General features: G+C 67.0%; 7 protein-coding genes and 1 pseudogene across 14 annotated transcripts in view; 1 reads left to right on the top strand and 7 right to left on the bottom strand.

The window, feature by feature from the left end:
* Positions 1 to 618: 618 nt before the first annotated feature.
* PLD4 (phospholipase D family member 4) lies at positions 619 to 10,205 on the bottom strand. The gene is made up of 10 exons (XM_016121462.2): positions 10,046 to 10,205; positions 7,459 to 7,652; positions 6,493 to 6,676; positions 6,202 to 6,322; positions 5,577 to 5,704; positions 4,784 to 4,984; positions 4,082 to 4,221; positions 3,843 to 4,008; positions 3,668 to 3,764; positions 619 to 2,643 (listed from the first exon to the last, which is right to left on the bottom strand). The coding sequence occupies exons 1-10, from the start codon at positions 10,094 to 10,096 to the stop codon at positions 2,441 to 2,443; spliced, it is 1,485 nt and encodes a 494-aa protein (XP_015976948.2). The 5' UTR covers positions 10,097 to 10,205; the 3' UTR covers positions 619 to 2,440.
* Positions 10,206 to 13,020: 2,815 nt separating this feature from the next.
* Positions 13,021 to 13,136, bottom strand: LOC118601497 (annotated as a pseudogene).
* Positions 13,137 to 13,900: 764 nt separating this feature from the next.
* Positions 13,901 to 38,084, bottom strand: CEP170B (centrosomal protein 170B). 6 transcript variants are annotated; one of them, XM_036217611.1, is made up of 19 exons: positions 37,970 to 38,084; positions 34,122 to 34,238; positions 28,067 to 28,156; positions 27,271 to 27,349; positions 26,414 to 26,472; positions 25,317 to 25,455; positions 24,534 to 24,638; positions 23,910 to 24,392; positions 22,948 to 23,660; positions 22,588 to 22,758; positions 22,005 to 22,095; positions 20,125 to 21,849; positions 18,936 to 19,188; positions 17,138 to 17,297; positions 16,773 to 16,916; positions 16,585 to 16,673; positions 16,097 to 16,190; positions 15,845 to 15,896; positions 13,901 to 15,736 (listed from the first exon to the last, which is right to left on the bottom strand). In XM_036217611.1, exons 2-19 carry the CDS (start codon positions 34,224 to 34,226, stop codon positions 15,513 to 15,515), a joined length of 4,776 nt encoding a protein of 1,591 aa, XP_036073504.1. In that variant the 5' UTR covers positions 34,227 to 34,238; positions 37,970 to 38,084; the 3' UTR covers positions 13,901 to 15,512. The 6 variants fall into 6 exon arrangements, with proteins under 6 accessions (XP_036073504.1, XP_036073505.1, XP_036073503.1 ...); XM_036217612.1 differs by lacking the exon at positions 37,970 to 38,084 and adding an exon at positions 37,573 to 37,688; XM_036217610.1 differs by lacking the exon at positions 37,970 to 38,084 and adding an exon at positions 36,964 to 37,097.
* Positions 38,085 to 64,119: 26,035 nt separating this feature from the next.
* Positions 64,120 to 67,871, bottom strand: ZBTB42 (zinc finger and BTB domain containing 42). Its single transcript, XM_036217785.1, has one exon. It carries the CDS (start codon positions 67,365 to 67,367, stop codon positions 66,096 to 66,098), a length of 1,272 nt encoding a protein of 423 aa, XP_036073678.1. The 5' UTR covers positions 67,368 to 67,871; the 3' UTR covers positions 64,120 to 66,095.
* A 4,848-nt stretch (positions 67,872 to 72,719) lies between these two features.
* AKT1 (AKT serine/threonine kinase 1) lies at positions 72,720 to 94,198 on the top strand. The gene is made up of 14 exons (XM_036239471.1): positions 72,720 to 72,842; positions 75,117 to 75,242; positions 86,117 to 86,245; positions 88,613 to 88,724; positions 88,903 to 89,050; positions 89,388 to 89,519; positions 89,617 to 89,682; positions 90,348 to 90,416; positions 90,531 to 90,656; positions 90,879 to 91,007; positions 91,080 to 91,294; positions 91,649 to 91,736; positions 93,103 to 93,205; positions 93,444 to 94,198. Exons 2-14 carry the CDS (start codon positions 75,197 to 75,199, stop codon positions 93,521 to 93,523), a joined length of 1,443 nt encoding a protein of 480 aa, XP_036095364.1. The 5' UTR covers positions 72,720 to 72,842; positions 75,117 to 75,196; the 3' UTR covers positions 93,524 to 94,198.
* Positions 94,199 to 98,242: 4,044 nt separating this feature from the next.
* On the bottom strand, positions 98,243 to 103,640 carry SIVA1 (SIVA1 apoptosis inducing factor). The gene is made up of 4 exons (XM_016121464.2): positions 103,480 to 103,640; positions 101,121 to 101,315; positions 100,288 to 100,444; positions 98,243 to 98,424 (listed from the first exon to the last, which is right to left on the bottom strand). The coding sequence occupies exons 1-4, from the start codon at positions 103,595 to 103,597 to the stop codon at positions 98,367 to 98,369; spliced, it is 528 nt and encodes a 175-aa protein (XP_015976950.2). The 5' UTR covers positions 103,598 to 103,640; the 3' UTR covers positions 98,243 to 98,366.
* Positions 103,641 to 106,556: 2,916 nt separating this feature from the next.
* ADSS1 (adenylosuccinate synthase 1) lies at positions 106,557 to 122,548 on the bottom strand. Its single transcript, XM_016121479.2, has 13 exons — positions 122,286 to 122,548; positions 116,420 to 116,522; positions 113,962 to 114,024; positions 113,401 to 113,451; positions 113,073 to 113,139; positions 112,213 to 112,320; positions 112,028 to 112,109; positions 111,233 to 111,359; positions 110,557 to 110,711; positions 109,528 to 109,652; positions 108,248 to 108,345; positions 107,010 to 107,159; positions 106,557 to 106,937 (listed from the first exon to the last, which is right to left on the bottom strand). The coding sequence occupies exons 1-13, from the start codon at positions 122,475 to 122,477 to the stop codon at positions 106,885 to 106,887; spliced, it is 1,374 nt and encodes a 457-aa protein (XP_015976965.1). The 5' UTR covers positions 122,478 to 122,548; the 3' UTR covers positions 106,557 to 106,884.
* A 2,830-nt stretch (positions 122,549 to 125,378) lies between these two features.
* The window catches only part of INF2 (inverted formin 2), a 24,812-nt gene continuing 17,407 nt past the window's right edge, over positions 125,379 to 132,783 (bottom strand). For 2 of the 3 annotated variants that reach the window (XM_036217565.1, XM_036217563.1), the window contains 12 exons: positions 132,774 to 132,783; positions 132,222 to 132,322; positions 131,499 to 131,569; positions 131,317 to 131,424; positions 130,995 to 131,065; positions 130,214 to 130,331; positions 129,833 to 129,997; positions 129,639 to 129,711; positions 129,351 to 129,512; positions 128,183 to 128,809; positions 127,769 to 127,825; positions 125,379 to 126,251 (listed from right to left, as the gene is read on the bottom strand). The exon at positions 132,774 to 132,783 is cut by the window's right edge and continues 76 nt beyond it. In XM_036217565.1, coding sequence (XP_036073458.1) covers positions 127,770 to 127,825; positions 128,183 to 128,809; positions 129,351 to 129,512; positions 129,639 to 129,711; positions 129,833 to 129,997; positions 130,214 to 130,331; positions 130,995 to 131,065; positions 131,317 to 131,424; positions 131,499 to 131,569; positions 132,222 to 132,322; positions 132,774 to 132,783 — 1,562 coding nt within the window. In that variant the 3' untranslated portion in view covers positions 125,379 to 126,251; position 127,769. The remainder of the gene's footprint in view (positions 126,252 to 127,768; positions 127,826 to 128,182; positions 128,810 to 129,350; positions 129,513 to 129,638; positions 129,712 to 129,832; positions 129,998 to 130,213; positions 130,332 to 130,994; positions 131,066 to 131,316; positions 131,425 to 131,498; positions 131,570 to 132,221; positions 132,323 to 132,773) is intronic. The other variant, XM_036217566.1, reaches the window with a different exon arrangement.

Here is a 132,783-nt window from a genome sequence, read left to right as displayed (position 1 = left end):
CCTCCTGGGCCCGCGGGCATGCCGCGTCCTCAGGAGCCTGGCCCACTTCCCTCTGGGCTGGGTGGGCTCCTGCTGCCATGACCCTTGTCCCTTGGAGGGGCCCGGCTGCTCTCGTGGCCGTGGGGGCAGCAGAGCTGGGCCCTGAGCTCCCCTGCAGGGCCGTGGCCCCGGAGGTTGGCACTGCCTCGGGAGGGCCCGGGAGGGCCTAGGAGCTCCTTGCCTGCAGGGAGCGGGATGTGGGTGGGAAGGCGGTGCCGGGTCCCATCTGGGAGCCATGGCAGGCCGGTCTTGTTTTTCCCTGTGGCCAGCTGAAGAGGTTTTCAGAGTTAGGAGGCATGGAACCCTCTGGAAAGTGGCTGACGCTAGGACCCTGAGCGGCTCACGAGCCGGAGGCGAGAAGGGGAATTCAGTGGGGCCCTCGTCCTGGATCCAGCAAGGTCATTGCCCCCTACCTCCCGGGTCCCTGACTCCCTGCCTGGATCCACGGTTTCTATCCCTGTCTGAACCTGGAGTCAAGGCCTGCGATGCTGGGGCCTTGGTCTGGAGGCTGGAGAGGCAGCGGTCACCCCACGTGTGAGTCATCTGTGCTGTGTAACAAATCACCGCAAACCAGCAGCGTAAAACAACACACATTTATCCTCTCCCATTTCTGGGGGCCGGGAGTCCAAGCACAGCGCAGCTGGTCCTCTGCCCAGGGTCCCACGAGTGTGATGGAGGCGACGGTGGGCTGTGGTCTCACCTCGGGACCTGACTGGGGGAGGAGCTGCTTCTGAAACGCACATGGTTGATGGCAGTGTTCAATGACACGTGGGCCTCTCTGGGGCCGCAGCCAGCGGGGGACATTCCTAGCCGTTACCATCTTATGCCCCCAAGCCACCTTTGTGCACTCTGCTGGTTACAAGCAGGGACAGGTCTCACTCACTCTCAAGGGGAGGGGCTCACACGGGGTGGGGGTCCAGGGGCGGGTCATGGGAGCCACTGTGTGGCCTGTCTGGCACGCCACGGCCCCCCACGGCCTCTAGGTCCTCATCAGCTGGGTCTCCTCTGGAGCTGCCCTTCCAGCCTGCCTCCGAGGTGTGGCCACCAGAACCAAAGTGTGTGGAAACAGGCCTGGCACTGGCTGAGGGCCGCTGGGCAGCCAGCTATGGCCTTTACCCCTGCCCATCACGGCCTGAACACAGAGCTTCGGCTGACAGGCCTAGAGGCAGGGCGAATGCTCCCAGACACACACAGCAGGACCAAGAGCCAGCTGGCAGGCCAGCCCAACAGCCCCAGGGAACGGGCAGGTGTGGGAGTGTCTGTCCTGGACAGGGGCCAAGAGGCGCCAGGGCCTGGTGTCATCCATCACACACTGACCAGCCCCCAGGGGTTCCAGAGGCCTCAGGGCTGCATGGGTTCCTGGCACCCCCTCAGACCCTTGCAAATCAGCAGGCAGGCAGGCTAGGTCCGGGGCGGGGGCTGCGGGGGGCTGCTTCACAGATGAGGACGCTGATATCTGGGGCATCTGACACCAACCCGGCCAGCTCCCCAGGGACAGAGAGCTGGGAAGTGGGGCTAGGAAGGGGCACCCCAGGATATGACATCCACTCGCTTAGCTCCCACGTCTAGTCCCTTGGACTGCTGAGCCAGCCCCAAGTGGGTGCGCCCCAGTGGGGCTGCATCCGACCCCACCCCAGCTTGGCGTCCCCTTGCCCCAGCTCAATCCTGTGTCCTCTCCACTCTGCCCCTTCTGGTCCCAGGCCCCACCCCACACTTCAGGGACCACCCCATATGGGGCACCAGGCCCTGCCCCATAGTCTTGGACCTGCCAAGGTATGCCAGCAACTGCCCAGGACAGACTATGGTCAAGGGGGTCCAGTCTATCTGCTCTTGCTCCCCATCACCCAGTCAAGGGCACTAGGCATGCGTAGGTCCCTCCAGAGTCACTGGAGTGCCCTCCCCTGGCCCGCCCCCTGCCCCCTCCCACACCCAGGGGTTCCTGTGGGCTGGAGCTAGGCGCCGACAGGACTCAGGGGCTCCCATGGCAGGCACGCTGCAGCACCTTCCCAGTGGCCATGTGGCTGCGGGTTCCTCACAGAGCCGGGCAGAACCTGAGCCCCCAGCCAAGAAGGTGGGGCGCAGCCCCGTGCTGGGCGCACAGAGAGACGGGGAGGCATACATGCTCCAAAGGCCCGGTTTGTGGGTTGAGATTGAAGTTCTGCAGGAATCAGGGAGAGGCATCCTGGAGGGCTCCCTGGAGAAGGTAAGGCTTAAGGGGCTCTATTGGAGGAATAGGGAGAGCAAATAATTTGCCCCTCTGGGTGATGGGAAACTTGACTCTGACCAGGGCTTGTGTGGAAGGAGTTGCTTGGAGCCCAGACGGGCGGGACAGGTGGGGAGGCCTGAGGGGGGCAGCGTCCACCAGGAGCTGCGAGGGCCAGGAGCCAGTTGGGGCTGCACCTCAGCCCCGCCACATACAGTCGTGGCCCTGGGCTTCTCTGTCCAACCCCACGGCGTAGCGGGAGCTCCAGTCTCGCTCAAATAGTTGCCGCAGCTGCTCCTGCACGGTGGTCTCCACTGGCTGGGCGCTGGGGGCCCTCTGGCTCACCACCAGGCCCACCCCCGAGGTGCTGCTGAAGTAATCCTCCGACCAGTTGGAGGTGCCTGTGGGGGTGGGTGGGAAACAAAGGCTGGGCCACTGGGCTCACACGGGCCCCTCTAACCTGGCACGGTCCTATGGCCCTGGTCGCAGCTTTGGTGTCGTGTCACTCCAACCACGGAAGCCTCGCGAGCAGGACGGCCACCTGCTCTGCACGTGGGACTCCGCCCACGCCATCCGGGTCAGGAGCCCCGGCCCCGCCCACACCACCAGCCGGGTCAGGCGCCCCGACCCCGCCCACACCACCCGGGTCAGGCGCCCCGGCTCCGCCCACGTCATCCGGGTCAGGCGCCCTGGCCCCGCCCACACCACCACCCGGGTCAGGCGCCCCGGCTAAGCCCACGTCATCCGGGTCAGGCGCTCCGACCCCGACCCCGCCAACACCACCCACCCGGGTCAGGCGCCCCGACCCCGCCCACATCTTCGGGCTCAGGCGCCCCGGCCCCACCCACATCATCCGGGTCAGGCGCCCCGGCCCCGCCCACATCATCCGGGTCAGGCGCCCCGGCCCCGCCCACATCATCCGGGTCAGGCGCCCCGGCTCCACCCACATCATCCGGGTCAGGCGCCCCGGCCCCGCCCACATCATTCGCGTCAGGCGCCCCGGCTCCGCCCACACCACCCGGGTCAGGCGCCCCGGCTCCACCCACATCATCCGGGTCAGGCGCCCTGTCCCCGCCCACATCTTCGGGCTCGGGCGTCCAACCTAGCGTTTCAGGATTCCGTGGTGGGGTTTTCCACCAGAGTCGTGGGGCTGGGTGACGCCTGGCTGGTTGCCTGCCCTCAGAACTACACTGGAGACCCAGCGGAGACCCCGTCAGCAGCCCCTCTGTCCTGAGGGGTCCACGTCAGATATGGGGGCAGCGTCGCCTTCAGCACCCTGTCCTGGCCGCGGCCTGCGGGCATGTCCACCTTCCGCACGTTCGTGTGGCCTTGTGCCCACTCCCTTGACATCCCTCAAAGACTCAAGGGCCCCGAGGCTGCCCAGGCCAGAGCCCCTGCCCACACAGCTGCTTGCGCGGGGCTCACCTATGTAGGCCGCCTTCTCCGTGACCATGAACTTGCCGTGGTTGACCCTGCTGAACGGGATGTTGGCGTGCTTCCCCACGGGCACGATGAAGACTTTCTTTGGAGACAGAGAGGGAGCGTGTCAGGGAGGACGGAGGCCCGCCTCTCCTAGCTGGCCCAGGGAGCGGGTCCTCACCACGTCCACGGAGACGCCGGCCTGTGGGTTGCTGAATGCCTGCAGGGACCGCAGGTAAGGGAACATCCTGGGGTTTGTGTTGAGCCCGCAGCTGACCAGGAGGCGCACCCGCACCCCTCTGTTGAAGGCTGCCTCCCGCAGTGCGTTGTCCAGCACTGGCCAGTACCTGAGGGGAGGGAGAGGTCAGGGTTCGCAGAGCGGGCCCCAGCCCCCAGCCCGCGGCTGTCCCCTAGACCCACCTGGGAGGGTGGCGGAAGCACGTGGTGGGGAGGTACTCCATCACTGAGGCGTAGATGAACTGCCGGGCCGCCCTTATCACTGCCAGCAGCGCATCCAGGTCCCGGGTGCGGCCGTGGGGGCACAGTTGCGGTGGCGACGCCTGTGTGGGGAGAGAGGTCCCTGAGGGTACGCCACTCTGAGACACTTGGTTCCTGGACTGTGACCCGAGCACGCACCTCTCAGCATTTGGGATCCAGGAGGAAGGCAAGAGGTGCTGCGTGGGGGGCTAGGAGAAAGGTGGAGAGCTAGCCCTGACCCCCGAGGGCCGTGGTGCCAGGTAAGGCTTTCGCTCCTGCTCAGAGCAACCCCTGCTCAGCCCCAGCTCTGCTGCCGACCAGCCCCTGGGGCCGCCGAGGGCTGTGCCTGACGGACAGGCGTAGCTGGCGGGTGTGAGTGGTGCCCCGTCTCCCTCCCTCCTTGCAGGCTAGCAGAATCTCTTGATGAGCTGCTTCTCCCCCCACCTTCCTGGTCCTGGCCCCAAGCCAGAGCCCCTTGACCCCATCCAGTCATGTGCTTGGAGACCCCTGGGGCCACAGCTCGTCCCTGGCGCTGGCTGGGGCTGTCTGCCTGAGGACCCAGCACGTGCCGTGGCATCCGAGAGCAGGCCCAGGGTGGAGCAGGGTTCCCCGTGGGTCCGGCTAGCCAGGAGGGAGCCCTCATACCGAGAAGTAGGCAGTGGTGGGCACCCCGTCAAAGCGTGCCCGGAGGGGCTGCAGGTGGTTGATATGGGACGAGAGGTTCCAAGGCCAGTGTCTGGGGAGGACGGCCTGGGGCACCCCCAGCACCCAGTAGGTCTGGAAGGTCTTGTCCAGGTCCCGGGCCAGGCGGCTGCAGTTGTAGATGATGGCACCGAGCTCCTTCACCTGCAGAGACGGGGCAGCGGCCGTGGGAGGACGCCCCCTGGGGGCCGAGTGGGCTCCCCAGGACCGCAATGCAGGCAGGGCGCAGCCCCCACATGGGCGGCCGCCCAGGGCAGCATCGCCAGCAGGAATCCGTGACAGATGGTACACTGGGGGGAGCTCGCGGTGGGGTCCCTATTGTTCCTGAACATCGTATTCCAGTGGTCAAAGCAATACATGTTCAATATCAGAAAACAGTAGAAAATGCATAAAAAGCACAAAGAAGGAAAAAAAGAGCATTCTTCTCTTCCCCGCGAGGCGCTCAGCACGGTTACCTTCCCATCGTCGTTCCCTGGCAGTTTTTCCTAAAAGGGGCCATGCTGAAGTGACAGGTTAAGTGAGCTTCCTCGGCATTAGTTCAGTGGCTGCGTAGAATTCTGTCACTTAAGGAGCCAGCCTCTGATGGGCCCCACAGTGGTGATGCCGTGGAGCTGGCTGGCTGCCTCACCCACGGTTCCGTTTGGTGACCAGCTGCAGGGGACACCAGGGAAAGCCCCCAGAGTGCAGAGGGGGAACGAGCGCCAGGCGGCTGTGTCCCCCAGGCTCTCGGACTCACCTGTGTCAGGGACCGCCAGTCCATGTTGGCGCTGCCCATGTAGACATGCCGTCCATCCACGACCCAGAACTTGGAGTGCAGAACGCCCCTGGTGAGCCGCCCCATGGGCACATGTCGCACCTGGGCACCTGGCCGAGTCCAGGATGACCAGCTGAACCAGCTTCTTGATGAGCCTCAGCTCTTCACAGCTGCCGCATTAATTGTCACAACAGCCCTACTAGGTCGATGCTGTTTCGGCCCCCTTTTACAGGTGAGGAAGCCGAGGCACTGACTGGCTCACGCCCCGCACCCCAGGTAGCCCAGGTCCAGAGCCCGCCTTTGTAACGGCCGCCCACTGCCTCTTGCTCCCTGGCCGAGAGCAGCTGGGCTCAGCAGGGCCCCGAGGCCACCCAGTGCTGCACCGGTGGCGAGTGACACTCCCAGCTCTTTGTAAGCAGCAGGTCCTGGTGGGATCGACTCAGAGGAGTGCGTAGCCCAGGGCTCCTCCCCCTCCTGGTGTCCTGGGGGAGCACGGGGCGTTTTCCCAGCACCCCGCAGCAGCTCTGCTGTCCTTGTCCCTGGCTGTGTTGCCAGCAAGTCAGCCCCGTCTCGCCCTCAGCTCAGAAAGTACAGAGCAGGCACCTACCGCGGGCAGCCAGGTCCTGCAGGTCAGTGGAGTTTCTGGCCAGCGTCGGGAGGCTGTTGGCCACAGCCAGGGAGACGTTTCTGTCCAGGAGCTGCTGCAGCTTCCTCAGGAGGGCCTCCCCCTGTAGGCCAAGGCCAGCCCTGAGCCATGACCCCGGCCAGCCCTCTGCCACCCCCCTCAGGAGTTCTGGGCCTGCCCCAGCACCCACCCCGACCGCCCACAGCTCAGAGTGAGGCAGGCGTGTGAGCCCAGCACCAGGGTGGCCTGCACCCCAGGGGAAGGGGGGCGCACCGGCTGGGAAGACGAGTCGTTGACCCCGATGTCATTCCCCGTGAGGGACCAGTAGTAGGAGGCCACGTGGACGCTCTCCTGGGCGGTGTCCAGCAGCTGCAGCCAGGCCTGGGCCAGGGGCTGGGCAGACGGGCTGCCCGCTGCAAACGGCAGGTCCTGGGGTGTGCTCTCCACGAGCACCAGCCTGCAGAGGGAGCGTGCCGGGCCCGGGCCTGAGCTCAGGAGCCACCAACCTGCCTGCCATCACCTGCTCTGACCAATGGACAAGCAGGGAGGGGTCGAGGTCGTTGCCTGCATGGTCCCAGGGCCCAGCCCAGCCAAGGGTGCAGGGAGGGGCAGACAACCAGACTCGGCAGGGCAAGCCGGAGCCCAGCAAGCCCGAGGGCATCAGTGGCACCAGGGAGCATGTCAGGGAGGGGCCTGAGAGCAGAGCAGATTGGGGGCCCACACCCCACCCCCATCTGAGGCGCTGCCCTGGAGGAGCCGCTAGTCTTAGAAGCCAGCCCAGAGGACGAGTGCGCCCAGGGTGGTCAGCGCCCGTCTCCGGGGCCATGTGGAGACGGCACCTCCCTGGGGAGGCTCTGGGACCCCAGAACCCCAGAGCCCGGCAGGGTGGTCAGCAGGGAAGGCAGCTGTGCGGTGGGAGCGGACACCACCCCCAGGGCTGGGCTGTGGAGGTGCTGCGCCTTAGCCCTGGGAGGATGGGGTTCACCTGCCTCGTCAGAGCCCCTAGGTGGCAGCTTGTGTTTGCTGCGAAGAGCATCTAAGTGCACCCCGTTCCCAGCCCCCACTCCAACTCATCCCACCTGGGGCCCTTCCCTGTACTCCCACTTCCCCGCCTCGCTGCCCAACCCCCCAGGAAGAGGAGCTGGCGGAGGACAACACTCAGCCCATGGGGGGTTCCGGGGGGCACGCAAGTAGCCCAGGGCTGAGACCCCACCCTGCTGACCCCGCGGGCTCACTCACTGGCAGGAGTCAGGCTGCGGCTGTGGGGCCCGCCCTCCACGGGGCTCCCAGGCCGGCCTGGAGCCACTCTCCCGCGACCTGGTGAGCCCTTCCTCTTGGTGCAGCTGGCCCCAGGTGGGGGAACAGGGCACTTGCCACAGAAGGTAGGTGACAGTCACGGCACCAAGCCACAGCACAGCCAGCATTCCTAGCACCTGCAATGGGCAAAGGTGTCCCTGAGGAGTCCAGTGGCATGGGCATGCCCTACTTTTGGGTGGGCCCCCGCCAGCTGAGACAGGCAGAGACAGAGACGGTCCCCAGCTCCTGGGGCGGGCCAGGCCTGCAGCTGGGGCGAAGCCAGGTGGGCAGGGGAGGCGGAGGATAGAGCTGAGCAGAGCCCAAGCCACTGTGTTGGTGAGACCAGGTGGCCTGGGGCCCACTCTGTGGCCACATGGTACCTGGCACAGTACCACGGTGTTAGGGGAATGTGGGCAGGTGCCATGCAGCCTGCTGGTCAGGGTGCCCCCGAGGCTCCCCCAGGGCCAGTTTCATCCTCCCTGCTCTGGCCTGTGAGGCTGCCGAGCCCCCTCCTTCGGCCTCCACTCCCACCGTGCCTGGCTCTGCTCCACAGGCTGTGGGTGGCACGGGGCAGGGCCGTGTGGAGGCCACTGACGCTCTCTGTGGAGGTCCCAGCACATGCACAGGGCAGCCTGTTGTCACCCGCAGCCCCAACCCTGCCCAGGGCAGCCCCACAGTGCCTGGGCAGCTGGGCACCTGGGACACCTTTTTGTGGGGGACGTACAGATACCTTCTCAAACCCCTGGAGGCTTCCCTGCTCCTGTCCAAGGTCACAGCCTGAGGTGAGGCTCCACCCTGCTGCCCCCACCCTGGGCACCCCAGCCCGCCGCGGGCGGAGACCCTCGCCTTCCACGTGTGCGCGTGCGTGTGGCCTGCCTTGTGTGTGTACATGTGTGTATAGCTGGCTGTGGGGGGGGCATGTGTATGCACGCATGTGTGTACATGTGTGTGCAGCCAGCCACATGTGCACAAGCGTGTGTGTATGGCCAGCAGTGTGTGCATGTGGCCGGCCGCGTGCTCCCCTCTCGGTCCCCCTCTCGGTGGGCGTCTCAGTATCAGGATTTAGTTCCGCGTTCCAGCCGCAGCCGCAGTGAGGGCGAAAGCCGGTTCTGCTTTCGAGCATGACCCTCATTACCGGCCCACAAACAGCTGCTTCCCCTCCCAGCGGGCCCCATCCTGTCCTGGCTGAGGAAGCACCCCACGCAGAGGGCGGGAGGCCCAGTGGGGCCCTGTGGTGCTATCTGGAGACTCTCCCTCTGCAGCCAGCTGAGGACAGTGACTAGCCTCGTCTGCTCAGAGCAGTGCACCCAAAGGAGCCAGAAGCCAGGCCGGCTGGGACCCTGCTGCAGTTAGACCTCTCCCCACAATGTCCTCAAGTATACCATAAGTGGGGTGCTCCCAAGTCCAGTGTGCCTTCCCAGGGTACAGGAAGGGCTCATGCCCAGTGACAGGGTCACCTGAGAAGGGCAACCTCTGACAGGTTCATCACGGGCGGGCACAGTACTCCCCGTCTCCCTCCTGGACTTGGTGGGGAGGAACCCCTGAGGCTTCTGGGGTCCACCATGGGCTCTCCTCCCATGGGACGTGGTGGCCAGCCTCCGCATGGGGTCGGGGAGGCCATGGGAGCTGGCCTTGGGGGCTGTGTCTGCCCTGAGCCGGCGGATCGCAAGGGTGGTGGGCCTGGAAACCAGAATGAGAGTCAGGGTCCCTGGCAGAGTCCCTGAGGGCCAGCACCCGTCCCTGCTGGGCGGTCCCCACAGACAGGAGTCGGGCTTGGGGGTGCTCCCCTCGACTGGCAGAGCTGAGCTCGGGGGCCTGCCAACACTCCTAGGGGCCTGGGGTCCAGCATTAGGCCCTCGGAACGCACAGGCCCACAGCCCCAACTCGCCCTCAGGACAGGCAGGCAGCGTGGAGTCCTTGGTGAGGGGTGCCGGGAACGCCCTCGGAGGGGCTTCCCACGCCCGCGCCACACAGGAAAGGGCCTGTGTACCCCACGGGCTGCAGCTACGCAGACAGGCCGAGCGCAGCCCCACCTGGGATTGGAGCCCGTCGGCCCAGGCCACTGGTCCCCAAAGTGTGTCACCTCCTGGCCACTGGGAACAATGGGGGGCCCGAGGAGGCGGCCACCGCGGAAGGCTCTGGGCAGCTGTGGACCCGTTTGCTTGCTGCAGCCCTGGTCGGGGCTGGCTATTGGGGGAAGGTGGCCCGCCAGCACTGCATCTCGGGGCTGCGGTGGGCTGGGGGGCCCCTGTGGGCAGCTGTGGGCCCTGCGGGCATCGGTGGTGCCGGCTGAAGGGGCGGGGCCTGCTGCACTGCAAGACGGCATGTGTGGCTGCCGGGCTCAGGCTGGGACGGGGGACCCACTGCCAACTCCCTGGGGGTCCCGCTGCAGAACCGGGGAAGCAGTGGCCTGCAGGCCCAGTGAGAGGTCTGTGGGCCTCTGGGCCTGGGGCAGCTGGCAGCAAGGGGCCAGGGACGGCAGGGCCTCTGGCAGGCTCTTCCACCTGGCCCGGGCTTCGCTGACACTTACCTCGGGGCGTCCTGCCTTGGCCCCTATCTTGGCTCCTGCCCCAGGCTGCATGCCTTCAGCTCTCCGGCGGGCTCCAGAGGCCCCCTCCACCCCCGCCCACCGGCCTCCTCTCTGCAGCTTGCTGCTTCCCTTTCTAGTCACTTCCTCTTTGTCCCCAGTACCTCCCTCCAGACATCTGGAGCTGGGGGACCCACTCGAGGGTGGAGCTAACTCCCCTCCACCCCCCTAGATGGTGGCACACCCAGGCGCAGGCCCGTGCCCCAGGCCTGGTGGTATCCAAGGGGCCGTGGCTTAAGTAAGATTGTTTCTCTCCCACCCTAACCAGGACCAGGGGCTGGTGGTCTAGAGATGGCGTTGTCTCCATAGCCAGATCCCTCCAGCTCTCAGCTCATCCCCAGGGTTGACCAGCAGCCTCATGGGCCCACAATGGTTGCTGCAGCTCAGCCATCACCTCCATCTTCCTGGCAGAGAATCAAGAACACCCCAGAGCCTTCCTGGGGGTCCCACAGGGCACTTCCACTCATGTCTCATGATCTAGTCCCAGGGCCATGTCCAGCTGCGAGGGTGTCTGGGAAGTGGAGGCAGCTCGGACCTCCCTCCTGCAGCGCACAGCTGGGGCGGCTCGGTGCCTGTCTGAAAAGCCAGGTCTGACGCTAGACTGCCAGTGCTCTGCTCCAGCAAGGGGCTCTGCCTCCCCTCACCCCGCCCACTGGGGCTCCCTGCTTGCAGGACCCTGTGGCCCCGCAGACTTGACCTGCAGAGCGAGTGAGGTCTGGGCGTCTGGCCCCGCTTCCCTTGTAAGCGTCTGTCCAGGACAGGGGCTGCGAGGGTCCCTGTCTGGGGTGTTGGCCTCGGGGTAACTGCCTACCACTCAAGTGGGCAGCAGCTCCCAAGGTCAGGGTCAACAGGGGGGTCCCTGGGGCCAATGTGGGTGGGCTGGGAAGTGAATGAAGGCAACGCCCCCCAGGCCCCTGCATGTTCTCCATGGACCCGCTCCCCCCACCTGGCCTCAGGGTCATCTCCAGGCCACAGACGGGACAGTCTCTGCTCTCCGCTGGATTGCTGGATGTCTGAGCGCGGCCGGATTGGGGTTTTTCCCATTAGCAGATGGACACGTCCTCACTGTCCAGGATGATGCCGGCTTGTGGTTCAAGTGGCTGTTCGGAGCGGCCACGGCTCCACGCTCCCCAGCGCGCGGTGCGCCAGCCCGGTGGGCGTGAGTGAGCCCGAGCGAGCCGTGCTTGCCCGTCACGCGGGCCTTCTCTCCCGTGAAGCCCTATCTATGTCTTTGGCCCATTTTCAAATTGGATTGTTGACTTTTTCTTATCGATTCGGAGGATTCACTTAATTTTCTGAACGGTCGGTTTTAGGTATAGCAACACCTTCTCCCACTTTGCTTCCCCTTTTTCCCTGATAATATTTTATTAAAAAAAATTTCTCAGACTCACAGAAAGAGGAGGGGTCAGCACAATGAACAGCCGCGTGCTCGCCGGTTAGATCCCACAACCGCAAACATCGTCGCGCCTGCTTCATCACCCCATAGCACGTGCCTTTCTCAGTTCTGGAAAATCTCCGTGACTGTCTCTGAATGTCTCCTCTCCCCATCCTCCCAGGCAGGGCACCGGGCGCTCTAAACACGCCGGCTTCTGCTGCCCAGTCCTCGACGCCCGCTTCCCGGCCCCCCGCCGCCGCCCCCCCCCTCGCCGCCACGGCCTGGGCCTGGGCCACTCCCCCCCGCCCCGCCCCCGCCCCGTCTCCCCTGTGGCCGACGCGTTCTTGCTTTAGCTTTGCCTGATCTGCTCTGTAACTCTTTTGAGGTTTTTAAATCCTTTATGTCCAGTCAGTATCGTTTCCGACGTGCTGCTCTCCCAGCTCTAACCAGCTGTGTTTTGTGTTTTGTTGCTTTCTGTCATCTTTCCAGTCCCATTTTCCTTGTTATTCTGTGCCGGTTGCTGCTCGCGGAGTGTTCTGTGACTTCTGGTGGTGAGCGGACCCTTGGCCCACTTAACCAAGGGCGCGGAGGGTCCTGGGCCCCAGACGCTTTTCTCTAGATGTGATTTGCATTTGCTTCTGCAGGAACCGGGAACCCCTGGTGACCTAGAAAAACTTCGAATGAAAACACAGGACCGAGCATAAGAGACATGTGGGCCGCGGTGTAAGGGCCGACCATGACCGCGTAAGAATGGGTCCGAGAAAGGGGAGGTTGGAAACGGGGCAGAACAGTGTCTGGGGAGAAAACGGGCAAGAGCTTCCAAAACCTGGGAAAGACACACCAAGCCGCCAACTGAAGAAGTGCCAGAAACTTCAAAACGCGTGCGGCGCAGTAGATTAAACCACCGCGAGTCTATCAACAGAGAAAATCCACACCCAAAAAACACACACACCACCTCAAAGAGGCAGCAAGAAGTTGTGTGACTTCCCCAGGCAAGAGCAGAGCCGGAAGACGACGGGAGGAATGTTCTAACCCCGAGAGGCCACAGGCGCCGGCGGGGGGCGGGGAGCGGGGAGCGGGAGCGGGGAGCGGGGAGGGGGGAGCGGGGAGGGGGGAGCGGGGAGCGGGAGCGGGGAGCGGGGAGCGGGGAGCGGGAGCGGGGAGCGGGGAGCGGGAGCGGGGAGCGCCGCGGCAAGTGGAAGGAGAAGGCGAGAGATGGCGCCACAGCGAGCCAGCGCACGCCAAAAACCAAGAGCGAAGCAGAAGGAGGCCCAATGGCGAGCTTTCGGGAGGTGCCCCCCCCCCCCCCGAAGGCCACGTGGAAACGTGGGCGGGGAGAAGGGCGCCGAGGAGCAAACACATCGCCGAGGCGAAGGGCATGTGGCCTGAGACGTCAACGAAACCATTGATCGTGGGCTTGACAATATGTGCACAACTATTATTTTTTTTTAGGCGCGGCAACCCTTCATCGACCTCGCAGATTGCAAGGAACTAGTCAGTTCACAGTCCCTTATTTTTTATTTTTTTTATTTTTTATGCCTTCAGCCAGCACCTGGTCTTCCTAGGCGGTCTCCCATCCGAGTACTAACCGGGCCCGACCCTGCTTAGCTTCTGAGATCAGACGGGATCGGGCGTGATCGGGGCGGCGTGGCTGTAGACAGCACATGAGTTAAAATGGAAGTACACGTACTCTTCCAGAGCACATGGAACACTTATCAAACTTGTTCATACTCTAGGCTAGAGAACATTCTGTATATCTTTCCAATGACTGAAATAATTTTAAGTATATATCCAGTGAGAACAGGCTGTGAATTGATAACGAAAGAATAACTGAAAATCCTCAAATGTTTGGTTAATTTGCAACACACATCGAAATAATTCACTAGCCAAGGAAGAAATCATGATGACATGAGGAACTATTTTACCAGAATGAAAATGAAAACATAATATGCCGAGCACTTGCTCCAGCCAGCCTTGTTCCCTGTGCCCCAGGGACCGTGTCTCTGGAGGCGGGGATGGGGACACCTGTTTGAAGACGCGGCGCCGAGGACGTTGGGCAGTGTGGCGTCGGCTCGGAGTTGGTGTCAGGCCCTCCACAGCAGCCGGGGAGCAGCGCTGGGAGGGGCAGGGTGGCCCGCACCTGCCCGCCCTCTGCAGCCTGCGCGCTCGGCCCGCCTGGGCAGGGCGCCGGTGGACGCCGCAACCTCAAACTCTGCGCGCTGCGGGCCTCCCCGGCTCGGGCGTCAGGACATCGCCCCGCTTTGCTGTCTCGCCCAGGCTGCCACCTGGTGGCGGTTCTCTGCATGGCAGTGTCCCCTGGTCTTGGGGGTCGAATCAGATTTTCCACCCCAAGGAGACCCCTTGGGCCAAGCATCCCCCCACCGAACACCACCGGTGGAGAAGCGAAGCCAAGGCAAAGGCTCTGGGGAGTTGCCATGTGATAGAATGATTTATTAGAACAAATTCCATGACAAATCATATAAAATAACCATTTTTGAAAGACACCCATAGCCCACCTGAGGACAAACACAGTGGAGCCTTCACGAAGCCGGACAAATAAGTTACTGATCCCAAGTTGGGGGCTGGAGTGGGGGACACGACTTCACGAATAAAAAAGTTGTACAGCGACCAGGGGGAGGTGCGGCTGGAGAAGGGAGCGGAGGACGGAGGAACGCGGCCACCGTGACCACTGCTCGCTCCGGGGCCGGGCCGCGGGCAGCTGTGTGGGGCATGCGGGCGTGCGGGGGCCAGGGCTAGCACCTCCTCCCAGTGACACAGCAGGCTCACGGGGCGGGGGCCGGCGAGGACCCCACTGCCACTCACGCACGTAAACACCCAGCTAAATGTAAACGGGGAGCTGCATCGCCCCTGCGGCCCCGGCCGTGGTGGCCCCCAGCAGTCGACGCGTGCGCAGATGCCAGGCGGGGCGCAGGGACCCCACAGCGCTCCGGTCTTGGTGGGGCCTCCCCGCCCCCACCACAGCCAACGGACTCTTTGGCTTAGAGGCTCCAGAAACACAGGCTCCCCAGGAGGGGCAGCCTCTGCACGCCTGGCACGCTCCCGCTGACAAATCCTGAGAAAACGAAACTGCTCCCGGGGCCTGTCCCCGCCGCTGCCCCATGGGGTCCAGGACGCGTGGGACCCGAACTGCTTGCAGATGCCCCATCAAGGCCCTCAGCGTCCAGGACGGGGGCGGCGCGTTGTCTTGGGAGCTCCTGGGGGCCCGGTCCAGCCACTTTGGTCTCGCGCTCACATCTACCCGGCCCAGGACCCCGAGAAGCATAGCGCGGAGGCCCAGCGCCGCGGCCCGGCAGGCCCTGCCCTCAGATGCGCCCCCAGGCGTGAGCCGGCGCCTGCGGCCAGCTGGCCTCCCCTGCAGCAGCTCGTGCTCAGTGCGTTTGGCAGTTGTGTTGGCACCAAAGGCTGAAGCAGTGGGATTCCTGCCCCAAACGTCACCATGGGCCACGTGCCTGCCATGGCCTCTGGACTCTGGGGCAGCTGGGAGTCCCCAGGCTCCTGGGCAGAGCTGGCTGCAGCGTCCCACCCAGCCTGCACCCTCGGGTCCTGGGTATCTCGAGCCCCTCCCAGCTCCGTGTTTGGCACTAAACGACCCCATGGCCCAGGCCCCGGCGACAGGGCAGGTGAGTGCATGCTCCCCCAGACCATGAAGCAGATGGGGGAGGGGGGGCGAGGGGGGGCCCTTACAGGCCGGGAGGCTGCTGAAATGGCACACACACTCTTTCCTTGAAAGCTAAAGACAAGTAACAGTGATGGGCAGGAGGCGGGGGGCCCACCTGCAGTGCTGGCCTCTGGCAGTGGCCGGTTAGGGGCTGGACCAGGGGGCCGGCGGGGGCAGGGCTGGGGCTGGACAGGCCCACCAGGGAGCTGGGAGGGGGCCTGGGCACAGGAGTGCCCGCCATGGGGTTATGGCACGTGTGGGGGTCTTTATGGTGAACTGTCCACAGCCAGGAGGGGCCGCAGCAGTGGACGGGGCGGCGGGCGGCCCCAGACACCCCGCACAGGGAGGCCGCCCGCCTACATCAGGAACCTCTCCGTGTCAGGGAGGAAGGCGGGGTCCGGGAGGCTGGGGGACCCGCAGCTGGCCCTCTGCGGGAAGCTCCGCAGGGACAGGGCCAAAGCAGGTGGAGAGGGGCTCTGGGCAGCCGGCCGGCCTCGCCCAGGCTGGGCCGAGACCACCGAGCCTCTGTTTGTGGTCAGCTGGTCTAGGTTCCCGCTGGGGTCCACGATGGCATTGATGACTGGGAAGCGGAAAGAGGCAGGCAGGCAGCAGTCCTTCCTGCCCCCACGCCCGCCCTGGGGGTCCCCCTCCACGGTCCCTTGGGACCCCCGGGTCTGGCCACACTCACCTTCCAGCTGCTTCTGCACGCGCCGCAGCTCCTTCAGGATGGAGCTGATCTCCTACAAGTGCGGGGGGCGGGCAGTGGAGCAGGCGAGGCGGACCACCACACGTCCCGCGCTCCCGGGCTCGGGGAGCCTTGGCATTCCCGCTGGGGCCAGCTCCCCCCCCCTGTCGCTCCCCCGGGGTCGGGCGGGGTCGGGCGGAGCCTGTGTGTCCCCATGTGTCCCCCCACGTGTGCCCCAGGCGCCACCAGCCTCACCTTATTGGACGTCTTCAGGATGGGCACCTCGTTCTCGGCATTGATCTTGGCTTCCAGGTCCTCCCACGCACGCCCCGTGTTCTGGAAAAGGATCCTGTTCCCCGGGGTGGGGGCGGGAGCAGCAGAGGCCGGTGATGATAGGACCAGGGCATGGCACCCCCCAGACCACTCCACCGGCCACGGGACGCTCACGTCGCCCCTCCTGTGCCCGGGGCAACGGAGGCCCAGGGCAGGACCTGGGCCGGCTGGCACGGGTGAGGGCTGGGAAGGACTCGGGGGACGTGGGAGCAGGGGCGGGGAGGGCTGTGGCCCTGGGGCTCTGGCTGTCCCAGGCTCATGGCCTGGTTGCAGGAGCCGGGGACACGTGGCCCTGGAGGATGCCAGCCCCACAGGGCCCCGGCTCACATGCACGTGTGTGCATCTGACTGGGCCCGGCCCCCACTTCCCATCGGGGCTCCCACACTGGTGGGGTCTGGGGGCCAGCTCACTTCATCTTCTCGGCAAGGTGCTCTGTGTTCTCACGGATGGCATGGGACAGCTGGGACACGGGGTTCAGCATCAGGTTATCGAAGATCACCTGTGAGGGCTGGCATCAGCGTGCAGCCGGGCACACACGCCACCAGAGGGAGCCCGTGGGTGCCGCCCGGCCAGCGGAGGGGGCGGGTGGGGTGCCTGCCTCCTCACGGTTCCGAGGCCGCGTTTTGTTGGTCAGGGGGTCCTCACGACAGTCATTCATGTTCTGGTCCAAGTCCCGGGTGCTCAGGGAGCCGGGGGGCACCTTCTGAAAGTTGAGGCTGGCCTCCGGAATGCGCTGCACTAGCTGCAAGGAGACGGGGCGTGGTGGCCTGGCTGACAGGGGTGCGGCCAGGATGTGGGGAGCTGCGCCCGCCCCCTGCGACCACAGACGGACAGAGTGGACCCCAAGCTCGTCTGCTCAGGTCCCCGAACACCCCACCCCACCCCTGTGGGAGGCGGGTCTTCGACCCATGCTCCCGTGGTGACTGTCCGGGGAGCAGAGGGTGCACAGTGGGCTGGGCTCACCTCCTCGCGGGCGTAGATGGTTGAGGCGGGGGTGCTGGGCACGTTGCTGAGGGCAGGGCTTCGGGCGGGCCCCGGTGAGCCCAGCGAGTCACCGTCACCAGCCACATCATGGATCTCCCGGGCCAGGATGGCCACGTCCTTCACCAGTGTCTGGCTCAGCCTGCAGCCACCAGGACAGAAGGCAGACGCTGTGGGGACCACCCAGGGCCCTGCGCAGGGGAGGGCTCAGAGCAGGAGCCAGGCAGGGCTGGATGTCCCCGCTCCCCGGGCAGTAGGGGCGCAGAGTCCCTCCCAGGAAACAGCCACTGTGTAAGGCCAGGGCCGGGGTTTGCAGCCTCTGGCCTGGCCCAGATCCGGCCCAGCTGGCTGCTGGCAGTACCTCCCCAGGAGGCTTGGGTCCCTGGTGCTCCACAGAGTGGCGGGGGTGGAGCTGAGGCAGGGCCTGGGCAGCGTGGGGGGTCAGGGACACCCACAGGCCCTCGAGCAGGTTGCCACAAGACACATGGGGGCACGCAAGCCGGGCTCTGCAGGCAGGGAAGCCAAGGCAGGGGTCCCAGACAGGGATCAGAATTGGGCAGGACAACCCAGGAAGGAGAGGGACCTCCTCACAGTGTAGAGAAGCTCCCAGGCCACCCAGAAAGGGACAGAGACCAGTGAGGACCAGGAGCAACTCCCTGTGCCGTGCTTCCTGTGAAGCCGAGTCTCCAGCACTGGTCCCCAAAGCACCTCAGGCCCAGGACCAGCATGCTCCACACCCCTGGAGCCCTCGGCTCACTTGTGGGGGGAACAGGCTCCACCCTCACACTTCCTGGCCCTGCAACGCCTACGTCACCGAAGGGCTGGCCCCCAGACCCACTGAGGACCAGGTTTCTGCCCTCGGCCGTCCCAGCTCTGCTCAACCTCAGGGCCCAGCCAACCCCGAAGGCACCTCCAGCCCCTGCCCAGCACGGCCACCCAGGCTCTGTCCTCACCAAGGCTGTCCTCGGCCCCCTCAAGATAGGGGTCATTCGCCAGGACCCAACCCTTCCTACGTCGAAAGAACACAGGATGTACCTCCCAATCCTGGAGATGGACAGTAACCCACACCTGTCCCCCGGGGCCCTGCAGCCCCTCCTCTGGCCTCCCCCCCACCCCCCATCCCTGCCTCGTCCCCTCAGGCGACCCCGCCCCTCGGCCGGGCCAGCACTCCGGCCCTGGCCCTCATCTCACCTCCTGCTGCCCACAGCCTGGGGCTTGTCCCTGTGCTGCTGACGCCCATGTCCCCGTCCCCCACACTGGCCTCTCTCCTAGGAGCCACCTGCCTCTGGTCCCCTCCTTCCGGGCACCCTGCGAGCTCAAGGCCAGCATCCTCACTATCCCCCGGCCCCAGGACTCCCCCTGCCCCTCTAGAGGCCCAGCCAGTGCGGTGCTGACCACTGCTGAAGGGAAGACCTCACCCTGCCCACCTCTCCACACAGCCTCCCCAGCCGCGAGCCTGCAGGGCTTCCCTCCGCTGACAACCCCACGGCAGGCTTCATTCGTCTCCACAAAAACCTTGGTGGCCACGTTGCTCCTACCAGAGGTCCCCCACCCCCCAGTCACATCCGGATCAATCTGTCCCCCCTGCATCTACCCATCCAGTCCATCCATCATCCATGCGTCCATCCACCCATCACTGAACTGTCTGGCCAATCTCCGGACACGCATTACAGAGGGCATTTGGGAGGCCCCCGCCCACCCCGCCCACCAGTCCTTGCCCTCAGGGTGCGGGGCCCCGGGAGGCGCCGCAGACCAACTCCTCGCACTGTGAGGCGCTCACCTGGCGATCTCCGCGATCTCCGCCGTCTGCACGATGAAAGCGTAGGGGTCAGGCTCCTCCTCGTCGTCCGTATCGCGGGGCCGGGCCCGGGTGCAGCTGCCGGCGCGTGGGGTCTGCGTGGCTGCCGAGGCGCGGGCGCGCGGGTGCCTGGGGGAGGCCTGGTGGGAGCCGTACTCCTCCTCCGAGGTGGACGTGCAGTCGGAGCCCTGCTGCCGGCGGCGTGTGCCTGCGGTAAGCGCGTTGGTTCCAGAAGCAAGAATGGGACAGAGCAGCACTCAGCACCGCCTGGCAGCGCCAGGGGCCCTTACGGCCCAGGCCGGGGCTGCAGGACGCACCACAGTGCCGCTGGCACCCCCGCGCCCAGAAGCCCTCCCGCCGGAGCCCCAGCTGCTGCTAAGCCCTGGGGACGCAGGGCCACGGCCAGCCCAGAGGCACACGCAGTGGCCGGCCGATCGGTGTTCCCACAGGCCCAGGGCCGAGCCCATCAGATGGGAACCAGCGCCTCGGCGCCAGGGCAGCGGTGCCCGCACCCCTCAAACGATGGCCAGCCACAGCCTTGGGCTGGATCAACAGGGGCTGAGCACCGCCCTCGAAACGCCATCCCGGCACCTGCCTCGTTTTCTTTCCTGAGTCCTTCCCCAGCCCTGCTGAGCCCCCTACTCCCTTGCAGTGACTACAAACACGAAGATGGCACAGGGGTGGAGCACCGTCCCGCAGGCACCCTGGCCTCCCCACTCCTCCCCCTTGCCCCCCCCCCCCGCATGCCCTGCCCACCGCTCCCAACTCCCCAGCACGCCACGCCCTCCACCCAGGCTCCGCCCCAGCACGCCACGCCCACCCCCCTCCACACCAGCATGCCACGCCCTCCGCCCCGGGCTCTGCATGTGAGTCGGCATGGGGAGGCATGGGGACCGGGTTGGGGAGAGGAGGTGTCCAGGTGTGTGACCGGGCAGACGCAAAGAGCTGGCTCAGCTGCGCCCACCACAAGCCAGTCCACTGGGAGAACGGGCCAACTCCCAGCGGGGTGAGCCCAGCTGAGTGGACGTGGATGTCCAGCCGCCCTGGGCAGCAGCCTGTCCCTCCTTGCTGCACACGTGGGCCGCAGCCGGGTGCTGGGCAGACACGCAGGGAGCCGCAGACCCCCGCTCAGCCGGCCGGGCTGGGCCCCATCACCCACTCAGGCACTTACTAGGCGAGGAGTAGCGGGCACTGCCCGGACGGGCCCTGCTGAAGGGCTGGCGGCAAGCCGCGGCGGTGCTGGCCGTCTTCTTGGCGGTGGCCCGGGCCTCGGCCATGGTGGGCTTGCGGCTGGTGCAGCACGCCTCCACGCTGCGGCCAGAGAAGCCTGTGCGCAAGGGGACCGCCTCCGAGTCACCGGGCCCCGTGAAGGAGCCCGCCCGCTTCCGGGGCATGGCCAGAATGTCCAGGCGTGACAGCTTCTTGGCCTGCTCAGAGGCCGGCCGCCCCACCGGCTCGGGATTGGCTAGGGACCCCCGATCGCAGTCAGCCACCTCTGTGTCCGAGGCGTCCCCCAGCCGGGCCCGCCTCAGCCGGGAGGCGCGTGTGGGCCGCGGGGTGGACAGGCTGTTGGAGCGCGTCAGCGCCTGCTGCACCTTCTGGGCGCTGGCTGAGCCCCGGCTCTGCTCCTCTCGGGCTGCTGGGGTGGTTGGTGCTGCTGTGGGTTTCCGGCGCGACACTGGCGGCCCCGCCCCAGGGGCCACAGGGGCCTCGTGGTCAGAGACAACCATGCTTGAGCCAGGTGGGTGGACAAGGCCAGAGCCTCGGTCCTCGTCGGGCCAGTCCGGGGAGCCCTGGAGGCCCTGGCCACGCGGCGGGGCCAGGCGCCGTGCTGGCTCCTCGCGCCCTGCGTCAGCCACGCCTGCTGGGCGGTGTAGCTTCTCTGAGAGCCCCTCCCGGACGCCACCGAGGGCCGCCACCCCCAGGTCCTGTGCTGCTGCCGGGGACGGCGGCTTCTCCCTCTGCTGCCCCGGGAGCTGGGAGCTTGTAGGGCTGGACCCATTCCTGCCACTGAGCAAACTGACGGTGCTGGCAGTGTCCACGTCAGAGTCCCCAGACAGGGAGTCCTCGGGCAGCCTGGGGGCGTCGCCCGCCCCGCCCTCCGTCCCAGCTGCAGACTTGGAGAGAAGCCGGGCCTCCAGCGCCGCCAGGGCCGTCTCCGTCTCCTTGAGGATCAGGTGGGTGTCCTGGGCGTGGAGGTCTATGCGTGAGGCCCGGGCTGCAGCCAGGTCCTGCAGGAGGGGGTGGCTGGAGATATGTGGGAGCTGGCCAGGCGTACGGGGGCCACTGGCCGGCTCCTTGGTGAAGCTCTCTTGCCGGGTGAAGGCCAGGGCCTCCTTGGCCGGGGCTGGAGCTGGGCTCTCGGGCTCTGGGGACCGCTTTGTCTGCAGCTGGATGACCATCCTGCCATTGGTGCTGACGTAGACACCGTCCCTCGCTGAGGGACTGGGCTGGGCCGCCAGCCCTGAGCCACCCATCTCCCCTGGAGCCACAGACGTTCTCCGGGGAAAGGCAGCCTCCCCGTTCTGGTCCCCAATGAAGAAAGAAGTGGGGGCTGGCTCCCCGGGGGCCCTTGGTGAGCGCCGGCCCCGCGTCCACACTGGGCCCTCCTGGGGGCTCCTGCGTCTCTCCTCCTGCAGGCCACCGCCTGGCTCTGTGCCACGTCCCCCATCTGACCCACTGGCGTCACTGAGGCTGTCAGGTTCCAAGTCCTCCTGGCCCAAGAGGCAGCTGGCCTGCTCACTGCTGGACTCTGGTGGCCCAGGCCCGCTCCTCTGGGTGGCCTCGGGGCCAGCAGGGCTGTCCACTCTGTCGCTGGGCAGCGGTGGGAGTAGTCGCCGCTGGCGCACAGGCAGGGCCCCCTCGAGCTCCCCGGCTCTGCGCCCAGGACTGTCCTCTGCGAAGGTGGGGGTGGGACACTCAGAGCGGCCACTGGCCCGCAGGCTGCCTGACCCTGCTCCACGTGTGGCTGCCACGAGCTCACACTGGTATCCCAGGCTGGTGGCCTCAGGCCTCCCAGGCCAAGCCCCTCTCGCCGCCGCAGCCACCTACCTGCCGGGCCAGGGTCCGAGTAGCTGTCAGCCAGGCTGGCCCAGCGGGACACCCACTTCTGACCCCCAGGGGAGCCCGGCACTGGGAGGCCCTGCAGAGAGAAGGCAGGGCGTGTCTGTGTGTGTGGCAGGTGCCCCACAGGGACAGGCCAGGAGCAGGGGGCAGGGCCGGCAGAGAGAGACGGCAAAGGCGGTCCTCCCAGCACCAGGCCCCACATGTTCCCGCTGCAGAAACGGCCAGAAGGACCCGCCCTCACCCCACCTGGCGGTCCTCACCCCAACACACTTCCTGTAACTGAGCCCGGTTCAGTGCCCGAGGCCAGCAGCTGTGGCTTGGCCCAGCCCTGGGCAGCACACACCCAGGCGCCCGAATTGACCTGGGGACTTGGGGCCTGCCCCAGCCCGCCACACCAGGGCCCCACACCTGTCAGGTGGGCAACTCTGCACAAAACATCCGGCCCAGCTCCAGGCAGAGCCAGGGTCCCCGAGTGCGTGTGTCCGGGATCCGATGACCAGGCCCAGCTGGACGCCATCCTCTCCCTGCCCGGCCCTCCCCAGGGCGCTGTCTGGGCCTGGCCTGCTACCTGGAGCTCCCCCTGGGCTGTCACACCCGCTGGCCGGGAGGCGAACTCCTGCAGCAGGGCCATCCGCTGGGTCATGCCGTCGCTACATTCATCTCTGTCCCCTCTGATGACTGGGCGAAAAATGGCTGAGGACACCCTGGACAGGTCAGGGGACTCGAGCACTCCGAACACCTGCAGTGCGGACAGCCGGGCCGAGGGTCAGAGTGCCCAGCCCCACCCTCTGCTCAGACGTGGGCCCCAGGCTCGGACACCAGGGGAGTAGGGGTGTTGGCTGCTCGGGCGGGCCAGTGGCCGGGGCGCGCGGCCTGGCTCGCGGGGGCCTGGGCGAGCGGCCCCGGTGCGGGGCGGGCCAGGCCGCACCTGGTCGATCATCCTGCGGGCCTCCTCCACCTCCTGGTCCTGTGTCTCTGTCTCGATGGTGTAGGTCCCCGCGTCGCTGAGGCTGTCGTCCTCCTCCTGGGTGCGCGTCTTGGTCGGCTGGGGCTCAGCGGGGGGTGGCGGTGGGGTCGCGGGGGCCACGGGACTGGCCCCGTGGGGCGTCAGGGGGGCGGGCAGAGCTGGGGATGCCTTCTCAGGGCCGGGCCGGGTGGCCGGGGAGCCCTCCCGCAGGCACTGGGCCATGAAGTCCTGAGCCAGGCGGGAGCGGCGGCCCACACTGCCGAAGGCGCGGGGGGCCCGGGCAGACGGCGGGGGGCCACCCAGCCGCTCCTCCGTCTTCTCCCGCTTCAGCGAGCTGGCCCGCTGTGGCCCCGAACTGCTGCCCGCCCCCCGGGCCGGGGCCGGGGCAGCGGGGCGGTCCCTGTCAGCCGGCCCCTGGCCCCGGCGCTTGTCGGCCTTGGGGTCCCCGGGCGGGGTGTGGGTGAAGGACTGGGAACGCTTCTTGCGGGGTGTGTCTTCGTCGAAGAACTCGATGACGAAGGCCTGCTGGTTGTGCAGCAGCTCCTGGGGGTCCCGCTTGATCTGTCTCTGCAGCCGCACCTGCTCCCCGCCGTCCACGGGGGCCCCGGCCACCGCGGCCGCCTTGGCCAGGGGGTCCTCGGAGTCGCTCTGTGTGCCGTCCTCATGCTTGTGGCCTAGGGGCAGGGGGGCCATCAGGCCAATGGGAAGGAAACAGCCCCGCAGGGGACCCCGTTGCCCTGTGCCCACCCGAGGGGCATGGGAACAGCGCCCCCTCCCCCAACGGACATCACAGGACGAGCTCCGGGAACGTGCTGGTCACCCCGACTGGCTGGAGGGGTCTGGTGCAGTTTACGGAAAGCCTGGGACGGAGTGAAGGGGTGAGGCCCCGCGGGGACGAGCAGACGCAGCGCCCGGGCACTCACCCTTCAGGGTGCGCGTGTGGACAGGCAGGTCGCTCTTGGTGCTGTGGCGGTCGTCCCCGGGGCCGGCCTGGCGCAGCAGGCCGGGGTCATTCTGCACCAGCCAGTCGGCCACCTTGGTCTCCGCGGAGACCACCTCGACGGGCGTAGGCTCCCTGGCCGGGGGCCGCCGCTGGCGCAGGGAGAACTTGGTGACGTGGTCCTTGATCTTCACCTTGCCGGGGCTGCAGTCGTCGAACTCGATGGTGAAGGAGGCGTGGCTCTGCACCACGGGCGGCGCCCCGCCCCCGCCTGGCACCACGTCCTTGGTGGGCGCCTCGGGGGCTGGCGGCTCGGAGGGCCGTGGCGCTGGGCACTCCTTCGTGGGGATCTCAAAGTAGCTGGGCTCTCGCCGGAAAGAGTAGCCCTGAGGCTCCCCGGGGGCCCGGAAGCCGGCGGTCATCCCAGCCAGGTCCCCATCCTGCTGTGCCAGCTCTTTGGGCCGCTCTGGTGGGGACACGTCCTCAGGCAGGACCGAGGGGTGGCAGTCTCACCCACCCGCCTCTGCTGTCTCCCCCAGAGAAGGCAGCTCCAGGCCAGGCCACCCTCCCACGTTCTGGGGGCCCCACGGCCAGCCTTGGGACCTACCTGGGTGTGGCCCCTCCTGAGGCCGATCCTCGGGCACGGTGCCGCCATCGTCCTCACCCCACCAGGAGGGCTGCCCGTACAGGGGCGTGCGGTAGGCTGTCGCCTCTGTAGAGGGACAGTTCGACCCTGGGTCGCCATGGCCCCCACATACTGGAGGGGAGTCCCGGGGCTGGGGAGGATGGGGCTGGAGGGGACCTTGGCATCGGTTCCCAGCCGGGACCTGCAGCCGCCCCAGACTGTGGCCAGAGCTGACCGTTAGGAGCCCTGTTTCCACCGTGATGGCAGTGACACTGCTGAGTCCACGGCCACTGGCCCCCCTCCTCCCCCTGGGCCCCCTGTGGCTGGCTCTTCCAGAGGAGGCTCGTCCCTCGGGTGCCGTCCTCAGCACCGCACGCGGGGGCGGGTGCTCCCTTTAGCTCTGTCCCAGGGTCCTCCTGATGGAGGGTCAAGAGGCCGGCGATGAGCCCACATCCAGGGCTGGCCTCTCTCTGAGGCTCCGCAAAGGATCCAGGCCACAAACAGGTGGCCCCGGAGGTGGAGAGCCCCCGGCCTGATTGGACTACACAGGGTGCACGGGTGCTGGTGTGCAGGTGGGTGTGTGCACAGGTGTCTGAGCGCACACGTGAGCAGGGTGTGCTGTGGCTGTTGGGGTGGCGTGAGCCTGGGGGACTGTGAGGTAGAAGGGGCTGTGTGGGGGCAGAAGGACGGCCGCGATCAAGGCGAATCAAGGGGGGGCCTGTGGGGAGACGTGGGGGCCAGGACCCCACCACCCCGCCACCGTACCTGCCCCTGGTCTCCGGTCCCCCCGCTCCAGCCGGGGGTTCGAGGACTCGCAGTAAGGCGCGTGCTCGGGCAGCGTCTCACCCCTCTTGGGCGCTGGGCCTGTGATGCCCACCTGCAGCTGGCTGGTGTACTTCTCGTGCTGTGGGCAGTGGGCAAGGTGAGGGCCGGGCAGGCGCCGTGGGGGGACACCCCCACCCAGAGGGGGCAGCCCCAGGAGCTTGGTCTACGTGCAAGCCTGGGAGTTCTCAGGACCACAGAGCTTCCAGGAGCGGCTGGGGCTCTGGGGCAAGGAGGCGGGAGCGGGCAGCAATTATCAGAGGGGAGGCTGCTACCCCAGGCCCCGCCAGGGGGAGGCGCAGCGCAGGCCCCAGGACACATGGTCAGCCACTCAGGGGCTGTGGGATTGGGAGCCTGCCAGATTGTGCATTCACATGCGGACATGCACACACGTGTGTGTGCATGTGCATGAGTGTGTGCACCCGGGGCCCCACCTAGCTGAGCTTTGTGGTCATCAGAGCTGGGCTCATACTGGCTCTGCCCCTCACTGGCCCAGTGACTCCTCAGGCCACACGTGCTCCCTGTCTGCCTCAAGTTCATTTGGAAAATGGGCTGAAGCCAGAACCCCTCCCCTCAACCCAGGGCTCCTGGGTACAGCTCTGGACAGGGTCCCTCAAGTCCATGCTGTGTGATGGCCCACCTGCCGTGACCCCCCCACTCAGGACCCTCAAGCATGGCTTCCAGCTTCAAACACCCACTCTGGCCTGCTCCCGGCCACCTCCACCCATGGTGGCCTGATCAGGACCTACCCGAGAAGCCGGGGGACCCTATCGGCCACCCCACAGCCTCCCCTGGGCTCTAGCCACGCCCACCAGCCACGCCCACCATGGTCAGCAGCCTCAGAGACAGTGCCTGGCTCCCACCTTGCCAGACTGGGTGATCCAGCAGGGCAGGCCAGGCCAGGCCCGGCTGGCTGGGCACTATAGCCAGGCCGGGGGATGTTAACCAGGAAGGAACGGGCAGTGGGGAGGGGGAGTGGGGGGGTGTGGGAACACGGGGCCCTCACGGCGGCGGCCCCTGGGCCGGGGGCTAGCACAGACCCTGAGCGCCTCCTCGGGGACCCGATGCTGCACACGCTCCAGCACGTACATGTTGGGATGTGGCGGCGAGTCAAGGAGAAGAGCGGGCAGCAGGGGTGGACAGCAGCCTCGGCCCGGAGAGAAAGGACCGCACCCAGGGAAGGCAGGGGCCGTGGGGGACTGTGCTGCCCCCAGTGTGGACACCTGCGGCACCGCCCCCCGCCCCCGCCCCCACCCCGGGCGCACCAGGCACGTGCTGACAGTTCAGGGTCAGCCACTGGGGGAGGGGAGGTGGAAGGCAGAGGCCACTCCAGGTCACAGCACGTACATGACCGAGGACTGAGGGCACACCCTCCTCCCCCACTCAGCCCGTGGCACCGTGGCCCCAGGAGGATCCCACGCTGCCAGCTCCCAGCTCCCGACCCAGCCCCCGGCCGCCCGATGTTCCACGGAGGGAGGGCCCCAGCCAGGGCCAGGTCCGCACCCCACAGTATGCCGACGCGAGAGCAGGCCAAGGTGGGCGGAGGACAGGACGTGCTCCCGCCGTGCGAGCGGCCCCGGCTGCCCAGGGTGGACGCGCAGCCCTGTCCGCCCTGTCCTGGGCCCAGAACACCACGCCCGCAGCCCCCCGGGTCACAGGGCACTCTGCGTGCAAGGCGAGCGCGCTTGTTCCTGAGCCCGCGAGCTCCGGCCCGTGGGGGGCTGAGGCGCCGAGGGCCAGGGCTTGGGCGTGGGCAGCAGGGGATGGAGTTCGGGCCGGAGCTGGACCCTGGGTTCGTCCTTCCACCCTCAGCCACAGCTGTGACCGCCGAGGCGCCCGCCCACTCCCAGGGTAACGGGGCGACCGTGGCCCCGGGGACCGAGGGGCGGCAGGATATCGTAGCCGAAGCGCAGGACGTCGTTGAGCCTCAGCGTCACGTACTTCTGGTCGGGGACGCGCACCTCGTTCACGAACGTCTGCGGGCGAGACGGTGCGGGCTGAGCAGGCTGCGCGCGGGGACAGCTGCGGGCTCTGCGGCCCGGGTCCTGGCCTCGGCCGGTGTCACGCCGGCAGGCGCTGGCCCAGCTCCGTGGGTACCACGGGCCGCAGAGGACGCTGCCTCTGGGGGTGGAGGAGCAGCGACAGGCCAGCAGCCAGCAGGGACCCTCTCCAAGCCCGCCGGGAACGGGGAGACGGCCTCCCTCGCAGCCTTCCTGCTACACCTGACACGGGGGGGGGGGGGGCAGCGAGGAGGGGCTGCAGGCGCAGCACCAATGGGCGGCTCCACAAAGGGGGGTGGAGGCGGGTGGCTCTGCTTTCTTATTGAAACAGCAAGCGTCCCCACGCAGGCTCTTGTCCACCAAACAGAAACAAGACACCCAGACAGACACCGCCCAGACAGACAGACAGGGCACAGACGGGTGGCCAGCCCTGGAGAGGGCACCCCGCCCGCCTTCCTGCCCAGTCTCCACCGCAAACACAGTCTCCTCTCCCTGATCCCTCCCTGCTCCCCAGTCAGGGCCTTCCCCAGTCACCTCACTGCCCCCCCCCCCACCGCCCAGCTCACAAAGGAGGTCCCATGTCCCGAGACAGCCGCTCCCTCGCAGGAGCCCCACTTCCCACCTGAGCGGCCTGTCTGCGGCCTCCCACCAGGCAGCAGCGCCACCTTGCGGCGGAGGCAGCCCGGCACTCACCCCATTCAAGCTGCCCAGGTCCTTCACCCAGTGCTCGTCCCTGTCCTGGTCGTAATTGATGACGGCGTGCTGCTTGTCAACGCTGCGGGACTGGGGGACACAGAGGACTCAGGTGGCCCCCAGCTAAGCAAGGCCCAGGAGGCAGAGGCGCCCCCTGCAGGAGGCCCCGCCGTCCCACCACAGCTCCCAAGACGGCTCGGCTCGTGGGCCTCCTAGGAGTGCAGTGCGTAGAGTGCGTACGCGCGGGAAAGCCCGCCAGGCCCCGCCCAGCTGGCAGGCTGCGGCTCTACCCACGCTCCCCATCTGGCTCCTCCCACCCCATCCAGCTCCTCCCACCACATCCAGCTCCTCCTACCCGGTCCAGCTCCTCCCACCCCGTCCGGCTCCGCGGCCACTCTGGCCCAACCCTTTGTGACCTGCTCTCCAGAGCACCCTCCTATCCCCGGGGCTGCTCCTGGGTCAGCCGTGGGTGCTAGGAACGCGCTGGCCTTCTGGGCCGGATGCTCTCTCCCTGGGCCAGGCGGGGGCAGGCAGCCCAGAGGGCAGCGTGAAGGACTGGGGGCGCAGGGAGAGCCCAACTCCTGGTCCGCCCGCCAGCCCCACAGGGGCTCACGTGACCTCTCCCGGCGAGGGGCGCCAGCACGCACACCGGGATGCCGCGCCCCATGCTGCCCTGCTCGCACGCACACGCGCACACACGGGTACGCCCTCCCCGAAGGCAGCTCCCTCGCGGGGTCAAGCTGAGGGCCACGGCCAAGCCCCTCCACGCCTTCACCACCATGGCTCAGGGACAGAGGCAGGCACGGGTCCAGGCTCTCAGCCTCCTTGCTGGGCACCGCCAGCATGGCCCTCACTGGCCAAGGGGTCAGCAGTCTCAGCACAGAGCTGTTCACCCCATGCCCACGCCACTGCTGCAGGCCCTGGGTGTGTCTGGGTGGCAACCACGTCCCACCACCTGAGGAGCGATGGGCCCGAGGCCCAGCCCCAGGAGAGGTCGGCAGAATTGGCCAACCCAGGCTACTGCCCGGCCCTGGGCCTGATGACACTATGTGACCCCACAAGATGCCCCCGCCCGCCTCCTGAGCACAGATGGGGGCCATACAGTTGCTACCCAGCCCCTGGGACAGGAAGCCCCCCAACCTTGCAACGAGGGGATGGCCCAGGACCCCAGCCCCGCGTCACACCACCACCAGCTTCTCAGTCCTCACAGGTGAGTGCCAGGCGCCACTCCGCAGCAGGTGGCTACCACCACGGGGCCCTTTCTCTTGATACCCTCCACCTGCCCAGTGCCTTGGGCACTGCCCTGAAGTGGCCCCAGCATGGGGTGGGGGTAGCAGGGGTGAACGTGGTATCTGGCCCCGCCCTGGCCCTGGCCCCCCCAAGATCGCTCAGCTTGGGAAGAGCACCAGGCAGGCCCTGGAGAGGGGACCGCAGCCAGTGGGCTCTTGGGGGCCGTAGCCCTCAGCCTGAGCACCGGCCCCCACACACCAGCCTCTTCCGGGTCCAGAGGCCCCAAGGTGGTCAGCTTGCCCCACAACGATGCTGCTACAGCAGGGGACCTGGGCGGTGGAACAGGCCCGTACCTCATCCTGCCACACCCTCCGTCCCAGAAGGGAGCATTTGGAGGGCAGAGGACAGACAGTCTGTGGGGCCAGCCAGGGCCTTCCTGACTCAGGCCACCGCTGAGTTACATCCCCCGCACCGCCCACCCGAGCCCAGGGAAGCACCGGTGGTCAGCGACCAGCAGCTCGGCCTGCTCCAGGCGCCCTCCCCAGGAACCCCCAGACTGATCCCGGGGGACTCCTGATGACGACTTGCCTGCCTCCCCAAGCATCGCTGGCAAGATGAGTCTGACCTTGAGACCTATTGCACCCCGGGCCTCACCTGCACTCATCCTGAAGTTGGCACGCATGGCTAGACAGCTCTCGGCCACCCCAGAAGCCGAGCACCCCCTCCCCTGTCGGACTCCCCGCCTGTCCCCATGCAGGCCTGCCAATGCTCCCCTCCCACTGAAGCTGGCCGTGGTGAGCCTCCCCGCAGCCCTGCCTGCTGGCCTGGCCGGGGGACTCTCCCAGGCCTGGGGGGCAGTGGACAAGAATCAGTGTCCCTCCAGGGTGCCCCAGGGCTCCAACTCACCCTGCCTCAGGCCCGGTAACTGCCCCTCTTAGCAGCCCGGGGATCAGGCACACACAGTTCCTGACCGTCCAGCCTGGTGACTGGGTGGGGGGGGGGGTGCTCACTGATGGGCTGCGGGGTCCCCCACCGGCACCCGTCCTATCCGTCCCGTGCACCGCCCGGGGCTCAGGAACAAGCCAGCGCAGATGCCACTGGGCCCGAGGGACCCGCAGTCCCGGGAAAGCAGCCAGGCACCAGACCTGGGGCACGCCACAGGCTGCTCGTGGTCCCACACCAGAGTGCCCGAGGCAGTGGTGGGCGGCAGCAAAGGCGCCGGCCCCGCGCCTGGACGCCATCCTTGCCGAGGAGCGAGACCCAGAGGGGCTTCTGGGCTGACCTTCCCAGCCAGAATAGGCCTACCCGCCCGCGAAGCCTAGACACACCGCCCAGGGCAGCTGGAGCCCGGCCCGGCCTCCCCGCCCGCCTGGCCCTCGGCCTCCCCTGGGTGCCACCGACCGAGCTGCCAGCTGCTCCGGCCGTCGCCCCTCTGCCCCAGGCACCAGTGCCCACTGGCCTTCCTTCTCGGCACCTCAGTCTGTCCACCTGCCCCCATCACTGCAGCCACTTCGCAGGCCCTCCCAGCCCCCACCCGGCCCTGCCTGTCACTCTTCTGCTGGATCTTCCTGGGAGGAAAGGCCAGCCTAGCCCACGAGCCACAGGCCCCAGAGGCCACTCCAAACCCCACTGCCTGCCCCGCCCTGGCCTCTGCAGGCGCCGGAGGTGCCAGGCCTGGGTCCTCTGCCCAGAACCACCACCCCCCTGTCCCAGCAAGACGCCCCACCCTCCCACCCCACCCACTTGGCACAGCCCACCCTCCCATTTGTATCCGAAGCCTGAGCTGTCCTGTCCACTCCCAGCTGGGGCCTTGTCACCATCACAGCTCCTGCCACATGCCCTCCCCAGACCGTGGGTAGCACAGGATCCTGGGGAGCGGGCAGGGAGCAGCCCCGCCCCGAGAAACCTCCCTCCTGCCCCGGTACCCCCGGCCGGAAGCAGACCTTGCCCTGCCAAGGCCAGGTGCCAAGGCACAGGAGGCCTACCCACGAGAGGTGGTGGCAGGCCCTTGGCCCGGGCTCAGACTTGAGACCTGAAAGGACACAGACCGGCCGTGTGGGGTGCTCCGTGTGACGGGGCACGAAGGACAGCTGTGACACACTCGCAAACAGCCTTCCTCTCCAAACACGCTGTTTCTGCAAAAGGGTCTAACTGCTTGCCCTCACTCTGAGGCAGAGCAGAGGCGGCTTCTGGAAGTGGCCGGCCACCCTCCTAGGGGACCCCCGCCCGGATGCGCAGACCTGGCCGCACCAAGGCCCAGGGCCGCCGGCACCCTCTCCTGCCAGCTCAGCCCGCGGAGTGTGCAGGGGCTCCCGGGCCACCCGTGGGCCGCGGTTTGTGGGTCAGGAAGCGAGCAGACAAATCCCAAGTGTCACATGGCCACCACGGGGCAAACCAGGCAGGAGCACAGAGACCATCTCGCCACAACGCACAAGGCACAGGCACCCATGCACGCACACATGTGTGCACACACCCGCACATGCGTGTGCGTATGCACGCCCTGCACAAGGTCTCCGGGCCCCCAGCGGCACAGCAGGCAGTTGGCTCTGCCACCAGGAGGACCAGGGCCTGTTGGCTGCTCACGTTGGTGGGAACACGTCCTCTCTGGACTCCGGCCGTGCCAGGCCTGCCCTGGAGCCAGGACACTGCAGAGCGTGGGGTGGCACATGGCCAGGCCGGCCGGCGCTGCCCCCAGAACACAGCTCTTCCCCCATCCCCTGCCCCCCAGGTCCAAGGCACAGTCCCTCTTGCCCAGACTGGGACACAAGTGTCCAGGACAGACCCTGCTCCCTGGCCCCACCATGCTCCGTCCCCATGGCCCCCTCCCTCCCCCGGCGTCCCCTTCTGGGCTGGGCCCAGCAGAGGCCTGGGGGCTGACGTGTCCTCTGTGGGGTGGGGGGGCACACTGAGACACCTGAGGTGCGAGTCGGGGTTTGCCCCTGGACAGCTGGCAGGGACGTGCCTGCTGGCGGGGCCCCCAGGCAGGGGCTGGAGAATGACGGGTTTTGTCATCTGGGCTCGGCTGCCTCTGGAAGACCAGGTGGCAGGTGACGGCAGAAGGCTGGGACAGGGTGGCCGGGGCACCATGGGACAGGGTGGCCGGGGCACCGCGTAAACTACATGAGCAGAGCAGGTGTGGACAGGAGCCTTGGGGAGAGGTGCGGGGTGAACACGGGAGGTAGATGCACCCCCACACTCACTCCACACCTGCACAACCTCCCTGAACCTCAGCTTCCCCACAGGTCACCCCATCCTGCTCAGGGCTCCACCACAAACTAGCCAGAAACTAGACCCCAAACTCACCCTGACTGCCTCCCGCCCAAGTGGCCTCTCCCAACACCTGAGGAAGAAGCAGAGTGAGGGCCTGGTGCTGGCCACAGTACCAGACGGGGCGGGAGGAGCACCCCAAGGCCCCAGAGGCTCCTGTCAAGAGCCGCCTCCTCCGAGGGGCCCTCCTGGTCACCCCGGGAGGGCCGATGACACAGCACGCAGGTGCAGCACCAACACACGGCCCCCTGCCGGGGGTCAGGGCCACATGTGGTGACCCTGAGCCCAGCCGCACCTTCAGAGCTGCCTCCGGTCAACTGAGAACAAGGATCACATCCCATGACACCACTGGGGAGCAAGCGGCCACACCCGGGCCTCACCGGGCCCCCGCACGGGGCCGGGGCACAGCCTCCGCGCACACCAGCTTCACGTGGGCCAGCCGTCTTCCCCATTTTAAGTGGTTTGTAAGAAATGAAGACTGTTCCGTGCCCCGTGAACATGATACAAAAGTGAAGAAAATGACATCTCAAGGTACGTGACTGAAGCATTCCGGCTCTCGCCACGCCTGCAGGAGCTTCAGGGCGGCGACGGCAGAGCCGGGAGCTGAAGGTGGAGCGCGGCCCACCTGGCCTCGCACAGCCGGGCCGTTGCAGAGCACCCCACAACCCGCGGGGCCACCACTCGGTCTCCCCGACTCCCATTGGCAGTGAGAAGGGACTCGGGAGACCCAACAACCAGCGCGATGTGAGTAGCGGCCTGCCGGAGCCGAGCAGAGCGAGGACGCCGGGGGAGGAGCCGGGGGAGGAGCCGGGGGAGGAGCCGGGGGTGCAGGCTGCACGGGGGCCTGCCCTCAGGCGGCGGGGGCAGACACCTGCTGCCCAGCAAACGTGCACGTGGCCGGGCCCCTGGTCACAGCCCAAGCCCCGCATGGTGGCCAGGGTGGTACAGGGGCCCGGGGCCGAGCAAGGCCTCCCCTCACCCCGCAGCCCCTGGGTGGACTGGGCAGTGCAGCCCACCAGGGTCTCTGGCCTCCTGAGAGGCCTGCAGAAGGGGTGTGCAGCCTGGGGGCTGGGACCCGGGCAGGTGTCACTCTGCGGAGGGGCCGAGGTGGCAGGGAGCCCCCTCGGTCGCACTGTGAGGGGCAGAGAAAGGACTTCCACGCCAGGGTGCTCCCTGTGGGGTCAGCCCGCCACCCTGTCCCTGTTCCCCACCAGCCAGACACGGGAGCCACACGGAAGCCAAACCCGCACTCTGAAACCCGTCCCAGAGCCCAGCGCCTGCCAGCAAGGCCGCCCCACAGGGTGCCTCAAAGGGTCGCCAGCCGACACGGACAGGCCTCACGGTCGGAGCTGGCCTGTGGCTCACCTCCTGACTCATGGTTTGTGTGGGGCCCCCAGACAACAAGGGCATGGACAGGCCCACTTTCCAGCACCTTCCAAGGGGGGGCCCCGACACCTTGAGACTCTGAGAGGAGCCTGAGTGGCTGTGAGACCCGCACACGCCGCCCGAGGCCCCAGAGCCGCCTGCGGGTCCAGGGTGGGGAGATGCCCGGGCTCACCTGCAGCACGAGCTCGCAGTCCTCACGCCCCACGAAGATGAGCTCTCGCGGGAGCCGGTGGCGGGTGCCGCCGCTGCTCACCAGGAACCAGGAGGTGATGCTCATCTTGGCGCTGCCCTGCGGGGGGAGGGGAGGAGTCGTCGGGGCGGCCGCCTGCCCCGAGGGGCCTGGTCACACACACGCGCTGCCCCCTAGGCCCCGGCACGGTCACGGCGCCAGGGCGCGGCCACTTCCAGATCACCAGGGCCAGCCATGCCTGGCCTCCTGCCTTCTCCCGGTGTGTCTGTCCCCTGGAGCCCTCCCTGGGTAAGGTCGCCCGGTCCTCCCTCATGTGCCAGGCTGTCTCTGGGTGCCCGAGGTTGAGCCCGTGGGCAGCTGCTGCATGTGGACCCACGTATGGCCCCGTGACCCAACTGGGGGCAGCCCCCCACAGTCAGGGCCCCCCGAGTGCCAGGTCCATGGCACCAGACTCGTCCCAGGACACAGACTCGGAACCGGAGGCTCTGCTTCCCTCGGCTGGACGCTCTGGGGCGGCCGTGGCCACGGGGGCCAGGGGGAGACAGGGCCCTGAGCCGTCAGTACTCCTCCCGCCGAGAGGAGACCGAGGGCCCCTCCGTGGTCTCCTGTGGCCATCCCGCAGAGGCCCCCAGGCCAGGGCAGCACCAGTGGCCGGGGCGTCAGGCCAGGAGGGAGGTGCTGTGCGCACCGACGAAGGCGGGTCTGGGGGCTGATGCGCGAGGGGCACCGTGGGGCAACCTGAGCGACAGTAAGGGCCAACGTCCCCTGAGACCAGACTCGGGGGCGGCTGAGGCCTCCCGCCTCGCTCCAGCAGAGCGCTGGTCCCGTGCGGCCAGCGTGCGCCCTGTCCCCCAGCGTCCTGCTCACCCAGAGCACAGGCGGAGCTGTCACTACTCGGCACAGGTGCACAGGCACCAAGCGTGCAGACAGGCCTGGGCCACACCCATGTGCGCTCAGCCTCCACTCACACCCAAAGCTCCGCCCACAAGTGCCCTGGGCACAGTCACACTGCGCATGCGCACGCAGAGGTAACCCTTCCTGAGCATCACCGGGCGGCCGCCGGCAATGTCCCAGGCGCAGACAGACAGGTGTGACCAAGCCACACACCACTCCGGCATCATGGGGCTTCTCTCAGACCAAGAACAAGAAGGTTCCAGCGACCCAGAGGAAAACGCGAGGCAGGGCGGAGACGGACAGCAGCGGGAGGGGTCCGCTTAAGGAGAGAGGTCAGCGAATCGCTAGGAAGGTGACAGCAGGGCGACAAGGCGCAGGTGCACGCGGACACCTGGGGGAGGCGGAGGGAGCAGCCAGGGCGAAGACGCTGGGTCCTGGGGCCCTGGGCGTCCTGGGGGGACCACGACAGGCAGCATCATTTGGGGCGGGGGGTGGGGGGCTCGGTGCAAAATGAAAATGCCAGACACTTTTCAAAATTATGAAGAATTTTAAAACAGGGCCTTGGGCAAGTGCATGGGCCCCAGCCTGCGAGTCCAGCCCTGACTGTCCTCTGGGCCCAGGCCCTGACTCACTGGGCAGGATAGGCGGAGGTAAAGCAGGAGACTGGCTGAGAGGTGACCCAATAACTAGGCGACAACAGCGTGGCACCCTGGTGGAGGAGGCAGGGGGATGGGGGTCCCCAGCCCTGTCCCCTGAGGCCCATGCCCAGAGATCTCGGCTCCCTTCCGGGCCCCGCCCATGCGTGAAGGCCCAAGTGACATGGTGTACCCTCAAGTCACCCCCGGCAGGCAGGTGAGAAGACCTGAAAAAATCAACCCCAGAAAGTGGCTCCAGCTCATAACTGCCACCGCCCTCACCCCCGCCCCCCGCCCTGCCCTGGGCCCCCGGCCCTTCCGCAGGGTCCAATGGGGGCGGACACTGGAGGCCAAGGAGCAGAAGCCTCCTTGGAAACCCCAGTGGGCAGGGGCACAGATGACGGCACCCCCTCCTGCTCGCCAGCCCGTGTCCAGCCCAGCACAGCCTCCTCCCCACGTCCCGCACTCTGCCATCACCTGCTACCTACCCTGGGCAGCGGCTGGGAGACCCCAGCCTGAGGGGGCCACGGCCTCTGCTTGCCGGGGAGGGAGGCCAGATCCCCAGGCTGCCCTGCCGCCGACTGCCCATCCTGAAAAGGCCAGGGCCTGGGCCATGGATGCTCCCCAACAGCCCGCGGCCGCGCGGGCCGGGCGGCCATCGTTGCTAGGCGGGAGAATAATAAACACCCCAAACTTGTCCCCCCGTCCAGAGCCACCAGCAAGGAGGTGAGGACTGGTGGGGGTGGAGTCGCCAAGGGGCAGGGACTGAGGAAGCGCAGGGATGGGGCGGGGGCCGGCGGCTGGAAGGAGCAGACAGACGGATGCCGCGACAGGCCGGCAGAGGAGGCAGGGACGGCGGAGGGACGGCGGCGGCGGAGGGAAAGGAGGAGACAGGGAGGAGGAGCAGGGAGGGAGGGACCGCGGGAGGAGGGAGAGACCAGGCCGGGAGGCGGCCGGCGGCAGCGCCGGGCCGGAGGGGGAGGGAGCGGCGCTCGGTCCTGAATCAGCGCTCGCCGGGGGCGGCCATGGCCAAGCGGGGGCCGGGCCTGCGCCCCCTCTCCAGGCCGCGGAGACGCGCGCCCGGTGCCCCTCCCGGCCTGGCGCAGACCCGGGCCACCTCCGCGGCGCGCGGACCGGCCTGGCCAGGTGCGCCCGCGTCCCCCACCCCCGTGCCTTTGTCCCGCAAGCCGGGGACCCCACTCCGTCGCCCCTGTCCCTCCCCGCGCGGCCCCGCAGGCGCGCAGGTGCGGGCCAGGGAGGCCCCGGCCGCCGAGGGCGCAGGCGGCGCGTCTTACCTGCGCTCGGCCGCGGCCCTCCCACCCGGCGGGCGAGCGCTGGGCCGGGCCGCCGCCTAGGACCTGCCCGGCGCGGCCCGCACGCGCGCGGAGCCCCGGCCGAGCCCCGGGCAGAGCGGCGGCCGCGGCCTCGCGCGGCGGGCTCCTGACGTCTGCGGGCTCCCGCCCCGCCCCCGCCCGCAGGCCCCGCCTCCCGCCCCGCCCCGCCCCCGGAAATTCAGGTTAGGGCGGGCCGGGGCGCCAGGTGAGAGCGGCTCTCGCCCCGCGCGCCCACCCTCTGAGCCGCCCGCCTCCCCCACTCGCCGCCCCGCGCCACGGACCCCTCCCCTCCCCGTCTCCGCCCCGCCCCTGGGTGCCCGCAGCCCCGCGCCCTGGGCGAGTGCCAGCGAGTTAACGCTTAACCGCGCCCCGGGAGCCCGAGGCTCGAGCCACGTCCCCAGCCCCTAACCTTTGGCCTCGCCCGCTCAAACCTGGGGTGGAGGGGCAAGGAGACGTGGTGACGCCAGAGCCCGCCCTGCCCAGACCCTTCCTCCCGCGCCCCAGCGTGCGAGCCCAGGTGTTCTAGGCTGGGCTGGGGGGAGGAGGTCACGGACGTCGATACCATCCTACCTGGATGCGGATGTGGGCCGGACCCCTCCTGAGAGGCGGGGTGGGTGTGGGGACCGGACGTGCTCACCGCTCCTGCGATGAGTTCCCGGCACACCGGCCCCGCGCTGGGCGCTGCGACAGGGATTAACGCTGAGGGCGGGGGCGAAGGGGTTGCCCTGCAGCTGGGGAACGCCTGCGCTGACCAGCAAAAGTGGGGGGAAGTCCAAAGAGATGAGGGGGTGCTGTGCTGGGGCGTCTGGGCGGCTGGAGCCGCGGAGCGTCCTCGGCCACGACAGTGCCCACCCTGCCCTGCGCCCGGGCCTGCCGCCAGCCCGCCGCACTCCACCATCGCCGGCACAGTCAGCGGCCCCCGCAGAGCCGCCGTGCCAGGCCACGACCTGGGAGTGTGGAAACCCACCTGCACTGCGGAGCTGGGAGTGTGCAAGGGGTGTGCGTGGCAGCGGGCAGGTCTCCCGTGCTGGCTCAGGGAAGGACAGGTGGTGGGAGCCCCCACGCCAGGGGACCGAGCGGTTAGGGGGCGGGGCATGCCAGGGGAGGGACCTGGAGCCAGGTGATCAAGGAGTTTGGACTTCATTCCAAGAACTATGTGGCGCCGAAGGAGGGTTTGGTGCCGGCTGAGGCCTGCTCGCATGAGAGTTTTCGGAGCTCCAGGAGCCAGAGGGTGTGGATGGGAAAACTGGCCTGGGCGGGGCGGGGCGGGGGATTGATCAGATGTGCAGTCAGATGCCCGGGGCTGGAAGGCACCGGGCCCATGAGAGGGAGGGAGGCGAGCCGGGTGACCCCCGTCTGGCCTGCAGACCTCAGGATGATATCAGTGGCCCCATTCCCCATCCCCCACACCCCAGTTGCTTCCAGGTAAGTCTGGCCTCCAGCCCAGAGGTTCGGGAATTTCCCCAGCCCCCTCCCTGCTGTGCGCAGACCTGTTCTCCCACTGAGGCTCCAGCCACCGCCTGCTCCCGGCTCTGCTCAGCCGGAGCCAGGGCCTTCATGGCCTGCCCACTTCTCCAAGCCCTTGTCCAACCTCGGCTAATGGCCTTTCGAAAAGTCGTTTTCTCTCTTTGCATCTTCCGCCTGCCAGGACCCAGACTTCCTTTGGGTGAGGGAGTGAGGAGGCAAGGCTGGTGCCCAGTGATCACCTGGACCCCCTGCTGTCAGTGGGGAACAGGCGAGCAAGCCAGGAGAGCAGGTGTGCGGGGGTCAGCAGTTGGGAGTTTGACGCGGAGGGCTGGAGAGCCCCAAGGACGCTCAGGCGAACTAGCTGTCCAGTAGCATTTAGGAGCTCAGCACAGAACTGGGGGAGCAGCTGCAGGCATCATCAGGTGTGGGGGACACTTGGGGCCACAGGAAGGACAGAGAAAGAAGGAGGTAGCCAAAGGTAGGGACCCTCAGGGGAGTCAGGGGGAGTGAGGCCACAGGCCCCCAGGCTCGTCCATCTGTGGAGTGTGACCCTGTAAAGCAGTTCAGGGTATTTTTATACCTACACTCACCAAATCTGAACTCCATGGGGAAAATAAAGGAGCAGGAGTAAGTAACCTGAAAGGACCCGAATGGACAGGTCTCCAAAGAAGATACACAGACGGCCAACGAGCATGTGGAAAGGTGCTCAGCATCCTCAGTCATCAGGGAGGGCCAAGGCAAAACCACCGCGAGAGGCCACTTCGCACCCATCGGGGCGGCTACTATCAGAAGAAACGGAACATAACAAGTATTGACGAGGATGTGGAGAAGCTAGAACCCTCTACGCTGATGGGGGGAAGGTCGCTGGTGCAGCCGCAGGTGGAACCGGGAAGGGGGTTCCTCAGGACCTGAAAAGCAGAACCACCACGTGGTCCAGCAGCTGCATTTCTGAGTAGGCACTCAGGAGCAAAACCAGGTTCGCATACCGGCGTTCAGCGCAGCATTACTCGCAACGGCCACGAGGTGGCAGCCGCCCGAGCAGGCGGTGACGGCGAAGGGGCGGGTGAACTGCGGCCTGCGCGTGCTCACCACGGCCGGGGAGAGGCGCCTGCGTGCCGCCGAGGGCAGACGACCTGCGAGGCTGGCACACACTGGAGGTTTCCAGCACCGCCAGGATGACCGGATGGGCGGGACAAGCACTCCCGTCACTCGTCACTCGTCACTCGCAGGAGTGGGACTCAGGTTCGAGGGGGGAGTCAGTGCGCACCCACTGCAAAGGCACTCGTCTGCTTGACGGCACGTCCCATGGGACGTGCGCCATGTGCACCCAGCATCGACTCGGGTTTCACCACCGTGCTGCTCCTGACGGGGGAAGCTGGGCGCGGCCCGCCCGCGTGTCCCTCCGAGGGCCAGTAGGTGGCGTGGACGCGAGGTGGCCGTGGGCGCGAGGCCACAGCGTCCTGGGCTGGCACAGGACCATCTCCATACTCCACACGAGCCCGCAGCACCCCCTTGTGCCCCTACCCTGTCTGGTCAGGCCGCTGCCACGTGTGGGGACCAGACCTTGTTCCCTGCGTGCCCTTGGTTCTGCCTGAATTGTTTAAATCAGGAAGCAGTACCAGGGGAATCAGGAGGGGACGGGGGTCCCCCTGCAGAACACAGTGGAGGCTCCAAGGGGCCCAGCAGCCGGTGGGCTGGGGCCAAGGGCACCAGCCTCAGGGCCAGGCAGGGACTCGAGGTGCTGCCTGGGCTTGGCAGGGTTTCCAGAGGCCCCTTTGAGCCAGGGTGTGGGGCAGAGCCGGGTGAGTTAGAGAACAGCAGAGGCTTTCTCCCCTCTTGCCTGTCCCCGGCCTCAAAGCCCTGTGACTCTTGAAGTGCTAGACTCAGTGGGCCCAGGAGGAGCTGGGGCTGGAGCTGGACACCAGCCCTCACTCCCTCTGGCCTCCTCCCGAACCCCACACTCCACTCCCTAGGGCTTGCGGGCGGGACTGTGGGACTCCGGCTGTCGCTTTGCCTTGCCTTTAGATCTTCGCATTTAGTCACCGGTTTCACGCGTGTGCGTGAAAAGCCTCCAGCCACAGCAGAGCCGGGAGAACGGACACCTTGGCTGCTCATGGGAGGAGGAAGCCTCAGTGTGGCAGGTGACACGTGACACAAAGGTGACAGACACAGACCCCAGCAGAAGAAACACCCAGGTCCCATGAGTCAGGCCCGGAGGCCAGCTCTTCCCTGCTCAGGGGTCTGTCTGGCCTTGCACACCCCGCCAGTGACCAGAAGCCAGCGGCCGGCCACAGCCAGGAGCTGGGCCTTCCTGGACTGAGGCCGAGTGCCGCGTGGCTGTGATGGGCCAGCTTCCCATCTGACGTGGCCTCTGCACAGCCACCCAGGTGTGTGTGACCAGTGCAGCGCGGCCCTGCCGGCCCCCAGCTGGGCGAGCCCTTCTGGGGGCGGTGGGAGCAGAGCCTCTCCGGATAGGAAGGCAGGCAGACGGCCTCCCCGCGGCCTTGCTCCAGGCCACTCTCCAGGCCTGGCCCCCTCCCTGTCTGCGACCAGTCCTGGGGGCCCTGGTAGCTCACCCCAGACAGCAGGAGGGCTGGGTCCACACAGCCCGAGCCACACGGTGTCTACGCTACGTTTGTGTGCTCAGCTGAGGCCCAAAAGGCTCCCTCTGGGCGCGGCAGGCACAGTGCTCCCAGGGCCTGGCTTGGGAGCAGAGGGATGCTGGGCTGTGGCAGGACATTCGGCTCCAGGACAGCTAAACCCGAGGGTCAGGGGTGGGTGCAGGGACTGCGAGGCTGTGTCCCACAATCCCTCTCTGAGCCTCCCTCCCGAAGGGCATGGTGTCTGCCTGCACCCCTCACAGAACTCACCCCCACACTGCGAACTCAAGGGGGCAGGGCGGTAACCACCCCCTGCCACGAGCACGCCCCGTCGCCCCCCCAAGTGGTGCTGCTCCTGGCTGTGAGCCAGAAAGACTGTCCTGTGCTGCCGGACAGAGAGAGACAGTGGTGACCGGGAGCAGAAAGACAGACCCTGCAGCTCCTGTGACGGGCGAGGCAGGCGGGTGCGGGATTCCGAGGCCCCTCCCCCAGCCCCAGTGGTGCTGCCTCAGAGGAATGTCCTTGTCACTTACGCCCTGTCTTTGGCCGAGGAGCTGTGAAGGGGCTGTCTGCTGTCCGAGGTGGGTTTGTGGGAGGGTGCTTCTGGGGGGCTCTTCCTGCATTCTGGGGGCGGGAAGAAACTTGCCGCCTGTGCTGGGTGAGGACCTGACGCTTGGAGCTGCAGCAGCGCCGTGTGACCAGGAGGGGGCGACCGGGAGCATTGCTGACTGGCCCAGCCCTGCCCAGCTCGGTGTTCTCATGAGGTCGCACAGGTGGGAGGCGGCTGCTGGGGCCCGAGAGCCGCTGCAGCTCTCGGGTGGCAGCCCCGTAGCGCAGCGCGACGGGCCGGCTCTCTCCCAGCTGATTCTTGGAACCTGAGTAATGAATATTTCTATGCGGGAAAGAAGGTCGTTTTAGTGATATATCTTTCTAAATAAAAATGTGAACCCATGCCTTGTCCCCTCAGGCGTGACCACTGAGCACTGAGCCTATGATCCTGGTGACCACCTGGGGACACCAGCGAGGTGCCTTCTCTTTCTGGACAATGCAGTCAGGAAAACGCTCCGGTAGCTGGGCTGTGGGGGAGCCCGGCGCCAGACGGCGGGGGGGGGGGGGGGGGGGCAGGGGGAGGGACGCCGGCGGGCCCAGGCTCCAGAGGGGCCTCGCCGACGTCCGCGCCGCCAGCGCCACACAGCCCGGTCTGAAGTGTGAAGAAAGGTGTGCGACGTGGACACGGCCTGCTTACTCCCTCTGCCCTGGAATCCGGGGGTCGCTGGGGAGAACCGAGTCAGCTGTGACGGAGGCGTGGGAAACAGCACACGAAGGGGGGCGTCCCCCGCTCATTGAGACTCCTGTGTCGCACCCTTGCACGCTCCATGTGCAACGCACCACTGGTGGGCGGGCGCGTTGGTGACAGCGGTGACCACTGCCACTTTATCAGCAGAGGCGACCATCGCACAGCTCTTCTCCCAAGGGGGTCTGGCCGGGTGCCGCCCCTCCTCACCCCCATCCCTGCCTGGACCGCGCGCTCGGGAGCAGCGGAAGAAAGCGCCCCCCAACACGTCGGACGCTCGAGGGGCGGCACCCATATGGCTGGCCCCTTGCGATGTCCTCCTGCCTCAGAAGGGGTCAGCGTGCAGTTGGCCCTGGAACGGGCACAGCTTTGCTGCGACGCGGGAGCCAGCGGCCGCAGGCTGGGCTGGACGCTGGAGCCTCCACGGGGACCCCGCCGAATGCTAGGAAACGAGCGGTCGCCGTGCACCGCGGACGCGGTCCCCGGGCGCGCACGCGCAGCGGGCTGTGGGCTGGCGAGGTGACGCGCCCAGTCCGAGGGCGTCTGATCCTTAACGAGCAGCGACGGAGGGGTCTGCCGTCGCCCCGTGTCGCGATAGCATTTGTGTCTGCGATCACGTGCTGCCCGCCCCCAGGGCCCGGGCCGTCCCCGCCGGGCTGACCCCGCCTGGCTGTCCCCCCCGGCGGCCCCGCCTGCCCGCCGTTCCGCCGTGTCCTGCTCGGCAGTGTCCCCACGCCTCGGTGGCCTTCCGCGTCTGCTGCGCACTCGGTTCTCCCGGTCCTGTGGCCCACGCGCAGGTACTGTCCTAAACGAAACACTGCGAGGCCGTGGGGTCTCCAGCGGGACCCCAGTTAAACGAGGCAGAAGTCAGAAGCCCGCCAGGCGGCGCCGGAGGCGGGCGGGGCGAGACCTGCCGTGGGGCGAGCAGGCCGCCCCCTTGTGGCCGGTGAAATGGGGAGCTCAGACTCTTCTGGAAGGGCACTGGGCGCGGCCGGGGGTGGGACCCCCACGCAGAAACCGCACGCGGGGAACCCAACAGGCTTGATCACGCTTCCTGCTCCCTCTTTGGTCAGATTTTAGGAGAAGAGAGAAATAAATGCTGTATCTCGATGTGTTTTCTTTTCGGATAGATTCTTCCTAGAATAAATGCTGCCTGATTTCTCTCATTAGTCCGTAATGAGATTTAAAGCATACAGGCACACGCGCTTTATTTTAATAATTTTTTTACATCAATTAAATATCCAGTAGATTATTCTTACCGCCTACCAAGGAAATCTATAGCACTCATTATGTTTATTAAACCATTTAATTTTTAATCATAATTGTGAAACTCCAAGCACCCAGAAATAAAGCCTCAGCACAGAGCAAAAAACTTCTGCTTCTGGCTATGACAGAAGCGAAAAACGGACAAAACCAACTGGAAAAGCTAGATTTTGAAATGCAGCTGCCTGAGGGCATCGGTAAGCCATGAGGGGCCGGGATCCCCACCAGAAGGAATCACAGAAGCCTGGCCGCTTCCCTCCCTGGGGACATCTGCCAACCTGCGGACAGCGCTGGGCCCAGCGGCCAAGCAGGACGGGCAGCTCGGAGCCTTCCGCGTCCTCACAGGCCTGAGCACTGGGCAGACGCGCGCCGGTGCTGAGAGCTGCCACCCACCCCAGGGTGCCTTCTCCATGGAGACTCGCCCGGCTCGGCGCCTTTCCGCCGAGGGCTAAGAGCAGAAAGCGGGAGGGGGGACCCCGAAGGGGCGAGGGGGTGTTCGGCGGTCCGGAGACCTTCAAGAGACACGGAAGTGCTGGCATCAGGGGAAGCCACCTGGAAGACCCCCAGGCTTTCAGCGGAGGCCCCTGAATGTGGCACTCGAGCAAACCGGAAACGAACCTCGTCCCCGCGCCACACAGGTTTTCATTGGCAATGCCCGACATTCGCTCAGAAATCAGCAGGCGTGCCAGGGGACAGGCGCGAAGCAAACCAGCGGGAACCGGAGGGACAACAACAGCAGCACAGGCCACCCACACGTGGACTTCTAAATAACTAGGATTAAAACATTCCAGAACTAGAGGACGAGATGGAGAATTTTAGCAGAGGCCTGTATGAGGAGCGGAGGGCCGGGTGGGGGTGGCCACTGCCGGCGGCCTGCCCCTTCCCCGCCGGCCCACCCTCTTCCTCCAAACCGGCAGCCTGCGCCAACTCACCGAGGCCCGGGGTCCTGGAGCCCTCCCAGCCTCCCCCGGACCCCAGCCCGCTCGCCCCACCGTGCCACGCCCACCTGCGCTGGCCTGATGGCGTTTGAAAGCTCCTGGGGCCGCGCGCACGGGCCGTGGGCACAGGAAGGCTCGGGGGCACTGCCACCGCAGACACCCCAGAGGCGGCAGCCTTGGGGAGACACTGCGGCGACTGTTTCTGAGAGAATCCAGCAGAGGGGGAGCCCCGCGCTGGTGCCCCCAGGCCGCGGCCGCCGGCCTCCGGGGCTTCGGACTCCGCAGTGCTGGAGCCTTGTGTCTCCCGTGACTCTGGCCTGGCTGCCGCCCCCACGCCGCGCAGAGGACACTGCGAGTCCCCACCCGACTGCACCTGTCAGCGCGCGCCCTGTGGACAGGGCTCCCCGAGTCCTTCCCGGCTGCGCCCGGCCCGCCCCGCGGCTCCACCCAGGCCTGCGCTGGCCGTTCCCGATCCGGGTCGGCAGCCAGGCCTGTCTCTGCTCCTCAGGTTCCCCCACAGCCCCCACCCGGGCGGGAGCGGAGCTCACCTCTCTGGTGCCTCCCAGCCTTGCCTGTAACCAGAGACTCCAGAGACTCGGCCCTGCCGCCACCCCCCCCCCCCCCCGCACTGGCCCGCCTCACTCCACACCCGCAGACTACGCGGCCCCCAGCTCGTCCGGTGCACGAGGCGCCCTTCCTGCCCGCAAACTCCGCCTCCCCACTTCTCCTAGAACCCCCGTTGCGCCCCATTCACCCCGCGCCTCTTCGTCTCCTGCAGCCCCGTCACTGCGCGCCTGGGCTGCCGGATCTTGGCATGTGCGGTCACACCCGCCGCGACACTCTTCTCGCTGCGGGAGGACACGGCGCTCCCTCCCCTGCACCCCGACGCTCCCGCCCCGCAGGTCCCCCGCCGCATGCGGATGGAGATGGGACTCCCGGATCTCCGCCCCCTGGTCCTACGCCCCAACTCCGCAGGGCGGGAGCTGGTTTCGCCCAGGCCATCGGGGTTTAAAGGGCGGCCTTTTCTCTCTGCTGGGTGCTGCGGGGCGCGAGGGTTCGCGCGCGGAAGCCCCTGAGCGCCACCCGGAGAAGGGCAGCTCCGCGCGGGACGCTATTGCGGAAGGGCGCCGCCAGGTGGCGCGCTTGTCGCGGGGACGAAGCCGGGGGCCTTGAGCGCGCGGACGCCGAGAGCGCCCAGCGCCCCGCGCCCCAAAAGGGGCCTCTCCGCGCAGACTCCCGGCTCCGGACTGGCGCTCGTCGCCACTGAGAACGAGCGCAGAGCCCCGTATGGCCTGGGGGCGCCCTGTCCACCTGTCCCAGGCCGCGGTTTCCCAGAGGGACGAAACCTTTCCCGCGGACCCTCACTGGGAAGATTAAAGTGCTGGATTTGTCCTGTAAGGGGTGGAGGCGACAGCGTGGCCCGCCCTGCTCGGTCCGGGCCGCGGGCCGCCTAGCCCAAGCCCAGGGCCGAAGGTCCTGCAGCCCCCCACCCTCCAGCCCTCCCACCAGCACGCGCAGGGCTGTCCTGTGCTGTCCCTGGGCTCCCGCCCATCGCCGCCCCCCCCCCCCGTGTGTGTCCACACAGCAGCCGCGGGCGCGGTCAGAATCCAAGTCCCACACTGTCACTCAGCGGCCCAAACCCTCCAGCAGCGCCCACTCACTTGAAGTAAAAATCTGTATCCCTATCAAGGTCGCGAGGCCTCCTCATCCTCCCAGTGCCCTCCCTCCCTCAACACCCCAGCCCTGCTGCACCCCAACATGCCAACAGGCTCTGCCCAATGGTTCCATCTTTCGCCACGCTGCGGGAGGCCAGGCCTGCCACGCCCGCCCTCCCCCATCCGCACCTGGCATCTCAGTCGCTTTCCCATGTGGTGTTGGTCGGAGACTGGGGTTGTCACATGCTTGCTCTGAATTGACACCCCTGGTGTGTCCGCGTGCTGCCACGTAAGAGACGCAGATCAGGGAGGGCAGGTGGGCCAAGCCCAGCTCACAGTGGGGACAGGGCCATGGTCCTCTCCAGATTCTCTCCGGTTCCCGAATGCATTGAAGTCACATACTGGGTGACAAGTGCCATCTCCACGTGGGCCCCCTGACCTTCGGGGTCAGAGCTACTGACGTCAGATCTGGGGGTGTCTCCCACACCAAGCAGTTCTCTAAGCGAAAGCCGCGGGGCGCCCTACCCATAGCACGCAGTTCCCACACTCCGCCTGGAGATGGCGTCAGACCCTGCAGGGGAAGGGCTCAGTACCCCACGACGACCACCCCATCGCAGACGCCCATTGCAGCGTACCATGTCACCTGTGCTTCTGGCTGAGAGGAGACAAATCAGGGTTCACATGACTCCCCGCCGGGTTGGACGATTTGCTAGAGCTGGCGCAGAGGTTGGAGACACAGGTGCATTTATGTGTTTATCGTGAGGACATGGACAGACGGTGGGTGAGGGGGTCCACAGCGTGCGGTCCGAGGGGTCCGAAGTGCAGACGCTTCCATGCCCCCAGAACTGCGGTGCCTCACCCTCCTGGCCTGCCCTCCTGGGGAGGCCAACCAAGGAGCTCCCCAAATCCTATTCTCCAAACGTTTGCACTGGGCGTCACCCCCAGCCCCCTCCCCTCCCTAGAGATCGTGAGTGGGGCGGAAAGGGCCCACCCTCGCTTGCTTGGTCTTTTGGAGACAGCCCCACACAGAGGCTGTCGAGAGCATAAAGTCAGGTGTGACCCCAAAGGGCTCCTTCTGACAAACAAAAGACACTGATTCTGGAAATTCTGGAGTTTTAGGATCAAACGTCTTTCTTACTATGACACAGGCAGGACGGGCCAAGCAGCACCTCCCGGAACCACACTCTGACCTTGTGACCCAAAGACACATTATTATCCCTGAGAGAAAGGAGACTAATGTTGCCTCAAAGACCTGCAAAGCAGGCTGAAGATTCTTTGAGTGATGGTCCCACAATGAGGTCCGTGTCTTCACCCCTGGAACCCTAGACACTGTGACCATGGGACCTTCCATGGTAAAGGGGACTTCGCAGATGTGGTTAAAGTAAGGATCAGCCCTACTGACACCGTGACCCTGAACTTCTGGCTTCCTGAACTTCGAGAGAGTAAATTTCTGTCACTTCCTTACAGCAGGCCTGGAGGACTTACGCCGAAGCGGTGACCCACGCCGGCCTTGTGACCAGCTTCTGCAGTGTGCAGAGCAGTGGACGCTGCGGCCCTGCCTGGGCTCCCCGCCCCCGCCCGGTGACAGCCCCCCAGCGCCTGCTCCCCTCTTCCCCACCACACTCCGGGAACCTGGAATCCCAGGTTTCCTGCTCCCCCAGCCCGAGCCTGCTTCCCCGCGCGCTCAGGCTGGGGGGCCATGCTGCTGTGGGCACACGCCCAGGCTCGAGCATGGCCACCTGCGTCACAGAGTGACATGCTCGGCGCCTCCCGCTGCATCTCGTCCCAGCCCGCGCTGTCCCCGCGGCCGTCAGGCTAATCGTCCCTGCTTTGTCCGGCAGGTAGACATGCTAATCATCACAGAAATCCTGGTCTGGCTTGAGCTTCGCAAAGACAGCCTCTTCCAGGACGTGCTTCTCCGGGGACGTGTGGGAGCATGTGCAAAAATACGCCTGTTTATCAAAGATTTGCAGGAGCCTCGCGACCAGACTCACATCAACCAGAGTCCACAGACTAGGAACGAAGAAGCTTCATGCCCTTCCTCGGGCCCTCGTGGCCCCGGAATGTCCGCAGTGGGCATCGCCTCCTGCCCCTCCCATCGCCCCTTGGCAAAGGGGTCTGGACTCTGTCCTTTCTTAAGACGGGCTTGAAGCACTAGGTCTCCCATCTTCCCAGTTGGCGCTCCTTGACCAGGAAGCCCTGCCCTGCGGGGCGCGGACTCTTCCTGGTGCGGGGCGGGGCCAGGCGCCACCGCAGTGGGAACTCGCCATCGCCAGGCGTGGCAGTGGGCGTGGCAGGGGAATTCGCCATCTCCTTCCATCCTCTCCGTGGCGACACGGCCGACCGTGCGGGGTCCGAGGGAGCAGGGCCTGCGCTGACCTTCCTCCTCCCGCTCCTGTTCGGAATGAGGACCTCACCCGCCGACGGACCCGCGTGGACGCAGAACTCAGAGGCGCGCGCTGTGCGGGTGCCCGGCTCGCCCCCGCCCCGGGCCGCAGTGCGGCATGGGCATCGCCAGGCTCCCTGGCCTGCCGGAACTCGGCAGGGAGTGGCCGTGGGGTCCCTGGCAGGAGACTGAAAGGGGGACAGGGAGCCGCCGGGGCAGTTCTTGCCCGCGCTCCCCGCTTTGACGCGGCGCCCACAGCGGACCTGCGCCCGCAGCCCTGCAGGCTTCAGCTCTTCCTGGCCCCGCGCCCACAGCCTAGAGAAAAATGTATACATAGCTAAAGATATAATCTGTAAAATATGCACATAGTTAGTTATGGTTGGTTATAGTCATATAGTTATAGTTATGGGCTGAATCGTGTGCCTCTAAAATTTAAAAACCCGTCGTTGAAGCTCCAATCCCCAGCACCTCAGAACATAACTGCATTTGGATGTGGAGTCTTTACAAAATGATCATGTTAAAATGAGGCGACTGGTTGGGTCGCGATCCAACTGGCGAGTTTATAAGAAGAGGGGATTATGGCGCAGACACACACAGAGGACGGCCAGGCGAGGAAACAGGCAGAGGCCTCGGGGGACCCGCGGGGCTGACGCTGGGCCCCGAGAAGACACCTTCGCGCAACCCGCCGGCTCGGGGCTGGAGCATGCATATTTGTGTGTGTGTGCACGCACACTCACACACACACTCACACACACAGGTGTCTTTCATATATGTTTACATTTCATACACCTATATTTTTATAGATAATTTTCAAATTTTCAAAACCGCGTGACTACGCGAGTGCATTTCTGGGGCCCCTCCCAGGGTTTGGACGGGACGGGTGGGGGTGAGGGCCCTGATGCTGAAACCCCGCCAGCCTCGCCGCTTCCGGTGGCAGGAGCCACTCCCTCTTCCCGGGGCCCAGGCACTGGGCCATCTCTGCGCCCGCCCCCGCCGCCGGCGCCCCTGCAGACAGACCTCACGGAGTCTCCGCACCTGGTGGGCTCCGCCCGCCAAGGCCCGCACACGGCCGTCCACGTGGTGGCGGCTGGTCTGAGGCCTCCCCCAGCGCTCTGCTCCTGGGTGGCCCACTGGCTCTGCCGCCCACCGCCGGTCGTGGCCCCGCATCCGGGCCCTTCCAACCCCATTCAGATGACACTTTTGGAGCATCGTCAGGGCTCCAGGGAGTGGGACTCAGCTCAGCTGGCCTGCGCCACTGCGTGCCCAGAGGTGGCATGCCCCAGCCAGCCACCGCCCAGCCTCGCAATGGCCCCAACGGCCCCAGGAGAAGTCTGGGCTGAGGCTGGCCTCTCTCAGGATCCAGGAACCTCTCCGCGAGCAAAGCTTGCCGACTGGGTACCCGTGCCCGCTGCCCACTCATGCACGCTGCTGTCTGGGGGTAGTGGGAGGGGCTCCCAGTGCTGCACTAGTGTCCTGGGGCTGCTAATGTGACACAGGACCCCAAACTGGGGGCTTCCAACAACGGAAGCTTACTCTCCCTGGCTTCCAGTAAGGAGAGCGGAGGAGGTAGATGCTCTGCCCATCTCCCCTTACACCCGCATCAAAATTACAAAGAAACTACAGAGCAGCCATCATGGGGAGTTGCCTGAAGTCTAGCTGAACAGAGTCCCACAAGTGGCCACCTTGAGACTCGTAGGAGGGGCAGAGACAGAACGGCTGGTCCCACAGCCGTGTCATGGTTGAGAATCAGGGGGGACGTCCGGCTGTGGAGGTGTGGAGGTCCCCCAGGAGGAGTGAGGGGTCCCAGCCCCGCAGCATGCTCCCTAGCCCAGGGTTCCTGTGCGGAGAAGAGAAGTTCTCACAACCTCTGGCTGCGAGAACCAGGGGGACGGCGGCTGGGTGAGAAGAGGTGGCAGGATTCGCAGACGTTCCCCTTACCGGTCCACGTGGACTCACTGCTGACGGACTTGTTTGCTCCGAGCTCCAGCGCTGGGGCAGCTGCTCAAGGAGCACCAGGGACACACGGGGAGACACTGAGTCGTTGGGCTTCAGGACAAGGGCTGGAGGGGCAGCTCTCTTTTGGACAGAAGTGTTGGCAGAAGCCATGGTTCCTTGGTTGAGCCCTCCCCCCTCCTGCATGCAGACCCAGGAGGCCACTGTATCTGAGTCTCCATCCACCCAGCCGACACTGGTCGCCCTGCCTAGGTGATTCCCTGAGATCCCACCCCTCCCAACTGCGGGCTACCCAAGCCTCCTCCAGTGGCTTTTCATACAAACGGCCTGCCTTGGCTCTTGCTGCAGACTTTCCTAAAGTCTCCCAAAGGCTCACAAACCACAAACGAGCAACATATGGCCTCAGCGCACCCTGTACCTCTTGCTGAGCAGCCCCCAGCCCGACACTAGTGGCAGCCAGCCTCAGTTTGCGGCTTGGCCTCTCATGGCACTTCCAAGCCCACGTGGGTGGCAGCCATCTGCAGATTGCTTGGTGGTTTCATGCCAGATGGCCCCAGGCAGGGCACAGGCTGCAGCTGAACTTGGCCTGTGACAGGGCCCCTCCCAGGAGGCTCTTGCCTGCATACCTGGAGGCCGGCTTTGGTCTGAGCTAGATCACCACCCAGGGTCACATCTGAGGATGACGCAACTGAAGGGCAGACAGGGCCTGCACCAGAGCCGTGCCAAAGCAAATCCTGCTCTGTGGGGTCACCCCCTGCACAACAGCTCCTCCACTGGTCACGGCCGGTCATCACAACCAATCAGCCCAAGGGTCAATCCCTCCCACTGATGGGCAAAGAGCAACCAAGTCTCAACTACAAGAGGAGGGTGCACACAACCCACACGAGGGACAGGCCTGGAGCACCTGGCTCAGAGAAGACAGTGCCACTGGGCCACACAGGACACTTGCTACTTTAAGGCCGCTCTACTAAGACCGGGAGACATCAGCAGCCCTACCTAATACACAGGTAGGCAGCCAGGTGAGAAGACAAAGAAACATGTCCCAAATGAAAGAGCAGAACAAAGCTCCCGAAAAGGAACTAAACAAAATGGAGACAAGCAATCTACCAGATGCGGAGTTCAAAACACTGGTTATAAGGACACTCAACGAACTTAGGGGAAGAGTAGATGAAATCAGTGAGAACTTTGACAAAGAGATAGAAAATATGAAAATGGAGATGAAAAACATCAAAAAGAACCAGTCAAAAATGAAGAATGTGGTAACCGAGAAGAAAAGTACATTAGAGAGAATAATAGTCGATCAGATGAAGCAGAGGATCAAACCAACGATTCTGAGGACAAAGCAGCAAAAAACGCTCAGTCAGAACAGCAATGAGAAAAAAGAATCCAAAAAAAATGAGGATAGTTTAAGGAGCCTCTGGGATAACATCGAGCACATCAGCATCCACATCATAGGGGCACCGGAAGGAGGAGGGAGCAAGGAATGGAAAACCTATTTCAAGAAATAGCGACTGACAACTTCCCTGACCTGGCGAAGGAATAGACATACCAGCCAGGAAGCACAGAGAGTCCGAAGCAAGATGAACCCAAAGGGGCTCACGCCAAGAGACATCGTAATTAAAATGCCAACGGTTGAAGACAAAGAGCGAATCTTCGAAAGCAGCAAGAGAAAAGCAGTTAGTCACCTCCACGGGCGCTCCCATAAGACTTCCGCTGATTTCTCAACAGAAACTTTGCCGCCAAGAAGGGATTGGCAGGAAATGGTTAGAGTGATGAAAAGTAAGGACTGACGATCAACATTACTCTACCCAGAGAAGCCATCATTTAGAATCGAAGGACAGATAAAGAACTTCCCGGACAAGAAAAAGTGATAAGAGTTGATCGCCACCAAGCCAGTGTTACAGGAAATGTTACAGGGACTTCTTTAAGAAGAAAATAAATACATAATACGAATAATAAAATGTAAATGTAAATGGATTAAATGCTCCAGTCAAAAGATGAGGTTGCTGAACAGATAAGAAAACGAGACCCTTCCCTATGCTGCCTAAAAGAGACTCACTTCGGATTGAAAGACACACAAACAGAAAGTAAAGAAATGGGAGAAAAATGTTTCATGAAAATGGAAATACACAAAAGGCTGGGGTAGTAATACTTATATCAAAGAAATTAGACTTTAAAACTAAGGCTATAACAAGAGACAAAGAAGGACCCAGTTACCCCACCGCTGGGTGTCCACCTGAAGACATCCAAAATACTACTTTGAAGGGACACGTGATTCCCCGGGTTCACTGCGGCATTATTCACAGCAGCCAAGATGCGGGGGCCGCCCGGGCGCCCACCGACGGACGATGGGTGAAGAAGAGGGGGCCACGCGGTCGAACGAACGCTACTCGGCCGCGCGGGTGAGCGCGACCTCGCCCTCCGCGGCAGCGTGGGTGGACCCGGAGGGCGTGGTGCCGAGCGGAGTAAGTCAGGCCCAGGAATACACAAGTCACGTGTGGAGTCCAGAGAACAGGAGGAACAAACGGATAAATGACAGGGCCGAGCTCGCAGGCGCAGAGCACTGTGACGGGGCCAAACGTGGGGCGGGGTGCGTGGAGGGGGAGGGGGAGGAGTCACGGGGCGCAGGGCGCGGCATGCGCAACGTGGTGGTGTCGGGTGGGACCTGGGTTTCTTCGTAAGTAATAAAATGAAACTAATATAATATTTATGTCAACTATAATTGAAAAAAAGTAAAAATTGAAAATTTGAAAACGTTTACTCTCTCACATCCCGGAGGCCGGGAGCCTAAGACCCCAGCGCCGGCCGGGCCGCGCTCCCTCTGAGGCTCTCGCGAGGACCCTTCCTGCCACCTCCCGCTGCAGCTCGTGGCCGTCAGCCCCACGGCCCTGGCTCGTGGCTGCGGCACGTCCGTCTCTGCCTCTGCAGCCACATGGCATTCTCCTCTGTGTGTCTGTGTCCAAATCTCCCTCTTCCTATAAGGACACCGGTCAGGCCTACCCTCACGACCTCACCCTAACTTATTAAGTCTCCAAAGACCCTAAGTCCCAGTTTAGTCACACGCACCAGAACCAGCGTTTAGGGCTTCCACACAGCGCCTGGGGGACATGGGCCCACCTGTAACCATCACGATAACAGATTCCACTCGAGCTTGTTTAAGTAGATACGGATTTACAAAGAGCTGTGAGCTGGCTTATGGGTCAGGCTGTGTGTCCAGGAACAGCGCCCCGACCCCTGCCAGATGGGACCAGCTGCCCCCAGCAAGCCAGAGCCGCTGTGCGTGCGGCAGCCGGAAGCTGACAGCCCCGGCCCCAGGAGTGTGCGGCCTTTGCCGGGAGCAGACGTGGCAGCCCCATCACACAGCAGGTCACGCACCTGCCCCAGAGGCTGGGGGCGCCGACCAATGTCATCCTTCTGACTTCTAAGTGGGAAAGACAGGATTAACGAACATCAAACGCAGAGGATATTCAAAAGATGCTGGGCAGCTGCGGTGACACGTGTCCACCACAGTCCACGACTCCTCTCTCGTGTCCCTGTCTCTCTCCCTATGCTTAGTGCTCACCTCCCCAGCGGTGCTGCAGTAGCCTTGTGCAGGTGACACGGTTCTGGCCAGCGAGATGTAGCCGGAAGCCTACCCAGAAGCTTCCGGGAATTCTGTTTCCATGATAAAAGAGATGGCCCTCTCTGTCTCTATCCTTTCCCCTCTCATCCAGCCTGGAACATGGATGCGGCGTCTGGAGCTGTGGCAACCTTCTCTGGCCACGAGAAAAAGGCCAATCAGATTGCAGAGATGCTGGCCTGACACTGCTTGTCAGAGCTGCTGAACTAATGCACACATGCCAGCCTCCAGGCTTCTTGTTTGGGGAGGAGAAGAAATCCCTATTAGTTCAAACCACTGCATTTGTCAGAATTTCTGCTACCTGAAGCCAAAATTGCTTCTAACTGATATGCCATCCATCCATCCATTCATTTATTCAACCATCTAGACATCCAACCTAGAGTAAATAAATCTTTTATGCAAATGAGTGAATTTGCTTAAATTTACTTTAGTAGCTTAAAAAGGAAATTAAGTTTGTGTTTTAGAGAGGACTGGAGGAAAGAAAAGGGGAGGCCTAGAGACCAACTGGAAGGCAGAGGAGGGAATGACGATGGTGTTTACGCCACAGGAGTCATCTGAGGAAGGCTGTTTGCTGGAAGCGGGGTTAGGGAAATGGAAAGTTCTGAAGGATTCCTAGATTTGTACCAAACCGAGCTCCGCAATGAGAATACCACTTGCGCTACGGTCCTCGAGGGTGGTGGCAGTTGTTCTGGAGCTCACCGACCTCGGTCTCGGGAGACAGGGTCAGAATGCTCCTCCATCCCTTCGCTGCCTCCAAACCATTCCTCTGCCCCCTGCAGATAAATCCAAGCTCCACTGAGCTCTGCCACCTGGTTGCATCAGCATCTTGCTGCCCAACTCTGGCCTGGTGAGGACCAGAGTAAGGCCAGCCAGGGACAAAACCAAGAATGTCCCCCCACACTGGGCCCAATCAGGCTGGTAGAAGCGTTCCTATCCACAGAGATGTGGGCTTGGAGGAGCTTAGCAGGAAATGCAGAGTGCAGCGGTCAGTGCTGGGGGTCACAGCCGAGCACCCCTGACCAGGGGCTGAGCGAGGACCTGAACAGGTGGTCACTGGTATCTGGAGGGTGGGAGCCGATTGGGGAAAGCAGGAGGGCTTGGCACGGGGCGTGAGGCCTGAATCAAGCCGTGGCCTGAGCAGACGCCATCAGTGTGCAGGCTTTGGGTCTCTCCACCCCGCACCCCAGACTCGGGTGACCCTCTCTGCCCTGGGTCTTGCTGTCACAGTGGGCGGCCACAGTGCGCTTGAGAACAACCCATCTACTATGTCCTTCTTGTTCATGCCTCCGATCTCAAGTGACAGTGGCAGGCATTGATGGACACTCCAAGATAGGGTGCCCATCCTGAGGCTGCCACCGCCCGGCAGGCAGGCGCACAGGTAAGTTCACGGGGTAAATCCAACAGGTTAGTCAGCACCGTGTTCGGGAGAACGATGGTGCCTCGTCCGTGCAGTCATCCCCAGCGAGCAAGCAGGACGCCGGCACGGCGTGAGCCCACTGCGCAGCCGGGGCCTCGGTCCGCACGTGACTCTCCACCCCGCGCGCGGGGCGGAACCCGCGGCCTCCGCCCGCGTTTCCAGGGGGACTTCCCGGAGCGGCCCGCCCCACGTGACGCGCGCGCGCGCGGGAGGGGGAGCGAGCATGCGCAGTCCAGCCGGCGACTTCCGGGATGGTGCGGGCGGGGCCGCGGGCCGGCGCGCGCTCCGCTCGTGGGTCGTGCGGGGCGCCTGCTCCAGCAGCACGCCTTTCCTCGCCGCCCGCCTGGCCGTAGTGTGCACTCGGGGAGGACGGGGCGTGGCGAGGTGCCCCGCGAGAACCCTCCCCCAGCCGGCATCAAAAAAGCAGGCAGGTCTTAACAGAGAGTGAGGAGAGGGCGTGTAACCTGGGACCCGAGGTGCCCGCACCCTGGGACCCCAGTCTCCGGTTCCCCGGACCCCAACCCCCTCTCCTCTGGCCAGCTGGCTAGGGGTGACTAAGCCGGGCATGAAAGCCCCCGGCACGAAGGTCCAAGGCCGGTGACGCCAGACTTCCGAGAGGAAAGGCTCAGGGTGGGAGCTGGGGCGAGGTCAGCGGGGAGGCGGGGGCGGGAGCCCCCGGGAGGAGGACAGTGGACGGCCACACGAGTGCAGGGGGCCACCAGTAGGAGACGCCAACTTGGGCTGGTCATTCCATTCCGAGACCGCTCGGTCATTGTTTGGAGAATGGCAGGCTTGGGCTAGGGTGCTGGCCTGGAGGTGGAGGGCTCCCAGACACATTGAGCAGGCAGGAACCACGGAACTTCCTGTGGGATGTGGCATGAGGTGGAGGAAAGAGCCAAGGGTGACCACCCGGCTCCCAGCGCAAACTGCAGGCCCACAGGGACTTTTATTTACCAAGTGAGGGCAGTTGGGTGAGGATGGGTGTGTGGGGAGATAGGGCATTTCTCTTTGCGCTACTGGAAGGTACTCTGGAGAGTTGCCTGAGGGGACTCAGAGGCGAGCTCATGGCAGGCACCGGCAAGAGGTGGCATTTGCCACCATGGGAAGATTCCCTAAGGAACGGACGTTAGAGAGGAGAGCCGGGCTGAGGCCAAGGTGTGCCAGCAAGGACAGAGACCGGGTGGAGGTGAACTGGACCCAGCGAGGTAGAACCCTGGGAAGGAGGCATTAGAAGGCAGAGTCGAGGAAGGGGTGTGATGGCAGGAGAGCGGGTGGGTTTGGCCCCTGGCCGCTTGCTGGTGTTTCGAGCATCTCTGGCAGAGCGTAGTGGAGAAGCTGTACTGTGTGGCAGAGTAAACACAGCTTTTACCTTGAACTAGATGCGCTCACTCTAAAGGTCACATGGAAAACAAACAAGCAAAAATGGTCAAGAAAACTCCAAAAAAAGAAGAGGAGGGAGTAGCTAGCCTGGCCAGTGGTCAAAGCTCATTTGACAGCGCCGTTCAGCCCAGGCTTGTAGCGCGGCTGCACGAGATTGTGACAGTGACCACTGGGCGAGCCACAAGCAGCACAGCCCGTGAGACTCCATGTGGAACGGCTCGCCCTCTGGCCAGGCAAGGCGAGGGTGGACAGTGGCTACGAGGGTTGCTCATCTGGGTAATCGATACAGTTAAAGCCATAGCTTGACCACATGCCAGTTAAAACCAAAAGGATCAAAGAGATAAATGGAAAAGAAACCGTAAAACGAGTTAGGAAAAAATAGCGAATTCCTTAACACGAGTGGAAACACCCAGTAGGAAAATGAGCAAGAGACACGTGCACAGAGTCCAGCCAGAGGGAACGCAGATGCCCCGTGCGCGTCAGGAAAGCTGCTCGTCCTCCCGGTGAGAGAAGCCACTTCGGATGATACTGAGCTGCCGCTTTTTACCCGTCAGGTTTTGAGAAATCCCACCGTTTGACGGCGTAGTGCAGTTGGCGAGACTGGGACGATGTGCCAGGGGTGTGGCAAGGGGGCAGCGGCTCTGCAGACAGTGCGGTGCCAACGGGCTCACGGCGCTTCTCTTGCTGGGCTCCTGTCGTCCTCGCCCTGTGTCGCTCGGTGTCCCATTCGGTTACTGCTGATCAGCACTTCCAGCAGCAGAAGTTTGGAGACCGTCTCTGGAGGACCGAATACAGGCCATGTCGCCTGCACTCGGAGACCGTGCAGCTGTTTACAGACAGAAGGGCCAAGGAAGTGTTCATGTGCTGATACAGAACAGTGCCTGTGACCTGCTTTTCAGTGAAAACGAGCAGGACAGCGCACATGGCATGCCACCTCTGGGGCGATAATGGGGGAAATGTGGCCTCGTGTTTACAAAAAAACAGCAGGAGTGAGTAATGGTGACCTGAAGGCAGGGGCGAGCTGGGTGGGGGCACGAGTGGGGGACGAAGCGGGAGCAGTCTCACTGCTGTCTTTTAATGACAAAGAATAAGGGTAAAAACAATACCGTGAAGAAGGAAACAGCGCACAGAATTAAGCAGTGAGAAGTCTCGGGGAGCAGGGAAATGAAGGAGACGGATGAGGAAGAGGCCGCGGGTCGGGTCCATTTCATTCAGATCGATAACTCGTGATCGGTAACCTCACGCGAACCAAAGGTCTCCCTGCTTCCCCGTGCTGCAGGCGTCGAGTTCCCTCCACAAGTGACCAAGATGTCCGAGCTCCTGATTCCGCACTGCCCTTCCAGGAGCGTGGGGTGCACACGCACGCGCGTACTCAAGCGCCTGTCGCTCCCCTGTTTCCCCAAAGTGCGGGCACACCATGTAAAGGGCACAACCTCCCGCCCCTTGTAACTGCCGTTCGTCGTCTGGCGGAGGCCACCCGCGCCAGCCCCGCGTGCGGGGCGCCTTCACCTTTCCGGCTGCGGAGCCTCCCGGCTGAGGCGCGGACCCCACCTTATCAAGCCCCCTGCGATGTGCGTTTAAGGCTCTTGCGGTGTTTCCCCGCATCGAACTTCTCCAGCTGTCACCCGGGCGCGGAACCCGTTTTGCGCATGTGCGAGCTTGTCCACAGTGTAGGTTCCTAAACAGCCGGGTCGAAGCGTTTGTGCGGTGGTGACCTGGACGGCCCTGGTCGAGCTGCCTCCGCACCCGGATGTGTGCCGGAAACGTGTCGTGCCGGTGCCCACAGCCTCACCAAAGCCTGTTGAAGTGCAGCGGACCTGTCCCCATCACCGTCTCCGCCCCGCCCCTCTTCCTGTCCTCCGGTCACGTCTGGACCCCCATCTGTTATTTTTACAGTCTTTCTAGTACGCGCGTTGAGGTGCACAGTCTGAGCTGTGACTGACAAACGGCTGCACCCAGTGGCAGCCCCACGACGCTCTGCAGCCGTCTGCGGCAACCGGGGTCCCTCGTGCCCCCGCCCCCTAGCCGGCGTCGTCCGTGACGACGCAGCGCTGTGTGTTCCCCACTGCGCAGGAGTGAGGCAGCGGGGTGCCCTCTGCCTGCCTCCTGCCCCGTGTGATGACAGTCGCCTGTAGACGTGTGTGCGTGTGTGTGTGTGTGTGTGTGACAGCCCCGTCCCTTGGTGGTGGCGTGCTGTTCTGCTGTGTAAACTAATTTGGCCTCCAACTGCTGGACACTTATTTCTAGTTTTTGGTCATGGACAAAGCCACTATGGACATGCGAGCGAGCGAGGTCCCTTTGCGGACACGTTCCGTTTCTCCTGGATGACACCTAGGAGCAGAATCGTGGGGTCGAGAGATGGGTGCACATTTAACCGCATAAGAAACGGGGGCCCCCTGTCGGCAGGCGCGGCTGGCCTTCGGCGTGGCGCGTGCGTGGTAGTGCCTACGCTCTCCTGTGCGTCCCCGGTGACGCGGCGCTGACCTCCACGCGTCCTTCCGAAGTGTCGCCACAGACACCCACGTCTCGCCTCCTGCAGTTTGTTTTTCAGCCGTAGGTTCCTTGCCAGTCCCCGCGGCTTACTCACTCTCCATGCCGTCAACATGAATTTCTCACTGTGATCCGTGGCGGGGGTGGGGCAAGCGAGGCCAGCGCCCCGGACGCACGCCTTTAGCCTGCACGGCGCCGATGACGTTGTAGGTGAGGTCGAGCAGGTTTTCACGATCTTGGAGCCACTTGTCCTTCCTTCTCCGTGGGCTGCACAGGGAAGGGAATGTCTGTGTTCACCAGGTTTGGGTTTTGCTGAGGAGTCTGACAGAAAACAGGGACAGACCCTGGGGGCCTGGGCAGGTGGAAGGGTGGGGTGACAAGGTGGCCAGATCAAATCCGCAAGAGCGGCTTGACCAGGTGAACAGAAAAGAAACGAAGCTCTTGCGGAGCAGGGAGTCCGAGCTTCTGGTTCCAGTCGGGGTGCTGTCGTTGGTGACTCTGGGAGTGGGGACTGCGGAGGGAAGGGGCGCCACGAGCCCAGGGCAGGGGGAAGGAAGGACACCATGCCTTGCGCTGGAGCCTCCGAGGAGACAGGGACGGCAGGGCGGCCCCCCACCCCCCTGCAGGAGCCTCTAGAGAGCTGGGGTTGGGGCAGAGGGGCAGGGCAGAGATGTCCCCACCTCCCTCCCTGGCCCTGGTTGGTGGCAGCAGGTGGAAAAAATGGCAGACTGGGAAGGATGGCCAGGTGGGAAGGTGATGGCCAGTCTGGAAAGAGCGAGCCCCGGGGCCAGTGCCCTCTCACGCCCAGGAAGTCGGCCCCGCTCGGAGTGGGCAAGGGCGGGAAATTCGGGCGGTGGCGCAGCACTGCGGAGGGTGCGGGCAGAAGGGGGTCGGGCCTGGGGGCTCCTGGGAGCAGCCCCCCGAGCTGCGGCTCTGAACGCCTGGCGGCCTGGCAGCGTGAGCCATGCCCAGCTGTCCGTGGGCTGCCCAGCACGTGGACGCAGAAAGGGACATGTCAGCAGACTTCACAGAGAGAACGCAGGAGGCTCGGATCTGAGCAGAGCCAGGCTGGCCCAGGGTCCTCTGGCCTCCGTGCCCCTCTGAAGAACCAGTGTCCCCCCAAATTGTAGAGCATGTATCCCCCAGCACCTCGGAATGTGACTCCTTTTGGAAGTAGCATCTTCCTGGAGGTGATCAAGTTGAAATGAGGCCATTAGGGTGGCCCTAACCCAGTGTGACGGGTCCTGCCGAGATCAGGACACAACACAGAGGGGCGGCCATGTGAGGACGGGGAGAAGGCGCCGTCCACACACCCAGCACAGCGGCCTCAGGAGGGACCGCCCGGCTGCCCCCTGGGCCTCTGGCCTGCGGGTGGCGTGGCTCCATCTCTGGCGTCAGCGCCCAGGTGCGGCTGTGTCCGGGAGCGGAGCCAACGAGGACAGCCAATGAAGACACAGACACGGCGCGGCGGGCTGCCTGGAACTGACCCGCGCTTGGCCTTCGTTCCGTGCCTGCCCAGCCCCTGGGAACTGGTGTCTCCCGCGATGGGAATGAGGTGGCCCGGAAAGACCCGAGGTCGCTAGGGCTGGGGGCCGGTCGCCCAGGCAGCCACCCCTCTGACTAGAGCGTCGGGACTTTGAGCCGCTCCCCCAGCCTCGGGGAGGGCGCAGGGCGGGAGGCTGGCCCGCCACCAGGGGCCAGTGGCCAGTGGCTTCATCAGTGGCGCCTGTGGAACGCGGGCCCAAGAAGCCCTGGACGGGGCCCTGGGAGCTCCGGCTGGGGGACACGGACACGGGGGGCCTCCGCACCCCTTCCCCTGACCGGCCGTCAGCGCCTCGCCTGGCTGCCCCCGCCTCCTCCTCCACCAGACGCTGTGACGGGTGAGTGAAGCTCCCCGAGCCGTGAGCTGCTCCGGCGCATGCGTCAAACCCAAGGGGCGCGTGGGCACCTCTCGCCGCCGTAGCCCGGGTGACAGCCCGGACCTGCGCCTGGCGGCTGCGGAAGCACAGAGGGTCCCGCAGGACGGAGCCCTTGACCCGAGGGGCCTGACGCTGTCTGGGCAGCAGCGCCAGGATGGCGCTGGCATGCAGGACGCCCAGCTGGTGGCAGGCACCTGCTCGGTGTCAGGAGCCGCCACGGGAATGGGGTCCAGAACCTGAATTACAGGCCCCAGGCCCTCTGTCCATACTGGCGAAAACAAAACCGTTCAGGCCCCACTCAGGGAGGTGGGACCCCGTTCCCTCGGGCCCTGACCCAGGCCTCTGGGGTCCCACCTCTGCCCTACCCGGTCCCTGCGGGTGGGCACAGTGACCTGCGCCCCACCGCCTCCTGTCCGAGCTGCCCCCGGCCACCCCCGGCCCGCCCTCCAGCCAGCTGTTCCGACTCCGCTCCCACCGCGGTGCGGTGCACTCCCCCGCCCCTCACGCTCCGCTGCTCCGCCGCCCTCCGCGACCCTGCAGGGGGCTGGCCAGGGACAGCTGCAGGAGCGGCGGGCGGGCTTCCTGAGGAGGCCCAGGGCCCAGCAGCGACATTGCCCAGCTGCCAGCACCCACGACAGCGCAGCCAGAGCCCCAGGAAGCGCCCGGCCTGCGGCAGGGGGCGCTGGGGCCAGGGCCCTCTATCCTGGGTGCCCTCTGGCCTGGGGTAGCCTGGGGGGAGGTCCTGCTACATGGTCACTGCCAGCAGGCCCTGCCCGTGTGCCCGCTGGGCATTACCCCTTCACCGGGAGCTGCGTCTGCCACATTCCCACTTCACAGGTGAGAGCACCGGGCTGGAGGAGAGGAAGCGACCCTGGCACAGGACCAAGTGGCCCCCGCATGGCACGGGGGGCACGGCAGAGCCCTCCCTGCCCTATGCAGACGCATCTCCTGCACGTGGGGCGTGAGCAGACACCCAGACTGCGGGGGCTGCGGGGGGCAGGGCCCCCTCCCCCCACACTGGGCTCCCAGCCAGCCAAGCGCGGAGCCCTCCACGTGGAGCCTGGTCTAGGGTCCGTCTCCGTGGGGACCAACACGGATGGAGGTGGAGGTGACAGTGGGGGAGGGGGGTGATGCGGATTGACAGCGGGGGTGCAGGGTCTGGCTTTAGCAGGGAGCAGGCCCGGGACGGAGGCAGCGCGCAAGCCCAGGCCCCCTCGCGGCAGGGGAGGCAGGACGGGAGCTGCGCCTGCGCAGTGTGCCGCCCCCAGGCTCCCTGAGTGTCCGCAGGGTGGAACTCCCTCACCGAGGAGGGCCGTGCTGCCACTCTGAGTTTGGGGAGGGGTGAGGCCAGATATGGGGGTGCAGCTGGCCGACCCTAGGGTGAGGGGCAAAGGGAGTGGGGGGCCTGAGGCTGCCAGACTGCTCTGACCACCCCTGCCTCACAGCCTGGCCTCCCCGGGCCCCCTGGCCTCACACCACCCGATCTCTCCCCGTCACCTTTAGGGCGGCCAGCCCCCTCGCCTGGTCCCACCAGCACGCCCCTGTGGCTTCTTCACTGTCCCAGGAGGCCAGGTGTGACAGTGCCGGGGCCCATGCCAGCTCTGCCAGGCAGTAGCCAGAGTTCCTGAAGTCAAAGGAAGTCCTGGGTCTGCCACCAGCTAGCTCTGGGACTGTGGGCCACAGCCAGGCCCGTTCATGTGCCTCAGTTTACCAAGGGGTCAGGCTCAGGGGCCTCCAGGGAGGGTGCTAGGTCACCCTGCCAGGAACGGGGCTCTGTAGTGAGCTGCGTGCAAGCACACAGCTTGGGAGAGCTGGGCAGGTGGGCTCACCCCTGAAGCCCCCTCCCCTCAAGGGGCCTCTCCACCTCCCTCCTCCCCTGCCCAGTTGGCATGGCAACAGCCTCCTCCCAGGTCTGAGGAGGCTGGGCTGAGTCACAGGCCCAACTTGGAATGTGACAGGGCCTCCCTGGAGGACAGTGGCTCTGAGGGAAGGCAGGCTGGGCGAGGGAGGGAGGTGCCCGGCGCCACCCCCTAGAAGCGGGGACCTGCAGTTGAGCAGGACTGGGAAGGCCGTGAAGGGCAGAGTGCGAAGCAGTGGCCCTCCCAGCACCAGCTCAGCCTGGCCCCCTGGGCTGTGCCCCAGCTGGAGGGCGCCGTGGCCAAGGTTAGGCTGGGACACACATGAGGTGGTCTCCCCGTCGGCCCCAGGGGTGCCAGCCACTACCTGCCTGCCCCTGCTTAGGCCTTCTAGAGATCAGGCAGGCCCAGGGGGGTGTCGGGGGGCGGGAGACATCACCCCCTCCAAGCCTTGTCCACCTCTTGCCCAAACCCAGGGCTCTGAGGGCCCAGCCCCACCCTGAGGGAGCTGGGGACAAGCGGGTTGTGGAGGGAGGGCAGACAGAGGGAGCTGGGGTGGCATCTGGGAGGGGAGCACAGGAGGACCAGGACCACAGGCTCAGGAGGCTGCAGGTCTGAGCCCCAGGGCCTGTGGCTGCTCAGCAAGCCCCCTCCCCACCTCCTCCAGGGCAAGGAGCCTCGAGGACTTTCGCCCGGTGCCGGCCGCACCCTGCCCAACACAAACCTGCCTCCCTGGGACACTGCTCTCCCAAACTCGGGGCAGGGCGGGGGGCTGCCTGGGGAGACAGGCCCAGCAGTCGGCAGCCCTGCCCCAGCCCACTGCCCCCAGCAGTGCCCACGCTCCCCCCACACTCCCGTCCCCAGGAATCATCGGGCCACCTCCAGGGGGTGGGCTTTATTAAGCACTGTCACCACAAAGACGGGGACACAGACACAGGGAAACTGCACTCCATTCCAGATGGTCTCGGCAGGCGGTATGCGCAAACAAAACCTCTGGCCAAACAGCCAGCGTGGACTACTGGCCCCTGGGTCACCTGCAGCCACCCCCCCACAAGGGGCAGAGTAGTGGAGGGGCAGGAGGACCCACACAGCGGGCTCCTCCAGAAGCGTCTGCGCCCGGCGGCCGGAGGCTCCCGGGTGATCAGCGTCTCAAGTGTGAATTTCATCTGAGCCGTGCCAGTAACGCAGCCAAACACAAGACGGCGTCTCTTAATTTCACAGAAACTGCTTGCACAAGACAATGGATCCAGTGTTGCTAACGCAGGGCCCACTTCCCGCCCCAGGAAAGTACATTTCTTCCCTCGTGGAAACCCCTGGGGAAATCCAGTGCCGTGGCCACATCCCCGGCTGCCCGCCGCTGCCAGCGCGGCTCGGCCTGCCATTCGCCGGATGCACATGGGCACACACAAGGAGACCCGAGCGTGGGACACACCATGCTGGCCCTTCTAGAGGTGGGGGCCGGCGGCGGGGCCACGGGAAGCAGGGGGCCCATTCACCTGGTTCCCTCTGGCCAGGTCAGTCCAGGCCCTCCCAGCCCTGGGCGTCAGGAGAGGCCGCCCACGTGGCGGGAGAGCCGAGGGCCCACAGGGAGACCTGCCTGTCCACCTGCTGGGATGGTCCTTTCACTCCCGACTGGGCAGACAAATAAATATGACATCAAGTGTTGTCAGGAGAAGGGAAAATAACTTAAACTCGGCTGGACTTTGTCCTCAGTGCCACTTGCAGTCACAGCAGAAATCACCCGCGTGGTCTGGGGCAACCAGGAACCCAGGCAGCTCCACCACCTGCAGAACCCCCAGAACTTGGGTCAGCCCCTCCTGCCACCGCTGCCGAGGTTCCCGCAGCAGGATTAGCTCGGGGAGTAGCGGGCAGGGCGGGGTGGCCGCAGCTGACCGTGCTTGGCGCATTCATGTTCCAGGGGCCTCGCCTGGGCAGGCCGTGGATGAAGGCGGGGGCGATGACCCCAGCCCAGCAGCCAGCGGCCCTCCCACGGCCCGCCCTGCGCGATGGCTGCCTTCGCCCTGCCCCGCTGTGGGGGAGCCCGGATGGTCGGCCCGCTCAGTGCTCTGGAAATGACCGGCATTTCCAGGGATGGACGGGTGACCTGCAGGGTCAGCCCCACTGAGGCACAGCCACAGCCCGGCCCTGCGGGGCCACTCGGGGTGTTCAGAGGCACCCTGGACCGTGTGCTCAGGCAGGGAAGCAGCATGGCTCACTGCCCATGGGCAGATGCCTGGCACCCCGGGGGGGGGTCTGCGCCCAAGGAGAGTCATTCCCAACGTTTCCTTCTCTTCCCCGAGGCACAGGGGGTCAGGGCCACGACCGCCTCCCACCACGGCGCCCACAGCTGCACAGCCACCCAGCTGCTGGCCGGTTCTGTTTCTGTCACCTGGGGCCTGTACCCCCTGCAACACCACTGTGCCCCGAGGGCGCGTACTGTGCCTGGGACCTCCCCTGCAGGGGATCCTGCTGCTACCACCAGGAGCACCTCATCAGGGACTCACACCAACAGCTTCTGGGATGTGTGCATCCGTCACGGGGTATGGGGCCAGGGTTGCAAGGTCCCCCCACCACCTGCAGCATGCCTATGAGGTGGCCAGGGAAGCTCCTAGAAGGGAGAACACACCAGCGGCCCCACATCCAGGCACCTGGGCCAACCTGGGGGGCCCTAGAGATACCCATGAACTTGCTGGAGTGGAAGACAGCGTCACAGTCCGCACAGCCAGGCGGGAGTGAGCTGGGGAGCGTCAGAGGCGGGCGAGGCCGGGAGGAGGGTGTGAAGTCGCCGAGTGAGAGGTCCAGCCTCAGGGCCTTCCACGTGGACAGCCGGGTCCCTCGCTCCAACCTAGTGCCGCGTCACAGCAGCAGGGACTTGACCACGCCGCAGTGGAACTTGCGGACGTGGCGGTAGAGGTCCCCCGACTGCGTGAAGCGCCGCCCGCACCAGCGGCAGGCGTGCGGCTTCTCGCGCGTGTGCACCACGGCGTGGCGGCTCAGGTTGTGCGAGTACTGGAAGCTCTTGCCGCACTGCGCGCACGTGAACGGCTTCTCGCCCGAGTGCGTGCGCTCGTGCCGCTTCAGCGTGTACGCGCACGAGAAGGTCTTGCGGCAGAGCGGGCAGGTGGGCGCCGCGCCGTCGGGCGAGAGCCGGGCCCGCGCGCCGTCCCGCTCCCGGAAGTGGGCGCTGAGGTGCAGCTGCAGCACGTGGGCACTGGGGAACAGCTTGCTGCACAGAGGGCACATGCAGAGGCGCCCGCTGGGCCCCAGCTCGTCCTCGCTCGGCCCCCGCTCTGCATCCAGCTCCAGCTCCCGGCTGCCCGCCCCGCTGACCGGCCGCGGCTCCAAGCCCCGCGGCAGGCGCTTGGCTGCAGAAACGCGCGGAGGCTGCCGGGGGCTGTGCGGGCTCAGCGGGCCGACGCTGTCCTCCTGTTCGGACAGTGAGTCGCGCTCGTCCTTCACTGGTGGCTGAGTCCCCTGCTGCATCTGGCCGCAGGGAGCTGCCGTGAGGTCGCAGGGTGGGAGGACTGGCTCCTGCCTCCGGGTAGGCTTCAGCGATAGGTCCAGAGCCCGGTCCGGCTCTCCCAGAGCCTGCCAGGGAGGAGGGCCCAGCGCCCGCGCAGGGAGAGTGGCCTCGACCCCAGCTTGGGGAAGCCTGGCCTTGCGGGCAGCTGGGCAGAGATCAGGGGTCCAGGCGGGCAGGGGGCAGCAGGGTTTGTCTGACGACTCTGGCCCAGGGGCGGGAGTCTCGGGGTGCAGCGCGCGGTCCTTCCCTCTGAGCCTGCCCTTGCAGACCGTGACGATGTCGTACATGTGCAGGTAGCTGGCGGCGGCCAGGACGTCCTCGACGGGCAGGCTGCGCAGGTCCAGGCGGCCCTCGTACATGAAGTCCAGCAGGCGGCCGAAGGCGGGCGCCGTGACGATGTCGCCGTTGAGCCGCACCGTGTCGCGGCTGCCCGCCGGCCGGTCCCTGTAGAAGAGATGGAAGTAGACGCTGCACGCGGCCAACACGGCGCGGTGGGCCGGGAAGCGCGCGTCGCCCACCAGCACTGTGCAGTCGCAGAGGAAGCCGAGCTCGCGCTGCTGCCTCAGGCGGCCCAGCAGCCGCCCGCCGTGCTCCGGGAACTCCATGCCGCCGCCGTCATCACCTGGGCACCAACGGACGCTGGACGCTTGCGAGCGCGTCTGGAGACGCCACGGCCGCCGCGGCCCCGGCCGCCCGACGCGCGCTCCCCGGGCGCGGGCGGCGCAGGGAGAGGGCCGCCGGGCGCCGCGCGTAGCTGCCTGCCCGGAGCCGCCCAGGGCACCTGCCCCGAGCAGGAAAAACTCGATCGAAAGTAAACAGAAGCTGCTCCGCCGCGGGGGCGGGTCCCGGGGCGCGGGAGAAAGGGGCCCGAGCCGCGCGGACCTGCGCGCGTCCCCGCCTGGGGCACCCCCGCCCCGCCCCGGCGCCCCCGAACTTCACTCCGGGCCGACTGCCTGCCGCGTCCCCCGACGCCCGAATCGCCGCGCCGTCGCCGCCCCTGGTCCGCGCCTCCGGCTGCCGCCCGGCGCGCCAGATGCCGCCGCCGCTGCGGGCCCCATTTATGGCAGCGCGGCCGCGGGGAGCGGGCCGGCGGGCGGGGCGGGCAGAGCTGGGCGCCCGCCCCCCGCGCTCACCTCCGCCGGCCCGAACCGCAGTCCGGCCGCCGCCCTCCCTCCCCGGTGCGGCCCGGTGCGGCCCCGGCTCGCGGAGCTACGGGCAGCGCGCCCCGGCGGGGAGGGCGCGGGGACCGGAGGGCGCCGGGCGGGGCGCACTCCAACTTGGCTGGCCCGGCACCGCCCGCCGTTCGCCCCGCCCCGGAGAGAGCGAAACTCGGGGCGGGGGCTGGAGGGGGCGGGCCGAGGCGACTTCCCGGAGCGACGGAACCGCTGAGGTCACCCTCGCCGCCTTTTCCCTGTCCGCCCCGCCCGATCGGCCCCGCGCGCCGCCAGCTGGGGAGCTGGGGTGGGAGGCGATGGGGGCGCGGCAGGGGAGGGGGCTCTCTCGCGATACTTGCCTCCTCCGTCTCGGTGTCCCCCCCATGGGGTCCCAACTGCGCCCGGCTGCTAAAGGACACCTTCCGAGGACCAGCTCTTCTGGCCCGCGCTGCGGCAGTTATCCGAGGGCGCCGCCGGGCGGGCCCCTGCCACCCCACGAGGCGCCAGCTCTGGAATGGAGGAGGGGACCGCAGGGGTTCATGAATTTGGATGAGATGACACCCGTTTGTAATTTAGCTGGGACCCTCTTCTGAACACTCAAACTGGGTCTCGACCTTGGAGCCCAGAACAGGGGACTCCCACCGTCTCAGAGGACCCTCGCTCAGCCTTTGCTCACTGAGCTGTGTGTCCGGGAGGCTTGGGGACATGGCACGTCCCAGGAGACGTGGTGGGGTGGGGGAAAAGTGCCACGATGGAGGGAGGCCAAGTGCCTCCAGAGCCCAGAGCAGGTGGGACAGTGTTCGGGGAGGAGGAGGCACATTGGGACACAGGCGTGAGGGGTCACCAAGTCCTGCTGTGGGGAGGAGCGAGCCGGGGAGGAACCGAGGAACAGGATTCTGGAGAAGCTGCTCCCCGGGTCCTGCTGTGTTGTCGGCTGTGGAGCCTTTTTCCAGGCTGTGACCTCAGGGGGCCGCCCTGAGCAGCAGCATCCAGGCGGCTGGGGACGCTGCTCCACTCAGCACCCCCGCGACCCCCTCAGCCGCGTGCTGGAATTGCCACACGCTTGGGTCTGGGGCGGGGCGGTGGGGTGGGGTGTCTGCTGCGCACTGCAGGCGGTGGTCCCACAGCCCCGTTCTCATTGGCCACCAGCAGCCCCAGATGGAGGGCTGGCAGGGGAGGGGAGCCCCAACAGTGGGGAGGCTTGACTAGGGGTTCAGGTGGCCCTGGGTTGTGGCTGGATCATTAGGACGGGACCCCAGCCACCAAGTATCCTGGGCAGAGGAGCTGGGGGCTGTCCCACCACTCTCCTTGTGGCCCGGAGGAGGGCAAGCAGCCACCTGCTGGGAGAGTCCTGTTCCCAAGCTGTGGGCCAGGCTTGAGGGGCCTCCAGGGGTCCTGGGGCCCCCATGGTTAGGGCCTCCAGTCTCTGGGAAGGAAAGACACTTCCTTCTCAGCTAAATTACAGATGAGCGTTCCTGTTTGCCTGACATTCAAATTTGAGTGGACATGCTGCATTTTTATTTCCGAAATCCAGCAAATGCAGCTCAGAACCCTGGACTCAAAGTGCACTCACATCCTCCTGGTGCCCGTGGCCCATCCACTCTGGGGACCCTCCCTGAGGAGGCCCAGTGCCCTCCTCCAGTCCCTCGCGGGCCCCCTGCTTAAGGAAGCTGAATCCGAGTCAGGCGGGGCCGCCCCTGGGTGGTCCTGCTTCAGACCCTGCCGTGTGGCTCCCAGCCTGGGCATCAGCAGGAACCCTGTGAAGCTTGACACTCCTGTCTGCAAAGTGAGAAGAGGACCCCAGGGCCTGGCAGTCCGGGACCGGGGCCTTCCCCTGGCCACTCAGGCTCCTCCCCAGAGAGCCCTATACTGCCTGGCCACCCCATGCGCGTCTGCTCCAGCTGCACTGAAAGCGGCCCTGCTGACCACTAGCTAAGCCCCGCCCACACGCCGTCTTCTCCTGCAGCCTCGGCCTTCTCCAGCTCTGCCCATGGGAGGTGATCACTCTGACACCACCCAGCGGGGCTCAGTAAGAGCCTCTTGAAGGAATGCGTGGTGATGGCTCCTGCGAGGCTGTACACCAGTGCCGCCATCCTGATTCTGAGTGCTCCGTGGTGCCTACCTGCCCAGCGCTGCGGCCCCAGGCTTGGCCCCTGAGCCCCTGGAGGCAGAGAGGGAAGGCTGCCCTGTTGGGGGTCTGGGTGGAGCGAGGCCCCGGGCAGGCAGTGCCCTGCCTGGCAGGGGGCACAAAGCATTCCTTGGGAACCTGACGGAGGTCACGAGGCAGGGAGCGGAGCGGAAGCAGCCTAGGACACTGCCACCAAGAGCCTGGAGTCAGGTCTCGGAGGCCAGGCCAGGGGGACAGGCTAGTGGAGCAGGGACATGGCGGGGGAGGGAGACGCTCTGTGCCTCTGCAGTCACAAGGTCTGAGTTAAGTCCTCTTGTCCTGCCCTACCACCAAGGAGGGACTATTCCAGACAGCCCCCAAATAGTACTCCAGAACTGGCCACCCCATGGCCCTCAGGTCCCCCATCTGGCCCAGCAGGGTCTCAGGCACAGGGGTGGTGGGAGGCCTCACAGTGGCGTGGGCACAGCCTCCCTGGTTGCAGCCGGCCAGGCGGCCATCTGGCCTGGGAGCTGCCCTGAGCCTCGCCCCGCAGCTGCTGCCTGGCCAGGGCCGCCCAGGGCCCCGGCCTCACCATGGCCGGCACCTGCAGGTGACAGGGCTGGGGGCCCCTACGCTGGGGGGAGGGGGAGGCCGGTGCAGGTTTTGTTGGAAACATCTGGCCGAGGGGCTCCCCAGTGGCTGCAGCAGTGGCCAGGGGTGGCTGACAGGGCTGGTTCCTCTCCTTGCCATTCTCTTTGGGGGACAGGGGGTGCTGGGGAGAGGGGCTCTGCTTTCTCTCCCAGGGGCCATGGAGGAGGGGCTGGCCCTGCATGTGGCGATGCCCGGGTCACAGGGCAGGCTCACACAGAGGCACAGATAGGACCAGGCGCGCTGCACAGACAGGGCGCGGGGCTCTCAGTGGCCCCTGGGCTCAGGGCAGCTGGCAGGAAGGCCCCAGGGGAACGGACGCCCTGTGGGCGTAAGCTGGGAGGTTCAGCCCTCAGTGCAGCCTCCCTGCCAAGATGCTGTTCCTCAAATGGTCGGCAGACCCGAGAGCGGCCCGGGAGTGGCCACGTCTTCCAGAAGAGGGCGCCCTCCGCTGCCCCACCCCCCCACGCCCCAGCAGTGGCCACTCACTGCCACTCAGGGACACTCTGCCCCATACTCCTCTCATCCTCTGCCTTTTCCAAAGCATAGCTGAGGCCAGGATGGGGGTGGGGATGGAAGCCTCCCCTGGGAGAGCAGTGGTAGTTGGGGCAGTCCCCGGGGGCCCTGGGCCCCCTGGCAAGGTTTGTGGAGTAGCAATAGACGTCTGGGGGTGACCCCGGGGTCGGGCATCTGGCCCGAGCAGTAGGGCTGGCTGGGCCTCTCGCTTGGCCCCCTGAGGCAGGGGCCCGCCTGGGGGGACACAGTCAGCTGGGACAGCTGTGCTGGGGTGGGGCCCGGTGGGCCAAGGAGAGGGGCCGGAGATGGGAGTCTCCTTCCTGGGGAGCGTGTCCCCTGAGCAGGGGAGAGAGACATGCTCTGAGAAGCCTGGGGGTGCGGCCGGGCTGCACCCGCCCCTGCCCCAGACGAAGTGTCTGCACTCCCCCCACTGAACTCTGACCCTGGAGGAAAAACAACCCCCCTCCCCCCAACACATACCAACCAGGGAAGATAACGCTGGGCAGTCTCTCTTTCACAAAAGGGTTGCTATCAACCCCAAGGCCCCGGGGCTGGGGGAGGGGCACCTGCGGGAGGGACCTGCAGGCTGAGGGGCAGGGCCAGGGAGGGCGGGGTGGGGTGCTGTCCTGGCAGTCTGCAGCGGAGGGGGCCGGAGTCCCTCTGGTCCCTTAGCTGTCCCCAGTGGACCGAGGGTGCCCAGGGGCCACTGAGGCAATAGGGAGGGTCCTGGGCCGCGTCGGCTGTCACCGTCCTTCTCCGGCCTGCCCCCAACCCTGCCGCTGCCCTGCGAGTTGATGCCCAGCTGAGAGGGGGCCCGGGGCCAGGCAGACGCCCCTCTGGGTCTCCCTCTGTCACCATGTGAAGAAGCGCCATCCGCCTTCTAGGGCTGCCACGTGTCAGTATTTTTTTCCTGGGGGAGGGGAAGTTGCTGGAAGCCCCGTCAGGGATGGAGGACTCAGACCCCCTGGGCCTGGCCATCGGCACAAGAGCTGGGTGACCCCACAGCCTTCCTTCTGCTGTCCACCGCTGGCCGGCTTTCCGGGCCCACCTCCAGCCTTGACCGCCCCAGCCTCCTGTGTGGGCTCCTTGGACTGGGTCTTTTGGGACAATCTTGGCGGCTCTGTCCCTGGCCCCTGGGGGGGGCTACCTACTTTGGGCGCATTCTGATGTCAAATAACCTACAGCCCACCCCACCCCCACCCCGTGCAGGCAGACCCGGTTCTCCCCACCCCCTCACTGCACAAACCGGGAAACTGAGGCCAGCGAGGGCGTGGCCGGGACAAGCCGAGCAGCGGGCGCTCGGTCGGCGGCTCTGGCCACGGCCCCCGCCCTCACGGCCCGGGTGGGGGCGCCGGGCGGCGGAGGCGGATGTGGGCGGGCGGCCGGGCGGGGCGCGCGGGGCGGGGACGGGGCGGGCCGGCGGCGGCGGGACGGAGCGGCGGCGGCCGGCCCAGCGCGCGCGCAGCAGGCACCGGAGGACGCGAGCCGCGGCCGCGCACGAGCACCGGGCCCGCGGCGCGAGGCCCGCCCGACAGCGCCCGCCGCCGGCCCGCGCCGCCCCTGCCCGCCCCCGGCCCGGCCCGCGGGGATGCGGAGCGGCGCGCGCCGGAGGCCGCGGCCCGGCTAGGCCCGCGCTCGCCCGGACGCGGCGCCCGGTGAGTCCCGCCCGCCGCTGCCGGCGCCCGGATTTCCTCCCCGCAACGCCGCTTTGTTCCCGGCCGGCGGGGCCGGGGCGCGGGCCGCGCGGCCGGAATGGAGGCGCGGGAGCAGGAAGTGGCCGCGCGCGGCCTGGGCGGGGAGCGCGCGGGCCGGGCGGGCCGGGGGTGCGGGCCGCCGGTCCCAGCCTCCCTCATGACCTTGGGGAAGCGGCCCGCCGGCAGGCGAGGCCCGGGCCGGGGCGCAGGGGCGCGGCCAGTGCCGAGGCCGAGGCGCCCGTGAGTCGGGGGCTCCCCGGGCGCTTTCTGGGCGCCTGGCCAGCGCGTCCCGGTGCACAGGACGCTCGCGGGGGCCTTAGGAAAAGGCCAGCCCGGCCCTCGTTCAAGTTTGTGGGTGGGCCTTGGGAAGGAGACCTCAGCTTCCCATAGACAAAAAGTTGTCGGGGGTGGCGAGGTGCCCAGGCCAGCCCACAAAGGACTAACCTAGGCCCTGAGCTGCTTCCTGACCTGGGTGGGCTCCGGGGTGCTGCCCGCCCATGGCAGAGGCCCGGCGGGAGGGCGTCTGGGGCTTGGTCCCCAGACTGGGACTTGGGGGACAAACTCAGTGGGCAGTCCCTGAGTCCTGCCTGGGGTGGGGGACAGAGTGAGGCACCGGCCTGTGCTCCCTGGCCAGGGGGCCCCCATCTTCACTCTGCCGGCCTGGCTGTAAGCCACCCCTGAAAGCTCTGAGACCCCGAGTGAAGGGCTGGTGCTTTGGTGGGGGCTTGGCTCCCCGCACCCCACAGCTGAACATACACTTCACTAACCCGTGTCTAGGGGCAGAGGGAGGGGCCCTTTCAGAGGACAGACTATTTTTTCAAAGTGTGACTTTCATAATAGCAGCAGGCGCATACGCTCGTGGAGAAGGCAGTCCTGTGCAGGACGGCCCGGTGTGAGCTGTGTGTGCATATCTGTGCAGATGCACACCACCCCGTGTGCACAGATGTATTTTTATACACAGGCTCTCCACAGCTGTCAGACTCTGTCAACAGCAGGCCCTGCTCAGGCCCGGGTGGGGGTAGGGGGACCGGCAGAGGTCTTTGAGTCCAGCCCTCTGCCCCCAGGCCACGCCCACTCAAGTGTCACCGGAGCCCCCTGTGCCCAATGTGCCGGGGCTCAGAGCCCTGTCCTCGTGGGGCCGCTGAAGCCGGTGGGCACAGTGTGTCTTCCCTGAGCTGGCCGCAGACACAGGCAGTGGACGGGGTCTGACGCACCTATAAACTTAGCTTCAGATGATCAGCACAGAGCAGGCTGCTCCGGGGGTCCAGCCCCCCTCAGGAGGCCAGTGGGGTGGGCTGTGGGGACACCCGCCCTGGGATCCACTCCGGTGACCCTCAGGGGCCCCTGCCTGGCATGCGGGGTCTCGGGGCCTGCTCTCCCCAGTGCCCATCTGGGGGGTAGCAGTGGACCAGGGGCAGGAAATAGGTTTTGAGGGATGCTTAGGAGTTTGCCCCATGGGGGAGCAGTAGGGAGGGCTTACAGGAGGAAAGGCCAGTGTCTGCCCCTGGGGGCCACGCGGCGGGCGCCAGGGCCTCCGTGTCTGTGCCTTGCCCCCCCCACACACACTCGATGCCCCTTGAATGTCCTAATTATGGGCCTGTAACCACCCTGGTCTGGGTGCTTCTCACAGAGGCGGCCCGTCTGAACCTCTCTTTGTCCCCGGCGCCCAGTGCCGAGCCTGGTCCACAAGGGCCGAATGAATGAACCAGATTCAGGGCGGCAGGGACACCGTGGTTTAGGAGGAGCCCGGGGTTTTGGGGAGGGGAGGGCGGTTCACATCCCCCCTGGAGGGCTCTGGGCTCCCTTGTGCCAGCCGCCCGCACTTCCGGCCCTGCCTTCCTCGTATTTGAGTTTCTGCCCCTCCAGTGCGGGGCAGGGGTGCTGTGCTGTCCCCGGGGACTGCAGCCCAGTGGGTGGGGCCTGCGCATGGGGAGGGCAGGGGTGCCCTCGCCGTGGGCTGGGGCGGCCGAATGGCAGAGGGTCGGGCTCCCTGGAGGAGGCCTTTTCCAGGGCCGGGGTGCAGCTTTTGGGTGTGGGAGTGGTTGGTACAAGGGCTGGTTAGGTGAGGGACAGGGAGCTTTGATGCCCTTGGGTTTTGGGGGGAGGCCCGGGCCCGAGGAGCACATTGCCAGCACAGCGCCGTGCCTGCCGTGTGCGAGGGCACGGCGCCCTGGGGGCTGGGGGGCCAGGTCCTCTGGGAGTTGGGCCCAGCATTCCCTTCCCCCTCCCCCCCAGGCTGTGGGCGCTGGCTGGGTTCAGGGAGACCCTGCTGAGAGGAGTGACAGTGACGGCCTGGGCTGCTGGAGCACAGCGCCATGAACGACGTGGCCATCGTGAAGGAGGGCTGGCTGCACAAACGAGGTCAGTGCCCGTGGGCCAGGCCTGGGCGGGGGTCTGGGGCTTCTCTGGCGGTCTTGGTAGCTGTGGCCCAAGCCTGCTGTGCGGGGGCCGCCCTGGGACTCCTGGACCGGCCCGTGAGTGTCCTGGGCCCCAGGTCTCCTAGGACGTGTAGGGCATGGCCTCGTGGGACGCCCGGTGGGGACTGGAGCCCGCCCGGAGCCCGAGTGGCCGGCAGCGGAGCGGCCGCCTGGCCCGGCCCAGCTGGGGCAGGCGCTGTGGCTCCCGCCCCTCTTTCCTGGAAGGCAGTGAGGACGCTGGGGCCTGGCCAAGGCCTCGCTGCTGGCGGCCTGGGGCGCTGCCCGAGGGCTCCTGAGGGCAGGGCACGCTGCTGGGCCTGGCCCAGTGCCCGCCGCGGCCGGGCTGTGGAGAATGCGCTCCGGCCCTGGGCGACGGGCACGTTGGAGCTGGAGCTGGCTGCGCCAGGCTGCCCAGCCGCCCCTCGCCCAGGGCCCCGCGCCCACCGAGCGGCTCTGCCTGCAGCTTCGGGGCGGGACCCGAGGCCTTGGCCCCCCACCTCCTGCCCTGCCCACAGCCCCCTGCCCCGCCGCCCGCTCCACTCAGGGCAGCCTCTCCGCCCACGTGCCCGGGGCTCGTGCCCTCTGGCCGCGGGTGGGCGGGGGGCCAGGTGTCCCCCTCGTTCCCTTGTGTTCTAGGCCTGTTCCGCCCCTGAGGCTGGTGATCCTACGCCAGCCGGCCCGGCAGCCCCTCCCGCACAGGTGGCATGGGGTGTTCCCCCCAGGACCCTTCAGGCTGTTGCGGGGTGGGGGAGCCTCAGGTACAGATGGAGCAGACAGGGAGGCGCACAAAAGGGGCTGTCGTGGGTTTTGTGGGGTGCATAGAAGCTCCCCAGTAGAGCAGGGGAGCTGCAGGAACTGGGGCGGGAGGCAGAAGAGGGACAGAGGTGAGACATGGGGCGTGGGGGGCTGCAGAGAGCTCGAAGCAGGGGACCTCGGATGTGGTCAGCTCTGTGTTTTTAGAGCTGGCCCGGGCAGCTGTGGGGACAGCGCTCTGGGCCTTGGCTCAGGCGAGGTGGCCGCAGGGGCCCAGTCTGCCCAAGGCCGCCCGCACCCAGCCGCATCTTGATCTGCTCCCCCGGGCTGACCCTCTCCCCACTTCCTGGGAGCCCCACTTCCTGTGCTGGAGCGCCTCTGTCAGGCCCTGTGCTGTCCCCCTCACCTCCCAACCTTCTGGTGCTGGGGACCCCCCCCCCCCCACAGCCTGGCCCTGGCCCTCTGCTCTGTGTGGCTGCAGACGAGCACAGTCCCCGACGTGCGGTCAGCTCCTCCTCACCTTGGCACACAGTTGTTCACCGAAGGTCAGGCCATGGGCTGACCCAGGGGGCCTGAGCCTCGGGGCGGCCAGGGCCCCCGCCCACTCCTGGGGGTCTCGCACGGGGGTGCCCCTGTAATGCCTGGACGAACGTAGGTTGCCGGCCAGGGTGTGTGTCTTCCGAGGGGGCCGGGGACTGGGCGTCAGGCCCGAGGGCGTCCAGAGAGCTGGGTCTGACTCGATTCGTGTGCCCTGTCCCGCGTCCTTCCCCGAGGGCAAGTCCACTGAGCTCCTGGGCCTTGGTTTCCCAGCTGCAGAGTGGGAGTGGTGGGGGGGGGCGGGTGGGTAGAGAGACCCCCGCGCGGGGGCCGAGGCGGCGCTAGCCCCTCGCAGCCCGCTCTGGTCGCCGTGCCCCACCTGCCCTGCCCGCCCCGACTCCCCGAGGAAGGCCTGTCCTCATGGGTGCCCCTTATCTCCCGCTCCCCATTCCTGGGACCCCTGGGACCCCTGTGCATTGCAGGTCCGTCGGGCCCTGGCCGGCTGCCTCCACCTCGACTGCCACTGGCACATTCTCTCTCATCCTCTTGTCCGTCCTTTCGTTAGTCTGTTCTTCTCTACAAAAGTTTGGGCTCCCCCTGTGTGCGGGACCTCGGGGCGACCGGGCGAGGGGCGGGGGCCATGGTGGGTGGGAAATGCGTGGTTTGGGCTTAGCGCTCGGGGGATAACCAGGAAGACCCCGGGTTTGGGACGGGGGTACGTGGCGCCCTGTCCTGAGACGGGCGGGGGTGTCAGGGGGGCATGGGCACAGGTCCCGTGCAGGTCTGAGCCCCGCCCAGCAGGCGGGCGGTGGGCGGCCGGGCGAGCCTTCCCGTGCTCCTGCCTGGCGGCGGGGGGCACGCGGCGGCCGAGCCTGGAGCCGCCCTCACCCCGGGCCTGTGTCTCGCCGCCGTGACGGGAGGCCCCACCTCCGTGCTCCCCTGGGCCGCCCCGGCACGTCCTCCTCCCCCGGCCCCTGGCTGACCCGTCCTCCCTGCCCACCGCCTTTTGGGAAAGGGCTAGAGGAGGGGGTAGTGTGGGGCCCTTTGGGCCGGGAGGGGTGTTAGGTCTGGCCTGGGGTGGGCAGAGGCTCCGCCTGCAACTCTGGTCTGAGTCTCTGTCTCTGTCCCCTGCTCATGGTGCCCAGGCCTGGCCAGGGGTCAGAGCAGAGCCGGACGGGGTTGGGGGCTGTGACTAGTCTCCAGGGCCCAGCCCCTCGTGGACCCCGGGCCCGCCTCCTGCCCCCGTGGGTCAGCGTGCTGCCGTGGCCGAGGGCCTGTTCCTGTCCTCTCTGCACCTCTCCCAAGGACAGCCCAGGGCCTGGAGCACGGGGAGCAGTGGCCTGCAGGGCCCATCACAGTGGGAGTAGGGGCAGGGCGTCCGGTCCCACACAGCACGCGGACTCGGACCTGGGCTCCTCCCGCCCCCTGGGGAGGCAGACAGCCACCCTTGGGGAGAGACGCGGGGCCATGGCCAGGGTCCTTGCGCCGTGCGCTTCAGGCCGGAGCAGCCTGGGGGCTGGAGCTGGAGGTGGACGTGCCGCGGGACCCAGGCCGGCTCTCTGGGCCTCAGTGTCCTCGTGCGTCCGTGGGGAGCTGGTCCCCAAGAAAGCGGGATCAGGCTGCTGAAGACTCAGCAAGCACGAAGCAGGCGGGCCGGGCAGGCGGGGACAGGTGGGCAGACGTGCCTGAGGCCTGGGGTCCCCCTCACCCTGACGGACGAGCAGAGATGGCAGCCTTCCTGAGCCAGAGCAGGGCATCCCGAGTGACGGGCGACACCCGAGCTGTGGGCGGGACCCCGAGTGGCGGCAGCTGCGGCTTCAGCTCCGGCCGTCCCTGCTGGAGGCTGGTGGCGTCGGTGTTGCTCAGAAACGTGCATTTTCCGAGAATTCGTCTGTTTCGTGCAGTCCTGGCATTTGAAGGTTGACAATTGAAAAAGCTGATCCCACCCCAGGGTGTAGGGTCTGCGGCCTCCAGCCATCTTCAGGCCTGTGCCCTGGGCTAAGTCCGCGGCCCAGTCGGCGTGGCTGTTTTGGGGTGGCCCGTCCCAGCCCCCTCTTCCTGATGACTGCTGGGCGAGCTGCTCGGGCAGAGCCCGGGTCCCACAGGCCAGAGTCTGTGGTTTGTCCCCAAGCCGCGGACCAGGCGGGTCAGGAAAGGGGAGGAGGGCAGTGAGGTGCCGGGACACAGGGTGAAGGCAGGGGCTGTGGGTGGGGTCGGGAGTAGGGTGGGGGGCGCAGGTACCTGGGCTCAGACAGGTACGGCCGGCCAGCGGGACCCAGCAGGCAGCAGGCCGGGCCGTCCTCAGCAGACTGCGGTCCGGCACGCAGGGCTGAGGGGTGGGGTTGAAGAGAGCCCACCGGAAGCCGTCACCTGTGCAGTCTGCCGGGTGTCCACGGCACACGCGTGTTGCAGGAAGCGTGTGTCTGCACCTCAGTTTGGCGTCACCCCAGGAGTGGCACCCAGCGGGGTTGTGTTCACAGAGCTTAGTGAGTCCCCTTCCTGGGCGCCTCAGGCCCGCTGCCCCCGCCTGGAGCCTGGCGCTGGCACAGACCCTGCCCCGGCTCCAGGCCCTGCTGAGTTGGTCAGGTGCCCGGGTGGGCAGTGGGCTCCAGGGTCCGAGGCCCACCCCATAGGTGAGGCTGGGCCCTGCTTCCCGCCGTGACGCAGGCGTGACCTGCCTGCTGTGGCTCTGGGATGGGGATGTCGCGGGCCCCCACTCTGCGCCTGGTCCTGGGGTCCCCCTCGGGGGGTGTGGAGGGTGCAGCCTGGTCCCCGCTGGAGCAGGCAGCGCTTGCTGGGCAGACGCCGGGGGCAGTGGCTTGCGGAGCCCACTCTGAGCCCAGGGCCATGGGCCGCGCTGGGCTCGGCACCCGCGTCACAGCCCAGCGCCCCGTGGGGCCCCCCGCGCCCCTCCTGCACCTCGGTCTCCTCGACTGTCAGGCAAGGGACGGCCCAGGTCGCACCCCGGCTCACGTCCCCGCGTTCTCCTTGGTCCCCTCGGCAGTCTGTGTGACACCCCGTGTCCACGAGGGTCCAGAACTGACCCTGGAGCGGGCCAGTGCGGGGTGGCCAGGCCTGGGGGTGGGGCAGGTGCCGGGCCTCGGCCCTGAGGGACGCCTGGGGGGCCCGGGCCATGGCCATGGCCGTGGCCAGGCCGGGGCCGTGGGGCTGTTTCCTGTTTTGTGAGCATGTTGTGTTCTCCATTCAAAACAACAAAAGAGGAAGCTCGGGCTTCGTGTGTGGAGGGGTCACTGCCCGCCCGGGCCCCGGGCCCGCTGGTGTCCCCACGTGGGCGGCCCTCCAGCCCGCCTTCTGGTCGCTGGGCCGGAGCGGCGGGGCTCGCGGAGGGGCGGGCCCGGCACAGCCTCCGCTGAGCCCCAGCCAGACTGGGCAGCACAGTGCACGTTGCGAGAAGGGGAACTGAGGCCGGAGCGAGAGGGGGCCAGACGTGGGTGGCGTTGCCCCAGCCCCGTGCCGAGACCCTCCGGAGCCGGGGGCCCGGTTGCCTCGGGCCCACTCCTGGAAGGGCCGTGGGAGAGCAAGGCAGGGAGCTGGCTCGGCCGCCTGGCGTCCCCTCTGCCTGGCAGCCCGGCCAGGCGCAGGGCCAGCGCCCTCCCCGTGGGCCGTCCCGTAACCGGAGCTGGTGGCCGTCTCCGCGTCTGCTCCCAGGGCCCCCACCACGGGCAGACCGCTGCTCCCGGTGCTCGCCATGCCCAGCCCAGGCCCAGCCCCAGCCCGCCGGCCTCAGGAGAAGCCCCCAGAGCCAGGCCTGGCCCTGGGCAGGTTGGCAGAGGGCCTGGGAGTCCGGGCTCGGGCGGGCCGGGGCAGGGCGCGGCCCTGGCCAGCTCCTGGGAGCTGCGTGTCCCCCACTCACCCCTCAGCGCTTGCTCTCCTCGCGGCCTCAGGCGGCTCGTTGAGGAGCACCAGGCCTGCTGTTGGGGCTGCCGCAGGGGCTGCTGAGGTGCGGCCGCCAACTGGGGGCTTCGGGTGGGATGCCCAGGCGGGCCCCCCGCTGGTCTCCCCGGTGTCCTGGACGCCTGCCCAGAGGCCTCAGCCGGCCGTCAGTGGTGGGGGTCTTCAGGGCGGGAGGCGAGCGTGGGGCAGGCCTGGCGGGGGGCCCCCGGGCAGGTGAGGGGGCCGGGGTGTGGGAACAGCGCATCCACGGAATGCACATGGGCAGCCCGAGTCTGGGGAGGGCTGTGATGAGCTAGGCGGGGGCCAGGGGCGGGGCCGGGGTTGCCGGATGACGGGGTAGGAGCCGGGAGGACACAGCCTGCCCCCACGTCACCGAAGCAGAGGGGCTGAGAGCACTTCCTGCCCCGGGCATGGCTCTGAGTAAGGGCAGAAATAAATGAGAAACAGGCTGCGAGGTGGGGGCCTGCCCGGGAGGGCCCCGAGTCCTCACACCCCGCCCCCCACCTGCTCGCAGGGGTCAGGCCCATGCCCGCCCCAGGAGAGGGCCCTGGTCACTTAGGGAGAGGCTGGGGGTCACTTAGATGCAGGGGCGTGGCTCCCGGTGCCTCTGGCTGTTTTCAGGGAGGGGGTTGGTAGGGCTGGCACCTGTCACTGTCCTGGTCCCAGCTGCAGCCAGTGGCCAGAGCCTGGGGAAGGGCCCGCTGCCCCCCACCCTCTCCCAGGGGTGTTTGCAGGGTGGGCTCGGCCGTCCAGCCCCTCCCCTCCCTCTCCGGCCTCCTCATTCTGCCTGGAAGCAGGACCTTTCTGGGTTTTATTGGGTCCCTCTGGGTTTTCTTGGCACAGGAGCGGGAGGTGTGTTCCCAGGATAATGCTGTCCCCAAAGGTTCATGTCCTATGGCCTTGGGCCAGGACTGGGGTGTCAGGGGCTCTTTTCCTGAGGCCCATGACCCAAAGATCTAGCAGATGGGGAAACCTGGGGGCCCGGTAGGCCTGGGGGCTGCCCCCGCGCCCCACCACAGAGAGGCCCAGTACACATCGGTGGGGAGGGGGAGGGCGCCCACACAACCCCGAGCGGGGGGCACCTGGGCAGTGGGGCCGTGGCCTGTCAAGGGGTCCCCGTGCAGGCAGGCAGTGGCTGAGGGTCACTGCGCTGGCAGGGCGGGAGGACGAGGGGCGAGGCGGTGGGCGGGGGGCTGCTGGACCAAAGCGGAGGCTGCGTGGACCTAGCTGGGCAGGCAGCCCCCCGGGCCGCCCGGGACGCAGAGCCAGCGTGGTCAGCGGCTGGGGGGTGGGCGGGCGGAGGGCGGCCCTTCCTGGGCTGCGTGGGGGTGATGTGGGGTGCCAGGAGGAGGCAGGTTTGGGGCACGATGGCCAGCTGGGTGGGGCTTCCAGGTGGGGGTGTCCACGGGTGGGAAGGGGCACGCCGAGGCCCGGAACCAGGCGCGTCCCGGCACCAGGGTGCAGAGAGCAGCCCCCGCCCAGCCCGTCCGCTGAGCTTCAGTAGCCCTGGGCCGACCCCCCTCCCCCGCATCCCCCTGCTTCCTGAGTCGACAAAAGTCTACATGCGCGTTGGCCGTGGCCTTGGGGCCCGGAGCGCTCGCTGGCAGCACCAAAGCCCCGTGAAGTGGCAGGACCCGGGGCTCAGTCACCACCTGCCTCTGTGACCTTGAGAGCCCCACTCGGGCCTCAGTGTCCCCACGGGGCTGTGGGCACGGGGATCCCTGCCGGCCAGGCGGGCCCTCTGCCTCTCCTGGTGTCCAGACTGGCCGTTCCTGCTGTGCCCTAGTGAGGACCCCCCCCCCCCCCGAGTGCCGCCCTCGGAAAGGCTCAGTCCCCGAGCTCTCGCCAACAGAGGTGGGGCCGTGCCTTAGAGGGGGTGCGGCCCTCCCCACCCCCACCCTGGCTCCGGGGCCTTTGCTGGCAGGACAGGGACTTAGGGCTGGGGCCAGGCACAGGCGCAGGCCCGGCGGGCGGGGCCCCTCGGGGTGGCCGTGCCCTCCGCGCGCTCCGCGTGGCGGGCCGCGATGGATGGCCGCCGTCAGCCGGGCCGTGTGCTCGCCGCGCCGGGAAGGGGGCGGGGGCCGGCAGCTGTCGGCGCGATGGATGTGCGGGCGGTGGGGGACCGCGCCGTCTCCACCGCCGTCAGCTGGCGGTGCTCCCCGGGCCTGCTGGGGCTCGTGCGGCTGTGGCGGAGCAGCCCGCCGCCGCCTGGCGCCCTGCCAGCGCCTGCCTCTGCCGCGGCAAAGTGTTTATCCAGCAGTTTCCCCGAAAACTGGGGACTCAGACAGAACGTTCACGGAGCTCGGGGTGTGGCGGCCGGGTGGCTGTGGCCCAGGGGCCTCGCGCCTGGGCTGGGGGGGCTGAGGTGCCAGGAGGCACGGGAGGACAGGGCCGGGGCCCCATGCACGGTGTGCTGCCCCCAGGGCCGCCCACGGCACGTGGTCCCGGCCCAGGTCTGCTGCCTGGGTGCCTGGCCCCGCTGTGGCCTGGGACCTGTGGCTGGCAGGTGTGGCGAGGGCAGTTCTTGGCCTGTGCCCTGCCTGGCTTGTCCTCAGTGTGGCCTGTTAGGTGACATGGCTGTGGCAGGTCAGGGCTGTCACCGGGGAGTCCCCTCCCTGCAACCCCACCTGGAGTTGGCTCCCAGGACGATCAGGACAGTGGGAGGGGCGGCTGGGGGAGGGCACGTGGGGGCACTACGGGGCGGGGGGCCAAGGGCCTGAGGGGCAAGAGGAAGCGGGGAAGCCTGGGCTGGACATGGCGCCTGCTCGGCCCGTGCGCCCCGTCCCACAGGGCCCGCCTCCTGGGACCGGGAGCCCTGGCCACGGCGGGTGGCCTGGCGCTAAGCTCGGGGACAGCACAGTCCCTTCTCTGGCCGGGCGGTGCGGGCCCTGCCCCACTGCAGCTGGAGGCCAGGCTCCTGAGAGGACCCCAAGGCCCCGAGTCGCCCGCCGTCCGCCCCGCCTGCCAGCGGTTCCCCAGGCGGGTGGCCACCCGAGCTCTGCACCTCTGTGCGCTGTCTCCTGGCTGGGGAGCTGAGCCAGCGGAGACACGGGACCCCTCGGCCGTGGGGGGACCCCAGGGCTGTGCTGAGGCCCCGGGCAGGCTGCAGGGCCCTGGTCTGAGGTGTTGGCACAGGGTGGGGTGGGGGCCCTTCCAGTGTCTGGGCTGGGCGTTGGGCGTGACTGGCAAGGGTGGGGACGCCCTGGGCCGTGTTAGCCGGCTCTCTCTGCCCACCCGAAATCTCCCTGGCTCTGGGTGGGTGTCTGGCCCCAGGGGAGCGGTGTCCTGAGGGTGGACTTGGTCCCGTTTGTCACCTGCCACGTCTTTGCCTGGTGTGAAGGCTCCATGCCCGTCACTGCCAGCTGATGTGTGTCTGCCCGTCCCACCCCACTGTGTCCCCCAGGACTCAGGGCCGGTGGCAGCCCACAGGTATCCCGTGGCTAAGGAGACAGTGGTAGCCAGGCACAGGGGTGGTCTCCTCCTCCACTGGCCCCGTCCTGGGAGTGAGTGGGGCCCCAGGCCCCCTCTGTCTGGGCTGAGCTCATTCAGATGCAGGCCACGGCCCAGGCTGCAGCTGGCGCTGCTGGGGGTCCCCGAGGGACCGCCTGGCTGGCGGGAGCGTCCGCGAGACTGAAGAAAGGGGTCTGTGTGTCCCAGAGCCTCGGCCCGGGCCTCCCGGGCCCCAGGGTTGTCCCCGCCTGGGTCTGCCGGGTCGCCGCCCCCACCTGCAGTCCCACCTGGGTGTTGCCTGGCTCCTGGGCTCAGCCCCGTGGGCTGTGGGTGGGGGCAGCACAGGGTGCCCAGGGCCCGGTGGCGGGCGGAGGGCCCCGCCAGGCCCTCCTGGGCCTCGGCCTCTCTCTGGTGAGTGTCGCTTCCTTGGGATCCCCAGTTTTGGGTTGCAGAACCCTCCCAGCCCTGGGGTGGGCTTGTGGGGTGCAAGCTGGGGCGTGGCAAGCGCAGGGTCACGTGGCCCAGCAGCTCGGGCGGCTCCGTGGACCGACGGCCTGATGCGTGTGGGGAGACCAAGGCCCAGGCCGGGTGCAGGTCCGGCCACGTGGGGGCTGAGCCGGACCCCGAGCCAGCACGTGCCGTCGGCACGCGTGGGGTGGGCGCTGGGGCCGGCGGCAGCTGGTGCATCAGGATGGATTTTCGGGGCTGCACGGGTGAGGCGCTCATCCCGCTGCCGTTGGTTAGCGTCCCGGGGAGCGGCAGCTGGTGGGATGGGAGGCACTCCATCAGGGGCCGACAGCTCCAGACGCGAGCGGCGGGCGGCCAGCACGGCACGGGTGGGGAGGCCCCCGCCCCCCGAGCCCGCTCTGCTCGCGGCCGCCCGCTGCAGCGGCGGGGGAGGGGGCCCTGGGAGGCTGGTGGGTCCGTGTTGGCCTGGGTGTGGGGCCGCGCCCGGCCGGGGCAGGAGCCAGTGTCCGTCGGAGGTGGCAGGACCACAGCCTGCCCAGGCGCCTGTCTCCAGGCCTGGGGGGCAGAACTGGGCGGAGGGCCTGCTGAGTCCTCTTGGGGCGGGAGCAGGTGACTGGCCACTCCCTGGGCGTGCGGCGTCTGGGCTGCGTGGTGGCCCCCTACCTGGAGCCGGGACATGGCCTGGGAGGTAGACTCCCTGGGGAAGGGTCCTGGGGGTGGCCGGAGCCCCCGTCTCCCCCACGGCTCATTGTCCTGCGGCGTGAGGGCGGGGCCTCGGGGACCATCCCCAGAGGGGCACAGTGGGCAGGGCCTGGCACTGGCTGGGGGCAGAGTGGGGCGGGTGGTGGGGGTCCAGGATGGGTCCTTTGCTCCCGCCTGGAGCCAGGGACCCCAGGCTTTCCCGTCCATGGTCTGGCCCTCCTCTCGGGAGCCCACCAGCAAATCGTAAGTTCGCCTCTACTGTTCGAAGTCCTTGCTCGGCAAAATGTAAATGAGACGTTTTTCTGGGTGTCAGCATGAAAAATGACAGTCGCTCGAATTTCACAGAGGACATCTGCTCAGGTCCCGTGCGAACGCCTACTCAGGGCTGATGTCGCAGAACTTGGGGGGCACTTCGCCGTGTACCTGGCTGACCCGTGGCTGGGATGCGGGGCTCCAGGGCCGAGGACCACATGGCCTCCCCCGGGTCCGGCTTCACCGCCGTGCCCAGGACAGTGCTCCGGTGTCACACCGGCGATGGGGCTCTGTCGGGAGCGGCCAGCCCCGGGGGCGTGCTGCAGGCGGGTGACCCACGAGTCCCACTGAGTGGTGTCCGTCACCACTGGCTGCCACACTCCATCCTCTTGGCCAGGGCTCAGCCGTGGCGACCTGTCCTTGAGCCATTCACCACCGTGGCTGCCGTGGCCATCATCTGGCCAGACCCCCATGGCAGCTTGGCGCCACCTCCTCCAGGAGGGCCCTCTGCGCCAGGCCCTGCACCTGGGTCCAGGCTCCCACCTGGCCCCTTTCCCACACAGGTGGCACAGGCCCCACGTGGAGGTGGGTGGTGCCCGGGGCCCTGCCCGCCCCAGCGGGAGCCGGGAGCCGGGCGGTGCTCACACGCCAGGGCGTCCCGGGTGCGTCTGGCCCGGCGCCAGCCGTGGGGCTGTGGTGCGTGGGTCCGGCAGCCACAGCTCTCACGGCCGTGTGTTCTAGGGGAGTACATCAAGACCTGGAGGCCGCGGTACTTCCTCCTCAAGAATGACGGCACCTTCATCGGCTACAAGGAGCGGCCGCAGGACGTGGAGCAGCGCGAGTCACCCCTCAACAACTTCTCCGTGGCACGTGAGTGGGAGGCTGGGTGCCTGGCGGGGACGGGGCGGCCCCCATGCCGAGGCCCCCCTGGGCCTGTGTCTGGGGCCGGCAGCCGCCGGGGACCAGGCTAGGCAGTGCAAGCTCTGAGTAACCCCGGTGACAGGGTAGCAGCCAGCTCTGGCTGGTGGGGTCCCTGGGTGAGCCCCAAGGCTGGTAGCCCTGGAGACGTTCTGGGGTGCTGTTGCTCTGCAGGCTGTGGGGCCTGGCTGAGTGGGGACAGAGCCCACCCTGGGGCAGCCAATGGGCCAGTGCCCCCGGCAGGGCCAGGTGGAAACCTCCATGGCCTGTCTCTGCACGGCCCTGGGTTGGTGGGTAGGACAGGAGTTCATGCTTCCAGAAGCTTCTGGAACCTTCATCAACCCCGTGAAGTCTGAGGCCATCCCACTGGGTTCTCAGAGGCCATGGCCCCCCAGAGTGGTGTTTGCTTCTGCCCTCTGCTGGGCCAGGGCGGGGGTGGCACCCCACGTGATGCACAGGTGAGGGGGCCCGGGCGGGCCTGGGGCGTGCTCACAGCCAGGCCCTCTCCAGACTGTGTGCTGCCGAGGCCTCTTTCCGTCCCTGGTGGGGCTGGCGGGTGGGAGGCTGAGCCGGGCGGGCCTTCTAGCTCCGTCCCTGGTCCCGCGGGCAGGTGCGTGATGGGCTTGTTAACGGAGCCCGAGGCCTGTCTCCGGCTGCAGCCCGGGTGTGGGTGCAGCGCCTGCCATGGGGATCCCAGGCTCCGCCCCAGGTTCCTTCCGCATCCGTCTCCATCCTTTGACCAGCTCCACCTTGGCTGCCTGCTGGCTCCCCAGCTTGCCAGACCCCACGTTCTGGTCCAGGGGCTCAGGATGTAGCACAGGTGGGCTGTCTCCAGGCTGATGGGGAAGGACCCTGGACGCGTGCCTGCAGGGGTGTGGAGGCAGAGCCGTCCTGGCCCCTTGGCTGTCCTGCCCAGGCTGCAGGACGAGGGGCACGGCCAGCGGAGCCACCTGGGGGCTGCTGGAGGCGGGGGGAGCAGAGCGGCTGCCGCCCAGGGTCCCAGGCTGGGGGCCTTCCCGGGGAGGTTCCTGTGAGCTCTGAGCCCCACCCCCGTGCCTCGTGCCTCAGCCAAGCAGTGGGCAGAGCGGAGGCCTGAGCGAGGGGACATGGAGGAGCCAGACCCGTTCCCGGCGCCCTCGCGGCAGCGTGGGAGGCCTCGGCTATGCCGGGGCCTCAGGGCTCCAGAAGGAAGCTCGGCCAGTCACTGGGGGCGAGGACCCTTGGGAGTTCTCCCCAGGCCGAACGCTTGGCGAGGGGCTTCTGCAGAGGCACACGGGAGGTGGGCACCGGCCGGGAGCTGACCAGTGCTGGGGGGGTACTTGAAACCAGGGTGGGGGCCTCCGGGGCCCTACCCGGGGGCCAGAGCTGTGCTGGACAGGGAGGTGGCATGTGGGGTTGCTGTGACTGGGGGAGTTTCCTCGGGGACGGATTCCAAGGGGTGGCCGGCTGTAAGCCAGGCCGCGGGCGAGGGGGTCTGGCGCTTGGGTTGCAGGAACACCCGGTGGGCTTGGGCGGGAGGGAGGTGGTGCACGGGGGCCGCGGAGGCCGGCCCGCCAGCCCTGTGCTGACACGGGCCACCCTGCCACGCACTGGCCCCAGGCGCCCCTGGGCCCCGGGCCCGGCAGAGCCCGGCGGGGGCTCCCCATTGCCAGGGCCCAGGCTCTGGAAGCCCTGGCCCTCCCCACAGCCCCGCCCGCCTCTGGCTGGGCCAGGCCAGCCTGGGACCCCTCCCTGGCCCCCGCTCTCGTTGATGCCCCTCAGCGCCTGGTGCATCCCCACAGCCCCTCAGCAGCAGGTGTGTGATCCAGGTGTGTGTGATTCAGGTGTGTGATCCAAGTGTGTGCTCCAGGGATGTGTGACCCAGGTGGCGCATCTCCAGCTGTGTGTGTATCCCAGGTGTGTGCATGCCCCAGGTGTGCGCATGCATCAGGTATGTATGCTCTAGGTGTGTGTGACCCAGGTGGTGCATCTCCAGGTGTGTGCCTATCCCAGGTGTGCGCATGCCCCAGGTGTGTGCGCTCCAGCTGTGTGTGTCCTTGGTGTGCGTGATCCAGGTTGCGTGATCCAGGTGTGTGTGATCCGGCTGTGTGCATGCTCCAGGTGTGCGTGCCCCAGGTGTGTGCATGGCCTGGCACACAGTGGGGGCGCAGAGACTGGCGGCAGGGCCAGGGGAGGGGCGGCATAGTGTCCCGGCCACTTCACAAGGAGGAAAACAGGAGCATGGGGGTTGGATAGGTGGGGCTTTCCAGGGCGGGCGGGTGGAGCTGGGACACGAGCACGCGGCGCTCACCTGGCGCTCACCTGCCGGCCCACCCCCAGAATGCCAGCTGATGAAGACGGAGCGGCCTCGGCCCAACACCTTCATCATCCGCTGCCTGCAGTGGACCACGGTCATCGAGCGCACCTTCCACGTGGAGACGCCCGAGGAGCGGTAGGTGGCGGAGAGGCTGCCCCCCTCTGCTCGGGGCACCTCGCTCCCCAGCATCCCTGTGCCCGAGCGGCTGTGGCCGGCCCGGGCCGTGGGTGGGAGGCCTCCTCTGGGCTGCCTCTGGGACTGGGGGTCGGGGGTGCCCCGGGCCATGGCGGGGCCTCACCTGAGCGCCCTGCAGGGAGGAGTGGACGACCGCCATCCAGACCGTGGCCGACGGGCTCAAGAGGCAGGAGGAGGAGATGATGGATTTCCGGTCGGGCTCGCCCAGCGACAACTCGGGGGCCGAGGAGATGGAGGTGTCAGTGGCCAAGCCCAAGCACCGCGTGGTGAGGCCCGCCCCGCACCTGTGCAGGGCCTGGGGCTCACAGGGCCCATGGGCACTGGCCCTGGGAGAGCCTCGGGGCTCGGGGACCCTAACCCACCTGCTCCCTCGCGGCTCCCTCCCTGTGGGCAGCACAGTCTGACCGTCAGAAGCCCTGTGTCAGAACTGAGGAGGGGCCGCCAGGGTCCCAGAAAGCCTGGGCGTTGTCACCCCCACCATCCTCCCGAACCCCAGTGTTCCGAGTTGGGGTGCATAGCCCCACGTTGTCCTGCGAGCTACAGACCCCCCGTGACCCCACCGGGCCCGGCGCCCGCTGCCCTGACCACGCCGCTGCCCCGCAGACCATGAATGAGTTCGAGTACCTGAAGCTGCTGGGCAAAGGCACCTTCGGGAAGGTGATCCTGGTGAAGGAGAAGGCCACGGGCCGCTACTATGCCATGAAGATCCTGAAGAAGGAGGTCATCGTGGCCAAGGTGGGTGCCAGGTGGGGGCCGGGGCTGGGGCCGGGGCCGGGGCCGGGGCGGGGGCCGGGCGGGGGCCGGGGCCGCGCTCACCGGGCCTGTCTTCCAGGACGAGGTGGCGCACACGCTCACGGAGAACCGCGTCCTGCAGAACTCCCGGCACCCCTTCCTGACGGTGAGTGGCCCGGCTGCCTGGCGCTCCCGGCTGGGCCTCCAGGACCCCGCATGGGGCTCGGTGTGGGGCCGCCTGCCACCGAGCCGGCGGGCTGTGCCAACGGGGGCGGGTGACCTGGGCTGCCCTCTGCTCTGCTCGAGCCCTCGGCCCCAAACTGCTCATAGCCACCTCCCGCTTTTCCAGTGGGGCTCAAGCCAGGATGGGTCCCTCTCTGGGAGACTCAACCCAGGAGGAGTATCTAGGAAACTTTAGCCTCTGGGCATAGCAAGGAATTAGCTAGAAGGTGCTTTGCCAGGCAAGGGCTGGTTGTGGAGGGCGTCGCGAGCTGGTCAGCAGCTGGTTGGGTGGGCCCCGGTCCCCTAGGAGGCATCGGGATTCAGGTCCTGGTGGCTGGGCCACTGCCCAGGCCCCCCAGGCCCCGTACCCTCTGCTCAGCTCCAGCCGCACACATACGGGTAAGAGTCGGGCACTGCCAGTTCTTCCGGAGCGAGGCTGCCCGTGGGCGGCTCTGCCTGGAGGATGCCCTCTGCTGGCCGGCTTCTGAGGTGCTCGCTCCCCCAAGACGGGCCGTGGGCCCCACGTTGCTCACCCTCGGAGCCCGGCCTGTGGGGCAGTGTCGCGTCCAGCTGTGCCCAGCTGTGGTCCCCGCCCTGTACCCCTCGCAGGCCCTGAAGTACTCCTTCCAGACCCACGACCGCCTCTGCTTCGTCATGGAGTACGCCAACGGCGGCGAGGTAGGGGCTGGCCCGCCCGCCTCGGGGGCCCGCCGCAGCGCAGGGGCAGTGCGGCCGCTCGGGGGCCGGGGGGCGGGTGCCCGGCGGCTGCGGCTCAGGCTCCTCGTCCCACAGCTGTTCTTCCACCTGTCGCGGGAGCGGGTGTTCCCCGAGGACCGCGCCCGCTTCTACGGCGCCGAGATCGTGTCGGCCCTGGACTACCTGCACTCGGAGAAGAACGTGGTCTACCGCGACCTCAAGGTGGGCGGGGATGGGGGCTGGGGGGTTGGGGGCCGGGGAGCAGCAGGGCCGGGGGGCCGTGGGCTGGGGGGCTGAGGGGTCGGGGGCCGGGGAGCAGCAGGGCTGGGGGCCGGGAGGCTGAGGAGTTGCGGGCCGGGGAGCTGCAGGGTCGGGGGCTGCAGGGCGGGGGGCCGGGGCCTGGGGTGCTGGGGCCCAGGCTGACTGGAAGCCGCCTGCCCGTAGCTGGAGAACCTCATGCTGGACAAGGACGGGCACATCAAGATCACTGACTTCGGGCTGTGCAAGGAGGGCATCAAAGACGGCGCCACCATGAAGACCTTCTGCGGGACCCCCGAGTACCTGGCCCCCGAGGTGCGCCCGCCGTGTGCCCCCGAGCCCCCCGCCCCCGTGCCCGGCAGCCTGTGACACGTGCCCGGTCCCCAGGTGCTGGAGGACAACGACTACGGCCGGGCGGTGGACTGGTGGGGGCTGGGCGTGGTCATGTACGAGATGCTGTGCGGCCGCCTGCCCTTCTACAGCCAGGACCACGAGAAGCTCTTTGAGCTCATCCTCGTGGGCGAGATCCGCTTCCCGCGCTCGCTGGGCCCCGAGGCCAGGGCCCTGCTGTCGGGGCTGCTCAAGAAGGACCCCAAGCAGAGGTGAGCGCAGGCCCCTCGAGCCCCCCCTGCGGCCCCCACACGTGTGACAGCCCCTGCCCACCTGGCGCTCCGTGCCGGCTGCGGCTCAGCCAGAGCCGTGTGTCCCCCACCCCGGGACACACGTCCTCGTGCGATCGCCCGGTCACCCCGGGACATGCTCCTGCTGCACCGTCCCCACCCAGGACACACGTCCCGTTGTGCTCGCCCACCACCCTGGGACACCCGTGCTCAAGGCACCGTCCCCGCCCTCTGTGCCGCCCCCGCCGCCCCCAGACTCCGTGTCCAGCGCCGCCCAGTGGCCTGGGTCCCGGGCGGGCCGGCGGCGCCCACACCACGGCCCCGTGTCCTCCGCAGGCTGGGAGGGGGCCCCGAGGACGCCAAGGAGATCATGCAGCACCGCTTCTTCGCCGGCATCGTGTGGCGGGACGTGTACGAGAAGAAGGTGGCGCCCGCCGGTCCCGCCCCACTGCACCCCGGCTCAGGCTGCATGTCCCCCAACGCCACAGGCTCCTTCCTTGTCCCCCCTCCCCGGGGAGCTGTGAGCACGTGGACTCCCGTGTCATACTCCCTCAGGTCCGGGCTGACCTCAGTCCCCCCTGCAGCTGCAGGAAGGGCTCACACCTGCTTACCGGCACGTGAGGGTTGCCCACCCCCAGGAGTGAGAAGCTGCTTCCCACACATACCCCTTCCTACACGCTGCCCTTCACCCTCTGGGGGCCCTGGGAGCCCCAGGCGCTGGCCTAGGCGGGTGGGTTGGCCTGACAGGCTCTGGAAGGCTGTACCTGGGTGTGCTGGGTACCCCGTCACTGAGCACGCCTCCACTAGGCTTCTAGCCCGCTCCTCGTCTGCAAGCCACACACAGCTGGCAGGTCTCCTGTCCTGCACGACGGGGCACCTCCAGCCTGCTCAGCTCCAGCCCAGGCCCCGGCCCCCGGGCCTGCCACTGCCTGGCCCTCCGCTCCAATGGCTGTTTCCACCCAGCCTTGAGCCAGCACCCCGCTAGCTTACGAGGGGCAGCCTCAGGGCGTGACCTGGAGTTTTGGGGGTGCTCGCCTACAGCACCTTCTCGTGCACACATCCTTTCACAGTCACCCCACGCACGGCCTGGGTTACAGTCCTGTCGGAGCCGGGCTCAGCTGGGCCACCTCCTCTGTGAGCTGTGCATGGGGTTGGATGGGCCCCTGGTGGCAGTCGAGGGGCGAGGCCGCGGAGCTGATGTGGATGGAGGCCTGGCCTGTCCCCGCCCCCTGGGTGGGAAGATGGGCAGGGAGGCCCCTGGATCCCGTGTGGTTTGGGGGACACATCACGGCATGGGCCCTGACTGGCTGCTCCTTCACCCCTGCGCAGGGCTGTGGCGGGTCCCTGAGCCCCACCCCCTACCTGGCTGGCACTGGCCTCTGCTCACTGGGCCCATGGGCCCGCTGCACGGGACTGCCTCTTGCCAGCCCAGGAGGGTCAAGGGAGCAAAGGGGTGTGACTGCCCTGTCATGCATCATCCAAGCGGAAGCCACGGGCAGTTGGGCCGAGTGGGTTTGGCCAGGAAGGGGTGTGAGCAGCACCCATCGGCCCCCACCCCAGTGTTGAAGAAAGCCAAAGGAGAGAAACGGCTCATCCTCTCCTTTCTAGGGGCAGGGGGTCCTGCACCCCGAGTCTCCTCCCCAGAGCTGTGGGTGGACGAAGGCCGGGGCAGCCCAGAGACACTGCGGGGGGCACACGGGGCGCTTCTCGGGGGGCTTGGCCCCGGCGCGGCGGTCGGGGCTGGGTGCGGGGCGCGCAGAGCTGCCTGGAACCTCCCGTTTCCTCCACAGCTCAGTCCGCCCTTCAAGCCCCAGGTCACGTCAGAGACGGACACTAGGTACTTTGACGAGGAGTTTACGGCCCAGATGATCACCATCACGCCACCGGACCAAGGTGGGGCCACCTCCCAGCACCCCCGGGTGACAGGAGAGCTCAGGCTGTCCTCGGGCAGGCCTGCGGTGGGAAGGTCTCTAGAGGGTGGTGGTCGGGACAGGAGGACCGCTGTCCTCGTCCCCAAAGCGAAGGGGCGGGGGCTCCGAGTCCAGATGTGGCGTCTGGGAGGCGAGCCTTCGGGGGCCTGCGAGGTCCCCCGGGCTGGGTCCGGGGTCTGAGCCTCACCTCCCCCCCACAGACGACAACATGGAGTGCGTGGACAGCGAGCGGAGGCCCCACTTCCCACAGTTCTCCTACTCGGCCAGCGGCACGGCCTGAGGCGGGCCAGCCGGGCTGCTGGCAGAGACGCCACACGGGCGGCCGCGTGCGGGACGGCGGCCTCGCTGGCCGCGTTGGGGACCGCTGTTCTGCCGTTTTCTTAATTTATTTCATCCAGTTCCCCAGCCGTGGCCTCGGCCCTCGGAACACCGAGATTCACGGAGGAAGCGCGGACGGCTTCCCCAGCCATGTGCAGTGGGGATCTGAGTGCGCCCTGCCTGGGGCCCCTCAGCCCCCCGCCAGCGGTCCCCGGGCGTCGCCTCTCGGCCCAGACCAGAGGCACCAGCAGCAGCCCGGTTGTGTGCTGGCCTGGCTTCCTGTCCCGGGGGGTGGGGGGGACATACGGCAGCCATTGCGCTAAGGCCACAGGACAGTGTCCCGAGGTGGGGCCTGGGGTGGGCAGGGCCAGGTTCGACCCTGGGGACAAGAACAGTCGGGCTCTGTTGCCGCCTCTCACTGTCCCGTGCACCTGGGGTCTAAGCTCAGAGAGGAAGGCCCCCTCCCTGGTGGGACTCGCGCCGAGGCTCCGCTGGCACTTACCTTTGCCCGGCCCCCCCGCCCCCCGCCCGCCGCTGCGCTGCCCCCTGCATTTTTTACATTCAACTTAGTATTTTTACTATTATGATATGAGACTTTCCCTCCAAATTCTTCAATAAAAATGGCTTTTACACCTTGTGGCTCGTTCTGCTCGTGGGGAGCCCCCATCAGGCCGCAGGACTACCTGTGAGGGAGGATGTCCCTCCCCAAGCAGGACGTGCTGGAGGGGTGTGCCTTGATTTCTTGTCCCTACTGGCTTTGCCCCGCCCCATGGCCCCTGAGGAGGCCACCCAGGCTACATGGCCACCTACCTGCCAGGAACGACCCAGCGGCGTCCAGAGCTGGCCAAGGTCGCGGCAGCTGGGAGGGCTGAGGGTCCCCTGAGCCGCGCCAGAGGTGCTGTGGGCGCCACCTGGTGGCTGCCCAGCAAGTAACAGGTGGATGCCAGGCCTTATCCGTGCCCCAGCTGGGCTGGCCAGGATGCCTCCCAACTCCATGCACCCCTTCCACAGAGGGGTGCCTGTGAGGCGATGGGGTGGGCGACAGTCCGGGCCTGGGGGCATGTCCAAAGCAGCCGCGGTCCTTCGGGCAGGCCCGTATCTCAGTTTTGACAGGCTGTGAATCACAGCGCACCAGCGACAAATGTGCAGCTTTTTTGCAAACCACAAACACCAAACGTTATGCAGGATGCTTTAGAGGTAAGAAACGTTCCGGCCTGAGACAAAAACGAACCAGCTGGGCCCCTGTGCCCTGAGTGTGACTCCCCGTGACCAGCACGGCCACATCCAGGCCCACGTCTCAAGGGTCTGAAGGGGTCTCGAGACATCTGTGGCCTGTTCACAGCAGCATCACTCACCGCAGCTAAGACGTGGATGCAACCAAGTGTCCACGACGGACTGTGGACGAGCTAACTGGTCCAGCCACACAGTGGGCCGTCACTCAGCCTTAGAATGAGTTCTGACACCTGCTATGATGGATGGACCTTGAGGACATTATGCCAAGTGAAACAAGCCCGACATGGAAGAGCAAATGCTGTCGACTGCCTGACGTGTAGGCCCTGCGGGAGTCAGGTCCACAGGACGGGAAGTAGGCGGTGGTGCCAGGGGCTGGGGCGTGTGCGGGAGGGCAGAGGGTCAGACTTGCAGGGTGACAGAAGCTGCTCCTCATAGGGCCCCCTTCTGTGATGGGGGTCTCTCTCCTATGGCCGGGAGAGGCTTCAGGATCACGGGTACGGACACGAGCACGTCATCCTGTGTCCCCATCCCTGTGGGCCATGAGGGGCGTGGTCGGCACAGACCCCGCGGTCACCTACCGCAGCAGTGTCTGGAGAGACAGCGTGGTGGGTGCCACGACAGGCACTTTAGGAGGACTAGGCGCCATCCAGGAGGGGCGGGCCCTGTGGCCATGGCTGGGGCCTGCTGGCTTGTGGCCTGGGGCTGCAAGGCTAGGGTCCTACAGCCTGGGCTCTGCAGATGGGCACCGCCTTCCTGTGCCCCATCCCCACACCGGTCCCTCCCCTACACGGCCGGCCTTGGAAGGGCAGGAAGACAGAATGGGACCGGCACCGAAACTGCCCAAGCCTCGGCAGGTGTGAGTGAGTGAGGCCCTGGGTGCAGAGGGCCAGGTGGGCAGCTCCTGGCAAGGCACAACGAGGCCAGGAGCTCTCCAGCTCTGACGTGGGGTCCCACTGGGGCGACTCTCGCAGGCAGCAGAGTGGCTCATGCTTATCTCGAATGTGACCAGACATGGATTTAAATACTCTCTTGCAATGTTTCTGGGTCCTGTTTGTTCTTTCTGTTCCTTTTACGACTTATTCTGGATTTGATGAGTATCTTTTTAGAAGTTCTCCGTATACAGGACTTGTCCTTGGAAGAGATTTTCAAAATGTCTTTTTCCCTCACGTGCTGACCGGTCAAGTGCCCGTCACACCTCTGCGCTGGATTGTTTTCGATCTGGCATCATTTTTCCTTCCGCCTGTAAATCTTTTGACATTTCTTGCGATCCCTTCAGCTTTTGCATGTCTGAAAAAGTCTTCCATTTTTCCTCAAAAAGTCTGCCTGCCTCCCCCACCGCCTGCCCCGGACTCCGCCCACAGGCATGACAGGCGGCTTGAGGGTGTCGCAGTTCACCCAGGCTCCGCTCATTTGTCCGGTATTGTTTCGGCGGGGGCGGTTTCCACCGCCACGTCTTCGAGTTCGCCAGGATTTTCTCCCGCAGTGTCTGCTCTGGCTCCGACCTCAGGCAGCCTATTCCCTTTTCCATCCCCGACATTGCATGTTCAGCCCTAGTTCGATTCGTTCATGTCACGTCCTTCCTCTCTTCCTCGAACACGCCCTTTCCCTCACCGCGCGAAAACGTGGGATGCGCTCAAAATGGCAGTGCTCGAGCCCTACTGCGTCTACCATCCGCCACCTGTGCCTGCTCCGGCGGGCTCCTGCTGAGGCCCCTCCCTCCGCCTGCACGCCCCGCCCCCCTGCTTCTTCGCACATCTGGTGCCTTTCGTTACTGGACAGTGGGCGCCGTGAATCGTATCTCGTCAGGTTAGATTTTAATGTTTGAGCTTTGTTCTGGACGCTATGACATTACTTGAAAGTCTGGCCTTTTCAAGGCCTGAGTTTAAATTCTGTTGGGAAGGAACCCGCCCGTCTTCAGGGTGCACTGGCCTCACTGCTGAGTCAGGCGAAGTGCTGAGGCCTCTGAACTTGGGCTGTGGCGCAGTGACTTTCCCTGTCCTCTCTCCATGGCCCCAGCTCACAGCCACCCGCACACAAGCCTCTGCTCTGGCGTCTGGGCAGCCTCCAGATGCCGTGGCCACAGCTGCTCCTCAGCCCCGGGGAGGCCCGAGGCCCGGCCCCGGATCCTGCAGCCAGGCGCCTCTCCAGGCACCACCCTGAGGCCACAGTCCCGCATGGCCTGCTGTCTGGATGGTCTGTGTTCTTTTGTAAGTTGTTCATGGGCAGAGTGCCCACCTGCCCCCCGGCACTCCACCACTGCTGCCCAACAAATGTTTATCGCCAACGTGTGTGCCAGGCGCTGTTCCGCAAAGTCCCAGCGCTCAGGGAGCAGGACAAGTAACGAGCACAGGCCACGTCGGCCGGTGAGAAGGCAGGAAAGGGACTGTGACAGGGGGTGATGGTGGGTGGCAGGGGTGAAGCCAGTGCCCATGGGGCCGCTGGCCTTTACTTTGGGGGACCTGTTAGCCACTGGAGGTCTGGACAGGGGACTCCCAGACCCATTGCTGAGGGTGCACCCCAGGGAGACAGACAGGGCAAGAAGCCCAGGCCACACAGTGACCCCAAAGGGTGACGGTGCAAGGGTCCCCTGCTGGCACGGGCCAGGAGTAGAGTGCGCAGGTCCCGCTAGCGCTGGGCCCACGGTGGGTGGGCGGGCGGAGCGAGGCAGCAGCGGGAGTGGAGCTGAGGTACGGTGTTGAGGTTTGCGGGTGGACACCCGGAGGGAGGCCCCGGGACCTCCGCAGGAAGTCAGGTGAGAGCAGGGGACGTGGCGGGGCGGCCGACGACGGCTGTTTCCAGCGCCGGCTGGACGACCTCAGGCCGTCTCCGTTCAGCGAGACCCAGGTGGTCACGAGAGAACCACTCCGAGCAGCGGTCCGGGGCCGTTCGCCCCCACGGTCCCACTTCGGCGGTTCCAGGCTCTGCCCGTGGGCCCAGCGGGGGGCACCCGGGTGTGGGGACCAGGACCAGGCACCAGGTGAGGAGGACCTGCTTGCCGGCGACCGTCTGTGCCTCCGCTCTGTCCCCCTGCCACTCCAGCCCTCTCCCTGCAGACCACTGCAAGTGGAGTGGGACAGCACCCTGCTGGCCACCGCCTGGGGAGGGCGGGGCGCGGCAGCCACCCAGGGCCCCCAAACAGCAAGCGGACACCCAGAGAGGGGCACTAAGGCGCCGCTTCAGGGACAGCCGGTGCCCTGGCTCGACGGGTGCCCACCCTGGTGTCAGGCGACCCGGGTCCCAGCCTCCTCCACCACGGCCACTGGCTGGGCTGGCGAGGAACCTGCTTAGGCCTGTCTTCCCATCGGTAAAACGGGGAGGGCCTTCGGGCACTACGTGGGCTGCCGCGTGGAGTGGCAGGGAGGCCCCAGCGCCACCGTGGGCTCCTCCCAGCACCCGGCCGGTCGCACGTCCAGGAGACTGCACCCTCAAGGCTGACGACACGAGCAAGTCCCCTCGTCCAAATATAAAGGGTTTATTCACTTCTGTCATCAAGAGTACAAAACGGAAAACCGGGCGCCCGCCGGCTCTTCTGCGTCCCTGCCAGAGGTCGTCCGGCCGTGCGCTCGCGGCCCTCAGCCTTCGAACACGGCGCAGCTGGCGCAGAGCGCCTTCTCGTGCACGGCACTGCAGCTGCGACATCGCGGGGAGAGAAGAGACAAGTCAGGGGCGGAGCTGCGCCCCCCACGCTTGTATGCTGGGGTGCCGACCCCCTGGCCCTTGACCTTATTTGGAGATGGGGCCGTTTGCTGCAGGTGTACCCGGCTGGGACAAGGCGCCCACGCAGCGGTGTGGGCCCCAACCCCACACGGCGTCTTCGCTAAAGAACAGCCCGCGAGGAGGGGGCACACAGAGGAACGATGACGCGGGCGCACGGGACAGCCGCGCGGGCGTGCCGGCCACCGCGGGAGCCGGGGGCGGCCGCAGGAGGAGCCGACCAGCCGACGCCCCGGCCCTGGCTTCCGGCCGCAGGGCGACAGAGCAGAGGCCTGCCGTGTCAGCCGCCCGGCTGTGGCGCCTGCTGCAGCGCCGTGCTGAGACAGCCAGTGGGCCACCGGGGCCGGCCCGGGTCTCATGGCGATGGACGCTCCACAGAGACCGCCCAGGTGTCCGGCTGGGGCTTACTGGACCACGGAGGCTGTCGGACCATGTCACATAGGTCCAGACGAGGAAGCTCGGGAACGTGCAGGAAAACGCAGGGGAAGAGGCCCCGAAAGGGTGGGGAGCTGGCACCCGCCGGAGGCGCAGGAGGCCTCTGCGTGGGCGACGCCGGCCAGGAGGCTGGGGCCGAGGCCCCGGGGTTCGGTTCGGACGGTAAGCCTGCGGTCTACCGGCGAGCCGTGGACCAGCCCCGCCAGCAGCCAGGAGTGGGCAGGACGCCACTGGGCCGTGGCGGAGCACCCAGTCTCCATCTTCCCGGTCCAGGAAGCCGACGTCCGCCCCGAGGCAGCTGGGGACCGGGCAGAAGGCTGTGGGCGCAGCAGGCCCGAGGTCTGGCTCCCAAGCCCGGGGACGCCGGTCTGGCCCGGGACCTGGAGTGAGTCTCTTATCTCTCACACGGGGCAGGGAGCCCGCCTCTGGCCGTGGCCCCCAAGAAGGCGCGGGGCCGTGGGGTGGGCGGCCTGCTGCCGCGCAGCCTGAGTTCCGTGGGCAGGTGGGGAGGAGGAGTGGGGAGTGGAGGCTGGGAGGAAACCCGAGGGGGCTCCATGGGGGGCACAGTGTGCGGCAGGAGGACGTGTCCAACACGTGGGGCTGGCGGGAGGAGGGCGCCAGGCGGGGAGCCCCCCAGCCGCCAGCCCGCCCTCCACGGCGTCCCCGGCCGCGGGCCGCAGCGGCCCTGCCCCTTCGTGTGCACGTCAGCGAGAGGACAGGAAGAGCCAAGCGGGCGAAATTAAGTTACATTTGTAACTCGTCCAACAGCACCCCCGAACTAGAGGGTGGAATGGTCCCCCAGTCCCCCGTCCCACCCCCTGGGCCCGCCCAGAGCTGCTCTGTGCCCCGGCCTTCTCTCTCCACCAGGCAGCCCCCAGCTTCCCATGCTCAGTCTTGAAGACAGTCACGACAAAGCTCGCTCCAGGCAGCTCCGTGTCGGCTTTGAGGGGCACGTCTTCCCCACAAGGCGCTGCCCACCCTCACCACTGGGGTGGGGCCGCCCGCCCGCTGCACCTCACGCACACTCACACGCATGCACGTGCACTCAAGAAGCAGGAAAGACGCTCCGTTCCCTGCTCGACGGCCCACAAGCAACCTTGCAGGGACATGGGGGCACCTGTGGCGCACCTGCCCTCCCCTGCCGGACGTCCCCCAACAAGACGACGCGACGCAGGCAGGAGACGCGGCCCTAACGTGAGGGCTCAGAGGACCCAGCACGACTGCTTACAGCAGGAGACGGTGGCCAGGAGAGCTGGCCACCGTGCGGGCTGGCTTCCCTCAGGAAGGACCGTGCCCTCCCAGGGCCCCCACCCAGCCGGGTGCCCCTGTGGGGCGAGCACTTACTCCACGAGGACGCACAGGGCACAGGCCAGGGCCCCGCAGCCGCTGCAGGAGCGCACGCACCGCCCGCACAGGGCGCGCTCGCACTGGCTGCACGCCGCCGTCCCGTCCGCGGCCCGCACGCACGAGGAGCAGGCTCTGGACGCCACCGCGGACATGTCTGCGAAGGAGAAACGCCACCGGTCAGGCCGGGCAGGGGACTCGCAGCCCGCGTGCCCCGCCCAGGACAACCCAGGGGCTACAAGAGCACAGAGCACTGTCTCCCCAGAGACACTGGGTAGTTCTGGGACTCCAGGGTGAGCGTCCCCCCGTCACTGCTCCCTGGACCCCCACACTCTGGACACAGCGTTGCAAGGGTCAGCTGTCCCCCCGATATGTCAGAACCCTGGCCTTCGTCCTGTGTGTCTGTCATGTCACAGGTTCACAAAGGTTCCTGGGCCCACCCAGACCCAGGGGTGGAAAGGACACTGTGCTTCTAACCAGTGACACAGCTGAGTCTGAGTCGCACAGCGCGCTGCAGACACCAGGCCAGCTTCTCCCCGCCCAGGCGGGCACTGGGGGAGCAGCCCGGACCCCTGGGCGGCCTCTGCTTTCCGAACCAATAGTTAGAAGCCGCATGACAACTCCCAGACCTGCGTGTCGGAGGGTGGAGGGTGAGGCAGAACCTGCACACGGCAGGGGCAGTCAGGGTTCATCGGATCCAGACGCGGGCCCGCTCCTACCTGCCCAGGTAGGAGAAGCCCTTGGGCGGGCGGAGCCTCAGGTGGAGGGCGCTGCACCGGCCACAGCTGTTCTTCGCACTTAGCTGGGAGGTGCATGCTGTCAGCCACACTCACCGGCCTCGCAGGCCTGGGGTCGCCTCCTGGTCAGCCGGCCGTCAGGTCCGATCAGCATCTGCCCGCGCGTGGCCCGCGGGGCCTCCGTGGGGCTGGGCTTCGGGGACTCCGGCCCGTCGACGATGGCGCAGCCTTCCTCCCACGTGTGGTCCATGCAGGCCTGGGCCCCACGAAAAAGGAGCTGCCTGGTCTTCTCTAGGGACACAAAGCATTCCTCCTGTCCACGCCTCTGCAGCATGGGGCCCTCGCACAGCCATCTCCTCCCTCAAGCCGGTGCGTGACCTCTGTGCTCTGACTTCCAGTCACCTGGCCCCTGCTGCTCCCTGGAAAACTGGGTCCACTCTGCCTCCCGCCCTTCCTTCCCCGGGCTCAGCTGCCACCTCCTGCAGGAAGTCTGGAACCCTGCGGCCCTAGCCAGGCTCCCTCTCGGGTCACCCTGCTCGCTCCTACACAGTTCTCCCGGTGGCCTCCCCTCACTGCTACCCCCACCCTCCCCCGCCCGGTGCCACGCCAGCTGAGTTCCACGGAGGCTCTGAGCTGCGGAGCACGGCCAGTGTGTGCCCCCTTCGCCTACTGCAGAGCCGCTGGTAAAGGACGTGGCAGCCACTGGCTCCAGACAAAGGCATCTCAGAACTTTCCAGACCTTTGTGGGTCCTGGATACCAGCAGCCTGCAGGGCCAAAGTGGCTGCTCAGCACCCAGGGCAGTCAGTGGCCTTCCATCCGGTCACACATCAGTCACCCAGGGGCTTTCACAAGATCAAATGCCTGGAGCCGGCCCCAGAAATGCTTTGTTTGTCGTTTCTGCCTCGTCCCAGCAGAGCCAGGGTGGGGATCCTATAAGTTGATGGCTCCACATAAAACTGACAAACATAGTTATTGGGTATCTCAAATGGAGTGGCTGATGACAGCCTGGCCTCACCCAGCTCCTCCACCAGGCTCTCCTGTGCCCACCCCTGACTCACAAGGGGATGGGAAAGGAGGTCACATGGTGAGGCTAATGTTTGTCTTTCAGGTCCTATGTCAGGGTGACCACCTCAGGCTTAGAATTTGTTACACGTGAGTTCGAGCTGGGCATCCTGGCCTTACTAAACAAGGTGCAGGGAGCTCAGCCCTCTCCCTGGTGGGCCTGCAAGTCATGGTGCCCTGCAAACGCTCCTAACAGGCGGGAGCGGAAGGGGCAAAGAGCCAGGCTGCCTTATGCCTTAGGCCCCATTTTTAGTTTCGGCTGCAGGCACAGTGTTTACATTATTTGTCTGTCCTGATGGGTTACACCTGCAGCTCAGCCAGAGTCCCCAAGGCTTCACTCATTATTATCACCCACATGGCCCTGGAAAGCATTTGCATTTGCAACTGCAGCGTGCAAGGAAAGGGCAAAGCAAATATGGATAGTGGTAGCTGGTGTGTGGGGAGAGGCAGAAGAGAACTGGGGTCTCCGAGGCTGGGCTCTCCCCCACACCCCTGACACATAGCAGCACCACTCTCAATTACAACAGCCAGGTCACAAACCTTGTGCCTCCAACCTCTCAGTAAGCTAAGGTCCACACTGTAGCTGCCCCAGAGTATCAACCATCCCAAACTTATGGCCAATAATACTGAGACACCTAAAAATCTGCGTGTGAGAGCCAGGAGAGGAGGACTCCGACACCTTACTGCCCTCACATCTCACCCTAAACTGGGCATTCCAGCCACACGGAATCCGGCTGCAGTCGCCTGCTCCCTGGCCTTGGCACATGCTTTTCTGCCTGGTACTTCCTTCCTTTCCCCCTCCACCTGCCTACCTCCTGCTCACCCTGCGGGATTTGGCTTAGACTCTGCTCCTCCGCGAGACCTCTGATACCCCTGCAAGGTGGTCTTGCAGCGACTTTTACCTGCCTAGATCATCTCTGGATGGCCCTTCCCCTTCCGGTCCCTCACTAGACCCTGGAGCGCCCGAAGGCGGCGTTCTCTCGCGCAGCCGCAGTGCTTGGCAAGGAGGGCGCGCTCTTTAAATACCCGTTGGCTAGCACAGGTAATCTAGGCGGCTTACTCCACTTAGGACATCCCACTCCCCGACGTCTCGCTGCGCCCGGGGGGCCTCAGTACTAGTCAGACCAGGGCTAGCTACTGAGAAAGGTCGGCATCCCCGCACGACCGAGCCTGGAGGCAGCAGCACGCAAAGGCCGCCCGCTTGGGGAGGCAGGGACACTTCCTGTAGGCTGTGGCCATCGCAGGTGGACGTGGGTGCATTCACGCCCCACTCACTGCTCCCAAACCCGGACCTCCGGGCTGGTTCCCAACCTCCCGGTTCTCTGGCTCGGCCTGTGGAGACCGCCTGCCCAGGCCTCGCGTCGCAGCGGGGATGCCCTCTCCCGCACTCACCGAAGATTTCCCGCGAGTAACGCTCGGAGCACACACCGCGTCCCAGCTCCCTCCAGCCCACGCGGACCTTGAGTTGCAGCGGGGCCGCGTCCCCAAGGGGGCAGCCCCGCTTGGGCATCGCCGCGGCCCGGGAGAGCTCGCCTTCCGCCCCGCGCCGCGCCCGTGACGTCACAGCCGCGCGCCAACCCACGCGCAGGACGGGGGCGGGGCTTGTGTGCGGCGCGGCGCAGGATAGGGCAGGGACGAGGACAGGGGCGGGGCTCGTGCGCGGCGCAGCCTGGGATAGGCCGGGGGAGAAATAGGGGGCGGGAGTTGGGGGCGCGGGAAAGGCCCGGGTCTGCGTGTGCACGCCGGGAGGGGGCAGTGGGAGGGCTGTGTTGTGCGCTCGCGCCGTCGGATAGGCCAGAGGCAAGGGAGGGGGCGGGGCCCATGCGCGGCGCGGCGTGGGATAGGCCAGGGGTGAGAAGTGGGCGGGACTCTTGCCCAGGGGCGGGTCCTGTGTGAGGTGCTCCGCCTGACAGGCAGGGGGCGGTGTCGCGGCTGGGATTCCTTGTGTTCGCACAGGAGGGCAAGATGGTTCAGCCTTTTTTCTTTTGGTCCGTAAACAACTGTGGAAACTGGTTATAGTTCCCCATTGAAATCTCCAGAGTTTGGGGTGACGCGTGCACAGTCCTGGGCGTCCCAGGCCCCGCGGCACCACCGCGTTACCCAGGGCAGGCCTGAGGTCACGTCCGCCCCGGAAGCCTGCGCGGCCGTGGGGTGTGGGGCGTGGTGCGGGAGTTGTGTCGACGGGGATGTGCCTTCCCGCACCCTGTGACCCACCAGCCCCACCTCTGGGCATGGAAATGAAATGAAGTCACTACCTCCAGGACCCTTCTGCGCCCCCACGTTCGCTGCTGCACTCTTCCCAATAGCCACGGAAACAAGCCGAGCGTCCACTGAGGGAAGCATGGACGGAAGATACCGTAGTCCCGCGGGACACTTCCCGCCAAAACAGGACATCCTGCCTTTTGCAGTAACACCACGGACCTTGAGGGCTTTACGCCCAGTGAAATAGGTCAGACGCAGAAAGAGTCTGTGTGATCTCACTTATACGTGGGACCTAAAATCATTGAAGTCACAGGAGTAGAGTGTAGAAGTTGGCGGGGTGGCGGATGGGGAAAGGGGAGTCGTTGGTCAGAGGGCACAGACTTCCGGTTAGAGGATGGATGACTTCGGGGGTCTCAAGCACCCCACGATGACACTAGGTAACTCTGTCCTGTGTACTCGAAGGTCACCGAGAGAGTAGATCTTAAACATTCGCAGCGTAACGACGACAAAATGGGAACTGTGAGGCCGAGGATGTGTTAAACGACCTTTTTGAGGCAGATTTCACAATATCGAGGCATCACATTGCACGCCTTAATTTACAGTTACGGTGCATGTTAGACGTCAGTTATCGTCGACATGTTATATGTCAGTTATATTTCAGTAAAGTTGGGGGAAAAAATTACCTCTTTAAAGATCCAGTCCACACTTACGGTCACCTGAGGTACGGGGAATGGGGACTTCAACACAAATTTCAGAAGCACACAATTCAGCTCGTAACAAGTGCCAAGCTTAGCACTAGGCCCTTGGGAGTGGTGTTGAGAAGAGCCCACGGGATGGGACAAATGTTACCTAAGGGGAAGCCCAGAGTCAGGAGACCTGCCCTGTCCTTGAATGCAGGGAACTCCCTAAACCGCTGGCACACAGCTGTCTCTGTGTCCTCCTGCCCACGTGGGCATCCCCTCCACTTCCTAAGGTCAGACACCATCTCTTCTTGGTGCGCTGTGCCGCCACGTCCTCAGGCAGGCCCAGCCAAAAATGCTTCCTAAATCAACCGGGGTTCGAGTCTTCTCACTGACACGCAACCACATGGCCTGGGGGGAGGCGCCTCAAGATTTGGTCAGATGAAGGGAAAAGAGGCATGGCTAGTGTCGGGGTGGAGGGGTTAGCCGCCGGGCGACACCTAGATCCTGCAGCTCCTGAATTCCAGCATGATGGCGGTAGGCTTTGTAGCGCCAGGCTTGGAGCTCTCCATTCAGCGTGAGCTTGTTCTCTCTTCCTCGAAAAACGGCTGCTCTGGTTGACTGTCAACACTGTGCACCTGTCTGTTGTGGCAAGATGCTAGGCGACGGTCATCTGGCAGGGAAGAGCACCATGCCTGGGGATGCGGTGGGGAGGACGGGGCCCGAGGGCTCACCCTGCTTCCGGGCGCTCTCCTTCATCCTTCTTGCCTTATTGGAAGGGACAAGGAGATTCTCGGAGAACTCAAAGCCTGCTTCCGCGTGTGCCCATCACCTCTGCTGCACGGGGTCGCGTGGCTGGCGGTGGAGCGGCCCAAGGAAGCCGATGCGTCAGGCATCTTCCCGATTCCTTCCAGGCACCGACGCCACCCTGGACACTGCTGGAGACATCTGCTGGCCTGGCGACGTCGTGGGACTTCAGGACACGGCCGCTCACTGGACACACTGTCGCAGAGGTCAGCGTCCCCATGGGTCCCATTCTGGGTGGCGGGGCCCATGGCGCAGGTCGTGCTGGCACAGACCGATTCCCGCGAACCCAGCAGATATTCCCAGAGCCGGGGTTAGCCGACTCGCCTCCGCATGCAGCTCCCTCCCCCTGGAACGCTACCCAAAGGGCAGTCGCCTCCCTGAATTCCCCAACCCTGGAGTGTGTTTAAGGTCACTGGGCGTCAGGCTGAGTGCCGCGGGGCCAGTGGAGATGCGGCTTCTTCCACATGGGGGCGGGGGGGGGGGGTCCAAGGGAGATGCGGAGGGCCCACCCACTGAACTGACAAGGGCACCAGGCACTCTGTCACCTGGCCAGGGCGGGCTCAGGCCTCCGTACTGAAGCTCGTTTAAATGTCAGGTTTTGGGAAATATATTTTCTGCTGCAGCCTCTCTTACACAGCTGGTCCTGTTCTTTGTCTGAACTTGGCTTTGTGACATGTATCACCCAGACTCTTGTCAGGGCAAAGCGTCACCAGCACCTTTTAGTGTTTAAAAGTCAAAATGAAATGAGAAGGTGAGAACAAAACACGCGTGACCGCTCCCTCTCGGGGGCTGCCGGATACGTTTATTCCCAGACTTCTCCAGCCAGACGTACGACCACGTGACAGTTAGTGTGCCACAGAAGGGCTGTGTTTTGAGCACCTTGGCTCATTTCAAACATCAGGGTTTTAAACACGTACCCAGCACTGGCTTTCAGGTATTTAAAATCATCGTAGAAATCAATGGGTTGAACTGAAGGCTTAAAGAGAAATAGAAAAGTCCAGAAAATAGTTTCCACATTTCTTTGTCTACAGTGTTGTTTTTGCCTCTGAGGAACAGACCACGGCATTCACGTGGGGAGGGGACCTGCTGGGGTCAGCTCTGCCTTCGTCTAAAACAGCTGGATGATCGAGTCCCTTGATTTGCCGACACCAACCCATTTCACTGAAAGGAAAAAGGGTCGTTGAGGCCGGGGCACCCAGGGGAGGGGCAGGGCGGCCGGCGCAGGGCACCCACCTGCCACTCCCACGTGGTTCTCCACGAAGCGGATGTAGTTCTGCGCCTGCGGGGGCAGGTCCTCCCACTTCCTGGCGCCCGTGGTGTCCGATTTCCACCCAGGCAGCGTCTCATACTCCACCTCGACCTTCTGCAGGATCTCCTGGTTAGCTGGGGACACACAGGGTGTCGATGACCCATGGGCGCCTGCTCCACCACTGGGGCAGACGCCGGGTGGCTGGGACCCCCAGCCCGGGGCCTGTGTGCCTACGGGCTGGGCGACGAGGAGGCGAGTCACCCGGCTTGGTTCCCCCAGGGCCGGGGGACTGGCTCAGACACTGGCTGTACCCCTCCCAGACCCGGGGGACATGTCCACCCTGCTCGCGGGTTCGCCGCATGCTCTGCTGGAGTGTGCATGGGGGACCCGGCTGAGGAACGCCATGGGCCCCCCCTGGAAATGCTCTGGGGTCCTGAAGGATCTACCCACACCGCCACCCCCACCCCCACCCCGGGCAGGGACCCCACCTGGCTGGGACTCTGAGGCGCACAGCAGATGACAGAAGATGCTGGAACAAGCTGTCCACCCCAAGGGTCCCGGAACCTCAGCCCCTTCTGAGTTTGCCTGCCCCCCGGGCCCTGGACTCGGTCACAACACACTCCCGCCACGCCCTCTCAAAGGCCAGGGGTCAGTAGGTGGAGAGGGCGCACACAGCCCCTGCCTGTCCACACAGCAAGGGGAGCAAGGGGTGGCCCACCCACGGCCGGCTGGGGAGGGAGCCGCGGGTGGGAGAGCGGTCAGCACGTGACCCGTCGGTGACCGCGACCTCTGCGACAACAGCACCGCCTTCGCGCTCTTTAAGAGGAGGAGTTTGTGGCAGCAGAAACCCCAGTTAGGTCTTGAATAGTTTAACTGAAAGTGTGTTTTCTTAGGTGAAACAGTCACCTCTCCACGTGCAGTTTTAGGCTTTCCGAAGTGAGCATCCTGCACTCCAGGAGGTGGGCCCGATGCCTCCGGGCCCCCGGTGGGTGCTGCCTTGCTGCCCGCCTGCCGACCCAGGCCAGCCCCTCTGAGCGCTTCTGAACCACAGCTGCACCTGCAGCCACCATGAGACCCAGCCAGGCCGCCACCTCGGTGCGAGAGCCCTGCCGGGCCCAGACGAGCTCTCTCCGCCCGCAGGCCTCACGGGGACCCTTCCCGAGCCTCGGGGTCCACAGGCCAGTCCGCCCACGCCAGGCGAGGCTGCTGCCTCCCCTCACACCTGGGAAATACGGGATCCTCTTCCCGTTCAGCTTGTAGGACACGCCGACTTTGATCTCGTCCAGGGCGTCCAGGATGTCCAGTTTCGTCAAGGCCAGCCTATCCAAAGCCAACAGACAAGACACGTGGAGCCGCCAGCAGTGGCTCAGGGCCCTCGCTGGCTCCCTCCCCTCAGTCCTGCTGTGCCTCAGAAAACAGAAAACACCACCCAGGCGGGGGCTCGCCCCACTCCCCACAGAGACACAGCAGGCGAGCCGGGCCACACGCAGGCGCCCCCCCCCCAGAAGCCGCGGGTGGGCTGTCCCCCCCATTGCCACCTTGTCCCCCTCGCCTCCGGGCCCCACAGAGCTGGCCCTTGCCACACCCACCCTCCGTGCTGAGCAGAACCCCCCGGCACCCCTGGGGTCACCTGCTCGCTCCGCAGCCACGCGGGCCTGGTGGGCAGAGGTGGCGACCGGCCGAGGCCCCAGCGGGCTGAGAACCCAGGACGGTGCTCTCTGGGGCCTGACCCAGGCTGCACTCGCGCTGCCACCGCAGGGTGGGGGCCCAGCTGGGCTTCAAAGGCAACTCTGCCCACCCCACCCCGGGGAACCGTGTCCTCTTACAAGCCTGGGGGCCCCTGGTGGTTTGGGGAAACTGTGGCTATCACTGCCGGCTCAGGCACCAGCCCTGCCTCAAACACTGTTTTAGGACCACGGCCCCAGTCAGCAGCTGCCATCGGCACCCCGCAGCCCCACAGATGCCAGGCCTTTCCTAGGCCCCGAAACCCCTGCGGGAGGCCTGCTCCACTGTCCCAGGCCTTGGAGCCCCGAGCATGGCCTCCTTTGGCACTTGGGCACAGGCCCCCGCCACAGCCCGAGCCCTGCAGCCCAGCAGACCAGAGGTCGGGACGGCGGGCTCGGCCGGCCCGGGCCAGCTCCCAGGCGCGGCGTCAGGCCTGGCAGGACCAGGCGCAGCCCCTTTGCTCTGGGCTTGCCCCCCACCGCTAGGCGAACCACTTTGACCTCCCAGAGGTGCCGTGATGCCCTCTGGCCTCCACGGCATTGTTCGGAGGCACACGGGCCCCGCCGCAGGGCCGTCTGCTGTGGCCGGGCGGCCTCCACGCCACCACCCGTGTGGCCCTGCCATGCGGAAGGGTGACGACGTGCCACGGGCGCAGTGGCCCCGAGCCCGACACCCGGCTCCGCTTGCCCCAGTGCCGTCCCGGGTTCCGGGACAGTCCCCCATGCGGACGGCAGCAGGATGGCCGCGCAGCAGCCGCGGAGACCGAGGGCTGCTCACGCCGTGAAGCCGTTGACCATGTGGGCGTATCGCAGGATCACCAGGTCGAGCCAGCCGCAGCGCCGCTTCCTGCCCGTGGTCACCCCCCACTCGTGGCCGCGGCTCTGCAGCAGGTCTCCGATCTCCTGTGTGAGGGCGGGGGGGGGGGTGCGTGTGAACTTATGCGTGTGAGCGGGCGTGTGCGTGTGAGCGTGTTGTGTGCATGTGAGCTTGTGTGTGAGCGGGCTCACATGTGTGTGAGTGGGGGCGTGTGCGCGGGCTCGCATGCATGAGTCGGGGCATGTACGTATGAGCGGACTCACAGTGAGCGGGGGTGTGCGTGTGAGTGGGGGCGTGTGCGTGTGAGCGGGCGTGTGTGCGTGAACGGGGGCACGGGTGGGTGGCCGCCTGGCCTGCCCCTGCACTCAGCCTTTCCTCTGCCCCGTGTGCCCTCCCCCGTGGCTCAGAGCATTGCTGGAAGCTGCAGCCCTGACGAACTCCCTCCTCACAGCGGCCCTGCCTCGGTGCGGGGCTCCCCGCCTCCCTTCGCTCTCCTGCAGGGCGCGGACAGGGCAGCGAGGGCAGAGTGGACCTGCCCTGTAGCTCAGTGGGCCAGCAGGGGGCGTCTCTTCCTCCTCTGGTCCCCACGCTGGCCCCGGGCTCCCTGCCCTGTTACAGCCGCCAGATACTTCTGGACGCAGGCAGCCCGCTATCCTGCTCACACACACCTGCTCAGGACAAGAGCCCCCTGTCCTCACGGCCACCAGGACACAAGGCCGGGCTGACAAAGGCAGGCCGGCGGGGTCCTGAGGGCTCCTTGCTGAGACACGGGGTGTCTCTGAGCAGCGCCAGGCAGGGGCTTGGAGGGGGCTGTGGGCGCCCTGCTCGCCTGTCACGCCTCCCTGGGGGGTGGGGCTGTGTGGACTCGGTGTGCACAGTGCACCGTCGTGCAGCCTCATGGCGCCGTGCTGCCGGAGCACGCGGCCTCCCCACGGTGTCTGTCCACCCTCCCGCATGGGCCCCGGGGTCCCTCCGGGGCTGGGGACTCACGTTGATCTGCTCCGTGGGGAAGGCGCCGATGCCCACGCGTGTGGTGTAGGCCTTCACCACGCCGTAGACGTCGCCGATGTTCTGGGGGGGGATGCCCAGCCCTGTGCACACGCCGCCCACCGTGCAGTTGGATGATGTCACAAAGGGGTAGGTCCCTGCAGGCACGGACAGTCAGCGCCGTCTGCCACCCCACGGAGCACCCTGCCGGGGCCCCTCTGGGCAGACCCAGCGGCGGATAGGGCCCTTGGTGGGTCTCCAGGGCCGGCCATCTGGGGGACCATCCTGGGGGCGGCTCCCATAGGGTCTTAAGCAGGGAGGGAAGAGGGAGGTTTCGCCCACCAGGCCCGTCTGCAGCGGGAGGTAAAGGTGTCCCTGCTCACATCCGAGCGGGGCAGGTGGGAGGCGGCCTGGTGCCGGTGGGCCCCTGGGGAACCGGAAAGGGGGCACAGAAGGCAGCGGGGGAAGTGCCAGACATCGCTCCGAGCACCCGGCGGGCACCCACCCTGTGGGGTCTCCCCCACCCTCTCCTGTGCAGCTCGGCCCCTCCCCTCCCCCCTGCGGGCTGAACGGGGGCGGGGCAGCTGAGCCTCTCAGGCGGGATGGCAGCGAGGCTGAGGAAGACCCCTCATGCCCAGCTCCTGGCAGACACCCAGAGTGGTGTTTTGGGGGGTCATACCGAAGTCGATGTCCAGGAGGGCCGCGTTGGCACCTTCCACAAGGATATTCTTGGGGGGGCCGTGCAGCGCCTCGTACATGAAGTAGACGCCGTCCCGCACCATGGGCCGGATGCGCTCGGCGAAGCCCTGTGGGGAGGAGGGGGACGTGGCCGTGGGGAGGGGATCGGGGGGGGGACGGTGGGGGACGTGGCCCCCCAGCCCTGCCTCCTCTTCCCGCAATTCCTCCAGCGAGGGGCCTGGTCTGCTGACGTGACTCTGGCCCGTCTTGTCTGAGAGACTCAGCTCCAGCCTCTTAGTGACCACTGTGGGTGCGCTGTGTCCCCCAACCCATATGGAAGCCCCAACCCCCAGAACCTCAGAATGGGGCTGTATTCGGAGGTAACTAAAGTCCAATGAGGTCAGCAGGATGGTCCCTAATCCGGTGTCACCGGTCCGTCCCTGCCCTCATTTACAGCCCTAGATGACGACTTGAAGAGCGGGATCCCAGCCTTGGAAACTTCCGGAAGAGCTTTGTGTAGACGTTGTCCTGTCCCCCACACCCGCCCTCTCAGCTGTGAGCAGGGACACCTTCCCTCTGCTGCAGACAGGCCAGGGCGGCCTCTCCAGAGAGGAAGTGAGGGCCGGGCCTGGCGGGTGAGCCCCGCCTCCCGAGGGGACCGCCTGGCGGACCATGGCCAGCGGGGCTCACACAGGGGGCGCGTGGTCCCCAGTGCCCGTGAAGGGTGCTCCGTGAGCGCTGGGGGGACGTCGGGTCTGCCGTCGGAACCGCGTGCCGCCGGCCGCCCCAGCTCTACCTTGAGCCTTTTGAGTTGGCCTTCGACGTCCACCTCCAAAGCGGGAAACATGGACTGGTACTGACGGGCCAGGCTCTTGAACCTGCAGAGGTGACGGTGACTGGGACCCCTCGTCCCTCCCGGGTCCCCAAGCCCCTGCTCCCAGCCGGCCCCACGCCCCAGGGCTGCGGGCGACGGTCAGGTACCTGGCGGAGAAGTCGTCGAAGTCTGCCAGCAGGTCGCAGATACGCAGGCCAGTGCGGGCGGCTTTGGACGAGTAGGTCGGTCCAATGCCCTTCCTGGTGGTGCCGATGCTACGAGACAGGCGGGCTGTGGGCACGGGGCCGCTGCCTGGAAAGCGGGGTCCCGGCCACCCGCCCGACCTCAGTTCCCACCCCCGGTGACACGGAAAGCAGCTTCCCGGCAGCGGCACCCGGGAGCCCGGGGGACTGCGAGGGCTGCCCGGACGCCCCCCACGGCCGGCCCTCGGGGACCCGGCGGCGGGGTGGTGGCAGATGGCTTTGAGCCCCGAACTCGCCCTCCCCTGGTCTCCCGGCCTCCACTCTGGGGCCCGGTGCCCAGGGTGCCCCCCCGTTCTGTCTGCTCTGTGCCCAAGCACCCCTCTTGCCCAGAGCTGGGGACATGGCTGCCTCGTGCTGGGAGCCGGCCACGCCCACCCTGCACCCGCTGCCTGGCACGTGCGTGTGAGCGTGTGCACGTGTGTGCAGTGCACACGTGTCCATGAAAACCAGCGTCCCGACTCACTGTCACGAACACGTCAGGAGAGCGAGTGTGGCTGGCCTGTGCGTGTGGCCACGGCTGGCCAGGGGCCGCAGCGGTGGCAGTGGGCGCAGCGGGTGGCGCACGGCACGTGCGCCCCTTGGGGCGACCCCAGGGAGAGGTGCGCTCACGCGGGCTTCGGGGCAGGCCCTGGGCAGAGCCCACAGGGCTGTCCTCCAGGGCCTCGGGGGGGCCGCGGTCCCCTCCGGCCACACTGGACCAGACGCGCCCAGGACGCCCGCGGCTAGCGGACGGAGCCACCGGGACGAGCGCCTCGCGCACTCACTTCTTCCCCTCCTGGGCTTGCCGCTGCACCTCCTGGAGCCCGTCCACGGCCTGGTGGAAGTCGAACACTGCGGGGAGCGGACAGACGGAGGGTCACAGCCGCCCCCGCTGCCCGGCATGCGCCCGGCCCCGCGCAGGCGTGGCCCAGTTGAAATCCGGCCTCCGCCCCCCACCAACTCACGTGTGACCGTGAGTCCCCAGGCCTCAGTGTCCCCATCTGCCATGGGGACAGTGATCCTGACCTGGCGCCCGCCCCTCCCTCTGAGGCCATGCAGGAGGGCCGCGGTGGGGACACCCGTCCAGGAGCAGCGGGAGGGGCGGACACTTACCGAGGTGGGCACGGTCGGAGATGATGAGCCTCCTCTCCCAGTCCTTGAGGCCTACGTGACGGGCACAGGTGAGGCCGCCCGCTCCCCCAGCGCCCCTCTCCCTGCCAGATGCCTCCACGGTCACCTCCAGTGCCCGGCCAGTGACAGGTCCTCCGCTTGTGGCCTCTCCCCTGGCTGCGGGTCCCAGACCCGTGCCCCCAGCTGGCCCACCCCACCCACAGCCTCCTGGTGCCCACGTTCAGGGGCAGGTTCCCGCATGCCCTTTCACTCCTGCCTTGAACTTGAACCCCAAAGCTGGGGCTCTGTCCCCTCCAAGAAGCCTCTCGGGGTCTCGGGGCTGCTGCTTTGTGGTCGGTCCATCTCTAGACTCTCCCAGACCCCCTGGCTGGTGCCTCGGTCACTGCCTGCCCGCCTCCTGTCCCCAAGGAGACTCCAGGAACCACACTGTCTCCCATAGGCACGGTCGGCCCACCCGAGAGCCCACACAGAGAGGTCCCCGGCAACACAGCTGCTTGGCACTCGCAGGCGTCAGGACAGGGTGCCAAGGGGACCCGGACCTACCTTTCTTCTCATTCTTTTCTGCTTCTTCAAACAAGCCTGGTAAGTGGACAACCACCCCGTTGCCTGCAACACAGACACGAGGCCGAACGGTACCACCGATGCTGGGCGTCTGCGTTTAGAATGGCGCCAAACCTGCACCCTCCTGTTCACAGCGGCACCCGTCACAGTGGGCAGCAGCTGGAAGCCACCCAAGCGCCGGTGACGGATGATGGACAAGCTCATGTGGTCCGCCCACACGGCAGACCATCGCTCGGCCTTAGAAACGACGGACATTCTAATGGAGACCGCCACGTGGATGGATCTTGAGGACATTGTGCCGAGTGAGATAAGCAGTCAAAGGGACAAATACTGTGTGAGCCACTGCTACAAGGGCCGGCAGGGACCAGGCCCATGGAGAGTGGGGCCGGGGGGGCGGGGGCGGGCGACGGGCCTCAGCGAGGGATGGGGGCGGAGGTTCAGGGAGAGGAGGAGGTGCCGGAGACGGACGGCCGTGATGGCTGCGTGACAGGGTGACGTGCTTAACATCTTCGAACTGTGCCCTCAGGATGGCTGAGGTGGCAAGCTAATGTCACGCACCTCACGTCACAGCGAAAGGAAGGGCTGAGCAGAACAGGGCCCAGCCCGACGCCGCACGGAGCAGGGCGGGGGCGGCCGGGCGGGGTGGGAGGGAGCTCGTCGGGGTGATGGCAGCGCTGGGAAACGGAATCGCGATGACGGCTGCACGGCCGGGGGCGAATTTCACGGCACATAAATTCTGCCTCGACGAAGCCGTTACGGTTTATTTAATGGTGTAAAAATGGGAATGTGGAGAAGCGCGGCCCCCAGCCTCTCCCGGGCTCACGCGGGGCCCGGGGGCCGTGCTGCCCCGTCCACGTGCACCTGCAGCGCGCGGACAGGCAGAGACGGGCCCAAGGTCACAGCCCGTTCGCGTGGGGCCAGGGAGAGCCGAGCTCTGGCCCTTGCCTCCGGCACCACAGGACACTGGGCAGGGCCGCCTCCTCCCGTGCTGGTCCCCGCCGTGGCTGGCGGTGGCACCGGCCGGGCCAAGGAACACGGGACATCAGTGCAGATGGGAGTGACTCAGAGACTATGCAAGCCACACCGAGCACAAAAGGTCATCTAAATGCCACGTGTCCTGAAATGACCACGTGGCAGGGGCCCGAAGCGCGGAAGGCGGGGACGTCTGTGAGCGCTCCGGCACCTCCGGCCGTTGCTAAGCCCGCTTCCCAGGCACTGTCCGGTCGTGCGGACTGCCGAGCTGCCCCTCAGCGGCCACCTGGCCTGGGCTCTGGCCACGGCCCTGACCCGTGCCCAGCCCCTCCGAGGCCTGGCAGAGCTGGCCTCGTTTCCGGCCATGAGGGGCAGGGTCCAGCAGACAGGCTGGCGCTGAGTGGGCTTCCTGTAGCAGGGTCTGCCCGCCAGGCCGGCAGGAGGCGCGGGCTGGGCCCCAGCACCAACTGCACTGTCCCCCGCTGCTGGGGCCCTGGGCTGCTCCCACGTGGAGAAGGCGCTCGGCGACCCCGGCAGCCCCTCGCCCCCGCTCAGGCCTCTTCCTTTGTTCGCAGGGAGGGGGCTGGGTCCTGTGCCATGGCTGGGCACACTCCTGTGGCCTCCGCTTCCTTACCAGGGAGGGGCAGGCGCAGATGAGTCACGAGCACGGCTCACTCATGGAAAGAGCCAGAAGGAAAAGTACTGGAAGCTCTTAGAGCACGTCCCATGGGCCAGGCCCGGGGACCTGGGAACAGTCTCTGAGCAGGGGAGGCCTTTGTCACAGAGAGGGGGGGAGGGAGGAGGGAGGGCCTCGCAGTCCTGGGGGTGGCTTTGTCTTCCAGGAGCGCCCAGAGTCCCGGGCCTGCAGGGAGGATGAGGGGGCGGGGGTGGGGGCAGAGGGAGGCATGAGGTTCCTGTGGAGCACGGACCCTCAGGCAGGGTCAGGAAGAGCACAGTGTCCCCACAGGCTGGGCTCCGCCCACGCAGCAGGAAGCCAGGCCCGTGCAGCCCCGCACGTGCGTGTGCACACACTCGGACACGTGCAGACACGCTCACGCAGTCCCACGAGCTCATCTGCAGATGCGAACACTTGCACGCCTGTGTGCACACACGTCTCACACACACAGGCTGGCACACATACACACTTGCCCCCCCACACTGCACGTTCACTCGCGTACGTGCCCGTGGGCTTGCTCGGCATCCTTGGGGAGTCTGGGAGCTTAGCAGAGCCCCCTGCGCCCTCACCCCCTAGGGCCCAGGCTGGATGGGTGTCCCGCCCGCCGGCCTGTCCCCTGAGGCTGAGGACAGGCTCCCACATCAGGCGCCCACACGGGGGTCGGGAGCTTGGGCCCACGGCCGGCGAGGCCCAGCTGACCATGCCGCCGCACAGGGGAGCCTGGGCGCGGACGCGGAGGGCCAGCGCCGCACATCCGGCCCCAGGCAGACGGTGTCGCAGGCGGGCACTCACCGATGAAGGACACGGCCTTGCTGTTGATGATGCCGCTGGGCAGCAGGTGGAAGTCGTACTCCTTGCCGTCCACCACCACCGTGTGCCCGGCGTTGTTGCCCCCCTGGGAACAGAGAGCCGGCTGAGTGTCCGGGGGCCCCAGGGCTTGGAGCACCCTGGGAGGGCCTGCCCGGCCACACTCCGGGCAGTGCTAACAGCAGGCGCTCGGGAGACGCTGCTGGGCTGCTCGGCGTGGCAGCTCTGTCCCCAGGGTGTGGGACACACCGCCCACCTGAGACTTGGGGCGTCTGGTCTAGTGGTCAGCCGCTGTGAGTCTGGGGTGTGCCTGGTGACTGCCCTGCTCCTCGATGAGGTGCAGGGGCTGGGCGAGGCCCGGACTGTCTCATGGGCATGTGCCGACGCCCCAAGGTGTCTCGGATCAGGCCCCTGAGGCTGGAACACACTCAGAAGCCCTCTGGGGGCCTACGATGCAGGAATGAGGGGGCCCCAACCTTCTGGAAGCACAAACCCAGGCCCCACAGCCCACACTGCTGCATGCCACGCAGCCCGAGCTCTGCAGTGGTGGACGGGTGCCACCTCGGGCCAGCGGGGCCCCAGACGGCCTCACCTCCTCAGCAGCGACTCCTCCCTTTGGGCCCATGTCTCCCATACATAAACAGAAAGGAAAAGCCAATTTCGAGGTCAGCCCTGTTTTGGGGGATGCCCAGGCCACAGGCTCCCCTCTTGGGAATCTGTGCAGTGGGCTGGGGCTGGGCGGGTGTGGGGAGCCCTGGGAAAGCCCACAGAGGGCTGGCCGGCGTGCAGGCCCACTTCCCACCACTGGAGGGCACTGCAGGCCCCAGGGCGTGGGCCTCTGGCCCCTCCCGCTGGCCCTTCTCGGGCCCCCAGGGCCAGCCAGCAGGGGCCAGGGGTGGGGCGGTGCTGGCTGCCGCCCAGCACCATGGACCTGGCTCTTGTGCCTGCTCTGTCCCCAGGACCCCGGGGCCCCGCTGAGCCCCAGCTGCAGACACAGGCTTATCCATGGAGCTGCCTCCTCGCTGTCCCCTGCTGCCCCCCCACCTGGCGGAGGAGGCGATAGGTGCAGGCTATGAGGGGCCTCGCCCCCGGCCCCCGCCCCCACCCGCCAGAGCTCCTGCCCCTCACGCTGCCATGCAGGTTTACAGGCTCCCAGCAACTCCCCTGGGACAGCCTGGAGGGGCGGGGTGTGGGGGGGGGCAGTGACAGGCAGACGCCAGCAGGCCCCAGGCCAGGGAGCTCCCTCCTGGACCTCGCTCCCTGGGTCACTAAACTAGGTGGGGCCAGAGCCGCAGCCCCCTCCCCCCACTCTGCCTCCCCCGCTCCAGCTGGAAACCCGGCTTTGCCAGAGGCCGATTCCGCCAGGGGCCCCACCGGGGTGTCCAGCTCCTGACGTGCGTGCGGAGGGCTCTGGGCCTGCCCCCGATGCCACCGAGCAGGGTGGGGCGTGCGTGGAGTGTCTGCCGCCTCAGACTCCTGGGGCCCTACCGTGGCCCACAGCGGGGCTCCCAAGGGCGGGCCTGCTGCTCCCCCAGGCGTCTCGTGGCCGTGGCAGCCGAGCAGCCCGGGCACTTCCGGAGGCCTGGCAAGTGACGGGGACGCGGCAGGGGCCCAGGAGCTGAGGGAGGGCGTCCGGCGACTGGGTGGGCAGGCGGGGCCAGGCCCGGGGGCTCAGGATGGAGCTGGCGCGCGGAGCCCACACTGGCCAGGTGTGAGGGGGGGACTCGGCCCTGGCTCTCGGAATCCCCACAGCAGACCCCGAGTCCGGCCGTCGGGCGGAGCGCCAGGTGGGTCCCGGCGCTCTGCCCCCTGCCCTGCTGAGTGCCCAGAGCCAGTGTCCACGGGCTGAGGACACATGCGCAGGCATGAAGTGCCTGTGAGCTCGCCCCGCCTTTGTCTGGGCCAAACACGAGGACTGGTGCAGGCCACTGTTTACCGTGGGCATCGGGTGACCCCTGCCAGCTGCCGGGCCCAGGCGGCAGGCCACAGTCCACACCCGCCTGGGTGACTGTCCCAGAGACCCTGGTCTGGCCGCCTCCAGGCCGCAGGTGGGGACATGCACCTGGCCTCCCCAGGCTCTGGCCCGGCTGCCACCTGGAGGCCCAAGGAGAGCTGTGCCAGGGCTATCGGGCGTGGTACAGCTCTGTCCGCTGGGCTGTGGCCTGGTTTCGAAGTCCCCCTGGGGAGTGAGGGTCCCCGACACGAGAAAGCTCGTCCGGGCCCAGCCTGGCCTCCGAGGGGTGGCCCTCACCTCTGGCCCCAGGCTCTGTGGGGCCCGTGCCTGGCGTCCCCTGACAGTGAGCCAGGACTGTCCCAGGACCTTGGACAGCGTGGGGGGTTCGGCCTCTCCCCACTTCCGTGTCCCCGTGGGGCTGGCCAAGCCAGTGGGAGGGAGGCAGGAGGCAGGCCTTGGCCTCTGCCCCTCAGGGGGCCCCCTCTGTGGTGGAGCCTGGGGACAGGCTCAGGTCCAAGTCCCCCAGGGGGCTGACGCCACCCCCACCACCTTCAGCCCTGCTGGTCAGTCAAAGTCCCTGTGGACACCAACTGCCTCCCTGGTGGATTGGCAAAGGGGTGGGGCTTTCTCCCTCCCAGACATGGGAACGGGCCCAAGATCAAGGCTGGCGCTCCCGGGAACCTGACCGGCCCTGACCTTTCCTGGCCCTGACCAGCATCTGACTGGCCCATCCTTCTGGGCTGCCTGGGCGCAGATCCATGCACGGCCTGTCCCCAGAGAGGGGGAGTGGTCACCGAGCCATGCAGCACACCCCCACCCCCACACCGCGTCTGGAGAGCCCGCCTGCCGGGGTGGCCGCTGCTACCCTCCTAGCCACCCCAAGGCTGTGCGGCCCTGAGACCATGTCCCCGCTGGGGGGCACCTCTCCACACCCCTCCCGTTACCCCTCCCCTACTCCCCAGTGCGGCTTCCTGGGAGCCTTGTCATCCATGTGTGTCCCCAGACTCGCTCCCGAGTATCTGTCTGCTCTTGTCCCCTTTTCTCAGCCCTCACCCCCTCATACCCCAACATGTGCTTGGAGCCCCCCCCAAGGACCTCCTCTGACCTGCCAGCTGCCCCGCGGCCTCATCCTCAGCACTGCGGTCCCATCCAGCTCACTCAGGACAGGGACCGGCTCTGCTGCCTTTGTGCCTACCCACGGCCCTGGCCTGTGTGCAGGACGTGGGGACAGAGAGCAGACAGGCGAGGCCCGGGGCCCGGGGCCTGGGCAGGGAGGGGGCCCGGTGAACGACCCCCCGCCCCGCTGCGTGGCACCTGCTGCCCGTCGCTGCTGCCACTCACTCACCCCAGACCGGGAGCCGCTCTCCTCCCCGAGGCCTGGGAGGACGGCCCCCGCCCCAGGTGGGCACGCAGGTCTCGCCTGCCCAGAGCAGCTGTTCCCACGGCCGCGAGGCGTAGTGTGACCTGGGGTGGCCCTGTCCCTGGAGGCACCGCGGGGCCATCAGTGCCATCCAAGGGTACAGATGTCCTGGCCCCAGAGAGCTGCCCCTCGGCCCCCGAGAGGCCCCTGGACCAGCCCGGGGGGCGTGGGGAGGTAGTTCCCAAAACCCTCGGCCCCTGGGGAGGTCCCAGGACACGGCCCCTCAGTGAGTGCGGCCGCGTTGCCCATTGCCACAGTGCTCCACCACCGCCTGCAGGCCTTCCCAGGAGGGCCCAGGGGGACGCGGCCCCGCCAGAGGGGGCCTGCCGGGTGCCCCCCGCCCACGTGAGCTCCCCACGGAAACCAGGAGAAGCCTAGCAGGTGGCTGGGCTGGGACCGACAGGCACGCAGAGCCGGCGCCCTCGGCGCTGCAGTGGGCGGCGTGGGTTCTAAACCCTGGCTCTGTGGCTGGGGGCGGAGTGAGCCGCTGGCCACCACGGACCCGGGGTCACCGCCAGGCTGGGGACAGAGACCGATGGCCAGTCCAGGGGGCGGGCCCTTAGGCCTCTACCTGGTTCTGGGGCAGGGGGTGGCGGGGTCAGGCAGCAGGAAGAATGCTCGGCAGACGCAGAAAGCAGGGGCCCATGGAGGTGGAGGGGCCCCCAGGGGGCGGGCGGGCAGAGCTCGCGGCCCCGGGTCCGAGCAGAGAAAGCGCGGAGCACACAGGACGCCAGCCGGGCGGCTGCCGGCATTCTCCAGTTACCCGGGTGGCCACAGCGGGCAGCCAGGGAAGAGGAGGGCGAGGCCTGCGGGGTCCACCCCAACCCCCGCAGGCGGGCTGACCACAGGCCCCAAAGGGCGGAGATGGGGACAAAGAGAGGGCAGCCAGAGGGGATGCAGCCGCCTTGGGGACAGCCCCAAGCCCAGGTGACAGGCCAGGCGACCTGGTCACTGGGGCTGGCCGGCTGCAGCCCGTTCAGGCAGCCACCCAGACGGGACTCCGGCCCGGCCTGCTCAGTCCTCGGTTGGTCGCGTCCCTTTCAAGGAGGGCAGTGGGCAGGGCCTGGCTTGCTGACCCAGGCAGCAGGGACTGCTCCATTCCAGAACCATCTCCACAGCCAGGAGAGAGTCCAGTGGCAGCAGGACGAGCATGTTGCGGGGAATCAATTGCGAAGTCACTCCAAGGAGGGGACACGACACAGCCGGGCCGCAGTGGGGGGCAGGGGGCCCGGGGGCCAGCGCCCTGAGCTGGGGGGCGGGCGGGGACAGGAGCCGCAGCCCGCGAAGCTGCCCCAGCCGCAGGGAGGTCAGCGGTTGCCTCCGGCTCCTGCCCCTCTCAGGGGAGGGGGTGGGCTGGCTGGCCAGGACTGAGGACACAGAGGGGGTGGGAGACCCGCCCCCCCTCAGTCCCAGGCAGCACCCCGGGAGTCAGGGGGTCAGGGCGGGAGTGGTCCAGCTGTTGAGGTTTTCAGGGAGCAGAGCGCATTGGGCTACCCTTTCTGGGGGGGCGGGGGCTCTGAGTCCGGCCTCTGGGCGGAGCTTGCGAAAGGCCACAGAAGCAAGGAGAAGGCGCTGGGGTGCCCCTCCCTCATTTTGGGAGGCATTCCTGCACGTGGCTCCACACCCCGCCAGCGCCAACGCATATGCTCCCCGTCAGCCCGCAGGGCTCCCCGCCCTGGCATGGGGCGCTGTGTCTGTTAGAGCTGACAGGCCCAGAGAGCAGCCTGCAGCTGGCAGAGGCCCCGCCCGGCCCGGGTGCTGGGGACAAAGCCTGCGTCAGGCCCCTTAGGCGGCACCGCCAGCCGCTGGGTTGCATTGGCCCGGAGCCCATGGCTCCTCCTCTCCCTGAGTTCAGCCAGGACCCCCATTTCCTTGTCCTGCCTGCAGGTCCTCCCCACTGTCATGCCCAGGTCTGCCTCCTCCTGGCTGACCCCCTCACCCCCACCCCCAAGCGTCAACCGCTCCCAGAGAGGCCTTGCTCGCTACCCCATCATCCCGGGGCCCCAGTATGCAGGTGCATGACCTGGGTGCATGACCCCTGTGTGGAGCCAGCCAGCTCCATGCCAGACCCAGACAGAACCAGCGGTGTCCTGGTGACTCTAAAACCACTGGGGAGCTGGGGGCCCTGCCCCCTCCCCCTCTTGAGGGCGCAACGTCACACCCATAACACACCCCACCCCTTGAGGATCCAGTGTCCCCAACTCAGCAAGACTCGTATTTATAGCTCTGCCGCTGGCTCTGCTGGCTCAAGGCAGGGGTGGGGGTGGGGCCCTGGGAGGGAGTGGGGGAGGGCGTCCCGTGCAGGGAAGGCAGTGTGAGTGCCGTGTGCGTGTCAGTGGGCGTGGGTGGCCGCTGGGAAGGTGTCCCCGGGGGGGGGGGGAAGGCATCCAAGAGGCGTGTCGGAGTCCAGGAGGGAGGGCGGGGGCCGGGTCTGCCTGGGTGAGGGGCTCGTTGGGTGGGGGACCGCCCCGGCGCACCTGGCAGCGGCTGATGATGTCGGCGTCCGTGGCCAGCAGGTCCACCACCTTGCCTTTGCCCTCGTCCCCCCACTGCGCGCCCAGCACCACGGTCACGCGGGAGCCGGTCGCTGCCGCCTCCTGCTGCAGCCGCCCCCGCTTGACGCCGCCCGCGCCGGGGGGCCGGTCGTTGGAGGCTCGGGTCGCCGACATGCTGCCCGGCCCGTCCGCTGCGCTGGGCCGCCCGACAGCCGGCCGGCCCGCGCGCCCCCGCCATTAAAAGGCGCCGGCCGGGGGCGGGGGCGGGCCGCGTGACGCTCGCTGACCTCCGGCCGCCGGTCCCGCCCCCGCCGCCGTCAGGAGCCCAGCTGGGCCACAGGGGCAGACGGCGCGCTCCGGGGTCCCTCCAGCGGGCCTGCCTGGGGCGCCCCGGCAACGTAACGAGGGCGTTCGCGCCCCCTGCCCCGGCGCAGGCCTGGGAGCTGCGAACCCGCCTCGCGGGGCCCGGGCCTCAGAGTTCCGGCAACTGAGTGGGGCCCCGAGTGCGACTTGCAAAAGGGGAGCCTCGTTTCCGTGTCCCCCTGGAGGGTCCGTACGCCCGGGGGCTGGTGAGCACCTGCCCCGCGGGAAAGCGGGGTCCGCTGGGCCGGCGCGCGCGCCCTCTGCTGGCCGCGGGAGGACGGCGCGTTTCTCCTGCGCGCGCGCTGAGCGCCTGGCACAGGACACGCGTGGGGCCGCGCCCGCTGGCCCCACACCGGCACGGGGCTCCAGCCCGGAGCCAGGCTGCCCTCGGTCCTCAAGACCCCGACTTGGGGGGAGGGGACCGACCGTGTAGTCAGGCGAGCAGCCAGGGACGCTCACCTGTCGCACTCGGCCAGGCTCTCCGAAAGGCTCCACCCACACCAGAGGTTTCCCCGCTCCAGCTTGTGGAGGGTCTGGGTGCCCAGGGAGGGTGTGCAGGGTGTGCAGGGCTCCTGTGTTCCTCCCGCCCACTGCACCCCCAGTGGGCTCCGGCCCTCCGCGGCTAGCCCCGTGGCTGGGGGGAGGGGCCGCGGTCTGGGCAGCGCTGCCCATTAGGCCTTCCATTTGGGCTGGGCCCAGGCCGCTCCACCCCGCCCTGGAGGGTTGGGGGTCTTGCTGCGGAGGGGTGGGAGTCACCAGGCTGATGGGGCTCTTGGCACTCTCAGGCTGGAGAAAGAGAGACCAGACACTCCCTAGTTGGTAGCGGATCCCAGGCTTGTCACACGAAGGTCACTCAGAGTTAACGATTCGAGCCCCAGCAGAGGGCTGCACCACCCAGCCACCCCTCTCCCAACCCTTCAGCTCCTGGTGGGGTCCGGTCCTGGCCCTGGGCGGGTCACTCGGTCCCTCTGTGCCCCTCTCCTCACACGCGGCCTCCAATGGTCCTGCTCAGCATTGTGGGGAACACACCACAGCGTAGGGCCTGGGTGGGGCTCGAAGTGCGGGCATCGTGCCCGCAGCGCCCTGGGCCACCCGGCCAGGCCAGGGGCAGAGTGAGCAGCAAGCCCGCCCTCAGCCCTGGAAGCAGCCGGCAAGGGCTGGAGGGCCGTGGGGCTGAGCGCAGACAGCCCGCTGCCTGAGGAAGGGGCGTCCGGGAGGGGCCGAGCCGGGAGCTTCGGGGTAGGAAGGAATGTGGGCCGCGGAGCTGGCCGTGTGCGTGAGGAAGGGGCCGGGTTGCGCCAGGAGGTCCAGGAGGGTTTGGGGGTCTCAGTCTGCTTGTTTCCAGGTGAAAGACGCTGAGCCTTCGAATGGCCATCAGGAGCCATGGAGAGGAATTTGCTGGAGTCACGTCAGCGGAGGGGGTGCTGCCCTCTGCCCACCCCTGGGGGTGGGGGTGCTGGCTCTGAGCCCTTCTTAGGGGACACTCGGGGCTCTGGGCCAGCGAGGGTGAGATGGGGGCTTCGGGAGAGCGAGGAGACACCATGGAGGTTTGACAAGATCTGCAGCATCACATGCTGGCCTGGCACCAAGTCCCCGCCCCCCATGTCTATAAATACCGGGCCTGGGGGAGCCCGGCCTTTCTGTAAACAGCGCTGTCCAGGCCCAACAGCTGGGGCCCTGCCAGTCACATGGCCCAGCCCAAATTAGAACCCTTCCCCCACGGCCGTGGCCCTGCGCACAGCCAGCCTGTCACCAGGGTGGTGGCAGTACAAGTCGCCACGCGTGGGGGCTGCTCTGTGGCCTCTGGCGAGCTCTCAGGGAGCACGTGGGCTCGGCCACCAGGGTTTCTGCTCCGTGGGGCACACCGCACGTGGGGCCACGCCAGACGGCGACCGGCCAGGATACGGACCCCGGACACCGGCGCACGCGCTTCTGTCCTCCATCACCACGGTGCGTGGCGGCGACGGGCTTGGCCGTTTCTTAAAAAGTTACGTGTAAACGTAGCCTGTGTCCCGGCCACTCCCTCCTCAGGGAGCAAAACCATCCGTGCACACAAGGGCAGCGGGTGGGCGTCACGGAGCACTGGTCGCGAGGCCACTGGACACGGCCAGTGTCCACCGACGGGCGGCGGGGTAGCACGTGTGCTCGGTCCGCGACGGAGCTTCGTGAAGACGGGCAGAGGGCGACTCTGTACCACCAAACGGCAGGCGCCGCCACGAAGGCCACGTGCCGTGCGGCTCCACTGCCCTGCCACGGCCAGAGAGCAGATCCCGGGACAGAAGGCAGGTTCGTGGGTGCCAGGCCCTGGGGGAGGGGACGGGGAGCGACTGCTACCGGGGGTGAGGGAACTTCTGGGGGACGATGGAACCATCCCGACACCGGCCCGGGGTTAGGGTCGCACAGCCTCGCGGAGGTGCCCGGAAGCCACTGCCGTGCGCTTACAGCAGGAGTTCATGGCCGGGGGTGCGCCCCGGAGCTGTGCCCATCTCCCCACCGGTGGGGTGTCTGCAGGCTGCTCCGCCTCCGCTCCATATGCCGAGCGGGCAGGCAGGCCCCCCTCCCTCTGCCCCGCCCTCCACCCCCCCACCCGACAGTCCAGCCATCCGTCCACCTGTCCACCCATCCATCCATCCCGCCCACAGCCTCATGCCCATCGCGAGTGGCCAGGCCCTGCCATGCCCACCCACAGCTGCCGAGCACAACACGGCCGCAGGCTGGGCCAGCTCTGTACTTTATTGGTCCAGGTCCCTCCAGCTTCCAGCCTGGACGGCACACCTGGGGTGGGGGCAGGGGGCGTGGGCAGGCTGCCCCTTGCTGGGTAGCGCAGTAAGGGGCGGGGGCAGCCCCCTGGCTGGACCCTTCCTGTCCTCTAGGCTTCCTCTCGGTCCAGCAGGGGCGCGGGGCAGGCCTCTGGCGGTGGGAGCAGCAGCTGCATGGTGGGTCCTTTCATTGGCAAGGTGGCCGGGGGTTGCCGCAGGGTGGGCAGACACCTCCATGCCTTTCGTGCTAGACGCACTGGGATGGGGGCCAACCCCCCGCGGTCCCCCACCTGTCTGCTGAGCACAGGGACCCTGTCCTGCCCACAGCACTGCCGGCCAGCCTACCTCTATCCCTGGCCCTCTCAGCCACCCACTTGCGCCCAACTGAGCCACCACAGAACAGCCAAAACACATAAATAGTCATATTTTGGTTAAAACCACTCTGCTTCGGTCCGGCTAAGGGGGCGGGGGGCAGAGCAGGGGAGTGGGGCCTGGTAGGGGAAGGTAGGGGTCCAGCTCCGGCTGCCGCAGCTTTGGGGCGGGGGTCTGTGAGGGCCTGTCTTCAGAAGAATCTGGGTGCCTGTAGGCGGGCGCCGCGGGCATGCAGGTGTGGGCATGGGCTTGAGAAAGCAGACCACAGGCAGGGGCGTGCAGGCGGTCCAGGAGGCCGCCAGGTGGGGTGGGACCGATGCCCGTCGGGGTCCTGGCCACGCGCTCCCAGAAGGCTCCGGGAGGCCCACGTCCCTGGCTGGGTAAGGCACGGAGATGGCCCGCTTGGGAGGCTGGCCGTGGGGCTGTCACTTGGCTTTGGGCCTGGGCCTGTGGCCTGTGGGGAGGAAGAGAGTGACATGGTCAGGGGCAGCGCCAGGGTGCCTGTGTCTGGGTCCTTGGGACCTGACCATCCCTCCGTCACCACTGGCCAGGGTCCCTGAGTCCTCTCTCACCCCGGCCCACTGTGGACAGGTGTAAGGAGCCAGGACGAGCCCCGGCCAGCTGGCTCCCGTCTGCCTGTCTTGGCTGGGTCTCGCCCCTGGGGGGGACGGGGTCCTGTGTCCCCATGCCTCGGGCCAGGCTGCACGCTGTCTAAGCTGTCGGTCCCCACCACCCCCACCCCGGGGCTTCCTCAGCCCCTCACGCTGGCCTCGCACTGGCCTCCCCGCTTGTCCTTCCAGCTGGGTCCCGAGGGCTTGCAGGCCCTGCCCCGAGGACCCTCTGCCCATCCAACACCCCTACACACTTCGGTCCACGGGCCCTCACTCGCTGTCCCCCCCCCCAAATGTCCCACCAGCTGCTGTCCTGGCCCTGTGGGCCTTCGGGAGCCTCAAGTTTGAGAACCGTTTCATCAAATCGGGCGGGCAGAATCGGCTGGTCAAAATGCCATTCACGCCACTCACAGGGGCCTGTCAGCCCCGCTCTCTGGAGGGGGCCAGGCCTGAGCCCAGGGGCAGGGCCGGGCGGGGGGAGGGGCCCGGGAGCATCACCGTGGGCTGCAGCGATGAGCCACCCCCACGCTCGAGGCTCACGCGACTGGAACTCGGGAGGGGGGTTTGTGGCAGGAACGGCAGAATGGTTCACCGTTTTGCAGCCACCAAGCACACCGGGGGATGTCGCTCCGGGCACCGCTGACCAGAGTGACAGTGACTCTGGGCAGCGGGGTCTGCCGACGTCGCCACCTCCACCAGGGGGTCGGCCTGACTCACTAACCACGGGACAGGAAGCCCTGGGCCCCTGCATCTGAACGGACCCGCTCGCTGCCCGTAGGACCTGGCCTCCAGGGAGCAGGCCCCACCACAGAGGGTTTGGGCCTGTGTCCCTGGCAGCCTGGCCTGAGGGCCGTCCCTGTCCCTCGCTGCCTCCCTGTGGACATGTGTGGCCAACGCCAGGGCCGGAAGAGGGCCAAGGTGTGCCCTGTGGACAGACTCGGAGCAACGCTGTCACCCCGGGGGCCGCCAGGGCCAGCCAAGCCCAGGGTCAGTCAGGGTTATGGGTGCGGCAACCCCAGCTGCGGCCAGGTCCCGGGGGCCAAGCCACCCTCGCCCCAGGCGCCGGAGCCCAGCTCCCGAGGCCACCCAAGCAGGCCCGGCCCACCCCGCCCTCCCACGGCCTTTGCGGGCAGCAGCTCTGCGGTCGCCGTAGCGGAGGAGACACCGGCTAAGCAGGCACGGTCCCCACCCTCCCAGGGAGGGCGGGCCAGGCGGGTCCCACCAAAAGCGGCACAGGAGGGCGGGGAGGGGCCGGCTGCTGGGCCCAGGCGGCTGCGGAGGGCGGGTTAGCGTCCAGCGGGCGGCCGGCGCGGGCCCCGCTCCACCACCGTTAGCGCGGCTGGCCGGGCCGAGGACCTACCTTACTGGATCACACAGAATCTTTTTGTTTTATTATCATCAGAGTCGGGGGCAACCTCTGCTTTCAAATAAAAGAAACGCACTCAACGGCTTATTCCCCGCGAGAGCCCTGGACGTGGAGCTGAGGCCGCGTGGACTGGCTGAGCAGACGCACGGCCATGCCCCAGGCCCCTGCGCCAGGCGGCCTTCCTGCTGCAGGCACAGGGCAGCCCCCAAAGCTGCCCCTCCCGGGACGTGGGGCACCCCAGAATCACCCACTCTGGCAGGGGGACCGCCGGCTGCAGGGAGGCTCAGGGTCCTGGTGTGGTGTGCGTGAGCTTGACCACACACGGGCGCCCTGAGCCCTGTGTGGCTCGCCCGTCCGGGTCCCCTGCTCGGGGGACGAGAGTGACGGGGGGGGGGGGGCCCACGGTACCTTCTTGGCTTCGTGACGGGTGCTTCTTTCTTCGCCTGCCCGTCCCCTTCGAGGCCCGGCCGCGGGCTCTGGGGAGGGTGCCGGACCCCGAGGAGTCGGTCACCGAATCCTCCGAGAAGGATCTGTCCAGGGACGTGTCCAGAGTGGAATCTGGGGGCATGTCCTCCTCGACCCTGTCCCCAGCGCCGTGGCCGGGGGCAGCCGTGTCTTCTGGTCCCTCGTCTGCACTGTCGTCCTCGGCCTGGCAGACACCCCGTGGGGCTACGGGGTTCTCGGTGTCGTGGCCTGAGCCCGCGGCCCCGGGGGGCATGTCACTGGAGAAGTGAAGGGGCTTCAGGGCCTGCGTGTCCCCCAGTGCCACTGGCCAGGCCCCGACAGAGGGCTGGGGGCTCTGGGGATCCGCCGAGGGCAGGAACTCGCTGGCATCCATGTACCAGGACGATGGCCTCCCCTGAGGCTGGGGGTCGTCCTCCCCCGACATGTCTCCAGGGGGCTCCGGGCCGGGGACGGTGGCATCCATGAGGTCCCAGGTCCGGGGTTCCCTGGCCACCTCGGCGTCAAGACCAGGCCCCGAGGCAGGGCAGCTGGTGCCTCCCACGGGGCCTCCCGTGGGGTCGCTGGAGACCACTGTGGATGCAGCATGGGTCAGTGGAGGGCGGGCACCCCCCGAGGGCTCCCTGCCCACGACGAGCCCCATGGGGGCCTCCCTCCACCTCAGCATCTACCCGATGCCCCCCCACACCCCGCCAGTGGTCCCCAGGTGTGGGCTCCTGCAGCACAGCCCTGGCCTCGAAATCCTGCTCGTCCACGCGCGGCCGAGTCCCGAGCAGCGTGTCCGCCAGCCCTGGCCCCAGGCTCCTCTCCCCTACCTCGGCCCCTCTGAGCTACGGGGGCCCCCGTCAGTCGTCCCACTGGCCCCATTCCTCCTGCCCACCCGGGGCTGGACAGATGACTGCCACAGCAGCCGGGAGCCCTCTGTCGAGTTAGAGACGCACGGAAACGCTGTCAGGCGAGCGGCCTCTCCCAGCTGTCCCCTACCCCAGGCCTGTCCCCAACCTCAGGGCAGCAAGGGCAATGAGAGGCTCCCCTGTGAGGTCAGGGAGGGCTTCCTGGAGGAAGGCAGGTGCTGGGCACCGGGGCGGCGCAGGGAGGAGGCGGCGAGTCTCACCGGGAGCCTTGTCCCGTGGGGAGTCAGCGGCCGCCGCCCTGCCGCCCCCGTCGGCGTCCCCTCGGCTGCGAGCCGTCTTCCGCAGCCGGAAGCCCCTCCTGATGTCAGCCAGCAGGGCGTCGATGACACACACTTCCTCCTGCTTCCTGCCGCCCTTCCTGACTGAGAAGGCCCCACGACACTCAGCGACGCTGCGTGTGGGGTCCCCGGAGCCCCCCGGTGGCCTGAGGAGGGAGGGCCACGCAGACGGGGCGCCCACCGCGGCCGCCCGCGCCGGGCCGGGCTCACCTGGCTTCCCGTCCTCGCCCCGCAGCCTCCGCGCCTCGGCCTTCGTGGCCTGCTCCTGCCGGTCCCTGTTCTCCTGTGTGGGGGGCAGACACCGCACCCGTGACCTCTGCCCCCAGGCACCTGCCCACCTGCGCCTGCCCTGCCCGGACCCTGAGGGCCCCTTGGCCACCGCCCTGGCTGCGGCAGCCCCCCACCTTCAACGCGCGGAGGAAGAGGTCCCGGAAGGTCTTCATGGTGCTGAACGTGTCCTCCAGGGACAGCTGCTGGGCGTCCTCGCACAGGTAGTGGGCCAGCTCCAGCTTCTTCTGCTCGATGGCCTGGAACACCTCCTCCAGCGCCTGGGACGCCTCGATGCTGGCCTGGGGGTCACGGCCCGGTGGTCACGGCCCAGTGAAGGGGCCTGGGCGCTGTGGCCCCAGGATCGGGGGACGCCCCTCGCCCGCGGGGCCCCTGCCCGGGCCTCGGCCCCTGCCCTGGCCTCGCGGACCCCGGCCTGGCAGACGCCCGGGCGCGGCGGGGGGGGGGGGGGGCGCGCGTGCAGACACTGCTCCCTGGGGAGCGCCCGCCACACTCGCCTGCAGGCGCTGAGCGTACTGCTGCTGCACCTCGGGGGCAGACGACACCTTCCGCTCCATGTCCAGGAGCTTCTTCAGGTTGGTGCTGGCCTCCGAGTGGATAATCTCAAGGTTGACCCTGAAAGGCACCGCAGGCCAGGGGGGATCAGGTGACGGCTGATGTCCAGCTTTACTGGACAGCAGGGCCTGGCCCCACACACAGGCAGGCTCCCAGGGGCACAGCGGAGCCCTGGGGCCGGCCGAGCGCTGTGGGGCGAGGGGCCCGCCGCGGCAGGTGCTGGGCCTGGGGTGTCAGGGCGGAGCCCCAGCGGCTCAGCCCGACCTCGCTCCTCGAGGTCCAGCAGCTTGCAGACCACAGAACCTTCCTGAGCAGCATGGGCCCGGGCTCAGACAGCCTGGGCTGCCCCCGGAGCTGGCCCCTCTGGGCTTTGTGGCTCCGTGGTGGCCTCCTCTGCCTCGCTTCCGGAACGTGCATGACGGGGGTGGCACAGCCTCGCTCCCGGGCCAAGCTTTAGAGACTGTGTTAGACCAGCCCCCAGTGTGACCATGGCCACTCCCTGCCCCTTCGAGGCCTCATGGTCCTTTTCTAAGTCACATGGGGACAGGCCATGGTGGACGCGAGCTCCCGTCCCAAAGAGAAAGTGATCATTCCATCGGGTAGTGGTTCTTGGGGGACCTGGTGTCCTGCAGCTGTGAGACCCAGCACGGCCCAGCCCCCTCACTAGGGGGACCCGAGGGGAAGCCCGGGAAAGGGCAGGGGACAGGGGGCCGGGGTACCTACCCCGCCGCCTGGGACGGCGGCTCCAGCTCCTGCGGCAGCTGCAGGAGGTCTGGGTAGCTCTTCTGCGCCTCCTGCAACAGCACACGCCCAGTGAGCCCCGGGCCCTGCGGACGACGAGCCCACCCCTCGGCAAGGCCTCGGCACTTGGGACGTCCACACGGTGCCCTTGGGCCTGGACGGGAGCTGGAGAACGAGGCGGGCGCGGAGAGGGGCTTGAATGGGGGCCTCCTGGGAGGGGCTGCAGGCAGCGCGGGGTGCGGACGCCCCCGGGACGGCCAGGAGAGGCGTGGGGAGGCGCCTGCGGGCCGCCGGCCCCGCCCACCTCCAGCACGTGGTGCAGCAGCGTCACGCGGCTCTGTTGCGACTTGGTCTCCGTGAGCTTCAGCAGCGTGCTGATCTTGAAGCCATCGGCATCCCCTGTGTGGCTGCCCTGCGAGGGACAGCAGTGAGGCTCCCTGGCTCCCGGGGGACGGGGCTGAGAGCAGCCGAGGCACAGCCACTTACATAGTTGAGGAAGTTCCCAATTCTCAGGATTAGCTGGCAGAAAATGGGCAGCTGGTGGCTGGTGAGCAGGCCTGCGGGAGGGGCGGGCGGCTGGAACCCCACGGCCGACGAGCTCCCGGGCTCCGGAAGCAGGTCAGCGCTCGCGACCCGGGGGGCAAGTGACCACAGCCCCATTCTGTGGGTGAGGAGCTGAGCAGAACCTTCCAGAACCTGTAGCCACCCTGGTTGTCAGCTAACCATCCCATGGGGCTTCAGGGAGGGTGGCCCTCCTGGCTCTGTGGACGCCTGCTGTGTGTCCCCAGAGTGAGCTGCACGTTGGGGGCAGGGCCCGTCCACACTGCTGCCCCGTGGCTGCAGTGAGGCCCCGACCCGCTCAGAGATGATGGTGCGTGTGCGCTAGTCTACTAGGTGTGTGTATGCGCAGTATGTGTGTGCATGTCTGTGCACGCACAAACGTGTGTATGTGTTCATGCATACATGTGAACGCGTGTGTGCATGCATGCACCTTGTGTGGCTGCGCGTGTACACATCTGTGTGCATGTGTGTGCGTGTGTGTGTGTGTGTGGTCCGTGTATGGTGTCGGGCTCACGGCTGGGGCGGCGGGTGGTCTGTGGGGTGCGGAAGGTCAGCACCCACAGGCATTCCCGGCTGTCGCAATGCTGGTGGGACCAGGGAGAGTGGGCACCCCCATGGCGGCCCCCAGGGCTTCCGGGCCCCACTCACTGTTGCAGGCAGCAAGAGCCAGCTGGGCCTTGGGCCGCACCATGTCCAGCACGACGGCCGTGCCTTCACACAGCTGCATGCACTCGACCCGGAGCTGGTAGCTGGGGCGGCAGAGCAGAGCGGGCGGTCAGAGCGGGGGCCGCAGCGCGGGGGGCGGAGCCTGAGGGTCCACTCCGGGAGCTGGGGATGTGCATTCCGGGACGGGGCCCCAGGGGACTGGGGCGGGGCCCAGGAAGGGGCATTTCAGACTGGCACCCAGATGCCTGGACACCCAGTGGCCTCCCTGTGGGGCACCCTTCCTACTTAGAGGAGGCGAGAGTCTGGGTGTGGGTCTCCGGGGAGGGTCGGGGCCCTGTCTACCACCAACCTCTCCATGCCGCTGGCTTGGAGGTAGACCCCAACCCCGCAGGTCCCCTCGAAAGGCGCCACGGCTGGGGGTGCACGAGGGAGGTGGGCAGCGTTCCTCGGGCGCCTGGGGCTGCTCTGCCCAGCCCTGCTCTCTCTGCGCCCAGCCTCCCTCCCCCTCCCTGGGGCAGGCGGGTCGCAGCTCACCAAGGAATGG

This window comes from Rousettus aegyptiacus, unplaced genomic scaffold, assembly GCF_014176215.1.
Source record: "Rousettus aegyptiacus isolate mRouAeg1 unplaced genomic scaffold, mRouAeg1.p scaffold_m13_p_3, whole genome shotgun sequence".
Taxonomy (NCBI): domain Eukaryota; kingdom Metazoa; phylum Chordata; class Mammalia; order Chiroptera; family Pteropodidae; genus Rousettus; species Rousettus aegyptiacus.
This window is presented reverse-complemented; position numbering and strand designations above follow the sequence as displayed.

Excerpts from the sequence above, each read along its gene's own strand:
- PLD4 (XM_016121462.2), bottom strand. The coding sequence starts at position 10,096 with ATGCAGCCTGGGGCAGGAGCCAAGATAGGGGCCAAGGCAGGACGCCCC. Across the intron at positions 7,653-10,045 it reads CCAAGGCAGGACGCCCCGAG|GTGCTAGGAATGCTGGCTGT; the intron begins GTAAGTGTCAGC and ends TGCCCATTGCAG. Across the intron at positions 6,323-6,492 it reads ACGACTCGTCTTCCCAGCCG|GGGGAGGCCCTCCTGAGGAA; the intron begins GTGCGCCCCCCT and ends CTTGGCCTACAG.
- CEP170B (XM_036217607.1), bottom strand. The coding sequence starts at position 36,327 with ATGGCCGCCCGGCCCGCGCGGCCGCGGGCTGTTGGGGAGCATCCATGG. Across the intron at positions 21,850-22,004 it reads CTCGGACCCTGGCCCGGCAG|AGGACAGTCCTGGGCGCAGA; the intron begins GTAGGTGGCTGC and ends CCACCTTCGCAG. Across the intron at positions 19,189-20,124 it reads TGCCCGCTACTCCTCGCCTA|CTTCTGGAACCAACGCGCTT; the intron begins GTAAGTGCCTGA and ends GTCCCATTCTTG.
- ZBTB42 (XM_036217785.1), bottom strand. The coding sequence starts at position 67,367 with ATGGAGTTCCCGGAGCACGGCGGGCGGCTGCTGGGCCGCCTGAGGCAG.
- AKT1 (XM_036239471.1), top strand. The coding sequence starts at position 75,197 with ATGAACGACGTGGCCATCGTGAAGGAGGGCTGGCTGCACAAACGAG. Across the intron at positions 91,008-91,079 it reads CCGAGTACCTGGCCCCCGAG|GTGCTGGAGGACAACGACTA; the intron begins GTGCGCCCGCCG and ends CCCGGTCCCCAG. Across the intron at positions 91,737-93,102 it reads GGGACGTGTACGAGAAGAAG|CTCAGTCCGCCCTTCAAGCC; the intron begins GTGGCGCCCGCC and ends TTTCCTCCACAG.
- SIVA1 (XM_016121464.2), bottom strand. The coding sequence starts at position 103,597 with ATGCCCAAGCGGGGCTGCCCCCTTGGGGACGCGGCCCCGCTGCAACTC. Across the intron at positions 101,316-103,479 it reads TTACTCGCGGGAAATCTTCG|AGAAGACCAGGCAGCTCCTT; the intron begins GTGAGTGCGGGA and ends TTGTGTCCCTAG. Across the intron at positions 100,445-101,120 it reads ACCCCAGGCCTGCGAGGCCG|ACATGTCCGCGGTGGCGTCC; the intron begins GTGAGTGTGGCT and ends TCTCCTTCGCAG.
- ADSS1 (XM_016121479.2), bottom strand. The coding sequence starts at position 122,477 with ATGTCGGCGACCCGAGCCTCCAACGACCGGCCCCCCGGCGCGGGCGGC. Across the intron at positions 113,452-113,961 it reads AGAAAAGAATGAGAAGAAAG|GCCTCAAGGACTGGGAGAGG; the intron begins GTAGGTCCGGGT and ends CCCGTCACGTAG. Across the intron at positions 106,938-107,009 it reads GAACCACGTGGGAGTGGCAG|TGAAATGGGTTGGTGTCGGC; the intron begins GTGGGTGCCCTG and ends TTTTCCTTTCAG.